The sequence below is a fragment of the Athene noctua genome, chromosome 1, assembly GCF_965140245.1.
Source record: "Athene noctua chromosome 1, bAthNoc1.hap1.1, whole genome shotgun sequence".
Classification (NCBI taxonomy): Eukaryota; Metazoa; Chordata; class Aves; order Strigiformes; family Strigidae; genus Athene; species Athene noctua.
In genome coordinates this window covers 67043372-67164751 of record NC_134037.1, presented here as the reverse complement: position 1 = coordinate 67164751, position 121380 = coordinate 67043372, and the positions used below count along the sequence as shown (strand labels likewise).

The following is a 121380-nucleotide window of genomic DNA, read 5'->3' as shown; positions in this document are numbered from 1 at the left end:
GCATGAGCGTGATGTTCAGCTTGTGCTGAAACCTATTCCCACCACCCCAGACCTTATTTCCCAGTACTGAGACCAGGGAAGTTGTGGCTGTAGTACAGGCACAGGGTTTCTCCAGCCTCCTGAGCACAGCTAGTGCAGCAGGCTTACCTGCCCCTTCCCAGTCACAAGGTAGAGCCGTGCATGATGATAATGGTTGGTTATTCCATATCTCATGTCTGAAGACATCACTGATGTTAGTAATAATTGCATATGCTCTCTGCTGTAGTAGCAGGGCAGGCTGAGTTCAGCATTTGCTGTTCTCCCACCATCCTTGCTCTTACAAACAGATGGGCCTCATGTACAAGTCATGTCTCAGTTGCATTTAGCTAACAAAAGCAACAATCAAAATCACTGCTGCGTCCACAAAGAATAATGAGGATTAGAGTCTTGTCCAGTGTGCCGGGAGACTCATTTGCATTTCCTGATCTGGCTATTCCCCATCTTTCCACTTTTTGAAAGGAACTCCCTGTACGTCTTTCTGTCCCTAAGACAAGAGAGCTAAAAAGCTTTCATTGATGGGTGGGGGTAAGATGATGTTCAACACATCTCCTTTATACATAATTCTTATACATCATATACTTCTGCCACAATTATCATTTAATTTATGCCTCTCCAGAAAAATACACCAGTCGTCTCCATGGTCGCCCTGTTTATCTTCTCCGGCTGCAGGAGCCGGTACTGGCCAGGTGCAAGGACAATAGCTGGCTATTCATTTCTCTGCACCAGCTGTTCCCCTCAGCATGCACCGAGTCTGGGTCCCGCTGATGACAGCCCTGTTACGGCTGCTGCTGCTGCTGTGAGTTTAATTTTAAGAGCTAATCCACACTGATCATCCTGAGAGCATGCATAACTATAGCAAGGGGTAAGTATATTTTACAGAAAGGCATATTCCAGGCTTTAAATTTCTTACAGAATAGCTTATAGGTCTGTGTGAGCTTTTGCGGTTTTTTTCCGCAGCCTCATGGGACGTGGACTGGTATGATTAGGTAACACCAGGTAGTGAATCGCTACCCTGCTATTGACATCCACTGAATTTTGTGCTTTAGCATATGGGTCAGATATGCCTGAGAAAAATAAGTGGATGCCAAAGAAGAGCCTGCTGTACATCTCAGCCCTACAAAGGCCCTGGAGAAAGCAGAGCCTGATCCTTGGCTTTGCTGTGACCCACAGGAGTCGGTCTGTACCAGGCAGCTTAGAGGTGTTATGATAATGCTGGGGGAGGGGAGGAGGAGGAGGAGGAGGAGGAGGAGGAGGAGGAGGAGGGAGGAGAGGAGAGGAGAGGAGAGGAGAGGAGAGGAGAGGAGAGGAGAGGAGAGGAGAGGAGAGGAGAGGAGAGGAGAGGAGAGGAGAGGAGAGGAGAGGAGAGGAGAGGAGAGGAGAGGAGAGGAGAGGAGAGGAGAGGAGAGGAGAGGAGAGTGTTGCTGTTAGAGAGTTCATAATGAATTGATGGCACAGGAAAGAACAGAAAATTTGCTTACTAAATGTCACTAGGCCTTTGAAGTCCAGACTGAGGATCAAGGCCTTAGTCATTTGCTTTCAGGAGGATTTCATTTGCAGCTGTATGAAAGCAATGCAAAAAAATGAGAAATTAAACTTGAAAAATCTTTTCTTAGCCTCTATGATGTCATTTACAGATCTCTTTCAACTATTTGTTTTTAAATTAATTTTTCAACTAACTGATTTATTCCAAACCTTTTTCATTAATATTAAATAGAGACAAAACTGGCGTCTTATAGCTATGACGGTTACATTTAGCTTGCATCAATGGAGATTGTCCTTCCCCTCTTTCTTCTCCCAGCTCAGTCTATTATATTGTCAGTCAAAATTCCCCACTGAAGAATGTACTTCTGCCTCTGAGATTTCTGCTCACTTCCCTCCAGCTAAGAGGAGGAATTTGCCAGTACTTTGACCTTTCTCTCTCTACTAATCTAACTTGAGTCAGTAGATGCCAAAGGTAGCTTAGTTATTTCATATTTTTCCAGTTTTATCTGCCGATTGTCATTCTTTGTATAGGCTCAGGTGTCTGCAGAATAGTACATTCTGTTCTTCTACAGACCAACAAAACAAGACAAATGGGATGCTGTAAATACAGTAATAAAACCCCCAAATAAATGAAACTTTGAGAGAGGTCACTCAGAAATAGCTTCAGTTCCAATAGACCCTGTATTAGTGACTCGAAATCATGTACACAGCCAATTAACTGACAGTTCATGCTGAGATACAGAGATGGAGACTGATGGCTATTTTTTGTGAATATTGACTTTCCCTCCAGGAGATCCGCCTTCTCTTCCCAGCCATTGCACATGCTTACAGTGTGATGTTGAGCAAATCATCCTCTCTCTTTAGTTTAAAATTTCCCATTCATTAGAATAAGGACCATGATATAGCTGTCCTTTGTAAAACGCCTTGAAATCCATGGATGAAGTCAAGCCTTACACTGAAAAATCACCAGCAGTATGCATTACAGAGCAACTTCTAAGAGCCTCAGAATGCTATCCTGAAATAATACAAAAGTGCATTCAGTAATTGAGGAGTACTCTAGCTTGTCTGAAAAGGCCATATTCCCACTTCATGGACAAGTAGCCTTTTTTTTAATTCAGTTTTGACCCTAATCATACCAAACGTAGAAATTATTAATATTTCCTGCTAATGGAAAGTTCCAAGGGAAAAAAAGTAAAATAATTAGAAATACCAGGGAAGGATGGCTTCCAAAAGAAATTAAATTCCTGACTGAATCCTGCAGTATAGACAATTGGTGCCTCAGGTAGGGGGTAAGGAGAAAAAGAAAATTAGTCTTGCAGGATGCCTGAAGAAAACCAGTTACTCCTTGAATATTTAAATTACTGTTCCTCTTCTTTTTGTGTTTTAACCCTAATGCTTAACCAAAATTCAAGTTTCTGTAGTCATTTTCTGTTAGAAAGAGAAATTAATTATGAGAGGCATATTGACATAGCTCCAAATGTTTACAAATAATGTACAAAATCTTGTTTCCTTGAACAAGGCATAATCCAGAAAGTTGGAGACAGCTTCTCAGGAGGGGGTCTGGCATGGCCAGCCACCAGCGCTCAGCTCATCAAGATCCCAGGAGATTTTCCCAGCACCACCTTCCCTGTGCTTATTCACACCGTAACTTATGCTTGGCTTTACCTCCACCCTTTCAGATATGCTGGTCCTCCTGGGCTGCTTGCACAGAGGCACCGTCCAGCCAATGAGTGTTGCACCCTGAGGTCTCTCTCAAAGCCTCCGCTGCTGGGCATAACATCAAATTAACAGAGTCCACCTCAGGTAATTTCAGAGAAAAGTTGAAAAAAAACCTCTCAGGGCAATCTGAAAGGTCAAAAAGGAGAAGATAAGAGAACCCCCAATGAACTTTCTTCACCATAGAAAAATACCATTAATGTGAGGGCATTTGTTACTCTGGGCCTGACCGCTGCTTTGAGCATCTAAAGTGGGTAATTTTCAGGAGCAGACTCCATTAGGTAACAATTCAGTACACTTCTGCTACAAGAAACAGTCAGGATGACGTGGGCAGGATGGGGATGGGTAAAGGTGATAAATAGCTTAACACAAAGGTGGTACAGATGCCAACAGCATCTCTGCTTGGCACAGCCATTACTGCCAGACTCGACCCCCTCGCCATTCCTGTCACAGGCTAAAAGGTCTCTCTTGCTGTAAGGAGTAGAAGTATTTTTTTCAACTTCCAAACAAAAAGTGGATCGTGTATCACAAACTCACACACCAGGAAATATGCATGAACTTATAATAATTAAATTGTAGTATATATGTCATTTCCAGCAGCAAAAAATCTGCTACCATTCAGGAAGGATGAACTAGAAAAAAACCTGAGAGGTCTTTTTCATTATCTAATTTACCATCATTCCTTGATTTCCCAGAGCTGTGGGCTCTGGGGTAGATCATTAAGGATCCTTCCCTCTTTTCTGTAGTACAGAACTCTGCACTACAGAAAAGAGAAGCTGGCATTGGAACCCGTAGGGATGCCATGAACTCTAGCAATTCTAGCAAATCCATAGAGAATTTATGCAGGATAGCCCCAGGCACATGATCAAAAGAGCAGAGAGAGTGAAGGTGATGTTCAGTCTTTGGAAACACTGAGAATAGCTGAAGTTTCTTGGAAGAACCGAGCTTTTTCTTTTCCTAAGTTTCCTCATCTCTAATGAGCGAGAGTACTTCTGTCAGGTATTGAGTTTAGATTTAGACTGCAGTGTTGTTCACTACTCTGTTACAAAAGTCAAACAGATTTAATGTCTAGACCTGTAAATCCTTTGCAGTGAAAAAGGAAAAAAAATGAACTTAGAAAATGAAGACCAGTTAATGGGAGTGTATGCATGAATGGCCTGTAGGGTTTTCTCATTAACTGCTGTGCTGATTTATATTGTTGTCGTTGCAATCTTTTTGTAATATGTTTCATTATATTCAATGAATATTGTTACAATTAGATTGAAATTTGCCTTCATAGGAAGCATTGTCCTCACTGAAGGACAAGCATGATGTTCTTGGGCAACCTGTAATACAATTTGCCACCTATACCTGCCAGCTCACGTCCACTGGATCTTCATCACGATGCACAGAGAAAGACCAGAATCTGGGCAACGGTTAACAAGGTGGTTTCAAAACACCCACATCTGCACTGTCTCCAGGTAAAAGACAAACAACCACCTTTGTGTGGGACTGAGGAAGGAAAAATCCAGGCACCTCCCTCCCTGGTTCAGGAAGGGTTGAAAGCAGCTGCTTCTGCTGAGAGCAGCCCAAAGTTGGCCTGCCCCGGCAGATGTGTGCACACACTGCAACTAATCACACTTTGTACATCAGACTGTAAAAACAAAGACCAATTAATCATCATTTCACCTTACCAAGAAAATAAATACTACTACCCTTATCTTACATACAGGAAAAACGAGTTATCAAGCTATCACAGAAAGAGCTGAGGCCAGTGTACAGACTGGGAAACAGGTATCCAAACACTCCAGTTTACTTTCACCCTGCTTCTCTCAGGAATCAAAACTTACTTCTCTCTCGAACTGGTTCCTCTGGAACAGGGGAAAGCAGCAGCCAACCTGCTCTGGTGTCCCATGGACCATCATGGGCAGCAGGACCCTGCTCTTTGCCACGAACACGTTGCATTTCCTAACTTTTGGCTTCTTGTAACGTATTCTTTGTTTGTTGAGAGGATCTGGGGTCTCGAGGATCCCCATGTGGTAGTTCTAGGGGCTTCTGTTGTTTCTATAGTAGCAAAATAGCAGGCATGAAAAACAATAGTGACAAGCTTTGAAGACCAGCCAGTGGTTCATTTCCATTTAGTGTTCAACATGTGTGCATAGAAACACAGGTGCAGATTAAAAGCTTCTCATTGAAAAATTAAACCAATAGCCCAGACTTTCCTTAAACTCAGAGGCATCACGATAGATGCCTCACAGGTCCCATAACTGACTGTCCTTTTCAAAGGCAGGCCAATACAAACTTCTTGCTCCTCTTGTTGTAACTCAGTTCATCCTATAGACTCACAGTTTGTAGGCCCATGAGACTGCCTGTCTTGAAATAAGCACACAGGTATTGTTCAGCCTGCAGCCCTTTCCTCTCTCAACAGAACAAAGACAAAAAATATAATAAATAAACAACCCCCAACATAAAACTTAGCAGACAAAACAAGATGCCTGGCCAAACCTAGCTCTCTGGGGGGCTGACAGTTGATTTATACTACTAACACAGCAGTAATTCTCTGTGCTACAAAAGAACTACGTGGTTCAGCTTGTTTGCTCTCGGGGATGGTGCTGAAATCCCCTAGCCACATACTCAGGAAGGGATCCTTTTAACAAAAAAGCTTTGCTCTTTGCACCACAAATATTGTACATAGCTGATACTGCCGTTCCATTATGCTCTTGAATGAGATTGACTGTACTGATGTGGCAGTGGTGTGCTGACAGCAGAATTCAGCCCCAGTTTGATGGGACAAGGCAAACACACAGATTTGGCATTACATTAAGGGGGGCTAATATCAATGAGTAGGTCCCTGTGGACATTTCTAGCTCAGAGGTAAACTCTGCTGATCCAAATTCAAGATACTAGTCTCAAGGAGGATGTCATATTACGACTCTGGGAGAAAGGAAAGAAGGGTTCAGAGGCTGAAGTCGCTGGTCCAGCAGCCAAAATGAGAGCTTACCATGGTTCTAAGGTTACATATATCAGTGGGGACTCCAGCTGTATGGGGAAACAAAAGTGTGGTAGACCAGAAGGAATACAAGGAAGAAACAAGGATTTGATGGTGTCTGGAGGAGTCCATCTCCAGACAGACCCAAGATGAGTGAAGGTGGTGTTCATGTGCACAAGGATAGAGAGGACAGATTTTGTGCTTGCAACTGGTTAGGAAAGCTCTGCCCTTTTCTTTCCAGAAAGTAAAAGGATAGCCTGTTTTGCATAAAACAAAGGAGAACGGGAGAATTTCCACACTGGACTGTTCTTACTCCACCTGTGCAAATACCTTTGTATCCATTGGCAACAAATCTGGAGGGTCCATCTGCTTCCAACCAACAAACCAACACCCACTGATTCAACCTTACATGCTTTTAGTCTATGTCCCCTCATTTTACCAGATCATAGAAAGGGAGGAGGAGGGAGAAATACAGCAGATTTACTCTAATCCCTGAATGCAGCTTTGGATCTGCTTTGTATGGTCTCAGAGCCACCCCCTTGTCTGTATAAACAATACCCTGTGCTGAACAGGCAATTCCATACAGCCCATGGAGACGAAAAAGGAGAGGTGAGAAACAGAGACAGTATATAGTTTAGGGAAGTGTAATATAATAGCGGAAGAATTTGCATTTTATGCCAAAAAAATCCCACTAGTTTTCTTGGGTTTTTTATTAGAACTTGCTGAAGTGAAGCAGCAAAGAGTAATTTTACAGACTGACACGTTTAGCCGAATGATAGAGCAAAAAGCTTGGGAAATACCTTTCACATTTGAATTTACAAAATAATACATCTTGTGGTTTGTATCAGCCTAGCTTTCTACATGTCTAGGATTTAAATATAAGTCTTTGCCAAACATAAGGAGCTTTTAAGGGTGTTGATCACATAGCCCTTTTTACAGTGTGCGAAGTGATTTGAAATCATTGGGGAGCATTAATACCTTGCAGGGAAAGTTCCGGATTAGAAGACTGCAGTTTGCAGCACTGCTAAGACATATAAATCACATCAGCTATGGGGGAATGTGATGATTTGAAACCATCAGGTTTGAAAATGGAAAAAAGATGTGATCTTGAAAGATTCAAACTGCTTTGAATATGCTGAGCCCAATCCTACAGCTCTGATTGAGACATATTCAACAAACTTTCTGCTGGAAAACTTCCAGTAAAACCCTTTCTAGCTCTGCATATATTTAGAAACAGTGGGCCTAATTGTACCGCAGTTTGCACTTGATGTAATCACCTGTTATTGTGCAAACTGAGCACAAACACCTTTTCTGATCTAGCAATAATTGTACATCATTTTGCCATCTTTAGTGAGGTGCAAAGCCACGGTGAACAAATGCTTTGTTCTGCAAGGAGAAAGAAGTTGGAGAGACAATTTTCTTGCTTCCACAAGATTGCCAGGCTATAATAAGCAGAAAAAGATGGAAAGATGAAGGACACCTACAAAACTGTGGAAGTTACATAAAACGGAAGTAGAAAAATAATGGAAGCACAGCAGCTTCATCTCTACAAGTAACTTCAGCTGGAAGGTAGGAAAACGTTATCATCTTTATCATCTTGTCCTCTAAACCTTGAGGATTGGAAGGAAAACACAGCTTGCATCCAGTTTACATATTATTTATGCTGGACCTGCACTGTCTGAGGCCTAAGTACTGTGCTAATAGAAAATGTTAAGCAAGGAAAGCTCTAAAAAGGATTTAGGAGCAAACAGCTGTCAAATGGTGATGCTCAGTAAGATGTAATTAGTGACACTGGATCAGACGGGATGTGTTTAAACATTACACTTGCTTCTAAAAGCTGTTGTGTATCCACAGACAAAAGAATTAAATGCCTTTCTAAATTTACCAGTTTTCTAAGCATACCTAAATCATTCTTCTGAAGAAGAATTTTCCCTGCCTTTTGCCATGACTTAATTTAGCTGTAAGGATGATAAAACAAATTGGACCTGTATGTGCAGGTTGTGAGGAGTTACATATTTAGCTTGATAAATATTTGCTATTGCAAAAGGTATCTTAGGTTTTTTTGGAGGAGCTCAGTTGCTACCTCTGTCTTGTAGCAAGCCTTTGCAAGTCTGGAGTGGAGGGATGACGAGTGCTCTGCCTGCCTTCCGTGGAGCTCCGTAGAAGCTTGGACAAGAGTGTTTTTCAGGTTTCTGCTGTCCTTCTGCCATCTGCATTTGCACTGCCAAGATCCTGCCAAAATAACTGAGCATAAGCCATTTCAAAGAGGGAGGGTGGAGTGTGCTACCAGCAAAAACTCATACATGGATCCAGAGTCAGACTCTCCTTAACCATCTTCCTCACAGAGGACTTGTATGTATAAATGCTTATTGATATGGAGATAATGCTTATCAATGTGTATAAAAGCTCGTACATACAAGACTTACATAACATGCTCTAGACTGATGTTAAACACTCTAGAATTATAAATGACACCTTCCATGCAGCCTTAATTTGGTTCCTTGTGTATGTATGTGCAATGGAAGATAACCTTTAATTAAATGTTCTTTGTTTGGTTTTGGTTTTTTTTTTTTTTCACAGGATCTTGTCATATGGTGAGAACAGTGTTAAGAAAAAGAAGCAAGATTGGGAATTAGACTCTTTGCTTCGTTTGCTCTACCATGTAGGAAATAAAATTTCTGCAAAGAGCAAAGGCAGAAGACTGCAGGAGAGAGAATGTCTTCTTTTGGACTAAAGCAAACAAATATTACAAAATAAAACTCGGTTGTGTCCCTGCTGCCACTGCTAGAGACTTCCTCCCTGACAGAAACCACAGTTTCTTCAGTCTGCTTCACGGACAGTGAATCAACAGTTTAGACTTCACAGGGCGGAAAAGAAGTGTATGAGTCAGTATAACATGGGCCGACAGACTAAGTCTTTGTAAGAATAGGAAGGCACAGAAACAGGACATGACATCCAGTAGGATTAGGTACCTATTAATATCATTAATATCCTAACTCTATGTGATATGATATAGCTCTTCCATAATAGAAAATTTGCATTTGGCAAAATTCCCCTTGGGACAGTTTTTAGGCTCCGCTCCAACACGTGAAACACCCAAGTCTTCCAAAAGACTAGTTATTCTACTTGAAAACAACAACAGAAAGTACTTTCCCATTTTTTTTTTACCATTACCACCAGTACATTAAATTACTTCATTTCAGAGATGAGCCAAGGAGTAGTTTAGCAGCTTGTTAGAAGAAATAAGCTGAAGATTTGAGAGCATCTGTGTAGTGATTCCTCAATGCACAGCGGAGCATTGAGGAATCGGTCATCCACATCACAGTGAAGCTGAGCAGTCCCAGGCCTGTGCTGTGCTGTGACGCACACCCAGTGTGGCCTTCTGCCTGCCTTGGCCACAGGATCCCTTGGCCACAGGAGAAATGCAGCCACCTCGTTATAACAGAGGAGCCTGCGGGCAGCTCCCACTTGGTACCAGTGATTACACCACCTGCCTGGTCTTGCCCTTATCTAAAAGTGGAGCAAGAAGTTCTCATGCAAATATCCTTTAGGAACAGAGTTGTCTTCTTGTAAGGAAATTTAATAGCTTGTAGGACCAAAAAGAAGGAACATGTTCTTGGAGAGATCTGACATAGGAAAATTTATCTAGGGCCTGTCCAATGCTGTGCAAAAGCAGAGTGCCCAGCTCCCCAGAAGGGACATAAGAATTACTCACCATCTATGTTTCTCTCTTTATTCTGTCTTATTAAAATGGCTATTTTATTAGTACATTTGTTGTTGGGCCTTTCTTACTGAGATCCAGAAAGAGCCCTGCAGCACCTTTCTCTCTATCTCTCTCTATCTCACCTCACCACCACTCCTGGTGCAAAACAATGTCTTATATAGATTTTTTTTTTTTTAAACTTTTTGCTGTGTTTGTAGGAAACAAACTCTGACAAGAAAAAAAATATTTGGAAAGCTACTAAATGTAATTTTAGATTATACTGTCATTTGCACCATTATATCAGTGAAGGAAATGTTCCAGTCAGGACTAGGTTAGTGGTGCATAACATGCATGGACAAATTCAGAGAAACAATACTTCCTCTGCAAAATTTTCACCAAAAAGCCCTGGTGCTACCTGGAAAGCCACAGGGATGGTGTCTGTGATCAGATGCCATTACAAGAGCTTTTTCTAGGATTTATGGGCTAAGATCTCTTAGAAGGTTATTTTGTCTACCTATTATGCAAAGATGGAGATATTTTGCAGCATAACAAGTAGAGTTATGCTGCTTGGGCCTTAGTGGTGGAAGAGAGCAAGGAGGGATGTAATTCTGTTCAATTTAAATGTTTACCCTAGAAATGTAAACTAAAACAAAAAATAGAGACCTGTAAAATGGACTGCTGTTGTTACAGAGACACAAACCCACACTTTACTTTCTCCAACGAGGGCAGAGAGAGTTACCTTTTTGGACAGTCAGCCAAAGAGCCACATCTGAGAGCGGTGGGAGATGGAGGCAGCATGCCTAGCCCCCATACAGTGGACCACTGAGTGAGGAGGATCTTTCCCAGGTAGAGTCAGCAGTGTCCCTGGAGTAGAGCCCCCATCTCTCAACCATGGGCAGGACTGGGCTGAGCACCCAGCAGGACCTGAGGCTCACTCAGGGCTTGTCATGATTGCTGCCTTCCTGCAGCCGGGAGACCATGTCGCCCAGCAGCCTTCCCACCTCTACTACCCCAGTAAAGCTTTAAACCTGAAATACATCTCATGTCAAGTGGGGTTTTTTTAAACAGTAAAGTTAATGAGTTAAAATGGTAATATAAACCTCTCTCATGAGTGAAGTGCTAAGGCTTGGACAACCTGCCCAAGGCAGAGTTGACCTATAGATGAATCCGGTATATTTTCTAACTGAAAACCATTGTGCTAGTAGGTATTGTACTAAGTTATAACAAACCACCTATTCTGATGTAAAAAGTGCTGAAGTGTTGAAATACTGAAGCCTGAACAACAGGCCCCAAGCCGAAGCTGCTAACTTAGTATGTAATTGTTAACAAAGTATGTAAGCTCGCTAGTGAAAGACGCAGCTTATACAAAATATAATCAGTAGTGAGGAGAGAATGTATCCAACTTCCCTTGTTTATCCTTGTTCAAGGCTGAGAACCCAAGTATCTGGCCTTGTTAGAAACTCCCTTGGTCTCTCCCCTGAGCCCTGGCCAGGCTTTGGGTGGAATCCAACAGGAGAATGAAACCAGAAATTTTCTGCTCAAAACAAAGGTGCCAGCTATTCTGGCTTGCTGATCTTTGGTATATAAGGCTGGACCCTCTCACAGTGACTTTGGCAGCCTCACCTATGGGTGGATGCACTGCGTAGGATTTCTCCCTTGCCGGGACAGGCTCTCCAAACCCCCGCTGTAACCGGGGCTGCCCAGCCACTGCGGGTCTGGGTGATGGTAAAGTATGCAAGTGGTGATGTATTTCTCTTAATCACTATTCTCCCTCTTGTGTAGTAATGATGTGATGCATTACCCTGTATTTTCCTGTTTGCTGCTTTAGGTGCACTATTCTGCTTTCTCTTGCTGCATGTTTTCTGTATTACACTGTTACATTATTTGGTTATCACCAGTAAGATACACCTACTCTTTTCACTCTGGTGTGTGAGTTAAACTGGTATCCTTAATCAGCAAAACAATGAGACAAATGTATGTAGAATATGATTGCATGTCCAAGCTGTGTCCTTGGTACCATCTGGTCAATGGTATGGTATCACTACTGTGATCATGAAGCCACAAGACCATGACCTTTATGCTTGAATGGCTCACAGACTGCCTCTGTTGGGGATGGGAAAGTGCATAAATAGTGAGTGCAGTGATGAGACCTGTGATTTTTGCACTGATTGCCCCCTTGCTTCCATAGCCACAGCCACATACATGCCTTGATGGTGTGTGAACTGTCCTATTGACTCCTAAACATTTACAAAAATAAAGCTCCTATGAAATGCAGAAACGTTCTTAGAAATTTGGTGAAAAAAAATATTTCTCTTGTAGCCTCACCTTAACCATAGAATATGCTCTGATTTTAGATTTAGGGCAAACCTTGCGCTTGTACTGAAGGCTGCAGGCAGTGGCTTGGAAATATGACCCATTCACAGCCAGAAAGAAGGAATGCAAAGAAAAAGTACCTCAAGCATTCTTTAAAAAAGAACTTTCCAAAACCTCATCTTTACATCAGCCTCTCAATATTTTCGCAGCCTGACTCATAAAATGCTGAGTGTGTGTGGGAGAGGTTGAGTGGGAGTGAAGGGATGGCACTGCCATTTTAAAAACTATTATAAATAGATAAAATGCCAACTGTCTGCATTTTACCCTTGAGACATCATTAATTGGCCAAGATTATTGCCATCGTCTATAACTAATAATGTAAAGATGATTAGTTTTGTTTCTTAAATTTAAAGGAAATTGTCATAAGACTGGACAGCAATACATGCAGCTTGCAAGGTATGGCTCAAATCAGTGATTTTTTGTTTGTTTGTTTAAAATGGAGATTATCAACATAGCAATTTAGAATGTGTGCTTGTATGATCACTAGCAGTCTGGATTGCGATAAAACAAAAATTTGCAGTATCATTTACTTTGCACTGTTTATACCATTCACTTCCTCTTGCTTCTGCTGAAGTGAACTGGTTTCATTTTCCATTTTGCAGGAGCCTGGGGCACGTTTCAACCCTGGCTGTCACCCCCGGCCACATCCTGCCAGCGCTCAGGCTGCAGACCACGGAGTGGAAGGTTGGACTTTTACATCCAAATGCAAAGCCTGCTGTCTTCGGCTGTTTTAAAAATATAAGGGAAGCAGGCCTAAACTTAGTGATGACAGTGGGACTGTGGTATTGCCATTTTTTTAACCCTTTGTTTTCTGGGCTGCATACTGTTATACTTTTAAGATGAGATGTGTTCAGTAATGTCAACACAGCTGTTGAGACCCGTACTATGGCACATATCTATAAATGGGGTCCCAAGCATGATTGGGAGCTCTTTTTCTCACTGTGCAACTGTTTTGCTGATTAAGGATACCAATTAAACTCAGACACCAGAGTGAAAAGAGTAGGTGTATTTTACTGGTGATAACCAAATAATGTAACAGTGTAATACAGAAAACATGCAGCAAGAGAAAGCAGAATAGTGCACCTAAAGCAATAAACAGGAAAATACAGGGTAATGCATCACATCATTACCACATGAGAGGGAGAACAGTCATTAAGAGAAATACATCACCACTTGCATACGTTACCATCATCCAGACCTGCAGTGGCTGGGGAGCCCCGGTTACAGCGAGGGTTTGGAGAGCCTGTCCCGGCAAGGGGGAAATCCTACGCGGCGCGTCCACCTGTAGGTGAGGCTTCCAAAGTTGCTGCAAACAGGTCCAGCCTTATATACCAGAGATCGACAAGCCAGAATAGCTGGCACCTTTGTTTTGAGTGGAAATATCTGTTTTCATTCTCCTGTTGGATTCCACCCAAAGCCTGGCCAGGGCTCAGGGGGGGAAACCAAGGGAGTTTCTGACAAGGCCAGATACTTGGGTTCTCAGCCTTGAGCAAGGGTAAACAAGGGAGGTTGGATACATTCTCTCAGCATTTCGTCCTCACTACTGATTATATTATAGGCCGCATCTTTCACTAGCGAGCTTACATACTTTGTTAATGATTACATACTAAGTTAGCAGCTTCGGCTTGGGGCCTGTTGTTCAGGCTTCAGTATTTCAACACTTTAGCACTTTTTACATCAGAATAGGTGGTTTGTTACAACTTAGGACAATACCTACTAGCACAATGGTTTTCAGTTAGAAAATACACAGGATTCATCTATAGGTCAACTCTGCCTTGGGCAGGTTGTCCAAGCCTGAGCACTTCAGCAACACATTTGAGAGTGAACCAGGCTGATGTGTGCTACAAACTTATGGGTCACCTTCAACGTGAGATATTCTGTGATTCTATAAACTGCCCAGTGTGTTTATAGAGAAGAAAAATAATCCTGAGAAGTCCCACTACAGCAGTTCCCTTCTATTGGGCCAGCTGGCTGGACTTGCTTGAGTGTCATACAATATGAATGTAAGCACACAGAGCAGCATTGTCTTCCACAGCACAGGTCAGGGAATCCCACTCCTGGCTCTGAGCAAACCGTTCAACCTCGATGTTGCTAACACAGCAGCACAGACCAACTTCCCAAGGAGCCTGAGGCACAGTTTTTTACACAGTGATTTCTCTTCACCTGCTGACATGTTTTTCAATGCACCATGTTCCACGCAGGGGGTAAGCACGCAGGGCCTAGCAGCAGCCTATGCCCACCTGCTGCAGGTGCTCCCACCTCCTTCAAGCCAGAAGGCATTTGCCAAGGTAATGAAAGGTCTCTTAGTGGACTCTTAAGAGAATTACAGGGCTGAGGACTACTCGGTGTTCATGCTTCCCAGCACAGATCCTAGGGAAATTTAGGCATGAGTGTGTGCTGATCCACTGTGGACATAAATCTGAGACAGGCACTTTGGTGTTCAGCACAGACAAGGTGGCAATGCCTCTGGGTGTATGGAAGCTTGCATGATTTTAGGTTCCCAGCAGTTCTCCAGTCAAACCTTAGATGCCTCTGGAGCTACCAGAGTACCTTGCAGATGTCACATACTTGAATTTAAGTACTCCAACGCCACTGAAGGTACCTATGATGCAATTATTTCCATGTTTGGATCTTGACTTCTGTGTCAGCTGCTGCATAGTGATGAACTCCTGCTGACTGGTGGTGTCTTCGACTGCTGTCGCCTTTATGTCTCTTTTTTTTTCTTAAGAAAAATGAAAGCAGATTTCCAAGAAAATCATACTGTGCTCCAAAATACAACTGCATAAAGGAAGCTTTTTAGAACATTAGCTGCAGAGACAGACCAAGGCCTCTTGACTAATAAAGACCCGGCAATAGTATGTCTTCTATCACCAAAGCTTCACAAAATACCTAATTCTGCAAGATACAAACTCTCAATTATTCTAATGTGATCTTTTGTGGCATTTAGCAGACTTAGCAAAGACCAGAAAACGCAGAACACTATATTCCCATGCAAACATAACTGTCATTTATTGAGTGTTTCCCCACTGGGAAAAAGTAGTCAGGTTTTAAGTAAATGTTTTACCAATACATATGCAGAACATGCATATATAGATACATGGTACAAACTATCATCCTTTCTGGACAACAGCTTTAAGCATGGCAAGAGGGCCATAAGACTTTAGTGGCACTCAGCTTGCAGTGGTTATGAAGGAATGAATAAGCTCCAAAAAGGAGCAAGGTCATGGGCAATGCTGCTATATGTGTGAAAATGCCATATGAGAAAAGGCTCAGGTCTGACTGTAAGCATTTCTCTGAAAGGAAGTTTGATCTGGATCTGATCTGACAAGGCTCTGGAGGGTGTTTGTAGATCAAACTACTCCCTCCCCAGGTACCAGGCTGGTATTCAACCTCCTCGAGTCACTCAGGTGCTCTGGTGGATATAAGCATAATTTGTGATGACATCTAGGCTACACCACAAGATTATGCTTCTTCTGGTGCATTAATTCAAAATACTTGCCAGGAGACTGGCTTCAGCTGCTTAGATATGCATCTACAGTGCATCTGTGGCTAAAGCTGTACTCAAGAGTGGCAGAACTAAACTGAACTGCCACCCTCAGGAAAACTTTATTAGAACAATTTCACTTTAAGCAGTTTACGTAACTAGATCTGAAATACACCAGTTTTCTAAAAACACTGTCAAGCACTTATCCTTAACTAACCCGTTCAGGTTTTTTTTTTTAGATGAATACTTGGAAATATTGACCATCCATATTCCTTGAAATTACTGCACTGGAGCAATTCTTCAACCTACTACTGATTTTCTTTGAGAATGCCATTTCAGATCAAAATGCTGAAGATATCTTGCCCTGAAAATCAAATCCTTGGGAGATCTAGGTTCATATGGGTGCTAGACCTTTGAGCAAAGGCAGACCATTGGTTTTTAGTGTCACATGTAACATTAACAGTCTTGACCTGGATCCTGTCTGCAGGTATTGGAGAGCACTAAGCAGTTCTCTTGTCTTTGTCTTTTTCTCTGGTATGTAATAAATGCACCAAAGGGGATGGTCTGGGTCTTTTTCGTAAGCTTAGCAGACAGTTTCTAAAGTACAAAGTGGACCGGTCAGTATGGAAGCGGAAAAAAACCAAACCAGATTGTTCTGGCATACGTCATCAACTTTTGGTTTGCAAAACAAAGTATGTCATACTGCCTTTTGTCCTGAAAGGTATTCGGGCTTAAATATGTCACTGAGTCAACAAACTCATATACTTCAATCTAGTCAGATCACCTGTCCCAAACAGCTGTCAGAGCACTGCAACATAGTTTTTGGTCTAGGGACTCATTTTCCCTGAAACTGCTTTGTTCATATTTAGTTCTACCCTTTGTGGCTGGCTTTGGAACGAATCACTTTCTTAAAAATCAGAAAAAAATACCCATTACAGACCAAATGTTCCATATTTCCTTGAGAAGACATGAACATGAATTTTGCAAAAATTCTGACTTTGCCAGCTTCCAGAAGAAGTGCATGTTGGGCTTTTTTGCCTTTTTTAAGTCCTTGAAACCATGATTCCCATCATACAATTATTAGACAGAGGATTTTCAGGCAATACCAAACATGATTTACGCTGCAGGGTGTAGACCAAACATTTAGAAATGTTCTTTTACACCAGGTGGAGGTGATACAAAGACATCATTAACGGTTAGTGTTTTGGTATGGAGCCCCAAGGCCAGTCGTGTGGCATTCATTAGTTCGTACTGTATGATCTGAGCAAAGGCTCTGCAACTGTTCAAACATGCTTAATAGTCACTTTGTGCTGCTGGAGTAGAGAATCTCAGCCTATTTCTGAAACATCCAACTATTTTTAAATAAAACTGCTAAGTATCAGTGGCAATATAAGCAGTTTTCAGTGTGTAAGAACTTCCTGCTACTCTTGTTCTTTCCTTCAAGTGTTTTTTGTGACAAAGAAAGTAAAGATAACCAAATTTACACAGATATGAGTAGCAAAAGTAACACTGCTGTCACTGAGAGAAATTCCTTGAAGTGGAAAGAACACCTACAGCAAAGCTTTGGAGGGGAGAAAGGAGGAAAACACAACATGTGTTTTCAAAATTCATTCCAACATGAAAGGGGCATGTAAAGGATAAGATTGTATCTATTTTGACCCTTCCTTTGCTCAACTTCCCAGCAAAAACCTATGCTCACAAGAGAAACAGCTGAACCTTGCCAGAGGTTACACAAAACTGCACCTCTGTGCCTTCACAGCTTAGTCAAAACTGCTTTGAAAAGCACATTTCTCTCCAGTCACTGGATTTTTGCATGGAAACAAGTGAGGTGAGTGCATACACTCCACTCCATCAGTTACTCTAACAGTCCCTCCTGAAGACATACACTGGTAACATCTTAAACTGTACCAGCTAGATTTGCCTGGAGCTCATCTAATCTCCCTTTAAGGTTCTGCCATGCTTTCAGATCTTACATAGATGGAGACTGAATTAGCTAAGCTACTTTTTCGCTAGTATCCCAGCATTATCACAGGCAGGTAACAGCCCTACTGACGGAGAATGACTTGCTATTTTGGAATCACTGGTGCTCCTGGCTGACCTACAAACTTCCTTCAAAACCATGGCTGGCAAGGTCATGAACCCATCACAAGGGATTGCTGATTGTCCTACTGTTTACAAAAACAGGTCATGCCTTCCCCACAGTTAGCTTTTCTATTATTGTGTCAAGCCCTCCAGGAACTACATCTTGTGTCCAGGCCATTTGCTGTGGTAATTATTTCCTTAACAGAGGTGTGGTCCCAAGCATGTGAAGCAATGTCAGTATTTGATTTTCTCTGTAAAAAAAATTTAGAAACTTAAGTTAACAGTGGTCATATGTAATCTGAAGTGAAGCAGCTTACACAATTCTGGGGCCAGCAGACACATTAAGCATTGTGCTGAGTGCAAGTTCCTGGATATACATCCTTGTTCACATTGTTCCTCTTCTGCTCTCAGAAACAGAGGGAAAACGAATCTCAACTTCCCCGGGGCAGTACACAGTCACATTCTCCTCTGGTTGTTACACATTTGTTTTAGTGCCAAGTTTTTCTGTCTCTTTTTACATGGTGTTTCCAGAAGCCCTGAATACATTTATTAGCATTGTTAAGAGGATAAACAAAATGAGAGACATAAAGGTCTCTTCATAGCCCTATCTCAGCTCCAACTCAGCTTTGAGGTTTAAATTTACTGTTTCACGGAGTGTTTTTGACTAAATGTTCAAAGCTGAGGCCCCTTCAGTGCTTAAAGAGCTGTCATGAACACGCACGGAGAACTGCATCCTGGCTGAGGCAGGCTGGTGCCCTCCTGTATCAAAACCGGCATCTCCATCACAAAGCACTCGCTATCTGTCAGTGCACTCGGCTATCCTGTGAACCCAGACACTGACTCAGGCTTTCGACAACATAAGAGTTAGAGAAAAACACAGCTGTGGTTATCTGGTAATGCAGAGCTGCCTGGTCTCACGCCTAATGCAGAAGGCCTGGGTCTCAGTCCCCCGTCTTTCCACCTGCGGAGCGCAGGGGTGCAGGCACTTGTCAGCTCAGGTCTGGAAGCAGAAGAGCTGCACTGGAGTGCCAGGGCACTGGAGCCAGTAAGCAGTGCTGAGCTCCTGCTCTGCTTGTCCGCTCCAGCTGGCTTGGACCCAGACAGCTCAAGTTTCTCTGCGTATCACTTCCCTGCTCTCCAGATTCTGGGGCCGGCACAGGCAGAAGCAGCCCAGATCTGTTTGCACACAGGATTTAAGTTGTTTTCCTGTGGCGCAGAGCAGAGCAAACAAAGATGAAAGGGGCAGCAGCTGGAATTACACAGCTTTGTAAGGATTCCATAATCACGCATGCATTTCCTGTATCTGGAAATAAGGAGACACTTCCCAAACATTTTGCACTTGTAAAAGGCTGCTAAGTAAAGGGAAATTCACCCATCCTGCAACTTTAAGAGCTGCAGCTGCAGAGTAGAAGCAGAGAGCAGTAACCAGTTTGCTTACCCACTGCTGTCTTCCTCATGCAGCAACTTCCTCCCTGATGGCGGGAGAATTTTTACCTACTAAGAAGTAGCAGTAAGCTAGAAAACAATCAAAAGGCCTTTTTTCCCTCTCCCTTCCCACTTTCTGCCTGGAGTGGTTTAGAGAAAGTATGATTTCTGTGAGGGAAATAATCACAACGTGAAGCTGCTGTACCATCTTCTGGTTAACACTGCATGAAAGTGTTCAGGGAGCTCCTCATTCACTTCCTTCAAAAGTCCAGAGGCCAAAAAAATGAAAGCATATTACACTGCCAGAGATGTGAGGTACATCTATCATTCATGGCTTTTTCTGCACAATCTAGTCCCTCTGAAGGATGGTCATTCTTCAATTGAATCATGCTGCAAAATTATTTCTATCTCATTGTCATGCTTTCTGTACAGCTACTTAACTATGTTCCTTACAGGAATTCAGTTTGCTTTCATTTCAGATTGCAAATAAAAAGAGAAACAACAGCAAGAAGAATTACATAAATTTAAGTATGTGCTTTTATTTTAGACTTTCATGGCACATTTTGATTTGTAAACATTAAATTACCAGTCCCCTTCCTCATATGTTGAAAATAACCACCAGACATTTGAGAGCATTACCTGAGATTTAAAAAAAAAAAAAAAAAAAAAAAAAAAAGAGAAAGAGATATCTGGCATCTTTTATCTTATTCACATACAGTACCATTTTAGGGAGAATTACAAAAGGGAATGTTTTCCAAAATAGGACAGTTTCCTTTTGACTATAAAGATATAGAAAATACATCAAAACTCCTTAGAATGATCAGCCTTATTGAGAGGATGTTGAAAGTCACCGTCTCAAACAATTCCACTAATGCGTAGCTGCAGCATTGCATCAGTCCTGCAGCAGCATGATATCAACGTTGTCATGAACACCTTGTAAAAGTAGCTCCCCTTGGTAAGTGACAATCTTCCGTCGTTTTGCAGCCTTAAGAGTTCCCACTAGGGCTTCAAAAAGGTTGGCACACTTTTCATCAGCAAAGAGGACACCAAATTTCACGCTCACTTGTCCATCGGCATCTAAATCAAAGATATAACATGAAAACACATGCAGATTTTCTTTAATTTAGGAGATTACTGGGAAAACAAAGTGATACACAGTCAGAATGTTGAAAATAAACCCCATGGTGTTTCCTAATTTATTGGGGAACACGTTATGAATGCTGACAATAAATAGTAGGCAGAACTCCTGCCTGGCATGACTTTCCCTTTTTTCCAGAAGCTCATACCAAAAGCTACATACCTGCTATGTTTATTTTTATTGCACAGGCTATTGAACCTCTTCAAAGTATAAGGAGAAAATTGGTTTTAAATAATTAAAATGTAAAAAAAAATTTCTAAATTAAAAAATAATTTATTAATATTTTTCACATTGAAAAAGGTACAGTGTGAATTCATTTATCAAACAAAGCAAGAATTTTAAAATAAAAGTTAAGATTAGCTAGGTTATTCCTAAAGGGCAGATGCAGTCAATCCAAATGCAAGACATACATATCCATTTAGGTTTTGAAAAACAAAGGAAACGGAACGAAATTGCATTAAAACCAAAATGTATGAGCAGGTAGCACATCCACAAATTGTACAAATATTTGTAAAGAAAAAGAAGTTTTAACAATGAAAAAACAATCTTAAGAGAAAAGGCTACCTTCTAAGCAAGTTGCAGGAAGGTTGGGACTACAACATTAACTCCTGGATTAATTTTAGGCGTACAGACCAATTTCTTCCAAATAATACTATGATGAACAGAATTGAAGTGTATGAATTCTGAAGTTCAGAAGTTACCAAGGAAGGAAATGGAAGGAAAAAGTGTAATTTTCTTCTCTGATGGCCACAGTAAGTATTGGAAGTCTAAAGAAAAGGGTAATTTTTCAGTGGATTTTAGTGGGAGCAGGATTTCAGGCCTACATCCTCTGTGCTGCAGAGGCTCAAACATTTAATTTAATTAAGAACTACTTCAAAGGATGGAATGTAGGGAGTACCATACAGTCCAACATTAACTATATATGCAAGTTTTCCGGTTACCTGAGACTGCTTAATTAAATTTGCCAAGTTCATAGGTCGATAGACCATGACTACATCTGTATGACATGTATGTCATATACATACACGTATGCGTAACAAGACTATATCTGTATGGTCAGAGATACTACAGTACTTACTTTTGGTTCCCAACCGCCGAATCTCCTCAACCAAGAGGCTAATTTCATGTTCCACATTCATTGTGGTCTAAAAAGTAAAATAAATTTTGACAAAGTTATTAGGAGACCTGCAAATCCCTTGCACCATCCTGGCCTGTTCCCAGATCGTCAGGAATGTCAAAGCACTTTGTAAATCCCAGTAGCCTGGAGACACATGGCTACCAGGATAATCTGAGATTTCAGTCTTGAACAGATAAAGAGCCTCTGCACCTCCACATCTGAGCGGAAGTGAACAGGAACTGCAACCTTGGTACATTCTAAACACAAATATAAGAACCTAATCTCAAAATATGAAAAACGTGGGAAGGTCAGGGCAGGCAGGCGGAGGGGGGGGGTGTTGCTTGTTCCATGAGCTTAGGCTGCCACAGAATCTGAGCATCTGGTAATGTCACAGGTCTTCAGGGGCTTTGCAACATTCTCTCAATGCCCTCAATAAAAATGGAACGCCTTCCTTGAAAATCCTCTCTGGCATATGGAATATACAATAGATTTTTTTTTTTTTTTAACCACAACACAGCTTTCCACTTACTCTGGGAAGGTATCGCAGACATCCAGCTGGTTACAGCAGGTCTATGCATGCACACAGTGCCTGAACCGACAGCAACTACCACACAACGGCTACTGAGAACAGAACTGAGCCAGAGACAAACTATGCAAGGCATATCCTAAGGCAGCTAAAATTTATTTCCATTCATAGCGATACCAAGGAACATATTGCCGAACATATCCTGTGCACTTCTCTGCTGTGAAACGGGACAATTTTCACCAACGTGCACCAACGCCTTGCCATATGCAACTTAGATCCAATACTATAGTCACACAAAACACTATTTGGCTACAAAGCGTCCATGATTAATAACTGAGAGCACCGGAAAGGTGTTTTGGGATCTATGCTGCACAAAGTGGCATCAACACAATGAAACTGTTAGATGTGAAACTCCTTAAGAAAAAACTGGCATGAAGGTAAGCACAAGAAACTGGGCCCCACAGACAAAGCAAAACCTCACATGCCGCCTCCACAGGTGCTAACAATGCAGTCTGGAACAAAAGCTACAGAGAGAGCTTCTGGAGCTGAGCGCTGTCCAAAAGGGGCTCAGTGAGCACTGAAACCCTCTATTGTTCAGGAAAACAGGATTTCTGCACGGATCTGGTGAGTAAGCGGGCTTAAAAAAAATTGACATCTGGATGCACCACACTCTTCCCAAGAGAAAAGCTTCCCCTTCCTTCTTTTTTTATTGAGTTAAAATAGGTAAGAGTGACATAGTTTCACCTCATGATTCATCCAAGAAGCAAAAAACCTTTTTTAACAGGGTCTCATTTTCAGATCCCCAAAACCTGTCTTTTTAACATGCAAAATTGAGCAAGCTGAGTATCAGCGTGGGTTTCAGGCAAAGCCCTACCCAAACCACAGTTCCATCCCTCACGCATGATGAGAACAAACGCTCAAGTGGACATTAACAGACTAACACGGAACATCGCAACAGGATGCGCCGCCGTGGTACTCGCTCCGCAAAGCTGCCTTAAAAGGGCACGTTAGCAGGGCTGCGGGATTGTCACTGCCTTAGATGAATTCTACAGACTTTGAGATTTTGTTCAACTGCACACTAAATACACTGCCACAAGTCACCGAGGAAAATATGACCCACCTACCAAGAAGCTCACACTATCACTATTAATTTGTCAAACTGCCAGTTTTAATATTGGTTATTACAATGGCATAATTAGCTTCTCTTTAAAGTTCTTTTAACCTTAAAGGCTTTTTTATTTTAACTTTTAACTCTTTAAATTCACGTTAATTTAGAATTCTTCTCCCTCATACACATACACTGACAATTTAAGTAGCAACATTTAGGATTAAAAGAAAAATATATATTCTACATTACTGCCCAATGCTTTTGAGATCAGAGAACCGAGGCTGAGTAAGGAAGAAGGGATTCTAGGTATTTTAAGGTAATTTATATTGTCATATACTCGACACACCAACTATCAAAAGTGCACATCAACTATTAAACTCTACTATTTCTGATGCCGACACACTGCTAGAAGCCAGCATGTTTTTTTTCAGTACGTAGTAGGAAAACTAAACTTCTCTTTATTTGCTGGAAATTCACCTAACGGTTATTATCACAAACACATCCCTGTGACCCACCGCACCGGCCCCTCCCGGTGCAGAACCTGCAGACCCCGGAGAAGATGGCTTCTCGGCGGGCCCGCGTTTGGAGGCAGCGCGCGGTCCCCCTCCCACCGAGGCACCCCCCGGCAGGACACGCACCCCCACCCCGCCTCCCTCGCCTCCCCGGGCTCTGCCAGGGAACGGCCGGGCCGGGGCTCCCACCGCCGCCTGCGCGGGGCGCACCGGGAAACGGGCCCCGCCCGGGCCAGGGGCAGCGCCTCCCTCTCCCCGGGGCGGCGGGCAGGGCAGGGTAGGGCGGAGCGGAGCGGAGCAGAGCGGCTCCCCCCGGCGCGGCACCCCCGGCCCGCTCCCGCTCCCCCGCCGCCACTCACCCGCTGCCGTCGCTGCTGTCGCTGCTGTCACCGCGAGGCGCCGCCGCCGGCGGGAGGCGCGTGAGGCACCGCGGGGGCGGCGGAAGGCGGGGGCAGGGCGAGGGGCGGGCGGCGGTTACGCGGCCTCCGCCGGGGCCTCGCCTCGCCTCGCCCCGTCGGCGCCCGCGGGGCCGCGCCCCCTCCCGGCGCTGAGCTCCCCGCCGCCCCGGTGCGGCGCTGCCGTTGCTGGCCCTGCCGGGGTTCCGCTCCCCGTGGCGTGCGAGGGCTGCGGGGCGGCAGCGCCCCGCCTCTGGCGCCAGGCCCCGGGCGAGGGCCTGGCCCTGCCTTCCCGGGGGAAGCACCGTGTCGTTCTGCCCCCGTCCGCAACCTCGCCCCTTTCCGCGTCAGCGGCTCCCCACTTCGTGCCGTCTGCGGATTTGACCTGCGCACCTCGTTCTTCTCGTGACAAAGTGCGTGTGGTAAAATGCCTTCCAAGGCCTCCAGTAACTCCCTCTCTTCCAGGAGCTCTGCTCGCAAAGCAATACACTCTTGCTTTGGTCACCGTCCCCATCCCATGCCTCGAACTCTACATCTCCACTGGCTTCCCTGGGTGACGTTATGCCACATTCATTTCTTATGCTCCCCACATTGGCTTTCTCCTAGAAAAACAGTGCTCTCTCCAGAAAATGTGAATGTGCTACATTAGTGTCATTTAACTTCAATAAAGTTATGTTGTGGTTTTTCTAATTTTTCGCCAAGTCTTCGCACTCTACACTGTGGACAGAAGGCAACTTAGTTTCTTCCATCTTGTATCTTAGTATTAGCTACTGCTCTTGTCTCTCTTGCTTCCTCCTCACCTCACAGAAATGTTTACAGCTTCTCTCAAGGACAGAGGCACTAAACCCGACAGCTGCGTTAACTCCCACAAAGCAACTAGGCTGCTGCCAACCCGCTAGTCAGAGGCAAGGCTCACACCAAATGTCTCCAGAAAATTCTCACCGGCACAGCTCAAGGCATTGCCATTCCCGGCTGTCTCTCCCACCTCCTTAGCAGGCATGACTGCCCCTGAAGCAGCGTTGGTATGAGAAGCTATTTCCAGCCCTTGCAATTCACATTTTCATCCATTAGCTTCTGAGCGTGAGGCTGAGATACTTTCTCAGACTGTGGGCTGTACCAGTGAGGTCTGGTCCCTCACCACACTCTCCCATCCCTGGTGTAAGGATGAATAAATAGCTAACAGCACATTAAACCACTATGGCAAGCTCTGCTAGGGCTGTTTGGTGGAACCTGCAGCTAGATAAATTGGTTTGCACAGTGGAAATTACTCCAAGAGATCATATTTTTATCACTCCAGGAACAGATAACTGGAGTCCAAGCCCTTTGCTTTTCCAAGGGATTTTTTTGATGTTGGTGTTATTATTAAAAGATTAACTTTTCCTTAGAATAATCACTACTTATCAGTAACAGAATCTTTGGTTAGTCAAAAAAAAACCCCGTACTGCTTTCTGCTCAAGGACCTATATATTCAGCAGGTGATAGCATGTCAAAACATTTTCCCAAAGAGATTAGCTGTATTTAACATCAGTAAGGGGTGCTTTTTTCAAAATAAACCCTGATAGGAAAACAAGGTAAGATGGAAAAGGCTAGATTCCTAAATTGGTAATGAAATTAATGAAATTTAAATCTGACTCAACTGAATCAAAAGACACTGGAGAATTCTCAGAAAAATGTAGTATCTGAAGAGCACTGATGATCTGTGGATATGATAGCTTATGTGTTTATATTAAGGCATACTACTTTTCCTAAGATCTTCCATTTTGCTGGCCAACACAATAGTAAAAAGGATAGAGTTTTAAGGAAAATCTGAAATAAACCTTTCAAAAGAGAATCTAATTAGGATGTTAGCAAATATTGCAGTTATTTAGCAGTAGTGAATAAAAGTGCTTATTTTCTGGTTTTATTGTTAAGAACATGCTTTAAATTCTATCATGCAAGTACTTTAGATTTCTTAATCATTAGAACACCATTACATTTGCACAAATAATGTAGGCCTTTGCATAATCTGATTGTTATTATGGATAATTTATGTTTGGTTGAGTAACAGTTTGGGACTTTTCAGACCAAAAGTATTATGATGATGATGAAACTTGTATTATAGAAATTCTTTTCTAGGTCTGCTTTGAATAATAGCCCCTAATTTATAAGAAACAGATCAGCTACACATCTGAGAAAGATGAACAAAAATCTGTAATTCCTTTTCTTATTTTCTTTAAACCTTTTTTTTGAGGAAGTACAAATATTTTTTTTTTTTAATTTTGTCATTTGGGAAGAAAGTGTCATGCACCCAAGTACCGGTCCCCAGAAACACATCAGAAGATTACTGAAACACAGTATGCTTTCATTACTATTTCTTTTGTGGCCCTTCCTTGCCAAGTAATGTTAAAATACTTCTAGGTAAATCAGTACTCAAAACCATCTGTTACCATGACAATTAAGGAAACAGTGATGCTGCCAAAGTATGAAAATGAGCTGAGCAGCATCAGGACTAAGTGACTGATTATGTCCTTTACAGGGGCAGCAGCAGAGAGCAAGAAACATGAAAAGTATGGAGATGGTGATTTTTTTGTCATTCTGCTTCCACAAAATGATTGATACTTTAAAAAAAACAAAACAAAACAAACCAAAACTGCAAAATAGTTCTTTACAAGCACACAGGATGGACATGGAAATATTGCTTGTACATATTTCGTATCACTGGTTAAGCTGCTCATGGTCGGACTCACAATTCATATTCCCCTTTCTGCATTTACAAAGAATGCTCCCCAAAAGTCATGCAATTCTGCCTTCAAAAATACTATTCTAATTTGACCTTCCTTGGCATCTCACTGTACTGTTACTGTCCCCCACAGAGGCACAGTTTTACATCAAGGCAGTCAGAGGAATTATGCAACACAAAATCTAGAAAACACAGGTTGAGAACACCACAGTAGACATACTGGATCTGATCAAACAATCAATTTAACCCAGCATTTTGCCTCCAGCAGTGACCAAGAGCAGGCATTTGGAAAACAGTATAATCAATGAAAACTATCAGATGATCCCCTGGTTTCTCTCCTGGCTCCTGGCACTTATTAGAGCAAGTAATTATTCCATCTTCTCCTTTCTCCATCACATTCATGCCTATAGCTCTTCCATGGCTCATCTTACTTTCAAGCTGAAGAGGCCTAGCTTTAAATAAACTCATGTAAGATGAATGCCTTTTTAATGTGGTTGTTCCTTCTTGTTGTTCTTTATAATTTTTCAAATAATTCCACGTCCTTTATGGGGACTGAATTAGTAGAACTGTCAGCATTATTCAGCACATGGGTATAGTATATATGACAACATAATGATTTTTTCTGTTTTGTTCTTACTCCTAATAATTCCCAACATTTTACTTGCCTTTTTGAACAGTGCTGAGCACTATCCACGCTGGTTTCAAAAACTCTTTCCAAAGTGGTAGTAATTAATTGTTCTGTTACAGATAATTAGGACTATTTCCCCCCAGTATATTACTTTGCATTTTTCAGTACCATTGGCTGTTTTACTTTGTGATTTGAAATCACAAAGGATCACACAAACATTGTCACTTCTTTTCCCATGTCATCAATGACAGCTTTGAACAACACAGGTCCAGACAGAGATGGTAGTAAGCGCACACTAGTAACCTCTCTCCCTCATGAAATTTGACCATCAGCTCTACCTCTTTGTCTCATCCCACCTTTCAGCTGTTTATTGCTTCTGAACGGACCCTGTCTTACTACCCCAATATAAATAAATCAGTTTTCTAAATGTATTTAATGTTTACAGTTTACAGGCTGTAAGCAAGTAGCAGCATATGCCAAGACTGAAAAATGTAGGAGAAACTTACGAGTTCATTTGCTAGGTAATGGCGATTTTTTTTTCTGTTTTCCAGCATATATTAACTAAATATTCTCACTTAATTAGTATTTCTTGATAACGCATACTGTTCTTATTTTGTACAATACTGTTCTCTTGAATTTTTGCTACATTATATATGTCTGTGAATAGGCAGACTTATGCACCACACGTGCATACACACAGTTTGTTGTTGAGATCCTCCCCAGCTAAAAACCGTTAGAACTCCCACCGTGATTTGCAGATTTCACTGCTGGAAGATATTATCTTATTTGTCTTCTTACATAGTCTGGGTCTTACTTTGTTCTTTCAACGCATTTTTGTTTGACTCATTGATTTGGTAGAGACATGAGTTCCTGCCACATGCGCCTGTGTCCTATCCCTTTGCTTTAATGCCAGCAACTTACACCTGTCCAAAGTGCCAGAGATTCTCCTTACTGTCTCCAAAGCTGGACAGAAACTACAGTACGGTGATTCAACCAGGAGTGTGCGTATGTGTCTTGTCTTAGCCCAGCTCCATCACGTATGAGCCATGAGTCACTTCTCAACATGGGTGTGCCGTATTATGCAACCCACTGTAAGGTTATGACTCAACATGAAGTCGTAAAGCCACTTCAGCCCAGGCTAAAACAGGTCCTTAAAATATATGTCTTTGCCTGATGTAAAGATTTCAAGTGGTAGAGGATCTACTACATTCCTTATTCCTGTGGGCTTTGTAACACCACAGAAAAAGTAAGGTAGCTTTTCTTAGAACAAGAGAGTGCCCTTGGCTACAATGTGAAATTAAAAACCACAGCAAGTCAATGCTGTTCTAGAAATCTGAGGGGAATATGCAATATTCAGAGCATAGTTGTTAGACATAATCAGAAGAACAACTATATTGTTTGAGACAAGCCAATCAACCAGGACAGTAGCACTGTGTTTTCTTACAAACTCCATACACAAAGTATCTCCATCATTTTTGGTTCAATCATTAGTCTTACTTGGCTGTTCTCTCTGTCTTAAGTCAGCAGTTGTTTCAAGGAGAAAATTATTTTACCAAAATGAAAAGCATAGTGATGCTCTGGAAAACTTTCCAAGATTTTTTCTGTAAAGCCATGTTTTAAAATATTATTTGTATGGGCTCTTAGCTTTGCTTTTCCTATAACAGCCAAAAAAGCCCACACCAAAACCAAAACAGAACAAAAAACCCACTTTCTCCTTTTTCTCTCTCAGTGAGTTGCAAAAGTAACCTAGCAAAACATAAGCATTTCTGTTAATGTAAAAGCAAACACGACAGACGAGCCTCAGAACAAGAGACTCCAAATACAGACACAGTGACTGCTGACAGTCTTGGCACTCGATGAGCACTTCCACTGAGGTACATGAGTGATTCACTGATGCTGTTACTCACCTGTGTCTGTCCAGGAGAGGGGACTTCAGAAAGGGCCTCAGGGCATCATACCCTTCTTGTTACTCACTAGGTGCTTCAAACAATGTAATGCTGCTTCCTCCTAAATTAAGCATGTAAATCTTTACTACAGTTGAATAGAAAAAAGAAGGAGTATCTAAAACCTTGGCATAAATCACCACAATTACTTGCTCTACACCTAAACCAAGAGTAAAACCTCTGTATGGAGTGACAGAAGGATGCTGTATCAGTACAGGCTAAAAGCCTGGGCCCGTGATGTTAGTCCTACAGTACACACTGTAAAAAGAACTATGGGATGACCCTAATCAGGAGTCTGCGAGGAGTTACTCGAAAACTGTAAGACTGAACTCAAAACCTCCCTAAATATGCACAAAGTCAGAATTCGTAGGGCGTTTATTTTGAGCTTGGGCGATGCTTTTCTGCACAAGAGGATGTGAAGTAAAGAGGATGCGCAGTAATGTCTTGAGGGGGCAGAGTATCAAAAAGTGTTTGGAGACAGTTTATAAAGAGGAAAAAGAAATATATAAATAGCTGATTGTATTTGATGTGTTTTATGTTGTTCTTTGCTATAACAGCTGAATATTTGAGAGAGAGGAACATGAAAACTAATTACTTTCTCAAGATTCTTGGTATCAAAAAATCTCTTCTAGCAAGGAAACAGCAGTACATCTCCCGATCTCCAGACGGCATGGTCACAGCTGAATCACTCTGTCCCTCTGTCCTCTTATTTGGTATGCATCATGAAAAAACATCACCTTTCCTTCTCCCTTTCCCTTTACAAACATATATACACATACTGACGTTCTGGGGACTTTTCCAGAAAACCAAAAATACTGGCTTTGCATAAAGATGTCAAATAATGGTAGCAGAGATGACAGATACATTAATGTAGAATTACTGTTCACATCCACATCAAATACAGATCTAATTGTAATATATTTATTTATTAGTTTCATATAAATTTCCTTCCAAAAACTCAGGCATTTATAATGACTCACAACAGAAGTACATAAAATCTTTTCCTGAAGGAAATACTACTGAAATGGAACTGTGGATTGACATTTGTCAGAATGCATTTACTTAACATATGAAATCTTGTCATGGCAAAAGTAATTACATTAAATGTTTTTTTAGTGAAATGTCAAGACCTCCTGCTGGCCATGCAAGCACGGTTCACAGAAGTTTAGAGTTGGCTAAAAAACATAATAAAACTTTATCACTGGATTAATGACAGTTAATTTAATGCAAAAATGCTGTTTATAAGCATTTTTAGGGATAAACCTGTCATTTTGCTAGTCTAGATTCCAGATTCTTAGTTCAAAAACTGTGCTTAAGGTGCACATTGGATCATTTGAATTTGATAATCTTCGCAATTACTCTGAATTTATGCTGTATTTTTAAGTCAAGTACAGGAGCACTTTTTGTTTCCTGCATATGGGAAAGGGTATTTTTAGGGTAAAATTTATATATAAACTGCCTTTTAAGAATTCTTTTCTGGTTTCAAGATATCAAGATTTCAAGATGCCTGCTCTGAAATCTAAGTGAGGTTCAAATTATGAACTGATCAAATTTTATTAATTTCACTGGCACTGAAGCCACAAGTCTTTTGATCCTAAATAATTTGATTTCATGGTGTTTGAAACTGCAACACAGAACAACAACCAGATTCCCAATGCAGCTTCCCACAGAGCACTGCTAATGATCTCACCTATTGACCTAATAGCCTTGGAGGAATTTCTATCACTGTGTAGAAGGTCAAACTGTATGCTGATTTCAAATAGTAAACAAATATCTACCAGGGAAGTATTACGAGAAAATAAAATTAATTTATGCTTTTAAACACACCATACAGTTTGATTACAGATGATGTGCCATTTCTTGTTCATCTAACACCTAAGTTTTATAAATTTTCATGAATTTTTCATCTGCAAAGTTAATTGTAATTGTGAATCCTGAGCTTCTGGGATGAGTCTTAGCTTTTTTTATTTTTCCCCGAGGAAATTTTGTCCAAGCATCATATCTGACGTGTTGGAGCAGCTTAGATTTAAAACCATAGTTAAGAAAATTAAGTATAACCATCTTTTGTTTGGTTCATAGTTATCCTATATAATTATATAGGATATATACATGTATATAAATAATATTTGCTTCTCAAGGTGTTGTAATGTCATATTTTGAAGCAAACATTATTTGTTCTCTGTCACATGAATAGCACAAATGAATCTCACTTCCCTTATGTTTGCTGAAGCACAAAAGCTGTCTTGCTCACAGACATGTGTTTTCTTTGTGAAGTGTTACAGAAGCTTCCCAATGCACTTCCTCTGAATCCAAGTCTTCCTTACGTAAATTTAGACCAGCTTCAACTTCCTTCCGCTATTAGGAACCATCATATTACTCCATTTTAAAAAGTTCATCTCCATTTTGAATTTAATGGAAGCTTACAAGACAGTATCAGGTGAGATGAAAGTATGCTTCTGATGGTTGGCAGATTTTGCAGAAACAATGGGGGGGGGGGGGGGGGGGGGAGGCTCTAATGATTCCAGAATTTATATATATATATTTTTGCTCTAAAAACCATAAATAACTGTAATTACAGTGCTAACAGGGAACAGAAAGGGGTGGGGTGGAGGATGTTTTTATTTTTTTCTTTAGACAATCAGTTGCATCACAGACTAAGCAGTGTAGGATGAGGAGCTTCCCAGCTACATAAACAAGGTATGCCTGTCCATCAGAGGGAAATGGTACATGTGGGCACGGGTCCAGTATGTGGGATAAGGCACAGAAGAAATACTAGCCATCTTCCTCAGGAGTACAATAAGGAGAGGTGGGGTGTTAAAATGGAAATAAAAACAGAACAGGGACTCACTCTAAGTTATTTTCCAGAGTCACATAGCTGGAGCCCTAAGAGGACAGTTGATGGAAGACCTCTGGGTGGAGGAAAATGGAGACACAGTCTCTAAAACACAGACAACTGATCATAAGGTCATTCAGTGGATCAGTTCTGTCTAGTACTGGGGATGCATGCAAAGCCAAAGACTCCAGCCAGCCAACTTTCCCACTTTCCTCCTACTGAATTATTTCACTTGCCAGTGGAAGCAAAGGTGAAGAGAGATCTTCTGGGAAAATGTAGTGAGAACCTAAGCTCTTGTTGTTTCTTAAAAGGGTGGGTTGTGACCTTTCATGCTGTAATCCTTTAGAAGAATTCCCTTGACTTCAGCTGGCATTTTCTCAGTGCACCTTTCAGAAGAAAGGCTGCCCATGATGCTCACTGTTTAAAATGTCTGGTGTTGCACTAGGATGTACATCAGCCATAGGAAACTCTTTATCTGCAGATGGTAGCAAAGTAGGACTGCTGTGAACTGCATAGAGAACAATTAACAATCTCCCCGAAAAGTCAGCAGGCATTTAAGAAATCATTGGGTAAAGTGCACTGGCTAAGATTTTGGGTTAGGAGTTGAAAAATCCCTAATTTTCAGCCAGGCTTTTAAATTGTATTACCTGTGCATACACCTTACATCAGTATTCATCTCACCAGACTTTAGCTACCTGAAAGTAAGGTGTCTATTTTAAGTTAGTTACTTGATTAACTCTCTGCATATATACGTAGTAACATGTCTATAGTAGAGGAGATGAATACCTCACCTTCCAAAAAGCACCACTACAGAGACAGCTCTTAATATATAGATCAGAAATCACTACTAACTTTAAGATAGCTAAAGACACATAGAACAAATAATAGTTCTTTGGTCACAGCTGTAGGCTAAGAGACATATAAAGTACCAAGACTGTATTGTTGACACCAATTAACCAAAGATTCTCTAAGCAAACACACAAATTATCCTCAGCATTAACAGTTTCTTCCAATAGCAAATAGTCATCAATAAAGACTTAGTATGTCAGTTAACTGGTTACTACAGATCAGAATGTTTCTGTTGCAGAGGCAAACAGAAGGTGGACAGACTAGTATTTCACACCAGAAGAAATGCAGGCATTTTTTTGTTCACTTACTTTCTAAGGAATACACATCCTTTATTTCATTACTGGGAAATAGAGCTTGTATGTGTTCCCAAGCTAAAATCTGACTGCACAGGCTATTTTTCTCACAGGTCAGATGTGAGGAAACAGAGCCATTTCACTTCCTTCAAAATCTCTGTATAAAGAGAAGAGGAAAATGGAACCAGACCTATTGTTCTTACAGTTTCCTGCCTCCTTTTTCACTATGCCTCATTCAAAAAGCAAGGGCCTGCCACTTTGAGTGGCATCATCTCTATTTAGTGTATTTGGATATCTAATAATATATAAATGGCTCCTGTATAACACAGACAGTATCAGAAAGCCTTTACTGATGAAAAGGTTGTATGTCAAAGGTAGCTCCTGCCTCAGTTTTTCTTTCATATAAAATATAGTAGCTCTTCATTCAAATTGTTCTCTCTCTTCCCAGGTAGTAAGATCAAACTATACAAATAAATAACCTGCCTACAAAATCTCAATAAACCATTTCTGGGTTTCCTTTTCTCAGCTGTTTTTCCTAAGTCTTAAGTCATTTGAATGGCTGGAGTATGATGATCAAATATAAACAAGAGAAAGGTTTGAGTTATGAAGTACATTTGGCCCACCCTTGGCTACCCAAGTCCCAGGCTACTTGCCACGGTTGCAACAATTCTCACTGGAATGAACTGGGAAGTGGTACAAGAAGTTTCTGCTCTCATTCAGTGACAAGCTGCAACTAGAAATGTGGGGAAGCAAGCATGAGCCCACTGTATGATTCCAGCAATCTCTGCTTTGCCATCCAGCACTGTTTCTTCCATCTGTACTAGATCCTCTGCAAAGGAACTGCCCGAGGCTTGTCCTCTCTGTCTCTCGCTATTTGTAAGACACCTATAAAAACAAGCACTACTCAGACATCTCCCAAAGCTGGCCATGAAGAAACCTATTAGCACATCTCCCTCTGTGTTGGGAGAGGAAGAGGAGGATGAGATGGCCTGCTACATTCTAGCACCTGTTCAAGCTAAGAGATCTAGGCTCCGCCTTGGCCAAGTAACAGCAGTGCTTGGATTCCTGCAAAGAATCAGCATTGCCTTTTATCACCACCATTTTTTGATGTATCGGGAGTACAGAAGTGATACCAATTCGGGACACAATTTTTCACTCAGAGGGGTGACTATACATTCTAATCCCTTCCTAATGAAATTATTTTCTCTGTAAGAGAGCCAAACGGCTCTTAGCCTGGGAAAAAAAAAAAAAAAAGGTGCATGAGAAGAGTAATGATGCAAAGACCTTCTTTTCTTCACCTTTTATTTCACCTTCCGGTAAAAGATATGTGCTTTATGTGCTCAGAGTATTCTCCCTCCTCTGTCACAGACAAAAATCCTAGCAAACAACTTTCGTGGGAAGCACATAGAAGGGCACACACAAGTTAACAGTTACATGAAAAAAACACATGGATAGCAAAAGATGCAATTGTCTCTCTGTCTGCACATATATTCATTCCACCCTGCCAGTTTCTAATATGCTCATTGATGATTAATTAAAAGAACTGTAAGTTCTGAACCTTTTTCTAGCAGGAACTGGGAGAAATGAAGTACTTGGCAATGATTCCACTTAATTTCAGAGAACTGTAGCACTATGTAGGCTTAGCCCCAATTCTACCAAATATAGTCCCTCTAAAATGACTGGAACAGAACATAATGTTTCAAAAAAAAAGAAATGTAATTTCTTTAGAACATCTGAATGTGTGTTAATTAAATATATTTCCACTCTGTTCAAATAATAGATTTAGTTCAAATAACATTTATTGATTTTACATTGCAAGACTGTCATTAGCATTTGCTAACTGAGTCAAGTTTAGCAGGAAGTTATGATGGTAAGAGCTTTGCTTCAGGAATTATTTATACACTAACAGGAAAACTACATCTTTCTTCTTTGATATCTTGAGTCTCTTAATGCAAACAGAAGAAGTTTCAGTTCTGTGTATGTTGTATGTATCTTACTGTTGAACTCAAAAAATGGGGTTTCTGTGAATATGAATGGTAGTGCAATGAAAATACTACCGTATTTCAAAATCACTTTCTGCTCCCAAGTACATTAATGTAAATGCAAAGCTAGACTCTTCAATGTGATGGAATTATTCTAGCTTTCACAACAATATATGTAAATTAGGGACGTGGAAGTGAGGTAAATAACTTAAAGGTAAGCAGGGATTTGGCTGTGGGGGTCGGGGCCAGCTGTGAGCCGGCTGCCAGAGGGGCAGCCACAGCCGGAGCCGACCTCGTCCCATGGGAGCTGCCTTCATCTGAGGCTCTGCCATGGGGCCTGGCCAGAGCGGCAGCCCCACCGCAGCACAGCCCTGCCTGTCCCTGGCCATGGGCTGCCGGTCCAGACCTCCCGGCCCTGACAGGTGCCCTGGCTGGGGGTGGCGAGGTGGGACATTTATCAGCAAAGATGGCCACTGCCCATCTTGTCATCAAGCTCGGCTCCCAGCTTCCCAGGCTAATCCCTGACAATACCTGTGGGTAAAGAGATGCAATTGGAAATAGATCTTCAAAATAAGTGAAGATGTGCGGAAGAAAAAAAAAAAGAAAAAGATAATGGGGGCAGGAAAAAAAAAAAAAGTAAAAATTAGAAAGCATGAAGAAATGAGAGTCTGTAAAACATACTAAAGCAAAGCTATATATAGAGAGCTTTAATTATTAGACTCCTTCCTACAGCCACCACAGATGGAGCATACAGCATTCTTAATATCCCTCTATACCTGACTCAAACATCAGAGAAATGTCATAACAGTGTTGTTTTTAACAAAAACAGCAGATTTGAAAGCACACTGGGGTGTTTTTGATCTAGAGGACTTTAAGAAAAAGAAATAAACTAGATTACTGGTATCTTAAACAAATATAAGACACAGAGGGAGTTTTACATTTTATTTATCTTAACATATCAAGAGCAGCCCACATCATCATGGAGAAAAAGGAAGGGATTAAAATCCTTAGGAAACTTAATGGAAAACAGCTAAAAGAATAGGCTGAGTCAAATTCTGACCAAGAGGGAGAATCACACTGTGAAATAACGAATTGGTGAATCCAGGACAGAGAAAGTATCAAAGCACAGGGAAAAGGCAAGTTGGAGTACGAATCTTAAGACTATCAATATTGTGGAGGATTGTATTGCTGCTGCGAGGAAGAAATATGTAGAAAGAAAGGTTAAAGGGCAGAATTAAAATCCTCGAGTAACTGATTATAACTGAAAACTCTTAAGGAAAAAATAGTAAGATGGAAACTAAATTATAAGTGAAATGCAAAAGGAAAGATGCATTTATTCACACAGCCAAAAGAAGAGAGGAGGAAAAGTAAGGCGAGCGAGTATGTGTGTAATATGGGAAACAGAGATATGACATTTTGCTTTCAGGACTTCTTCCCACCTTGTAACCAATTTCTGACAAATTCAGTTTCCTGAAGTAGCCATTAACAACCCTCCCAGATGGAGATCATTATTCAGCAGAATAATGATCCATTAGGAAGGGATAACATCCTCTTCCATCAGCAAGTTACAGTGCACTTCCATATTCAAGAAGCAAGAGGAAAGAGTAAGAAGTATGAGAACAATGACAATCCAGGGAGATGGGAGCTAAGTAAATAAAGGCAGCGAAGGAGGTGTAAGACTGTTTTCAGACTAGCTGGGCCTTCAGTAATGTACATTTTAGAGCTTCAGAACAAAGATATTGGACTACACATGTAACCCAAATCATTAAGAAAAAGTAATTTGAATACAACCTCATCATGCTTCAAGTCAGCTGTTATCAAGATATAAATAATTTTATGAAGAATTATGTATGTTAGTTTAACCTTTCTCTTACCTCTCCTGACTCTGTGAAACTATAGAGAATATATTTATAAAGAGGATGTAGACACTGTCATGAACAATCTGTAAATACGGCAGCAAGACCAGATGGATTTATAGTTAAATATTGAAAGTGTCTAAATGAAGTTTTAATTTCTATAAGCAGAGACTCATTTGATAGTATCATGCAAGCAGGAGACATCTTCGCCTTTTGGAAGAAACAAGGATAGTTTTAAACTCTTAAGAGAGGTGGGATTTGATCAGCTGCTCAGGCTTTTGAGAGGCTGAGGTAAATATGAAAAGTCACTCTCCCTTCAATTAGTTCTCTAAAGGACTTTCTCTCTGGAACCTACCAAATACATATAGCTGTGCTGGGGTGAGGATAGGTGCTGCCACCTTTTTTGATGCAGAGATGAAATCTCATGTAGATCTCTGCCAAAAGAATAAAGGAGTAAAAGTTTCTCCTTTCCAATATCTTTCACTTTGATTTTTTTAATCAAAAAAGTTTTCCTTTAGAGGCTTTCATTTGACTGCTTACTCCTTTCAATCAATTGATGTATTTGGATGAAAGAGAAAAGGGGGTAATTTTTGAAATATGTGCAACTTTTACAAGGACCATGACAGATACATACAAATTAAAAGTTTAACAGAGAGACTGAGGAAAACTGAGCAGGCGCAATGATATAGAAAAGGTATTATTCATCCTCTATTGAGGAAATTTACACAGAGAAATATTGTTAAATGCTCCACAGATAGTCCGTGTCTCCAGCCAGGATCCCATACATATTTCAGTGGTGACACAACACGCTAGGGAGGCTGCTGAGAAAGAAGTTATTATTTTCCCTTCCGGGACGTGCCTGCACTGAGGTGCAGGAGGGACCAAAATGACCACATTGTGGTAACAACGTCGTTTTAGATCCACCGCTTGCTTGCTGAATGCTCCTTGCAAAGACACTCTCCCGGTACAGAAGGAAAAAACAACACCCCTCTCAGTCTTACCATTGGCTACATGGTTCTGTGTGGAAAGGATTTTTTTACCCACCATGGAAGATGTCATGGCCTTAAATGTGGGATGCTCTTTTTGATTGTGAAACAATCCCAGCAGGACTGGTAGAACAGAGGGTAGGTTCTCTGAAACACGGATGCTACTTCATAGAAGGTAAAATCAGCAGCAGGTGAAACCTGACCATATGACAAAACTGATGTTTTTCAAAATTGCAAAAATGTAAACATCAAGGTTGGAAGGAGGTCCTAAACTGTAACACACAACATACATGCAGAAATTCACAAAAGTATGGGTACAAACATCTGTACAGTGGCTAAATTTGCATTAAAATGTTGCTTCCATACAAAGGAAGTAGGGATGCTTTATAGAAAAGCAAAACAGGGACTTCTTCCATTTGTGTTAACATAATTCTCAAGATATTCTTCTGTCTGGGAATAGAGTACCCTACCTCCAGAGGTATCTTTTTGGAAAAGATCAGGTAGTAACAATAAAACATCTCTAAAATCTGAGACAGCAGGTTTTTTTAAACCTCTCCCGTTCATTTCTACCCTTAATCTACTTGTCTTTCCACTAAAGAATCAGGATAGAACAAGTTCCTGTAACTCCTGATGAGCTACAGGTAAAGGAGTATATTGACAGAGACTGTAAAACCTGCTCCACAGCATTATGTATGCGGAAGAATTTAGAAAGACAATGGCAAATAACCTCGGGGCCATTTTTCTAAACTTGGGGAACCAGGTGCAAGATGGAAAGTGGACCCAAATACATACTTAGTGAGGTTGAAGGTGATTTGAAGGTGTTCTAATTAAAAAAAAAAAAAAAAAAAAAGAATCGGAGCATATAGCTTACTTTAGTGCAAATAAGGTCGTACATGAGACCCCCTAAGTATCATAAGAACTCAGAGGTTCAGAGGCACATCGAAATCAGGTAGACCCTAGACGCGGCACTCCCACTAGACTTGATGAAGATTAGACCCTGCATATGTATATGAGATATGTTTATATTTAGAATTGAGTCTCAGCATGTGTAACTAGTTTTTAGAAACCAACATTAATTTCACAGCTGATAAAAGACACTGAAACCTGAGCAGTGTTTTAACTGGCATTTCCCTTAAATGAATAAAACATTACTTTTTTTTTTTTTTTTTTTTTTTTTTTGTAGCAATAGACATACATATTTCTGGTCATATATCAAGTTGTAGAAGTATTCCTTTTCTAAAAAAAAATAATGTTTTACTGATGTATAATTTAGCACTGATTCTAAGAGTTGTTATGGGCAGCAAAACAACCTTGCAGTTCCTTCCATCTGGCTCATTAGACTTGGCCTTCCTATGACAATGATGATTTTCTCTGACTTTGATCTCTTAAAAGGATAACTGCTTTGATATCAATATATGTCATCTAAGAGTTGCTTCACAGAAAATAAAATGCAGTAAAATTAGGCACCATGTAGAGAATAACTTAACTCTTAGCTATTCAGAGCTCTGAATTCTAAGAAGATAAATTAAAAAGAGAGAATGAAAGGTACGATACCTAAAAAGCCAAGAAAGTTTCCTCTTGCTCTGTTTAAACCATAATTCAAGGCAGTTAAATCAAGTTTTTCATGTACCAAAGGCTGAAAGTACTGTATTGAAAATGATATATTTTCGTGGGTATTTTGCCATAAACCTTCTCGTGTGCATATTTGATATGAGTTCTGGGGAATGCTGTGATACAGATCTTTCCAAACCAGAAGAACTAAAAATAGAAATATGGTTTCATTGTTTGGGTCAGTTGCACTGAAAAGTGCAAATACAAAGAAGTTAATACATATTACAAACATGCAGGAATACTCTTTTCTTCAGTTCATCCTGTAGCAAACAGCACATTATCCAGTCAAATGAAACAAATCCTCATTGAGCAGCCACCGAAAAGATCTATTTTTTTAAATCTCAGTAGATGCTAAGTCTGGCCTGATGGGAACTGGTAATGTTCTGAACAGCAGATCCCTCCTGCTGGAGGTTTGCAAGGGGCCTGTCAGGGGGGAAGGGAGATCCCATAGCCAAACACAGAAACATTGTACTGGGACTCTCTGAGGCAAAGATGCTCCCCCCACATGTAGATTTTGGGAATTAGAAATTAATTTGGTACACGTCACATTGTTCCTATGCTTTCTGCTCAGCCTTTGAACTAGCACAAAGCAAGAAGGTAAGTTTATGGTACAGGAGTTGGAAAGGAGACTCAACAACCTGTTTTCCAAAATAGCTACCTAGGTGGCTTCACAGTGAAAAGCCTGGCATGTTCCCCCAAAGCATACAATTCTCCAGTAATCAATGCTGTGACATTTTCACATGACACTTCATGGTTTTAGTGAAATATACAGCTGTTAAACATACTTCAGAATTCTTTGGCATTTAGACATGTGGGAATAGTCCATTCTAGGGAACCTCTTCCCTGTATTGTTCTTTGTGTCTTGCACAAACTGTTGCAGCCAAGTGATCCCCATTAATGTCAAAAGAGTGCACCCACTACAAAAATGCAAATAATAAAATAGCGACTTGGTTAAAATAATAAGATGTTCAGATTACTTTTAGATATGAGCCTCAACATTATTTTGACAATAAAAGTATTTTGGGGTCCTTACACTAACTTATGAAGAACTTTATAGCTACAGATACACACATATATTAATCTTTCAAACTCCAGTGCCCAAACTAGCATACAGTCACTGAACCTATAAGAAGCAAAGGCACTCGAACCCAATCATCTGCTAATAAATGATTTAAAAACCTCTCTACAAATAGCTCTGTATAACTAATAGAATTGCAGTATGGGATTTAGCTGTAAAGATTACATTCGTTTTACTTGCAGAGATACAATGTGACAATAGCTCCAATTAAGTGACCTAAGTTGGCCTTATCTAAGCCTATAAAATCATAATAATTAGTTATAACATAAAAGAAGTTAATTATTCCTTCAGTATAGCCTATTTTGATTAATTTCAACCAACGAAGAAATGCAACCAATCTGTATGGTTTCATCATTAATAATACCATTTGGGGTTGCAAAAGCAAGTGGTTACATTTCTGGGAAGATCATTCTGTCAGTTAATTACAAGCTAATGTATCGGTGGTTTTCCGAAACTTTAGTTAGCAGCAAAAGGATATACCGTGTATTTCAAATGTCGAAGAAGATGAATCTCTGCTTTAAGTTGCAAACATACCCATCTTAAGAGGCAGAAAGGAAGAGGTGCTTAAGGGAAATAGAGCAGTTCCCAACAGCAACCTGGAAAGAGAAAAAATGGAGGAGTTGTGAAGGAAGGTGAAGTGGAAAACGGGGAGAAGGATAAATTAAAACTGAGAGGATGCCTCTGAGTATGAAGTACTGGACTGGTACCTTAGTGAGATTTAAATCAGATCAGTTAGTCAAAAGGGTCTAGCAGGAGACCACCGCATTCTGCACAGAGCCTTTACTCTGTCAGAGATGTCAGATTCCCTCCAAAAACCGTAACAGCTTCGAGGGAACTAACTCCATCAGCATACTGCAGGAAGAGCACAGATTTACCCGGAGAAACACTCAAAATCTAGGAAAACACGGCCAAGAGGCACAGAGCGAGAGCTGACTGAAGAGGTGAGCGAGCTCTTGCCTATTCTTTCTCGGAAGAGTTACGTACAGTTATTATCTAGGACGCTTACTGTTGTGTGTTACGTGGTGTTGCTGCACCGAGGTATTGATGGCGGAGACAGCATACTGAGGAAAGTAGCAATTTACAGCAGAACGGGTAATTCTTCCCCAGTTTCCAGGATCACCCGTACTAGCGATGGCCCTGCCCCAAGCCCCTTGCAGGGCAGGCGCGGGACCCGCTGGTGCTGCCGCGGCAGGTGGTTACCTCTCGCCTGCTTTCCAGGCTGGGCCGCCCCAGGTGAAGGCTGTGGAGCTCGCAGGGCGGGCGGGCGGACCGACCCGCAGCGCCTCGCGGGGCCGGGATGGCTACGTGGGCACCGCTACCGCGCAGCCCCGCGTCAGTTACTGCGGAGCTCCCCCTCGGGGCACCGATCCCTGGGCGGCAGTCACGGCCAGGCCAGCGAGCGAGCCGCTAAGGACAGCGGGGGGTGCCCCCCGCGGGGAGCCGAGGGCCGGCGCCCCGCCGGCAGCTCCGTGACGGAGCTCCCCACGCGGAGACGCCTCCGCCGCGGCTCGGCCCGCCATCCCCACAGGGGGCGCTGCCGCGCACGGCCGCGCCGCACATCCGGGCCCCGGGAAACGGACGGGGCGCTCGGGGCGGGGGGGGGGGCGCCGCCGATGGCGTCGGCACAGCGACGCGGGGAGGGGGCGGGCCCGGGGGCGGCGGGGAGTGCTGTTGGCGCTCTTCCCTGCTAAACCCCGCCCCCCCTCTCCCCGAGCCTGGCGCTTCCGCCGCCGCTCGCGCGGAGGGGACGGTGCCGCTCGGGCGCTCTCCCCCGCCACCCTTTCCGGGGCGCGCGCTCGGCGGGCGCAGGCGCGCGGGAAGGCGCGCAGGCGCGCCGCCGTGCGGGCGGGCGGGCGGAGAAGGTGCGAACAGCCGCTCGCGCGCGGCGGCCGGCTGGGGAGCGCGGCGGCGGCGTCCCGTGTCCCCCCCCTTGTCCCGTCCCCGCCCCCCCCCCCCCCGCCCGCCCGTGTCTCCGCCGCCCGCGACGGGCCGGGCGGCGCGAGGTAGCCCCGCGCCCTCCCGCCCGCCGGCCGGCCGGGCCGCCGCCGTTGGATGCGGAGCGGCGGCGGCAACAGCAGCGCCGCGCGGAGCCGGGGCGTAAGATGGAGGGCCTGACGCTGAGCGAGGCGGAGCAGCGCTACTACTGCGACCTCTTCTCCTACTGCGACACCGAGAGCACCAAGAAGGTGGCGTCCAACGGGCGCGTCCTGGAGCTCTTCCGCGCCGCGCAGCTGCCCAACGACGTGGTCATGCAGGTAGCCGTCGCGGGGCCCCCAGGAGGGGCGGCGGGCCCCGGCACCGCCCCGCCGTTGCTGCCCAAGGGGGGGGACGGGCCCGTCCCGGGCTGCCGCCCCTCCCCTCACCTCTCCTCCGCCGCGCTCGGCTCGGCCCTCGCCCCTGTGCCCGCCCGGTACCCCTGTGGCGGGGGTCGTCCTGCCGGCGGCGGCGGGCCAGGCCGGAGCGGGACCCGCCGGGAGCTATTGTCCGGTCCAGGAACCGGCCACCTGAGCCCGGGCAGGCGGGGAAGGCTGAGCCTGTCCGGCGGAGAGGGAAGGGCGGGGGGTGCAGGAGTTGCTGCGCTGAGCGCGCCTACAGCAGGCCCCCCCGCCCCCCGCTGTGTACTTGTGGGGCCTCAGACTACGCGGCTGGGAAGGGGCTGCGGATGATCTGTGCCGATGGTGTCCAGCAACTGGTAGGAAAGTGCCTTGTTTGCTTCGTGTCGGCAGAGGCCATCCAAAACATGAGAACCGTTCCCAAAGCGTTTCGGGGATGCGGGGGAGATTCATCCCACAGTCTGCTAATGAAGAGCGACACAGAAGGAAATCTGGGTTTGTGTCCTTGGGTGCTACTGACACTGGTCCACTTCACCTAAGGCGTGCAGGCTTTTTTGGACATCGGTTCCCAGCAGGTATTAACTTACCTGTAGTCATCAAAACATTTCTAACAATGAAAAACGCAGTGTTAAGAACGGTACGGCTCCATACTTGTAATATGTATGTGCACAGTTTTTAGCACTTACATCCTTGGCCAGCTTACATCTAAAAGGTGTAGCAGTATTGCAGAGCTAGAGACGTACAAAAAGGGAAAATCTGCTTTAATGCGTGTTGTGTAACTATTTGAGGGAAGTATTCCCAGTGAACCGTTGTTATGAACAGCTATTTGTAATAATTTGCTGCTTCTGCAGTTCCCTCTGTCATTGTTCAGTGCTTTAAAGTTTATGTAGTGTTTTGAGCTGCTGTGGGTAAAACTATCTAAAAGGCCATGCTGCCTTTTATGCAGTTTCATCCTCAGCCTAGTGCCTGAGATAAGCAGGCCTTTTAACAAAGCATTAAAGTTACTGTAGCCAGAAACACAGTACACAAATTTCAGTGTTCTGCAGTTTAGTACCAGATTTCAGAGTACTTACGCTTGACTAGGGTTACTGTTAATGTGTTTTGGTCTCCTAAGAGCGACTTGGTTAGTTAAAATTAGTTTAAGAAGTAACAAAGTGGGGGAGAGCTGAATAAGAAGTGCTTCTTACTGGTAAAACTAGTAATCTCTTATTTGATGACTTGCTAGACTGGACTTAATGGTAGGAGAGTCTGCACGCTCAGTATTACGGGTGAGGTTTCTCAAGGGCCACCCACTGCTTTTTGTGTGTGGCCAACCAATTTCAGAAGAATCATCCCAGGAAAGTGAGTATTTACATGTTTGTTGCATTTAAAATTTCTTTTCTGTAAAACTTGTCTGGATAGCTGTATAGGCAAAACAGGCTAGTGCTAGAGGTTTTTTTTATGCAGGGATTTAGTGTAAGAACCTGGAAAGACTTGGAAGTACTTGGAATTTTGAAAACAAGTGGCCACAGATTATATCCTTATCTGTTGCAGAGGAGGTCATCTATTTTTTTGCAAAGTAGATCGCATCAAGAAGAAAAATTGCTCAGGCATCATTCCATGGGTTCTAAATAAATTAACTCAAGAAGCAGACCTGGCTTATCACTGTAGTGATCTCAAGGAAAACTTTGCAGTTAAAATGGCAAACAAGGTATTAGATTGCCTGAGGAATGAGACTGTAAATAATACACAGAAAGTCAAAATGCCCTTAGCAGTTTGACCCATTATGAATATCTTGTGCAGTCACTTTTGGTTACCTGTAAAGTGCGTAGTACTTCAGAGGGAGAGAATCCAGTTGTCTAGTTATTTTATGTTCTCCTTGGAAGTATGCTGTACCTCAGGCTAACACAGGCTTTGGATGGGGATTCTTTGGAGGGAAAATGCATGTGATGCTTTGGAAGCTGTAGCTATGTAACTGAAACCTCAGGGTGATACATCTTAAGAAATAAGGGAACCCTGTGAAGGGGATGTAATTTTCTTTTGACCACATGGTGCTCTGTTCTTACCTGTTCATTTGAAGCACCTGATAGTTGCAGGGAAAGGAGCTTGATTCAGTTACCCAATTCTTACATAATCCTGGCATGCAAGCGTAGCACTAGTCATGTGATTGCTAAGTACCTTTGTAGGTGTGGAAAATGTCATACAAAATTACCGCTTTTCAAACTAATGGGGACCAAGTAGTCCTGAGGAACTACCTTGAAGTTTTTCCTCTTCAGTAGTACAGGTCTGTAGATACCTTTCAATAATTCAGAATTGAATTCTGTTGGAAATAAAAATGTTGCATTTTTAGACCCATAACTTGTTTTGCTTGCAAATCTGTTGTTTAAAGGCTGGATATACATGCAACCTTTCCTGCAGAGTGTTATGTTTATGTGAGATACCGGTCTTGCGGCAGGTAAAACCCTGGAAAAGAAAAGCTGTATGTTCACTTAGTACACATCTGCAAAAGGACAGCCTTATTACCAGAACAAAAATACCTCACCAGCGGTGTTACAGTCTTAACTGTGTGTGTGAGAAGACCAATCTTTATTAATTCATATTTCTAACTTTTAATGCACTTTTTAAAAATTAGCATTAAGGTAAAAGATTTGCATAAAACAGTGAATAAAAGTGTGTGTATCGGGGTGACAAGTCCAGCTACTTGACAACAGTTGCATGAGTCTTCAGATTGCTTTGAGGGTGTGGTTTCAAATTGCAGCTAAACCAATCTAATGGTGAGTTGCCACTGAAGGAGGTAGTTCAGTCTTCCCCCTTCCCTCAGCCATGTGCTCCTGCTGCTGCTGCTTGTGAAGAAGCTAGTGCGTCTCCGATGCTCTTGTACGCTTGTACTGGGGGCTGTGCAGGCAGAAGATTAATCACAGGTTTTTGTTGATTTTAACTCTATCAGCTACAGTGGGGTTGAATGGATGTCAGTGCTGGCACAGAGAAGGAGGCAGGAAAACCATTTGCGGATGTAGGGGAGAGAGGAGAACTTCGTTTTTCCTAGAGCGATTGGATGTGTCCATTGTGATTCAGCACGGTTTCATGGTAGCTTAAACCATTAGAAGATGGAGCTGCCTTATGCTGGCACTGACATTCGTTTGACCAGACAGTGAGCTGATTCCAGGGAGCTTGTTCAGCCAAAAGTTAGGGGGTTTTGTCAAGTTATTTTTTCACTTGACTCAGCTGCATGAGCTCATGGCTCAGTTGCACGTGCATCGGTGTTTGTATTAGCGAGTAGTATGACACAACACAAGTGATGCTGAGGAGCTGCCGTCCACCCTGTATATGTATGTCAGAAGATTTCCTTTGATAAAGTTCTGGCCTGGTCCTGTGGACTGAATGTTAGCTGTGATTCATTAGGTGTTCTCCTGGATTGTATTTTCTAGGTTGGTTTCATACAAAAGAAGGTGCCTGTTCTGGAGGGGCTGCACAGTATGAACGGGAGCAGTAAGGGCGATCTGGAAATTGGCTTCAAAAGCACATTTCACATCTGACCTAAAATGCTAATGTGTGTATGCTATTAAATTCAGTTCTTGGTGCCTGTGTACTGATGGTGAAGTTGCTTGTAAAAGGTACATACAGTCAGCCAAAAAGAAGGTATTGTGAAGTTAATTTCTTGTGCTAGGGATTAATATAATAGCTGCCCCATTTGTTCGATTTGTAGAATTCTTATTTAGGTGATTTGATCACAGAATATTTTATGAACTTACACTCTTTTCTTTGATTATGAATGATACAAACTTCACAAGACAAGAAGCAAATCAGTTGTGCCATGTGATACTCATCTGAAAGTATTGAGTCAAGGCATCTTGCTTTAAAATGCAACATTATTATAAAACAACAAAGATATGAGTATTTGCCTGTACTTTCTCTAAAATGAATGGTCATCTTCAGTGTTGACACTGTACAGCAGCATTACCTGACTTCTGATTTAGTTTTAGTCTTTGAAATGACAGATGAATTGCACTATTATGCCCAGTTTCTTCAATTACAGTGTGCTTGCATCAGTCCATTAAAAACCTGGTGTAAAGCCTGCTTTTGGCTGCTTTTAGCCAATTTCCATCTTTTTTAAAAAAATTATTTCAAAGGAGTCATTACAGATTAGTTTTGATTGGTTTTTTGTGTCATTGATGGAAAAAATTACTGTCTGTGGTTGTCTACCTCAACTCTCTGTCAGTTTGCTGCCTTCACATCAGAAGTTACAAGAAAGTGCGTACCTGTGATGCAGCTGCTTCATCGTGAAGTCCAGACTCTTGACGTAAAGCCTCATTCATCAACTACAATTTCTGCACTGTGCAGAAAAAAACCCTAAGGTGCAGGCATATGCTGTCTTTTGTTCTTGGGGTGATAGGTTTTGGCAAATAGGGAACAGAGAACATGGAAAGGTGATTTTCTCAGGTGCTAGAATTCATCTGCTGGCATGCAGTGCCATTATAATTGGAATTACAATCCATAGACAGAACATGGCAAAACGAAATGCAGCTTCTTGATTTAAAATGTTGGTCTCTTTGTTGGAGAAGGAATGTAGAGAGGAAGAGATCTAAGAAAATAAAAACTTGTTCACAGTGATTTTATTGCTGTAGTTAGTGTTTCAGAGACGTTTCCTACTCAAAGTCTTTATCAAATCAGTAGAATTTACTAAATGCCAACTGCAAATGGAAGCTGAGCCAGGTCATGCTTAGGGTTGATTACCTGCGTGGTAGAGACATGCAGAAGACTCAGTCTCATTCTGGTTAATTTCCTAAATTTTTTATCTTTTCAGAACTGGTGGGGCAAGAAGTTAGAATTCCTTGTACACAGCAAATCCCATGCCTGCCTTTCAGTGATTTGGAGTATGTTTAAAAAACCATAGCACTTTCAGATCTTTAAAAAAACGTATACTGTGTAAAAAGCTTTCCTCTCCTAATACTGACCTTTACCTAATCTGCAAACAAGCCCAAATTTTAAAAAGGAATTGAATCCAACCCATATATTTTGGGTTTATATTTTTTATTTTAAACTTTACAGCTTTTCTACATAACATTTAAAAATAAAATTAGTTTAGATATTTTCTGAGGCAATATTCATAACAGGTCATTATTAAGGCATTCTTCCAGTGTAGAAATGTATAACTATAGCATTTTACTTATTGGTAATACTTTGTTAGCCTGAGTGCCATGAAGTTGGTAAGTCTGTAGCTTTTTATGATTGTAATAATGCATAATTTATATGCAATGTTTATATATTTAAAGGATGTTTGTGCATACATTATGCTGTATCTCAGTTCTCATTTAGGAAATAAGAGTTACTAGAAATCTGTTGAAAATACAGACAGTGCCTGGATCCGTAGTTAGTACGTAGCTGACAAATAGGATATTCTTTTTTTCCCCCTCAAATGTTACTGTAATAGAGTATTTTTTTTTCCTCTCAGCTGAGCAGTAAGTTAGTTTTGTTTCTCTGCGATTGTGAGATATATAAGCAGTCTACTTTCTGTTAGTACCAGAAATGCCTCTTAGTCTGGTTTTTATCCTGTGTACTGTGCTTTTGAGTTTTCTGCAGAATTCTGGTAAAAATGTTTACTTTAGTGATGTTACCTTCACAGAGACTATAGTGGGCTGCAAATTGTTTTTTCTTTACAGTTAATTAGTTTGAATAGTCTCATATCTCAGCAGCATTTAGTCAGAGAATAATCATTGTTTTTGAAACGGAAGGCAGGAAGTTAATGGCAAAACTTTAGGAGTCTAGATTAGGTCTATTAGAATTATATTTGTTTTCAGCAGATTTCTCAGTGTAATTGTTTTTGAGCCTTTGAAATTGACTGGCATTCATACTGTATAGTCACTTATATAGTAAATAATTCCCTCATAATTTTGTATGCCAGCACAGCACTCAGCTAATTTCAAGTATCACAGCTCAGCTTTGTTTGAAAACAGTGATTTATTTTTTTTTTTTTTTTTTCTTTTTAAAAGTGTTGTCAGATGACAGCAGGGATGATTAATACCCATTCTGACATGACTGGATAGAATTCTGTAATCTTTTTGGAAATATCAGGGCCATTGGCAAATGCAGCTGTCTTAGAATCACATTAGCTGTATAAAATTGTGGATTGTAAACTTGATCTTTTTCCTATAAAGATGATTCTTTTGTATTAGAAGTTTTGAGCACTTCATCCACTGTCTGTGAAAAATGGCAAATGTGCCTTCATCTTAGTTTAATCTTCAATAAATATTACTGCAGATACTGTGAAATTATAGAACTTTGCTGGCAGTCTCTATGACTTTCCAGTTATATTTGCTAGCTTTCAAAATATTAGTCCTTACAGACAAGTTTCACACCTGCTAGGTTATAAAATATTTGCTGTTTAGATTAGTCCTTACAGAATTCCTAGACTTCAAATTGGAGTTCTGCTCTTCGTTTAAATGAGTTTGAAGTCAGAAGTGAGTGTGGGAGCAATATGTTGACTTAAGATTTTTCTTGTTGGAGTTCCAGTAATGATTAGTCTAAGAATGTATTTCCCACTTGTTCTTTTTCCTTCATAATTTCTTTTGACCACGGATATTATTAAGCCAGTGGTGTTACTCTTTCTAAGCTAACGTATTGAGCTGGTGATCTTGTTTGTGACTTGCTTATTTTTCTGACGGGTTGGTGTCTAAAGAGTTAAATTATCCCCTGCACTTGCTATACAAAAAATACATTTTAATTTAGGCATGCCTGTCTGTGTATAGGAACTGTATTTTGATAGGTTAAAGGACTTGGAAAAGGTGACAGTCTGACCTGAATTTCTGGAATGATTGACTTCTGACATCTGAAATGCTCCTGAAGTATGGTAACAGAGCAATGAGTAGACTCAATTTCAAATAACATCTTTCAGCATCAGTAATCCCAGAAAAGGGTGACTGGGACTGAGCTGTGTAAAATTTAGCATTAGGTGGTAACTTACTCCTGCTTGAGACTGTTAGTCATGAATTTTGTAGAAAAGTCTGCTCTTACTGCAAGAGGCTGTATGACTTGTTTTTTCTCAATTAAAAAGTCTTAAATCATTTAAAACTTGGTGTTAGCAGCTCTATTCTGAGTCTCAAATGTGTAGCTCTTTAAACATGCAGTTTTTAGAACTTTAACTGAGGTTTGTTTAAACTTTGATAGACGTTGTTAAGACTTCTGGACCTTAATGGGAGGAGAAGAGCAGTGCAAAGCTTAAGTAACTTATTAACACTGGTCAGATTGATGCTCAGATGAAAACAGAATGAGATGGGAAAGCAGCTTAAAGTAGTGGGCACAGTAGCTTCAGGTAAACTTGTATGAAAGTAGCTCAGGAATAACAAGACCATATCTGAGCAGTCCTATTTGGCTAGGCCACAGCACAACCACTAAGTCTGGGATCAGAGAATGCCTTAATCTTAATTTTACATTAGCAGAAAGCCAGAAGCTTGTGTTCATTCTTTGAGGCTTTTCTGTCTTAGGTTTGTTCTCGCACAGCGATGAAAGGCAACGTGTGGAGAAATATTAAAATCAAAAAAGTTAGAAAATAATTATTAGCAAGGAATATCAATCACTGGAATGCTTCAATTACAAAGGAGGACTGAAAGGAATCAAAATGTCTATAGAAATTCAGGTCTCTCTAGCATATAGCACTGAAGTAGAAATTTTGCAGGAAAAATACTCAGTTTAATGCTGCATGGCAGGAGCATCCACAATTAGAACATTCATGTGACCTACCTTGTACTATTTGTTACTGGAGTAATACTTTGAAATGCTACATATATTACTGCTGTAAAATCTCCAGTGCCTGCTAAAGCTAGGTGCTTTCTTGCTGCTTTATGGACACTTTGGCTGGTACTATTAGTTCCAAAAGATACAATTACTTGAGTGTTACAGAGTCATCCTGGAGTCTCAAATCATCACAGACTGGCTCAGGCATTGAGTTCTTGCTGAAGTGTGCTTCTTCATCTCCTGTTGCTTGAACTCTTCATGCTACCACCAGTGAAAAGGAGACACCCTTGTTCTGAGGGCAGTTCCAAGCAGCCTGATACATGAATATATCTTTCCTTTCTAAGGAGGGATTCTTTGGGCAAAGCAAAGAAGTTGGAGTTGAAAGTGTTCTTGATGTGACATTCTGTTCAGTTACCTCATACCTTTTCTGCCTCTCTTTAAATGACAAGCACACAACTTTCTTGAGGCTGCAGCCTTCCAAGAAGTTTACAGTGAAATGAACAAACTATTGCTACCAGCCATGTGTTTCCATGTGCCTTGTAGCTGCTGAGACGTTTGTTGGTTGTACAGTAGTCAGATTCAGTTTAATAAATGAGCAGATAACTAACACAGTAACTTTCTGCTGGCTGAGTGGTGTAATCTTACTGTGTGATCAGATAGATGAGCAACAGTTAGTGCTCGGGAATGGGGAACTGTATAGCTGAAAGCAGAGGAGGGAGGAGCTATTTAGGTTAAGCAATAATGTAAAATTGCCTCGGAAGAGGAGACAGGTATGTGGAATATCTCCTTTTAAAATAACATCTCTTTATACATCAAGAATTAGAAATAGTTTGTGTAGGTCCCCAGGATGTCTTATGCTGTTTCAGATTTTTTTTTATTTCCAGTTCTTGCTGCTTTATTACTGCTTGTAAGATACCTTTCTCATGAGCACCTACTCTGCCAGAACAACAGCAGTAGAGAGAATCTTAATGCAAGCAAAGAGCAACTCTGCCTTGAGGTCTTCCAGGACTTTTTACTTGGGAAGACAGTAGTTGCTTTCTAAGTGAGTGTCCATCTGGCTGTCTGGATTTTCCTTTGTGGATGTGTGGATGCTATTGAGCATGTCAGAAAGGAATATGCATCTTTATTCTGTCCTCTCTTTTGAGAGTATTTGGCAATAATTTGTTGATGAGTTATAGTCAAGTAGGACAGTCTGTGGTGGTGCATCTTTGGAGAAATGGCCCCTCTAAATCAGTATCTTGAACTTTTTGTAGTTGCATATAGGCTGCATCTGCCTCATCTTTGTGGATTAGTTGATGGTGGTTACCATGTACTACTGACTCAAGAAGGGAACCACTGACCTCTGCAGAGCTGTGGAGCTCTGCATAAGAGGCTCTGCAGGTAAGATTCACATGTATGGCTTGTAATTTGCAGGAGCTGTTAGCAAGACTGAACTTTAACTGCAAATGGAAAGCTATTGCATTAGGAAGTGTCTTTGATATATGAGGCTAATCCACTGTGAACATACGTGCCACCAGGAACAACAGGAGGTGATGCAGACCACTTTTGGAATGGTTTGAGGTCAGGAATGACTTAAAATGTAGCTGGTTCAAAAAGTACTACAGTAGGTGAAAATCCTGTTTTCTCTGTGTGTGGTGTTCAACATACTCGTTAAGGTATGTATTATGTGCATCTGTCATTAATCAGAGTTTTAAATTTTCAGTGTTTATCTGCTGCTTTTCTATAAACGGAGTGAAAGCATGGCTCCAAATCTGCCAACCCTTACTCAGGGAGTGAACACCCTTGTAAAACAGATCCCAAAGTACAGGGGCAGAATCATTCCTCTGAGGCTTAAAATACTGGGTCATTCTTGGAACAGCTAATTCTTTATTTCTGATCTGATTAATTCTGAAATTTCATTTGATTGAAACTTATGTTTGAACCTGAAATGACCTGTGGAATGGGGAAGTTTAGCTCTAAGTATCTATAGAGAATTAATGATTAGAGCTGTTGAGAAGCTTTTCCTTCCTGTTGTTATTTTAGCAGTCTGCTTCCACTGTGGACACACGCAGTGTGAAAATCAGGAGGGTGGAGAAATATTAGGAGAGGCTCAAATAGTATGAGACTCTAAATAGTTCGTTGCCAGAGAGCGTGTGTCATCTTGGAAGTCCTCCAGTACTATTGGTTTTATTTCTTTAAAGGCCTGTGTTCTGAAGCCAGGTTTGTGGCATTGACTGAGATCCATCTTCATGGAACAGTCAGTAAGACTTAAAAGGAAGACCTTACTATTCATTATGCAATAAAGTACAACAAAGTCCCAAATATACCCTGTGCCTGGGAATTTTTAGTATTAACTATATTTACTATTGTGCTTAAGTATCTAATAATATAAATGTGTGTGTTAGAGATAATGTTAGACTTGGTTGTTTAGCGCATGAACTTCTACTTCACACTTACTGGATTAAATACAGCAGTTCTTGATAGCCTTCACAAATGCATTTTGCAAATGATCTTTGCATAGATGTAAGACTTTATATGTTTGTCATATACTGCTATTAGTGCTGAAACATATAAATCAGAGCAATACTTGGACTGCTTCTTTTAGTGGTATTTGTTTGTCCTGTCTCCAGTTTTTTTTTTTTTCTTGTGTGCTACCATGTGCCAAGGTTTGTGGAGCCTTTCAGAGAACTGGGTCAGAGACATGACTTGGTTAAAAATAACTCATCAAAGGAAGGAGCTTTGTCAGTTTTCTATCTTGTTCCTGCTACGCAGTGTGGTCAACATCTGAGAAGCTACCTGTCAAGTGAGATTTTTCTGAAGAAAAGTTAACATTTCTTTTTTAATAACTAATCAGTATTGCTTTGTCCACTTGATGATAAGTGAGAGACTGCAGTTACTAAACTGTGTCAGGCTGTGGTCTGCAATTAGTGAGGCAGATTGAGATAAATGAAGTGACAGGAATGATCTATTGAACAGTGGTTGTGGAATAACAAGATTAGAAGGGAAGCAAATTGTGAGGAAAGAAATATATTCAATTTAGGAAAAAAGCCTGAAGGTGTTCTTCATAGGTCTTCAGTGTGTAGTGTTGGTCAGGTTTTTTTTTTTTCTGCTACAATAGCAAAGATTTTTTCAATTTCACTTATACATCCCCAGATTACATTACACTGTAGAAATATGGTTAATTTTTGTTGTAGCTGAGGTGAGTGGATAACAAGACTTTAGGAGAGGACTTCTCTAGGACAGCATATTCTAGTACCCAATTTGAGGTTGTATTCCAATAAACTTTTGATTTGGAAAACATAATGTCATATCTGTTTAGTGCTTAAGTTTGCAAAGAGCTTTAGAATTATCATCGGTGAATTGCTGCATATGGGATACAGAAATAATATCGTTGACATTATAATGTTTTTCATTTTAAACTGTGAAACAAAATCAATCTGTAATCAGTTACATTTTTATTAAATAACCTAAGACTGAATGCAGGCTATTCTTTTTAATTTTTTAGCTTTTTTTAATCTGAAGTAAACCGTTAGCTTTTTTAAAATGTATTGCTTGCTTTTCATTAAAAGGTTATTATTGGTATGCACAGTAAAACTCAAAAGTCCTATACTAAATTCTGAAGCACAGGTGTATTCATATGACCAGTCTGATTTAACTCAAGTTTGTATCAAATATTGTAAAATAAATGTGAAAGCTTGTTTTGCAGCTCTAGTGCATGGTTTATATGATTTTGTTCATGGTGATTGTTTCATTTAAACATAAGAGAAAACATTCTTACTGTGAGGGTGATCAAACACTGGAAGAGCTTGCTCAGAGAGGTTGTAGCATTTCCCTCCTTAGATATACTCAAAATCCAACTGGACATGGTGATCTCCAGAGGACCTTTCCCAGGTCAACTATTCTGTGATTCTACATAGGGTTTCTTTGCGTTTATTAATTTAAAAGAAGCCTTACACTGACAATACAAACAGGAAAATTCCTGCGAAGTCACAGTAGGACTACTAGAATACCTCAAGTTAAGGATGTGTTAATAAAATCAGGACCAAAATGTATATTCTGAATCCCAGTTCTCCTTTCTGGCTTCATATCAATATTTGATTTGGACGGGGGGGGGGGTGTGTTAGTGAGTAGACTTGTGTTACTGTCCTAGTTTGGATGAGGTGATACGAAAGGTCCTTCTTTGAGTTTGTTCACTCCCCGTTCCTGTCAGCATACACCATGCGTGTTGTAACTTCCAGCCTTCAAAAGTTGCCTTTAAAGTCTCTCCTCTTACCACCCTCTGGTATGGAACAGCAGGTACTTTAGTAACTCTAAGCAGATGATATATTTTATCTTTGCTATGTAGGTGGCATGCATGTTGCTTCATTTATTGTTTTACCGTTGAAGTCATCCCTGCCTAAATACTGTTGTACTTTTGCATGGGTAGTGTTTAAGATAATGTGCTTGATTTGCCTTGTTGAAGAACCTAGGGGCAGGGGAACTATGGTGTTCTGGAAGACTCTCCCGGAGAGGTTTTCTGAGTTCTGGAAAGTGAGTTTCAGCACTTTTGATAGAGCTGCAATTTGTTCCACTTCACCTGGAATTTTAGAGGTTCTCAAGTCTTAGGTTTTTGTGGTTCACAAACCTTTCCAAGTTCAAGGACCTCTTATTTGAAACCTGTAAGAATTCTAGAAGGTATGTGCCCTTTGTCAACATACTGCTTCCTGTGCATATCCGATCAGTGCCAACTCCTGATACTGTTGATGCTGCTTTGCTTCTTTGCAGTATGATGACTGTGCAATTTCCTAATTTACAGCTACTGCACTGAGTTGTTCTTCTTTTGTATCAACAGCTTCCAACAATTCTAGAGCTTCAGAGTTGTTGACCTTAACCCAGTTAACTGCAGTAGTACGACTTCAGGATCTTCATATGTGAGGTTATAAAAACAGTCATGGAGCATTTTGTCTTGAAGATGGCTCTGCATTCCTTGAAGAGTTTAAGGAAATTCCTTATCCTCTCTCTTCTTAAGAAGATGAAAACCCTAAACTTAAACCTCAGAGAATCAATCCCTTGACTGTTTTGTTGTTACTATTTTCCCCCCTGCCCCCCATCACTATAGCATATTATTATCTGTTGAATGTTTAAATCCTCCTTCAAAAAGATTATAGGTAGGCTGTTTTGAGTATGTTCAAGCATGCTGTCAGTCAGCAAATGAGTCTTCACTAGATATCTGCATTTAATCATTTTACTCAACCTTCCGTCGTGTTTCTGACTGCGTTATGTTCTGTGCTCTGTAGCTTCACAGCTACTTGTTCAGCAGCATAAGGGCATTCTTTTTTGTTGCCTTTTTTATCCTTGCTTTTTTCTTGATACTTACATTAGTGTATTTTCTACATTTATATCTATTTTCTTTGAATCCATGTTTGTCTTTCTAATACTTATCTATTGTGGTAGCTTAATTATTAATTTTGTTTTTAACTGAAGTTTTTTTTCAGTCTGGCAGTACTGACTGGCTCCAAACAAGGTAATTTCTAGTCCAGCACTAGCTTTGAAATTGCTCAAAGCCATTACTGCCTAATGATTCCATAGGCCTCAAATGCCTGCGTCATTGCTTCCTTTCATAAGAAGCTTTTCCAGAGTCTGCTCAGTTATTCATCTGTCAGTACTAGGGCACTAGCTCTACAAGATTTTTCTGTGTTGGGTGTAGTCAAGTACGTGAATGTTCATCAGTCTTCCAGGATACGGTGCTTTAAAAAAAAGAATCGCTCTTGGTGTTGCACTGGTTTTGACTGCTAGCCGTCTCTTAAATTTTCACTGCTTTAGTTCTGCCTGTTATTTAAACTTAGTGTAGTTATTTCTGGCATTAAGTTGGGTCCAGGCAATTTATTTTAGATGTTGATGTATCAAAGTTTTTGTTTGAATTGTCAACTGTCATTTTACACTGTCACTTTTTTCCTCATGGCACTTCTTGTAGTCCAACCAACCTGTTGAAACTAATGTATTGTATTTGGCTGTATTTAATGCTTTTCTTTTAGTTACTGAACTTTAGAAAATGCCCTGTTATCCTGACTTCTGTCCAGACATCATGCTGCAAAAATACTGTAGTGGGAAAATGTAAATAACAAAGGTGCTGTAGGACAATGTGGGAAGTGTAATTCTGATATAACCAAATGATTTAATGCAGCTAGCTTCTGTCCAGCAGGATTTGAGCTGCACGCACAGCCCTAGACCTGCTGATCCTCTTGGGACTACTTTTGAACTAAGTGTTTGTCAACTTCCCACACCCTCCTGTGACAGGTTTTACAACAGCTTATTTTCATGAGGTCTTAGAATCCTGGTGCACAGTAAGGAAATACCCGGGCAGGTTTTTGTTGAGCCATATCTAGCTCAGCTGTAGTTAATAAACCCATCTGTTTGTCTGATTGTATGGAGTACCATACATGGATCATGTGGTTCAGTTGCTGCTAGGTGAAAATATAGCTGACTTTTTTCAGTTATACCTTGCCTGCAAGCAGGGCTCCTCTGCCCTTCAGAACTGTGCCCTCTGAAAGCTGGGAAATCTTTCAGGACAGCTTGCTCTAAGTTCAGTAAGAGTCCATCCCATTAGTTAGGAAAATGAGCAGATGTTTCAAGAGACCAGATTTGCTAAACAGGGAACTTAAAATTGAGCTCTGGTGGGAAGGGTGAGGACAGAAATTAGTGTCCATGGAATGTAGATGAGACTGAGATTCTCTGTGCTTCTCTGCATTGATCTTCACAGACAAGGTCTCATATGCCTTTGTGCCTGGAGATGAGATTGTAGGAGGAGAGAAACTAGTAGTACTACAAGAAGATTGATGGATCTCTCAAGAAATCTAAAGTTGATGGGATGAGATTAAATGCTTCTGAGGCTGCTGAGAGAACTAGCTAAGGTCATTGCAAGCCAGCTTTCTCTTTGAATAGTTGTGGAGTTCAGGGCTGGGCCTCAACACGTGTTGCAGCCATCTTCAGGAAGGCCAGGAAGTTGATTTGGGGAACTGCAGGCTGGTCGGCTGCACTTCAGCCCCTGGGAAATTGTGGAGCAAGTCTGCTTGGAAGCCATTCATAGGCATATGAAGGTGAAAACAGTAATTAGGATTAGCAAGCGTGGGTTTACCAAGGTTACTTGTCAACCAGATTGTCTGCTGTCATGGAAAGACTAAACTGTGGTTGAGGAGAGAAAAGCAGTGATGTCATTTACCTTCAACAAGACTTTGACCATGGCATCCAAGAGCATCCTTGTGTCTTCCTTGGAACACTACAGTCTAAATGAGACTGCTAGTAGGTAAAAAGGCAGTCTGGATCATAGAGCTCAGAGAGTCTGATTTGGGACATGTCATGCTTAGTATCTTATCAGTGACTTGGCATAAGCAGGAATGCACCCTCAGCAAGTTTGCAGGTCTTCTATGTGGAGAGGTGTGCAGTCAGTAAGTTTGTATATATGGTTGTTGTCTGGAGGAACCAAAATTTCTCAAAATTCATAACGAAAGGCAAGACCACCTTTCCCTTATCTAGAACACCAGGGGAAGAAAAGGGAGTAAGATAACTCTAGTTCGTTGTGGTGTTTCTTAAATGAAACAGCATCTGTAGAGTTTTTTGGAGAACCTGAAGTTCTGCATTCTCTTGCAGTGCTGAAATCCATGCATATGTGTGGATGCTTCTTTGTGTTCTGAATGAGCACTTTGTGTTTGCTTTATAATTTCAAAGTTAATCTATAGCAAATATATCAGAAAAGTCTGGAAGGTATCATTTACAGTTGTCTAGCATTTTCACTTTTTGTACATTCTAACCTTGTTATTGAAATTCTTCATGGAGAAATTTGAGGGGCAACCATTTCTCTAACTTTTTCAATAACATATCGTTCAGTTTTGTCTGAGAATTATTTGAAAGTCTTCATTTTGTGTTTCTGTTTTACATAGTAAAATTTAGTGTAATACTAAAAATGTTGAATGCTGTTCTTTTTCTGTCACAGTTACTGTAGACAGATATAGCATATAGCTGCTAATAGAGTAGCTAATAGTGACACTGGATGTTTATTATCTGCTTTCTTGGTGTTTATGCTTTTTGGGGGGTTGGGGGTGGTGGTGTTTGTTTTCTTTTTTCTTAAAAAAAGAAATGTGACCCCACTTACTCTCTTACCCTATCTCACATCAACTCTGTAGAACCTAGGTGAAAGAGTAGGTGGATAATTGGGAAAAACTTAAATTTTGACTTGGTGTTTATGCTGGTTGTGAGAAATCACATACTCTGACTTGTGTCACATTTAGAGATTGCATGTGAAGTTGTTACTGAAAGATTGTATATAGAGGAAGTTATGAGCATTGAGTGCAAGCCATACCGCTCTTAAATGTATCAAATTGCCTCTGTAGAGCAATTCATGTTTTAAGTTTCTTTGTACAAGTAACTATGTTTTGTTTCAGATTATGGAGCTCTGTGGTGCAACGAGACTGGGCTATTTTGGAAGAAGCCAATTTTACATTGCTTTGAAACTTGTTGCTGTGGCCCAATCTGGTCTCCCTCTAAGAGTGGAAAGCTTAAATACAGGTAAATTACAGGATTGGGGCAGAATTGAGTTGCTAAGCAGAATTATTGTACTTGGCTCACAGATTCTTGTAGAGTAATCTTGTATAAATCAGTGTGGTATGTCTTTTTATACATGTTACTACCTTTAAAAAAATTGTGGAGAGACTATGAGTGTATTCTTACTATGCAATAAATATGAGGTGAAATACTTTACTCTGTTACCAAGTATTGTGTTCTTCATGGGGTAAATGAACAACTACGACTGACTTGTGTAGGCACAAGTTCATTCTATAGATTACTAACGTGAGAACTCGTGTGCTGTATGCTCTAAATAAAGTACTAATAGGACTAATGTGAATTGGAAGGAAAAGAAGAACGCGATATTTGCAGGCTTTTGTAGTTGCTGAGTTTTATGAAGCCTTGATTGCAACAAATGAAAGGTCACCTTTTTTAAAGTCACGTTCCTTCGCACTTGGCTTGACAGTTTTCTCCTTCTTAGTGCAAATATGAAGATTAGTGGTTTAAGCTTTCAGTGAAAAACCTGACCTATAAAAGATCTTTGAAGTAGGTAATCAGCCAAAACACGTTATCCTGCTTTTCAAAGGTCAGCTGCGGTGTGGGTAATGAAATAGGAACAGGAGAAAGACTTGCTCTGGGAAAATGGTTCAAAACACCAGAAAGAGCTTTGGTACAAGGTGCTGCTGTAGCCTTCTGAGTGACATAAGTGAATCCATGCCAGTGTTGCTCTGTAAGATAAAAAGAGATTTAGGAAGATGAAGTAGTGAGTTTTAAGGCACTGTAGCCCTTTGCAGCATAGTACACAGCTCACAGCTTAAAAATATCTTTTGGAGCACAGCTTTGCATTAAGGTGACTTCCTTAGTATATTTTATGTCTGTAGAATACGTGTTATTGTATAATTTATATATGCCAATAATTAAAGCTTAGGAGTTTTTTGTACCTAAAGGAGATAAATTAAGCAGAGTAGTTAAGGAGACTATGTTAAAAACAATCTGATAGGGCTGAAGTATTTGACAAAGCTATAAAAAAAGGAATCATTGTGTATGTTTTTAGTTATGTTTATTCTAGGCTTGCACAAACAGTATATACTGCTTTCGTGCTTTTGTGTAGTTTTTTGGAAAAGTGCATGGTTTCAGTCAACTTTTTTGCTACTATTCTAGTTACTGTCTCCTCATAAGCCATCCTGTGTTTATAAACAGTTTTCCTGATGAGTGTTTCCAAATCTAAAGCTTCAGCAAGTTATTGCAGAATGCCCTAGAATCAGAAAGTTGGAAAAGGGACCTTTGACTCTTAATATCTGATGGAACTGAGACTTGATACAACAATTTTGGGATTTCTCATCACATGCCCACTGAAGAAGGCAAAGATTAAAATCTGTGTATGTGGCTTTCTCCAGAGTTTTTATGTGCTTGTTTTTATTTTAATGCAAGACACCTTAATTGGAAGGAGCTTTTCTATTAAAAAAAAAAAAAATCAGAAAAAATTTTAAGGAAGAAATTGAAATGAAGGTACAGAATTAATTTCAAAATATAAAACATGTTGCTGTAAAATTAGCAGCCATTGGAACTTTTGTATTGGAATACATTTCCTTGATTCATGACAATACTAGAAATACTTGTAATAGTTTCTGGACTTCTAGGAATAATTTTCTGTAACTGGTTCCAAACCTACTAAATACAAGTACAATTGACGGAACATTTATTTTTACCCTAACTGTTTTTAGCTTTGGTTGTCTGTTGCCTTGGTTGCAGTGGTTCCAGTCCTGTCTATGAAGTTCCTGCTTGTAGGATGATTCAAGTGTTGTAGCAGCTACTAAACAGCTAAAATACAGAAGGCTGAATCATTATAAAATGATTCTGAGCTAGGGTTGCATTCCTTTGAAAACTGGGGTCCAGCAGCCTTGCCAGCTGCGTTCTGCCCTCAGTCCATCTCCAAGAGGTCTTGAAGAGGAACTGTTAGAGCCATCTCAAACTAAGCCATATAACTCATTCTTTCTTCAAAGTGAAACATTTAAAACTGGTTAAAGCTTGTGTTTTTAGGACATGTACTTTTTAGCTCTGCTTTCTATGCATGTTCTATTCGATTATTTTCTAAAGGTTCTTCACTCTTGGTATTTTCTCTCCTCTTTTTTCTTTGGTTCACAATGTGTCTCTTCAGTAAACAGGAAGCTTGCTTTATGTGAGTTGCTGAGTGGAAACTACAGTCAAATTTTGAATATTAAGTCCATCCTACACAAGTATCATCCAGTTGATTCTCAGTTAACTAAGTGCTTTTTTGGTTACTCACATGTGCAGTGTAGTAAAAATACTGGCTTTAGTTACTCTACTACAAACCTCTAAATTTTTTGTTCCTTTGCTGTTCTAGAAAATTTTCCTTCTGGGAAGGTAAAAATTGAGAAATTGAGCAGTGTCTATTTCAGAGTAATGTTTATTTTCAAAGTGTGGAAAAAGATGTTAACAAGGATGTGGGTATAAAAAGTACAGAAAACTTTCTAATTTATTCAAGTTTTAATTCCATTCATAATAGCTATTGCATTTATAATTGAGGGATTTCTTAAAAGTTACATATATTGTAGTGTTGAAGTGAGGTTTTTCTGTTGTTACGGGGGAAAAGACAGGAGAGAGGTAAGAATGGCAGATGTTAATATGCCATGTAGAAACTTAGTATAGCAAAACAAACCTACATTTTTAAAGCAGACAACAGAGGATTTTGTGTTCCTTCTAAGCCCTCTATATTAATTTGTGAAATAGTGCTAGATATCTCATGTCAAAGCCTCGTGTTGGAACAACCAATTGCATAGACTTCCCCTCTGGCAGTTGGATGTTCTAGTGTCTGTATTGTCCCATTTTGCAAGCATATGAATTTTCACTTGCATGCAATGAGTTTTTCAGTTTTTGACTGGCTGTAGTTCACTGTTTAGCTATGTCAGTAACTTTCCTAGTGCAATGTGGGGTACAATGCTAATATGAAAACTGGCATCAAGGAATGAGGAAGGCATCAGGAACTGATTTAACAGTGTTTCCACTATGATAGATAACCACAAATTTAGCTGAGAGACCCTTGCATGCCCCTTCCCTGTGATGAAAGCTCTTTGGCGTATTGAATTGTGCTTAGTGGTGGAGACTTAAATCAAGAATTTATGTTCTTACTGGAGCATTGTTCTTTAATACTGGGTAAATAAATATTTCTATGGATACATAGTCATTGAATACTATGGATTCAAATGATACTCTTCAAATACAAATCAGTTTAATGTTTAATTTTTATGTAATAAACTGTATGCAATTTCATCTCATATTTTAATACAGTTGGTGGTGCCACTGACTCATTCTCAATACCAAAAGTAAATGGTGTAAGCAGTCAGCAAGAGAAATTAAACTTGAGCCATGTCTGTAAGTTTGTTTTGTGTTGGAAAAATAGTTTCCAAGTAAGCTGTGTAGCAAATTTGCAGTTTATTTTCATCTGCAGTGAACCAGTAAGAAAGTTGTGGTTGGGATTCAGAAGAATGGTAGAAATCTTGCATTTTTATATCAAACTACTCTGAACCGTAATATGTAAAGCAAAGGACCTAGCATTTTGTAGAAACTTCACTTCATATGTGTTCATAACAAAGTGAGGTGATACTGGAATTTTCCCAGTTGTATCCCAGTAAAATAGCTAATTTATCTTCTATTTTTGAAAGGTGTGTTGAAGCAATAGTTGCAATTTTGGCAGTAAAACTAGATTATATGATCCATTGTAAATATAAACATGACATGAGCTCTCTGAAAGATGATGTTGACTGTACTGCAGTATTTTAGCATTTGTTTTGCTGATGAACCATTTTGTATGAAGACTTTATCATTTTATATGTGCTAGAAATGGTAGATAAATTTTTAAAGTCACACTTCAATATTTAAATGTTGGCAAAACTAGGAAGAAAAATGAGCTAAATCCAGATTATCTGATTGCTACTGCATTTAATGCAAAGTTGTAGTGCAAAACTGTTATGGAGCTATATGAAGTCCTCTTTGTATACTGAGACTTGGGTAGCTGAATTGTTAAGTATAATGCAGAAAGGGTATTTGCTGTTTTTTCTCCACTGGCAGATGTTGGCTTGACTGTAGCAGCAGTGTTGGTGTTTAAGTAATTGAGGCACATGTGTAATTTTAACTCTGAAATAGAACTGCATTTTTATTTTTAAGCATCATACTTCTGTGTGGTAAATGGCCTGCTCTGTTTTTTTTAACAGTAAAGGACCTCCCTCTTCCCAGATTTGTTGTGTCAAAGAATGAACAAGAATCAAGACACACAGCCTTGTATTCTTCAGATGCTGATAACCCAGCTTCATATTCAGGTGTGATTCCTCCTCCACCTGGCAGAATACAAGTCAAAAAAGGCTCTGTGAGCCATGATGCAGTTCAACAACGTACATCAACTGAGCAACAGGTAAGTTTACTTAAAAGATTAATGGGACTCTTAGCCACTATTATGCTGCATACATGTCAGTTTGATAGGGCTTCTAAGCTTTGTTGCTTTCAATATAGTTTCTTTCAAAAAAAAGAAAAATCCTACGGATTTGTATTACACATGAAGACCACATATCCTTTTGAAATACTTGCATGTAGGAGCCTTTTTTTTAATGAAGTCTTATAATCTGTGTTTAAAATATTGGTGTTAATGGACAGAGAATTAAGACAGAAAAGAAAATCAATGTGTTAGATACAATAGCAAATATCAAGTTGTAATCATCATGATATACCTTGTTTATTAGATCATATCAGCTTTTTGGTCATTGAAACAGTGGTGCTGAATGCCATGGAAGACTGGATTCTAGTCCTTCATCATGCTTCAGTTCCTTTAAATCTGAAATACTTTATTTAGAAAATTTTTTAAGATCTTAGTTACTTTTCTCTGCCTTACATTTTGTTGTTTTTCTATTTAATTGTTAAGTAGATGCAATGAGAACCAGAAATAAGAAGTTTTCACATAGATTTTTATTGTGTTCTAATAATGAGAAAGTTGGTCCTCTTTTGCTCCCTGTTTTTTTCATCTTCAGCTACGGGGTATCTGAATAAATGAAAATTGTAAATGCTTGCAACTCTGTGCCTTCTCATAATTCCTTAGATTTTATAGTCTTTACACTGTCTTTGCATGGGGAAATATTTTCTGATTCTCTCTTCTACGAGCAAGAACACTGAATACAAATACTAAATTTTGCTGGGTGTATGTGTGTCTGTGCATAACTGTTGAATGACCTGTTTTCTTCCCCATGGTATGCTCTTTTTCTGGACATGTTTTGCAAAAAATCGAGGAACTTGGAAACATCTCTTAATCTTTCTGGGAATCAAGGGGTCACTCATGAACATATAGCCCAGACTGATAGAATGTAAAGAAAAATCAAATTAACAGAGACCATTGGCTACCACTTCCTCCTCTCTCCCAAACTGGAGATGGGGTCGGTAATGAAAGAAAGTCTGGCAGTAGATTGAAGATAGCTGCTTGTTGTCTACTTTTGGGTAGTTGTGTTTGAGAACTTCCAAGCACTTCATGAAGAAATCAACACTCACAGATCTTGATCTGATGATGGGGTTTTGGTTTGGTTGAAATACTGTTTTGTATGATTCCATCATGATTTTGAGTTTTAGTGAACAGCTGTAATTTGGTACTGGTGTAAATTGGAAATGAAAAAAAATAATCTGGTGTTTGATGTCTTCTTCAGGTTCCAGATAAAGAAGTCACATATTCATAAAAGTGTATAAGCATCCAAATTTAATTTCTTCATCTTGGCTGATAGAAGCAGCTTGGTATCTTTCTTTTGCACAAGTCTGTATGGGATCATCAGAATAAGGAAACTCTGTGTGCAAGTCCTTTGAGAGGGCTGGCCCAGAAAACAAACTTGGAGCAAATGTAATGGACAACACAGCATTGAGTCCAGCAGTTTTAAATTGCATTCATGGTTTAGAACATCAGGAAAGTATTGTCTGATTTTGCATCCTATTGTAAAACTGCATTTTCTGGGGCTGATGCTGCATTTCTGACTGTACAGTGAACTCATTCAAGCAGACTTCTAAGTCCCAGTCTTACTGATTTGGACGCCATGTTAGAAACAAGCTGAGAAAGGGGCTTGAGCCTAGTTTTCTTACTTAACCACATAAATACTCCAATTGGATTATTTTCCAAAAGATGGTTACAACTTCTATCCACGTTTTTGTAGAAATTGCTGATCCAATTGTCTTCATCTGGGGATACCACTCAGATTTATAAAATCTAGAAAGAGGTTCAGACTGTGAGTTCTCATTACGTGCCACCTCTTTCAGTGATGAGGATGAGAAGAGCTGAAGTCTGAGAAGTAAATTACAGCATGTCATTTTCCTAGGGATCGTTGTTCTTTCAGGAGGAATTTTAAGTGTCAAAGTTAAGCTTGGATACTTCACTCTTAGAGTTTGTCATGTAGCTATCAGGTACTCCATTAGTGAATTTGGGTTTGGTTGGGGTTTTTTTCTTAAACTGTTTACCGACTTTAATATGCCTGGCATTTCAAAATAGATTGATTTCATAAAATACTCTGGCTGCAATATTATTTATATGAAATCATAAGATATCTTAATCTTTAAAAACTGGATTCATTAATGTGTAACTTTCTATATTGGAGAGATTTGTCATGCATAGGTTAATATCATATCATTACAAATAATTTATGTAGAAGAATTTCACTTAAGAGTATTGCCTGCTGAAATGTCCTAGCTAAAGATATTTCTTTATCAATGCATTATTTTGGCAGTTTCCCTCAATGAGCTTCACTTGGGGCGCAGGGCATCAGGAAATGACAGTCAGTGTGTGTTTCCAAAGAATAGCTATAAACGAGGTCATCTTTTTAAAGTAAGTGTGAGCTAGGTTCCATAACATCCTTTATCTCCAGCCATTTCTGTGGCGGCATTTTTAGTTTATAATGGCTAAGTATTATGTAAATACAGCAATGGCTAGAAGTTTTTATCTTTTTAATATTGTTAGTGTTAATAGAAAATGACTGAAGTCGTGCCTGGCTGTCATGGAAGCTGCAGAACTGATTCTAGGAGTCAAACCAAATAAAGATGCCTTTACTCATTAGACGGCATGTGGATTGCACATCCTAGTGTAGATAAGACATTGGAGGAAATTTTTTTTTCTGCTAGCATAATTTCTTCTTCCTAAATAATAGAGGCTAAGTAGGTTTGAACACTTCTGACAATGTGTGACATCAACATGAGCACTTTTTTTGACATATGTATATAAACCATGGTTAATGTACCTACCTTTATACCTTGCCAGTAGTAGTAACTGTGCTACTAAAAATGTTAATTTAGGCCAATCTTGAGAATATAGATTCTGTTGAGTTCTTGTGCTTTTTTAAAAAGAAATTCTCTCAGTAGAGTTAGGAGTTGTCATTGTAGACGGAGGCTTTTTTGATTTTTTTTTTTTTTTTAAAGGAGTAAGACAAATGTACTGAAAACAGTTTCTTAGAAGAAGCAGCCATTTAGAGATTAAGAAGTAGTTTCTGTCTTCTGAAAGTAGCTTACAAGTGAATAAATGTTCTTACTATCACTCTGTTAGATACTGTCTTTGAATGTTTTGTGTCTTGTGGTTAAAGTCAAAAAGCAAATGCTTTTTCCAATGTCTTTAAGTGTGATCTAGGTATTGATCAGGTACTACTTTATGCTTGCCACCTTTTCAAGGAAAGGGGGAAAGCTAGTTTCAGTAGATGTTGAGGCTCTAACAGCTGAAAAACATGTATCTGGCATAGGCTGAACCTTGCTATATCCTGGTGCATATAAAAGGTAAAGCTGATGGTGCTTGTCTGTCTATGAGTGCATTAAGTATAATACTAGCACTGTAGATTATATTGATTTATTGCTATAGCAGTGCAGCCTTAGGAGGGGACAACTCAAATTTGGCACCTGTAGCAGTCAAAATATGATAATTTCAACTTTTTTTAACTATGTGAGAAGTTGTGTGACTTTCATTTAGGGTTTTGCCACTTGTCCATTTCTGTTCACTTCCATTTTGTAGATTGAACGGGTAATTCCGGGTAAAAATATATGTGGTATTAAGTAAATTGTTTAGGAGCACAAAACTGGAAAAAACCTCATGTCATTGAGTATAACCCTCTATTATCATGAGAATTTGTGTTAGATAATGAGTTTTTTAAAAATAATTAGGATTCTCTCTTGAAATCATGTAACCTTTTATCCACAATGGTTATGTTGGGGAAAACTATTCCAGAGCCTTAGTAGGAATATAGTGGAATATTTGTGGGCATATGATGGGAATTCTCATTTAAATTTACGCAGATCAGGTAATACCTGTTCTTTTAACAGCTTTGTCCGTAGTATTTGCTGCAGAATACCACCAGTATTTACTAGAAAACCGCTGTATTCCCCCTTAGCTTTGTTTTGCTTGACAAAGCAATCCATAGTCTCGGTTTCATCTCATAGTTACCAGTAATCCTCATAATCCTCCTCTACCTTCGATCCAATTTGAATTTGTTCTTATTGAAAATATTTCACTAGATTTGTATTTCTTCTTCCAAATGAGATCTCACCAGTATTAATACTGTTTTCTAGGGTATTTTCCTACTACTTCTTCTTGATATATCTCACCTCGTATACTTCAGCAGCTGTGAATAAAGCAAATCTATAAATTTGACATATTGTAGTGGTCTGATAGTTGACCTGTGCTTCCAGTCTTCTGTTTTCAGCTGATTGTTTCTCGTTATGCACTTTTGTATTAATTTCCACTATGAAAGAAACTGTATTTTATATTTTAAAACTTGATAGTTTACTGTGACTTGTGTCTTGAAAGGAATCCTCCATGTGTTTCCTTACATGTGTTGTCAGAATTCACCAGCGTGCTATTTAGTGTGCATAATCAGTTACTTAAAGTATTAAGACCCAAATCAGTCATTCAAGAGCATTATTAGAAAGTTCCCTTCAATCCCATAGTTCCCACTCGAATACAGTCCAGCTTTGCTCCTTCTGTAGCCATTTCTTTTGAACCTTAGATTCTTGTATTAATCTCCACATTGTTGGAATTATCTTGTATAGCACCCCACTGAAGTATGCTGAGGTTCAGGTTAAATGTAGTGCCATTCCTTTGTCCAGAAAATCACAAAAATAGTGTCAGCCAACTTAAGTAAAATTTCCCATGCTGCAGTTGATCCCTTTTCCATTTGTCTGTGGTTTTAATTATTATTTTCTTTAAAACCTAGTCTAAAACCTTTCAAACTGTTGAGATCAGTCTAACTGTAATTGGCTGAACCACACACCCCCTCTCAAAATGTGTCATGCTGCATGTGGAGAAATTCACATTGAACCTTGGACTACTTTTTTTCTTCAGTATTAATGCTAGTTGATTGCAAAAACATGGGTTCTGCAATGCAATTACCATCTCTAGCATAATCTTTCTTCATGATGGATCTGTTCCCTGACTCTTATGCAGGCTGTGTGGTATCAGGACCTGGATCACAACACCCTTAGAGCTACCCTTCGGATACCATGTCTGGCTTCATTGTCTCTGGAATTCTCCTTAGGAGGCTTTCTTCTGGCCTGAGGTGTGAGATCCAGGAAAAGGTTTATAATCTCATTTAACTCGTGTATGCTTGCAATGCCCTTTTGAGGTTGAGATCCCTCCAGAGTTGCTTTAGCACAGTAGTATTGTGTTGCCTAATGCCAGTTTGTTTGACTTATCTTCACTAAGGTTCTTTTTTTAGAGCCATGTATATTATATCACCTTTTTTTAATTAACATGTTAATTTTAGTAATTGCTTGTCAGTCAAAAAAAAGTCCAAGTTCTGAGCCCTTCATAGTGTCTTGGTTTCATAATTCCATTTTGGCAAAAATCATGCTTTTTTACAACTTCAATGTGTTTTTTTAAATTAAGATGGATTACTTAATTTTTACCTCCTAGCTATAACCTTATTTTTTGATTAGTCATAGAGAAGAATGTTTTTAGCAGTTTGATTTAACATGAAAATGCAAAATAGTTATTAACTATGTCAACATGCTTTCATTTAGATCAGTTTTCTGTAATAATGTAAAGAGAAAAAAATAAATGTCTTAAGATAGTAAGAACCAGAATGTTGTAATTGCTTTGGTTTTTTACTGAGGGTTGTTTGGAGAGAAATTTAAAGTTAGTGTTTTAAATGTTCAAATATAATTGCATTGAAAGTTCTAAACCAGCTTATCAAAATAAGATTTTAGTAGTAGCTGATCTCATAAATGATACATCAAGACAGTAGGCAGATGGTAAGTAAAATTGTCAAAGTTCCCAAAGAGATTAAGTGTGTAATTCTGTTAAAACTGGTGAAAAAAAAATTGCTGAGTTATTAGTAACCCACATTAGGCAAACTGTTGTAGCTGTTACATGTTAGGATTTTGAAGAGGAATGAAGTTAGGTTCTGTACACTAAGACTCAGAAAAATCTGATCCTGGATATTTTAGGCTTTCAAAATTAGTTTCTTTTATTAATAGATTTAACAGATGAAACTGAACAAACCTACTTCCTCAGATGCAACATACACTCATAAACTGAGAGTGTTTTGAGGGTTTGAGAGTGTATGTTGCAGTTGGAATAGAGGTGGTTCTAATGAACATACTGAAGTGTGAAGCCCAGTACAAAATTGAAGTGGAAACTGTATAATGAACAATGTTTTCTAGGCATTAGTATGTGAAAGTGACTTCTTACCCACTGCAAAAAACATACAAAGTTGATATTAACTTCTGTATAAGGGGTGAATGAACCTGTATGTAATTGCAGCTTCAATAAATCCCTACTCACTGTGTTTTGCCATGACTGCTTTTGAATGAGAGTCAATGTTTCTACAGTCCTGTCTCCTCCCCAGTCTTTTCTGGCTTGCATCTTCCTTTACACTTGCATTCAGCCATCAGTATTTTGTCTAAGCCGTATTTTTATATATATATATATACACACAAACACGCAGACAAACACTTATATTTTTGTATATATAAATATATATATACACATTTTTTTTTAAAAAAAAAAGGTGTTTAGCTTTCCTAAGCTTTTAGTAAACTAGATCAATGAATGCCATGAGTGGTATATGTGAGTGACTGGGATTGCACAAGGGAAGGATGGTGCCACAGTAATGACATCTAAATTTGGTTTAAACTGTTTTGGGAATATGTCTTGTAATGATGGTAAAGCTGAAGATGTGGCTTGTCCTTCTTCTAGAAGCTTTTTGACTTCAGAATTGGGGACATACTTTTGCTGTTTAATAGTTTTGGAGTGTAAGCTGAAGCTTCAAATCAATTGTGGGAAATTTGTAAATGTTCAGAATTCTGATATAACGTTGACTGGAACGTTGAGAACAGAGCTAATTATTTATTACGCTTGTACTTCTGATGATCTGATTACCATTATTATATGATTTACAGAACCACTTGAACCACATTTAGAAGAATTGAAGTTAATCATACTTACAATATCTTTCTATTTGGCCTTGAGCATAAGGCAAATGTTAGATGGAGGCTTACTGTATAGTTGCAGTTGTCAGCTTCACTAGGGCAAGGCTGCTTCATGAGGGTCATGTGTCAAGAGTTCTAGTGTTCACATGGAGTTACTAGAAGTAGCAAGTGGTTTCCTTTTAGGTAGACTATCATATGTTTGTCTGCCTTGGGTTTTCTTCTGTGTCTTTCTGGACCATCTGACATACCAGAGTAAGAGTACTGAAGTAGATGAATAGTGTCTGTGACCAAGCATAGCTTTCCTTAGGTTTATTCATGGTATTTTGTCTAAAAATTCAAACATCATTCAAATCTTGTTTAATAAAGGATGGCTTATCTAAAAGCCAATGGAAGAGGAAGCTTTTAATTGATTTCAGTGATGCATCATCATGGTTCTCCTAGCACCTCTTGCACTGTGCTAAGCAGACTAGCCATTCAGCCCCGGTCTAGCTTCCAGCCTGCAAGTGTCTCTCTGGATGCCCTGACTCCTCCTCTTGCCCTCATGTACCTGTAAGGGTAAGAATGTACTGTCATCTAAACTAAATTTCTTGTCAAGTAAGATGCTAAGAGAAGGAATTTTCAGGCAAATTTCAGACAGGCGTGTAACTGCAACAAAATCTTGAACTGCCTGTAACTGCAACAAAATCTTGAACTGGTAGAGGTACTGTGGAAAAACAGTGACTTTGTGCAGTCAGCTGGTCCCTGAATTAAAAGTTGAAGTGAATTAGTACTGCTACCAGCCACTTTGTAATGTTCTTTGCCAATACGTATGGGTGTCATTTAAATGCTTTGAATGGAAGGTTCAAAATCATGTGGCCTAGGAATTTATTTAAGAAAATCTGACTCAATGGTCAGAACTTTCAGGACATACCTCAGTTGCAGAATCAATCAGGCTGGCCCTGTATCCCAGGAAATAGGAAAATCAGAGGCAAAAAATAGTGAAATTTGAGATCATTAGAAAGTATCCAGTCATTGTGGTCCTAAAACTTTTTTGCTAGGATGCTTGTAGTTTTAGTATGTGCCTCACTTGGAGAAAAGCTTGTTTATGGCAGTTTCTCACTGACTTTTAGACTTTTGCAGATGTAATACTGATTAAAAAGCATAATGATCTTTGAATATTTGGCAAAGTAAACCAGTTCAGCTTTAGGAATCATGTGGAAGCCTACAGCCAGTCTGGCTGTTGGTACTTGATAGTATATTAACAGTTTTTGACAGACTACTGAAGACTTATTTTTGCCTACAACTGAAACAGATTTTGAGATTTTTAGCTTTGTTTTTACTTTTCAGGAAACTCGAAGTTCAAGCTTTGCTTTCTTGTTGTACTTGTTTTCACTAATACAGTTTAGTTCAAATTGGGAGATCTGGCAAACAGGAATTTCAAAAGATATAGATGTAGGTAGGAAATTACTTTCTACTGTATAAATACTTCACATGGTACAACATAAATAATTTTTCCTTTGTATTTTACTTGAAATGGAATAACTAGTAGTCTGAATGTCTCATGAGAACTGATTCCAGGTAGAAATTCCACATATGATTCTCTTTTTTTCCTACCTGTTCAGGGAGAATATAGTACAGTATGTGATTAAAGGGAAGCTTGAGCCTTAAAGTGAGGTCAAAACTACCTTGTAATTTGTACAGCAGAGAAGTATATCCTAGAATGGCATCATTCTTTGAAAAAATTACATCTATGTTTTTGCATATTAAAAAATAATGTGGCCTGTCTTGTGACTTTTTCCAATGTTTAATTCTGGTTTGTTTTTTAAATGAAAGTAACTGATTGTGAATCACTTGATGAAAATTAGGTATGATGTTATACAGTAAGTAATCTTTTCTTTTGAGACCTGGGTTCAAATGTAACTTTTATCACAAGTGAAAGTGAGTCTTGTAATCTAGCTTCCTTTGTAGCTAGGTCATTAACTCGGCATTGCTGTTGTCTTAAGAATGCCAAGTTAAAAATACATTGCTTGAAGTGAACATGTCCAGTCCCAGTCATACTGTACCTGACTTCTCCTGTTCCCTCATTTTATTAAGTACTAAAATTTTCACGCTAAAATGAGAGTTTAACTGCAGTGATGGTTGTTCCTAGAAATAATGGTTTTAGATAGGCTTTTATGTATTTAGTAATTCAGTAAAAAACTTAAAAGGTTCCTTTGTTTTATTAGGAGTCCACATCTCCAGTTGTTTCACCACAGCAATCCCCACCAACCTCTCCACATACATGGAGGAAGCACAACCGCCATCCCAGCGGAGGGAATAATGAACGACCTCTTGCTGGACCTGGGCCTTTTTGGGCTCCATTTAGTGAAGCACAACCAGGTATAAATGTCTTCTGTTATGCTTCAGCTGTAACCCAAAGTTGTGGAATTCTTAAATAAGTATCTTAAATGAGTTCAGGGCAGTATATCTTTGTATTTTCCAATCCAGGAAAGTTTCTTGCAGATTCAAATGTTCATGTTGATGGCAGCACTGTGGAATCTGGGGTCTTGCATATGGTGGATCCATTCCTTAGTGTGGTGTGGGAAATGCTTAGAGTTTGGAGGGAGGGAAAGAAAGTATGGAAGTCTCCCAGTGGAAAGTTTTCTAATACTAAACTGACATACTGTTGAAATTGTGCAGGAACTGTCAGTATACCCAAAAACATGGGGATCTCAAGGGAAAGCAGCAGATAACGTTTGTTTGAATTGCGGTTTTGGTAGATTAGATGAATTGTCAGAACAACTAATTCTCTTACCCTTTTTTTTTTTTGCGTTCTTTAAAGTTTATGTAAACATAACTGAAGCTACTGTATCTCCAATCTGTCAAGGTAGAAGCACTTGTTTCAGTAAAGCTTTTCATCCTTTATTATTCTTCATTTAACAAGACGACCCTCCCTGTTGTTGTATCACTGTGCTCAAGGTTTAAAAAGCTTTCCCCCTTAATAGCTCATATTTCAAAAAGTTCTGTTTTCTGATATCTGATAGACTTAATAAACTTGGGAACCATGGAGTAATTCAAATTCAGGTTCTGTTTTTGACGATACTGCTAAATAATATGTGCATTTTGTAGGCTGTGGTTTCAGATGGAACTGTGGTTCATTGGTTTATTTCAGTTGTGATATTCCAAAATTGATCTGTTACCTTTCAATTTATTGTTATTCTGTAGCTATAAGCATCTGTGGAGGACCAGGTTCTGTTTTTAGAATTGGTTGGATAAGGAAATAAAACTTACTTTAGAAGTGAAATAGATTGTATGCAGAGGTTTATGCCAGTGTCCTGAATGAATGTTGTTTGATAGTATCAGTCAATTTATCTTTTTTTTTTTTAAATTCTTAGTCTGCTCATTGCATATATAATTGCTTCTAAGGGGTTCAATCTAGACATTGTGATTTTTTTTTTTTTTCAGCATTCAGTTTCTTGCCTTTTTTCTTGCATAGTTTAGTTGATTTGCATTTCTTGCAAGCTGAAATACAAGTTTGTCTGGTAGCTGATTTCTAATTTGTGAAGTTTTTCCAATTTATGAAGTCAAGGACTCCAGGGAAGTATGCAAACTATTCCTACTGTTAAAGAGTTCAATATTGTCCTCTTAAAAATAAAGTTGTAATACCATGTTAATATTTCAGTTTGACAGTGCTTTCCCTGTGATGTCTAATGGATAAATTTTTCAGTAGTAATCTGAAAATATTTCTGAACTAGCTTAATATTCACCATTTTTATATTCCATGCTGAAACATGTAGTGTGTTAAAAGTAATTCAGAGATACTGTTACTGAAGGATTATCTGTTCTGCTAGTGCTAGAGTGGATTTTCTTATATTAGTTCAACAAAAATTGTTAACCTGATTCACTGCGGGTGATTTTTTTGCACTGCAGATGATTAATTATTCCTTTGAATTTCAGCTGTTGTAGAGAGTTCATAATTTTGAAGGACAATATTTTGTAGAAAAAATATGTTCCGCTGGCATTTAGCTAGAACCAAATAGTCTTTTGGTTACTTTTCTTAAAATCAGCACTGCAAGCTCGTCTTGATTCCAATGCAGGATGTTCTTGAGAAATCAGGTAATTTGCAAGTACATGACATTATTTCAGTAGGATTTAAGGCAGGACTATGCCATTTCACTTGTGATCCAAGAAAAATAAGAACCCAGGTCTCTCTGCTTGTATTTCACATTATGTGAAACATTGAAAGTAATGGGGCTGTCAACTGAAAACATGGAACCTAAAGCGTGAAAATGTTTGATGGGTCTAATAATAAGCAGCATGCTGCCTTAAACCAGAAGGACAAAAATCAAAACTTTTTTGTTTGTTTGGAGAAAGATGTGTTTTAAACAGGAAGATTCTGCCTTATGCATAGTAAAGACACTCTACTGCGTTATGATGCTCCCACCATGAACAAAAATTAAATAGTGCTTTCTGTATCAAATTGGGCTGTAGAATAATTATTAGATGATGACTCAATTGTTTTAAAAAAATCTTACTCTTCACCATGTATTGGAAGTCTTAAGCATAACTTACAGCTGTAGTGTTCTCAGTTTCTTGACAAAGGAAACATGTTCTTACCTCAACCAAGCAAAAGATTGCCACTGTGTTGTCCAGTAATTCAGTTAGGATAGTATTAGTGATGCTTTATAACTAGCTGGGCTCTGAGGCATCATCATGAATAGCTCACATATGAAATCAGAAGCCGAGGCTTGTTACCATCTTTCTTCAAGCCTTTTTGCAGAGAGCCCCAAAGGATCCATGTATTTTACTTTAATATCAGGAATTAAAGCTTCAATGATAGACATTGATCACCTGCGTAGAATTAAGTTTATAGTTAGTTCAAGTCTCATCCTTAAATGCTGGAGTCAATTCTGTTAAAACCTGTCTTTCAAGTCTTGCAGGTGTCTTTGATTTAACAGTTTAAGATAACATGATTTTTGAACAGCTTTATGTCCCAGTTCTGGCTTGCATCTCTGATCTGGATCAGTCTTCATAGAATAATACAGTGGATGACTGAACCTCCTGTAGGAAATAGAATTGTATATGAGATGAGAGCTTTCTGTTCCTATAGTTAAAAAGGGGGGGGCAGGGCTGGGACAGGACACGAACGACACAACACCAAATTTATTACTTTTACCTTTTCAGCTCACTTTGCACTACAGTGTCAACTGCTAGAAGAATGCTGATGGTGACAAACTTGTGAGAAAGAACCCCTTCCTCACTTCAAATGTTAGTCAGAATAGGGACTAGAAATTATTTTTCGTTACCTTGTAGTCTGTTTGGCTGGAAGCAAAACAGGGCATTTATGTTTGTAGTATCCAAATAATGATTTCAAATTAGTAAAAAAAAAAAAAAAAATCTGATGTGGTGTATTCAGTCCTAAGACCCTCTGTTAGCTTTCTTTGGCATTACATCAAAGTTCTGTTCTGATGTCTGAATATGTATGAGAACTTGCAGCCCTAAGCCACACTTCCTTCTTGTTGGGAGAGATTTTTCTGCAGTTCGTGAAATCAAGAACTGGAAAACTTCTGAACAGAAGTAGAATATGTTTGCTGTGTGAACAGTTCACTTGCAACTTTAGAGTCCTAAGTTATTTGCTGTGCTTGCAGCAGACTGAATACTTCTTTGTCTCCTGGTTGCTGCTTCAATAATTGTTTATAACTGGCCTTGTTACAAGTTAAGGATTATTCTTACCTGGATGTGATTCAGGGAGGGAAGAGCTCTATAGCATTTTGTCTTATTGCCAAAATTGTTCCTGTTTGCTTTATTGACAAAACCATCCTCCTGGTTTTGTTTCATCACACATTTGTGGTGTGGAGAGATCTTGCTAGCTTACAAAGTTGAAAATTTAGTTCTCTGTGAGTAAACCCACATTTGTATAGTTACTGAAAACTACAAGCTACTCAGATGTTACCTAGATAGACCATTTCTTACACCAACATTTGTAGCTTAAAGTGAGGGAGTAATTTTTCTCCCACAGGAAATGGGATCATTTTTCATAAGTTACTGATATGTTTGTAAGATATTCAAGCTAGAGAAGAAGAGTATAGAGCAGCCACAGGAATTCAAGTTAGGTCTTCATACTAGATATAGTGCATTAGACTTCACAGCTAGTTCAAATCTAATAATTGGTCTTAGGCCTACTTTCCATTCATAGTGCTGTTAATGGCATTCTCACTGATGAAAATGCACAGAGACCGTTAAAGGTTGTTTCTTCACTGGGTTACAAATCATAAAATAAAAATACACTGATTGTTTTGAGTCTTCTCTGTAACCCAGTTTTCTTCCACCTTCCCTTCTACAGTGTTTCCAGTCTGGTTTTGTAGTTTGAGAATAAAGCGAGGAGTGACTATCTCCAATTCAAATGTCAAAGGGATGTAGTTTTAATGATTGAGAATTGAGTTAATGACCGGTGGTATTCCACGGGTATGTGTGTAGATCCAGGTGTTCAGTTACTAATAACCTTTCTCCAGGTTCTCCAGCCTTCCCATCCTGCATCCTAAAACATTTCATTGCAGGGTAACAGGAACAGTAAAGCAAGAGTATTCTTGTTGGGGTTATTTGAATAGAGGAGAAAGGAAACAGGTCTTATAATACTTGAAGAGTACTCAGAAGGGTTAACAGTTTGGTACTACTGGCATCTCCATTGTTATCAAAGCACTGCTTTGGAAGAGGGGCTGTGCTAAGTGGGGTACAAATTGAACTGTAATAAGACAAGTTGTTTGGAGAAGTAAAGGTGACGTAAAAATATGAGGTCAGTGCTAACAGTGTCAGTGTCTGAGGGCCAGAGAGCCATTGTTTCAAAAGTGAAATTTGAGTGTGGCATATCCATAGGAGAGACAGGAAGGACTTGTCTGAATCTTACTGTCTGTTAGCCCAATGCTGAGAGAGGCTCTGAGCTTTTATGCACATTTCTTTCTAGTGTTTCACAGCTACTGAAGAATCCCAAGGCAAAAAGCGTTTTCAAACTCATTGTCTTTATTCTCGGCAATTTTGGATAAAGTCACTAAAAGCTCCAGGCTCCATCAGGAGCTTCCAGAAGGAGAGGACAAATCTAGGAACAAAAGGAGTAGTTAATATGGTTTTTTGTCATAGTAAAGCTAACTTTAAAAACAAGCGAACAAACCACACACACAAAAAATGTTGGTGGTATTCTCAGATTTTGATGAAATTCAGAAATAATGTAACCTCTCAATTTTGTATATCTGACTTATCTCCTCCAAAAAATCTTTTTCCTCCTGGAAATCTCAATCTTTTTTCTGTGTAGTGCAAGATTAAATATGGTGTGCACAATTACAGCTATTGTATGTAAGAGAGGAGCAAAGATAGACCAGTTCTAAGCATTTATCGTGACCTTTCCTAGGAAAAAGTCATTTATAGAATGAAAGAGTAGTTGCATACTGCCAGATATTAAATAGCAATTTTGTATGCTAACAATGTTACTGTCACTTTAGATGCTAGCCCTCTGTGCCTCACTGTTTCTCAATTTCCTTTATTCCCTTTACTGCAGATTGTGTGCTAGTAGTCTCATCAGTCTCCAAGAACCTAAAATTGTTGATATTTTGTCAGCTTCATGAAAGGATTACTTCATATATAAATGGACTTCTTGTAGCAATATTTTTTAGTCAGCCTCTTGGCAATAAATTCTTGGGGTTTATTGCTTCAATTTAGATTAAATTGGCAAGATTAAAATTATTACATTAATGTCATATTTCTTGTTTATGGGTTGTGTGGAGGGCTTACAGAAACTCTCAAGAAATTGATCTGCCTTGTAAAAGGAAGTATGCTTCTACATATGAGCAGAAGTTCCTATTGAAGTATTACTTCATTTAACATCTTCCAAGAGAAAGTTGTGCAAGAAGGGTAGATTAATCAGTTTCACAACTGCTGTTAAAATTTCAGGAGTTCAGCATTTCTTTTAGGAGTCAGGGAGTAGAATGGACTCCTTGGATTCTTCTAGACTTGTTCTAGATGGTTTGTTTTCCCTCTGATTGGAGTTCCTTAAATTTTAATTTGTAACTGCAATTTAAAAGAATTTGGAGGGTTTTGTACGTAGAGCAGTGGGTGGTCAAATCTTTCTAACTTGCTTTATTGTTTTTTTAATATTAAGACATCGACAATCAGCAGTACTTCAGAAGTAGATTATAACAAGGCACTGGGTGAATCTCAATTATTGTGTTCCAGATAGTTAATACATAGCAGATGTCAGCATTCTATGTGGATGCCTTTTATTATTCTTGGCCTGTTTTTAAGCAACTGAGTTAAGTTAGTCTAGAAATAATTTAGGAAAAAGTATCTGTGCCAAAAAGACTGATTCCTAAGAGGAATTTCTAAGGCCATTTTCTTTGAATGGCAAAATAAAGCCTAAAAAGTTTATGACAATAAAGTTGCACACTAATATCATGCCACTTTTAAATAGTTATTTGTCCACACAGGTGTTGCTTATTTCAGTTAAGTGGAAATTTGGGAGTGTTAACTCATTCAAAATCCATTAAATGGGTAAAACCCAATTTACATTTTAAACATGTTGCAATAAACTTGTTCCTTGCTTCTGTCATTTTAGTGCAGATTTAAACTGATCTGGTGTAAATATCTACAGAATGAGTTATCAGGAGGTGAACTTTTGTCACCTTGGTAGAATGTGATTTTTGTTTTCTTCACCATTCTACAACTGCGTATCTTCCTGTTAGGAGTATGTGTTTCAGGATACTTTTTTTTGACTGCTTTCCATTTCCATAGTTCTTACTCAGTTTTCACGGTTGTCTTTTGAAAAGGAAATGTTTCTTCTACTTTCAGGCTCATCTACTTCTAGTGATCCCATATGGTCTGGCCATTCACCACCACCCCATCAAGAAAATTGGGTCAGTTTTGCAGATACCCCACCAACCAGTGCTCTTTTAGCCATGCATCCTGCTTCTGTCCAGGTGTGACACTTTATTGGTATTTGATTTGCTTCATTCAGATTGATGTTGCAATCTTTTTTCTTTTTTTTTTTTACAATTTTCATTGTAGATGTTTACCGTGTATCTGTGCTGTAGTCTGTTCAGTGCTGTTTACCCAGCAGATACTTGTTTCATTGAGTAGACTTCATTTGGAATGATTAACTGAAAGCTACTAATTTAAAATATGTCAAGAATTACGACTTCAAAACATTCGTTTAGCTTTTTTGCATATGTGCCGTACTTTTTTTTTTCTGCTTACATACCTGCAATCATTCCTATCCATATATATCAGTGTGCAAAAAAACCCTGTCACCCTGTAGATGCAATCTGATGGCTTCCTTCAGTTTTTAAACTACTGTGAGATTTAACTATGCTTTGTTTCTTGAAGGCAAGAAGTTGAGAATTCATAGAAGCATTTTAGGTAGATAATACTGAGGAAAAATATTTCATTTCAGGACCAGACAACAGTACGAACTGTAGCATCAGCTACAACAACAAATGAAATTCGTAGGCAATCAAGTAGTTATGATGACCCCTGGAAAATAACTGATGAACAAAGGCAGTATTATGTTAATCAGTTTAAAACCATTCAACCTGATCTGAATGGATTTATACCAGGTAAGTTACTCTTTAAAAAAATATAATTGTGGGTGCAGCAGTTTTGTTACAAAGACTTTGTTGTGTACTTAGGTTTGCATACCATTTTGAAGAAAGTTCTGCATTTTACTGATAATGTTCTAGTAAACTCCAGTGTAATTCAAGAAAGGACTTGCCTTTTTCCATTGTTTAACCCTAGTAATTAGTGCCAGTTTTCCCAAAACCTTTGCTAAAAGAGCTCATCTCCTTTACCATAACTAAGTCTTCTAATGGTTTAACTTGCTTTCAATATTAAAAATGGTTGTTGTAATTTTTCAGGATCTGCAGCTAAAGAATTTTTCACTAAGTCAAAGCTACCTATTCTTGAACTTTCTCATATTTGGTAAGTGTAATGTGTCTTTATTCAGGATAATTATTTAGAAAGGTGATAGCTATCTGTCATCTAATAATCTACTTACTAGAAGGTATTAAGTGAAACTTCACTGAACCTCTAGTATGTTCAGTCCTACTCACATTTACGTTACATATTACTTCAGTGAGCTTTAATGGGTCTAGGCTATCACTATTTACAAGGCATTTTGAGCTTTTGAATAAATTTCAAGCACTTTAGAGTAAGAAGTAATTTAATTGAGGTTTTTATTAATGATGCATTTAAAATTAAGTAATTCCTTATCTATATTTATTCAAGTCTAAGCAAATTTAAATGAAATGTACCAATGAAAATATTTTTAAATGCACTTAGTGGACTTGATGACAAATTCAGCTTTGACTTGGTGCAAAGCTTGTATGTCATTGTATTTGTACTGTATCATTACATGCTATAATTAAATGTATTACCTTGGCAGATTTTATGTTTCTTTCAAGGTAATGATTTCTAATTCAGGTATTTTCCCATTTAAAAATCATGTTGCCTCAGCACTATGGTGTCTTTAATATACTTTGCCAAAAATCTGAGGCCAATAATATTGTGTAGTACTGTCTTAAATGAGTTAAAAACCCAGAGAGATAAAAATGGGTTAAATTATTTTTAAGCTTTAAGAAATGTTATTAATGAAGACTCATTTTCTTTGAAGAGTAAAGCATGTAGTGCTAATATGCAGTGTTTAATGTGGTAAAATTAACTATAGACTGCATTGTTTGACCTTCCAAGTAGCACAACAGAAGTATGACTTAGAAATAAAATAACCTTAAGAAATTTTATTTATACTAAGTTTTCCTTTTTAGGGAACTGTCAGATTTTGATAAAGATGGTGCACTGACATTGGATGAGTTCTGTGCTGCATTTCATCTGGTAGTTGCTAGGAAGAATGGGTATGATTTGCCAGAAAAGTTACCTGAAAGTTTAATGCCTAAACTGATTGATTTGGAAGACTCGACGGGTAAGACATGCATCAACACTAATTTCACTGTGTCAAAAATTCAGTCCCATAACTGAAAAGCAGACTACTGTTTATGTAAAAGTGGTGTTTAAAAACAAGATGGTTTTGGCCATCTTCTTCTTTTATTTTAAAACAGATAAAGGAAACTGAATATTTCAAAACTGCTTTAGATTACTTTTTAACATCAGTCTTTGCTTGGGAAGTCAGTTTATAGTGAGTGTACAGGTATTATGATTTCCTAGAATTTTATTTTTTTTTACAAAATACTTCAAAGGGGGTCTCTTCATACTGTGTGTGTAGGATGTCAAAGACTTTCATCTGACAATTATTGATGAGTTCTTAAATTACATACTGTGGCTCTTAATACCTCTGCTTTAATAATTACCCCATTTTTTGTGGGAGTAGTTAGGCGCCTCAAAAAACTTTTCCAGCAGCACTCAGCTGCAACTCAAGTGTTTTCATATGAGTAAACATTTTGCTATGTTGAAGACATTCATGAAAAATATATATGATTCATTGGATGAACACCTAGCAAGTGTGAAACCTACCCATTCCATGTACTTCTGAGTTAAGGTGATGGCAAAGAAAAAATCTTGATAAGAAATAGAGTAACGCTTACTTGTATAAACCGTTGTTTTTTTTAAAAAACAACAACAAAAACCAAACTGTACCAGATCTTCTACTGCCTTTATTAGTAGTAGAACTCAAGGCTTCTATCATTTAACTGAAGTTGTCTGGAAACTTTGTAAGTTAGACATTAAACCAGAAAGTGGGTTTTTTTAATGTATGTTTATTGGTCTTACTTTACAGGCAACTTTGTTAATATAAAACTTTGACTTATTTTCATGAGGTACAAAGCGGTCTTTAAACTTGAGAAAAACTACTTTTAAAAGTAGAAAAAATGTTTTTCCCACTGGTTTTAAAGGAAAGTTGTTGTTTTCTAGTGAATGTTAAAAGGCTACCATTGCTGCCTAAGCTGTGCTTAAAAAAAAAGTTCTGATTGGTACTTGATTCTGCTGTTATTAATAGCTACAATGAAAAGTGATCTTGCAAACCTGTTGAATTTTATTTAATTAACTAGATTTAATTTTTTTTAGATGTGGGCCACCACTATTGGAAATAGCTAATCTTTTCTAGCACCTAACATGATTTATCACCAGAACTTATATGCTGAATAAAGAGAAGTTACTGACATAGCTGTAGTTTTATTTGTAGTTACAACAGTCCAAATCTCCAGTATACATTTACTATTTTAATATAAATTAAAAGTTACTCAGAGGTCTATGTGCAAACTAGTATGCATGTTAAATTACAAGGGTTCAACTCAAGGGTTGTAAATCAGCCTAGAAAGATCAACCACTTAAATTTGTCATTATTTTTTCTTTTTAGTTCCCATAAAAGCTGTATTTCAATAAAACTTGCTTTCAACATCCTTCTCAGAAATAGAAACTATAAAGTATGGCACTAGTGTCTTTGAGGGCTCTTTTTTTCATAGGATACAACTTTCTCAAAGAAATTGTTCAGCTTGACTGACTGAAGCCTCAGTGTGAATAACATGCTTTCAAACTGTTCAAGAAGGTGAATTGCTTGAATGTCTTTTTAACCAAATGTGCAAGAGGGTAAACTTCATTTCACAAGTGTTAACAGTACCGTTAATAATTCTGTCCTTTTGTTGGCAACTTTCCCCTTGATCTTCCATGCTTCTGCGCTTGAAACTTGCTGTCTCTTTCCATTTTGACTTTTGAACCAGTGGCCAGCAGAAAGAAAAGTAACAGAGGACTCCCTGCACCCTATGTCTCTGTGCAGACAGAGGGAGGGAAGAACTCTTGTGGTCTACTCTGACAGCCTCTCCCTCATCAGCCCCTGTGAATCTATTATGTGACAAACTGCAGATGTCCCACACCATTAACGTATTGGTCTTCTCTTACATCTGATTTCATGATCAGGGATATGTATTTCTCTCACATGACACAGACCTATTGTATAATAAAGCATTTATATAGTTAGTCATTTTTCTGGTATAGCACTATGCCTATACAGAATTTTAACAGAAAAAAATGTTAAATGAAGAGCTGGTATCTTCCTGCTGACTAGAGAGAGAAATTAGGCGTATTAAGTTCTTAGAATAACGTGGTAATTCTACAATACATTTGAATGGGTTTTGTATTTTGAACTGGATCATATACTTCAAAGAATTATTTGGATTCTCTGCTTAGGATTTAGCATTGTGTTGTGGTATCTGTAGATAATGTCAGCTCTTCAGAATGAGCAAGATATCTCTGTGTAAGAACAGCCTTTAGAAGAAAAATGCAGTGAATGAAAATTGGAGCATGAAGTTAGGCAGTTGTACAAATACCTCTCTAAGTGTTTATACGTTTGTTTTATGAATTGAATACTGTTGATAGCATCTGCATCTGTCTTGGCAGAATTTATGATCTGCAGCTGAAAAAAGTACTAGTCCCACTTCCTGTTATGTAAATAAATGTGAATAGTTTCCCTTAAACTCAGTTTTATCTCAGTTAGTAAAAACTACCAACCCTTTACAAAACTAAAAGCAAGTTTTGCTTTTCTGTGATTATGTTTTTGTTTGGGCTGCTCTAACAATGACATTTCTTTGTACAAAAAAAAATCTGTCATGTTTTGGTTCTTACACAACTTAATTACTTTAATGCCTGAAGTTTTCCATAGTTGTCTTAAGGATGTTTTGTTTGGATACTTGCAAAATTCCTTGAATTGCAGGTGTCTGTGTAGCCTATCCACAGCAGTTTTCAGACTTCTGACCTTGTCTTTAACAGTTATCTAGTGCACCACTATTGAAATGAGAATTTTGATTGTTAACTCATTAGAAAAAAATTATTTATAATACATTTCAGAGCAATTGACATGCAGTATGTGTTCCCAAAACATTACCACTGGCATATTGTTTTCTGTGCAGTAACCACAGCGTATCATGTGACATCATTGCACCTGTAAATACTAGCTTGATGTAGCCTATTTTTTATTGCCAGATGCTTTTTGCCTGAAGCAGGTATTAGATGCAGTTTTTATCTGGAATAATTTGTAAAGCCATTTTCCCTAAAGGACAGTGGTACAAGATACTACTAGGTGCTGGGCACAATTTTGGTAACATTGAATCTCAACCTGATGTTTGGCTATTTACAGACGTTTACAAGCCCTTTGAAATTTTGGTGAGTTACTGGTTTCTGTGTGTGGTTTTTTAATGTCAGTAGCACCTCAGTCTCCCCTGGCCTCAAGATGGGACAATCAATTTCTTTCTGGACTTCAGTGTTTTGTGTGGTTTTTCAGGCTGTGCCTCTTGCTGACTCCAGCAGCACTTTGGAGAGGATAGTTGCTAGTTTTCAAAGGTGCAGTTGGTCACTATTGACTATTCAAGTGTTTCCAGTTCAGTTTGACACTGGATTTGTTACGAGTTTCTTCTGAATGGAAGACAGCAGCCAGAATATTGAACTGTCATAGCAGAATAGCAGGCTGCGGAGTTCAGCTCTTCAGGAGCATGAAACCAGTCCCTTTTAAAAACATCTTAGTTTTTGGTACAGTGCATCACGCAGTCTTGTGGCAGTTGTCCTCAAATCACCTATCTATTGAGCAGTCCTTTAAAATGGTAATTTAATTAAGCCATCTTTCTCTTGTGCAGTTTTAATTCTTTGGGCCTCAAACATCTTATTATGTCTAGCTACTTACCAGTCACTCTTCCAACTGTTCCTGATACATTATGCAGTTAAAGAGTTATAGCCTGAGCTTCAGTTTTGTGAGGCTTTCAAATGCATTGCTTTAGCTTGTATTGTGTTATCTAGCAAAATAGAAGACACTGTAAGCAGAATTTTACTGTGTTTTGCAGAATGCTTAATCTGCTGCTCAGATTTACCTTACCCAATTCTCTTATAGTTTGAACAGAGCAAAAATAGGCATGCTGCGTCATGAAAATATGTACAAGTCTGAAGGAGTGTTTCTGCAAGGGACTGTACTTGCTGAAAGCTCAGAGAAAACTGAAATAATAGTAAGAATGTACAGTTGCACTGTGACAGCTGCTAGACTTCCTCAGTTTGCAAAATGTAGTGAATGGAAACACCATTGTTTCAATAAGGAGGCTTAAAACTTAAAACATTTTTTGGGGAATAATCTAAGGGAATGGTTTTCCTCTCAGTTTTCATGGTTTTGGTTTGTGTTTGCATTGATAAACCAGTTTTGCTTTAACCTTTCATATAAGCAAGTATTTTACTGTAAGATGTAACTTCTCGGTGGATTTGCTGTAATAAACATTAATGTGAAGTTATTTTCTTATAATGTAAGAAAGAATTATATTTATTTCTACATGGAGTAAAAATCTAAAATTGCTATTTAAGAAAAAAGTACAGGAAGATAGTATGGTACAGAGTAATCTTCAGTTTTCAGAAAGATCCTCAAAATAAGAACAGCACCTGATAAATAGTATATTTGACTTGAATGAATGGTTTTTTTGTCTGCTGCTAAGTATTTACTCAGAAAAGATTAAACCAAATAGTACTTTGCACTTTCCATGAGATGTGAGCAGCTCTTCTGAGAATAAACTGAATGCAATTCATGATTTTGGTTTATAGTGATTCCTGTCATTTCAGAAGTTGGAGAACAGACTGGTGAGGTAGGTTACTCCAGCTCTCCAGCAGAAGCACCTCCAAGCAAGTCTCCATCAATGCCATCCCTAAACCAGACCTGGCCAGAATTGAATCAGAGCAGTGAGGTTAGCACTTTTATTTAAGAGTTATTTCATTGCCAGTCCATAACTAAACTGTGTCTGCATCCATAATTCATCATAAGTGGATTGTTGATTACAAACTGGGAAAAAGTTAGCAGAACAATAGACGTTCTACACGTGTCAAATTGTAAAAAAGGTAATGTTTTCCTTCTGATTTTTCTGTCTCATTGTGAGATGAGCTACTACTTAAAATGTCATTAATGTTAATTAAGCTTTATATTAATAACAAAATTTTGTCATAGCTTTTAATGGAAAAGTTAATTCCTAATTTTTCAATTCAGGGGTTTGGGTTGAGGTTTTTTGTTACCTCAGAAGGGCTTTTACAGCCAACACTTTTGCAAAGCATTAAAATAAATTTCTTATGGATCCAGACATCAAGACTTATTTCTGGAGGTGATTCTCACCAGTAATCTAAAGAAGGCATAGCATTTAAATTTTTACTGTTATGTGCTACTGCATTATCATCCTTTACCATACATATTTGCTTTATAAGCAGTCTTACATGTTAAAGCTGTATTTTGTCAGAATTTGAAATGGAAGTTACCAAAAGGACTTTTTTAATCTCCCCTCCCCTAATGTCCATTGTTTAAAAAGCCTTTAAGGGATTTTTTTCCTAGAGTTTTTCTTTTTGCTCTGTTTTAACATTTTGCCTTTGACTTAGAATAAACCAGTGTTTTATTCTAAGAGCTACTTCAGCAACTCAAATGAGTTCCTGACTGTAACCGTACTACAAAGATGGTGGAAGCTTAGTTTTCATTATAAGGGAGGGGGAAGTACTGAAATTATTTTTTTTGAAAACTTTTTAAGAATCTGAGACTCTCACCTTGTTTTAACATCTAAGATAGTTCTGTCAGCAGCTGAGAGTTATGTTACCCGCTTCTCTTATTGAAAGAGCTTTTTGTGTCTGTCTTCATTAGACTTCAACTGGTAGTAAAAGGCAAATCAAAAGAGAGTTAGTATGAAACAGAACAGAAGTATATTTTTATGATTACGATTAGGAGCAGAGATTTTCTTTCTCAGAAAGCAAGGAATTTCTACGGTCTGCTGTTCCTCTTAAGGGCAAATGCTAGCTTCACAGTGATGTTCTTAACAAATAAAAAAAAATGTAGGAAATTATTTAGTGATTTTTAGTTGTTCTATTTGAGAGAGTGACTGTTGCTGTTAGACTGTGTTAGGAGGGAGGTGAGCAGATACTCAGTTGTTGCTAGCTGTCTGCAACTGTATTAAAACTTGCATTGATACATTCCCTCATGTTTGCAATAAAGATTTAATAAGCTAATCATTTGGTAAACTGCATTGTAATTGAACAGATTCCTTCAGTGTCCCATGCAACTCAAACCAATTAAATAGCATAATTACACTAGTGCAACGAAGTTAATGATGATTTTCCATCAGTCAGAATTTTGTCTTACAAAACTGACTTTGTCCATTCAGATAGATAATATGGTATTTTCTTTCTGAAAGTCTACTAAAACTTTAAGAAGCATAGGAAAGTTCTTAAGCTAAATATATTACCAAATACTAACTATACTAAAATAAGAGTTGATATCTTAAGAGTTTTTTGTTCTAACACAAAGGAATTTCTGATTTTTCAGCTATATTGCTGTGCATGCTTCTTGCTCCTCAACATTTTCTTTTCAGCATGACTCAGGTCAAAGTCCTTGAGGTTTTAATGCCATGAAAAAATTTCCGGTATTACTGCAGGCACCACTCTGTTTCCTCTTTGAACCTCTTATAACTGTCATCAACAAATGAATTGCTTGAAAAACCTACACATCCTTACATCATCTGTCTTTCCAGGCAGTTTCATCCCCATTAGTTTCAAAACTGTTGGTTACTCTGTTCTTTTTAGTTCATAGTTGATTTTTGGACTCCAGTTGCCAGGTTCAGTTAGTGTAAGCTCACATGTATGGACCAAGGCATCAGTCTCAAACTTTGAAATAAAGACCACTATGAAAATCCACCTAAGTCTGGATACTACATGCTTCATATTCTCATTTCTTCACTCATCACTTTTCTCACTTCAGACATCTTTTCCATCCAGCCTAAAGTCTAAGAGCTTAAAAAAACCTTGAAAAGTCTAATAAGTTTTTGTTGAAAAATCTAGTCTGATGTCATATGGCCCTACTAGCTTTGACACAGATACAGAGATTTGCTTTTGAGTCCACAACTGTTACACCTTGTTTCAAATATCTTGGTGTTTTATTAGTAACAGTTCAGATTGCCGTGAGTTTTAGTTTCTAATGGTTAACTTTTTCAAAGTATTTCTGAAACATTTTTGCCAACTTAGAGGATAAGTATTTTAGTTTAAGCTAGTAGGAGTTTTATCCTAGCAAATGAGTTATATTGTCAATGCTCTTAAACCTTGCACAGTTTGAGATGCAGTCCGGTGGATTCCTAATATATGTAGCTTTCTATTAAACAGGGAATTAGCAGTAACTAGCTTCTGGTAGTATTTCAGCATGGAGCATGATACCATATTCCCCAGAGCAGTCAGGAGGTGTTCGTGTTCGTTTGTGCCCCGCTAGGGAGCCTGAGGTCAAGTAATAAATGTACTGCAGTTCGGCTTCAGAGGGGTAGAATATAGCATAGATGCTGTATGCCTTTATGGAAGTTTTGGAAAATGAAGAAACAATATTTCTGTAATCATGTGATCTGTTTGCCAGTCTCACTGGTAACTTTGAAGCCACTGGTCAAACCAAGTTTAAAAGGGTGGTGGTAGTCCTGAAGGAAGTATTAATGCATGTTTCATGAAAATGAGCAACTGTGTAAACACAAGAGGCCAAACCAGGCGAAAGGCTTGTAGAACTTGGCCACTGAGTTTCTGATTTAGTAAAAACTGTCTCACTCAACAGGTTTGTATAGCTCCAAACTATTTGCAATGCTGCCTTTTCATGAAGGGGTGGGGTGACACACAGATGAACTGTTTAATACAGGGAGTGAGACAGAGCAGTTAGGAAGGAAAACCTTATGTCCTAACTAAAAAGTTTTTGTTATATTCTGTCTATGAAGGGCATAGTTTTATGTTTAAACAAACAAACAAAACCGAAAAACCAAACAAAAACAACAACGAAACAAAAACAAGGAAGGAAACACACACCCCCAAAAAACACCATATGAACAGTATCTCATAATTTTTGCCTCAATGTAAAGTTTGAAATGAGGAAATAAGGCTGTCTCTACAACAAAATGTCACCGTGTATGAAAGCACTTACACCTTCAGTTAATCTTCTGAATTTAATTTCAGCTGCTTGAAAACAGTTATTTAGGAATTTCCATAAAGAGTTATTTCTAAAATAACTGGGTTAAGCTAGGTTCACATGCAAGTCATTCACCAAATATAGTTCAGTGTAAAAGAGCACATGAGATTAGGTTGACTAACACCATATAGTTTGTCCTGTATCTTTTAGAATAATTTACATTAATTTGTTTGTAGAAATGGGACAAGAATATTGATTTGTTTTCACAACTATACTAACATTTTTGTCAAGTTTTCTGAGCACTAAAAATTTTGTTGGTTTTTTTTTGTTGTTGTTGTTGTAGTGTTTGAAACTTGGTTAATATTTACATGTTATTTTACCAAAATAGAACAAGTTTATCATTCCTATTGTGATTTGTAATCTGGTTTCTGGATCACAGACTAATTTTATGTGCTTTACTACTTTGTTGATCCAGTTGTGGCTGTAGGTTGACTTAGTAAGCATGAGGACTCTTGACAGCCATGTGTTGATACAGCATGCCAATATTTTATTAAATTGTTCAGAGATTGACTTATTTGCTTTAAGCAATCAACAGTGTGTTTACATTTATTTCTTTGCCTTGTCAGTGGTTTAGACTGGTAAAAATGCTCTTTTATGGCATAGAATCACTTCTCGGGGTTGCACTGGCAAGCTGAACTGATGTAATTGGAGTACTCTGCTCAGTGTTCTTCTGCCTGGGATTTTGTAAGAAAATCGGCATTTATAAAATACAGTTGAAACTTGGCAGCTGCAAAGCTGAGGAACCTTTCTCTGGATTTTATAATTACAAATATACATATGTCACTGATTTTATCTTTACAGTATTTGAATGGCTTAACTTTTTTTTACTTGAATGATTTTCATTAGCAAACATGAACTCTGAAGGTACTTCTGTGTTGACTGTGCGTCTGTATCTTCATTATGAAATGTGAACATAAAGATCAATATACTGACAGATAACAAACTTGGTTGCACAACAATGTCAGACTGAAATAGAAATACTTAATGTGTATTAGTGTGCTTTCCAAGTCAAGTACGTTCCAGTGCAAATATAGTACTTTCCAGTGCAACCTCCAAACTACTGTGCTAAATCTCCTCAGTGATCTTTTACTCCCATCTTTCTTATCATGCTGACTTCTCTCCTCTGTCTGTTCAGCAGTGGGAGACATTTAGCGAACGCTCTTCAAGCTCACAAACTCTGACCCAATTTGATTCTAACATTGCACCAGCTGATCCTGTAAGTCAATCACTTAGCTTGCTTGTTTGAAATTAATTTTATTAACACAGAATTTCCATTCATTGTATTTAGCTGTTATGCATGATTCCATAGACTGCTTTGTGGGGAATGGTGGCAGGCTTCTTACTTTTTTTGCTTATTTTAGAAATATAAATTTTCTAGTACTGCTCCTGTTTTAATATCTGAGTGCAAAGAATGCTTCCCCCCCCTTGATTTTGATGTAATACAACACTGCTATCAAAACCTGTATTACACAAAGCATTTAAACATGTTTTTTTGAAAATGTTTATAAGTCAATGCAAAGGCCACTCTGTGAGAAACCAGTCCTGTTTTAGATTATCTTCAGAGTTCTATTTTTTTCAAGTTGCAGAGCTTGATTTGCACAAACTCTTAGGAGACACCAACTTCACTGAAAAAATTACTGGGCTTTAATGGGTGTGGTATTTCATATTCCTAATGTTTTCACCAAGTTACTTATTAATTAGTATTTCTCCAGCTAAACCTGTGCTGTTCTAATGCTTTACTCAGTGAGGAATGCTCTGAAGGATTATGTCCTTAAATATCTTGCCAAGTTTGGGTTCCAGATACTTGCTACAGTGTTTCAAGTTCTGCTGGTTTTAAACTTCACAGCATGTGACATTGAAACAGTACTGAAATGCATTAAAATTACTTCAGTATTTGGCTGCTGCTTTCATCCTGCTTTTCTTAGAGATTTAATTACCATTGTTAGTGTCCATTTTAATTAATTATGGTGTTAGTGTCCATTTGACAAAATATAATAGATGTACATAATACATATTTAACTGCTTTTAGTATTAAACAGGTCACTTCTGAAAAGATATAATACATAAATATACATATATTTTAAATATATCGGTGCTCCCTCTGTTAACACTGATATTTATGTGTAAATAGTATTTCTGGATGCTGGAAGCTAGAATTCAAACTGCACTGTTCCTTGTGCTCAGAATTGTCTTGAGTAAACATTCAAAACAAATGAAAATGTCATCCTTAAAGCAAAACCCAGCCCTTTTCATCTGAGACATGCTTTTTTGGCTTAAATGTACTGTATTTTTATGTGTCAGTGAAGTGAGCCTTATGGGAATCAGTTCATGGTTGTTTCTTACTCTGTACAATTACTTCACGTAAAAACCTATCACTGTCTTGTTTTCCACAGTAAGATAGTAATTTATTTTTACACATAAATAAATAACAACTCTGATGTTGAAATTTTTTCCCACACATTATTTTAAAAGTAGAACAGTGATGACACATGGAAAGCTCATATATAGCCGTGTGTGTGTATAAACAGAAATTCAGTAGAAATACAAAAAATACACTGGGAGATCACATTCTTGAGTTGTTTTCATACAGTGCTTGTAGATGAGAAGAATTTTAAATAACGGGAAGCATCTTTGATGCTTGCTAAGGTAATAGACTCTGGAAATAGAACTTTATAGTCTTTATCTTCATATGAAAATAAGAACAAGTGACAGGAACTTTTCAGTAATAGTGTGCAGACCTCTTATTTTAGCAGCCTCAACAGTGAGGGATGGGACTGATGTACTCGAACAACGCCTGCTTTCCCAAAGGAGAGAACTGGCTTTCTCAAGCAGTTAATAACTAACTAAAGAGTAAATTCACAGACTTGTTTTCTCTCTTTGTTGGAAAAGCAGCTGCTTTGAATGTAAAAGATAAGTGGAAAGGTAAACCAGCACGTTCATCCCCTGGTATGGGAACCTAATTTGCCAGTTGTAAATGGAAGTTGGTAACATGTTAAGTTACTCTGTGTAAAATGAGATTCATGATTTGAATTAATACATTATATAAAAATCCACTTAATTATTTGAGACATGATTTTTATAGTAGCTGCGTGTTAGATTACAGAAGAGTATTGAAGTATCTAGTTACGGCAAGAGTGATCTTTGCATGATAATCCCACTATGGCGGCGGGTGGGGGGAAAGCAATATATTTTAAAGTGATATTTTTTCCTAAAAGCCTGGTGCAACAAGAGTGTTCTAGCTGTGACTAGAAAGTGGTTTTAAAAGTTTGTATTTGCAACAAGAGTACTGCAAGTCAATTTAAACAGTTTTAGAAATTATTAATGTAAATGTATTACGCTTGGTGAAAATGATTGACTTGAATAGTCAGAACATTCTAAATTTCTGATACAAGGGTAGTTTTGAAACTTCTTGTTACTTCTAGGGACTGCAATCTGGGAACATTTTTTTTGTGCTGTCATTATCCCACGCATACATTCTGAATATAGATGACAGTAAAAAAACCCCTCAGACAGCTATGTCCATTTTTTTAGGTTACTTGTGAACAAACATAAAAAGTTTTGAGATTTTAATTTAGTCTCCAAACCAAATAGAAAGGGCTGTCTGTAAAGTAGATCCAAATGGAGTACTTGTCTGAACTACAAAGAAGGTGCCTAAATGTAATGTCAATGCCTACCTAGAGGTATATTCCATAGGGTTTATTATCCTAAAGTTTAGAAAAATCTACCATTTTAAAGACTTTTGAAACTATTTGTCTTTAAATACTATGAAGTATCTATTTTGTCAAGAATTACTCATACTGTTTTAAAGAGATTCTAAAAGTTTCTAAGGTATCGTAAGTAAAGCAGAAGAGTGTAGGTTTGAATATTCTGGGTTTTGATTGTTTTGAGGTTTTTTGGAATATGTACTTGGAGTAACATATCTAGTATGCCAATGATAGTGGAAAGCTGGTAAAATTCAGGTCCTGTTCACAATGTGGTTACCTATAGAAACATTTCTAGTGCCCTTTTAAAATAGTTTGCTAGGTTACACCTTATAAAATTTTAGAGAAACTTTAGCTTATATAGACCTTTTAGTTTTATGGGTACATTTTCCCTGGACCTGTTTAAAAATTTATGAAATTTTGTTTAGAAATGACATTTTACATGGTGCCAGATAAGCAGAACAATTTAAAACTAAATTAACATCATTGACTCTGATCTCCACAGGACACTGCAATTGTGCACCCAGTTCCCATAAGAATGACTCCAAGCAAAATCCACATGCAGGAAATGGAGCTTAAAAGAACTGGAAGTGGTAGGATATTTTCTCTTGCTAATGAGGAAAGTTTTGTACAATTAGTTGGCTTTGCTTCCTTAAACATGATGACTTTTTTTGTTCTCTTAGATGAATATATCTGGAGTTGTAACCAGCATAATTAGATTCTCTGAGTTAAGAATTTAGAGTACTGTTCAGATAGGTACAGGGTTTGAATTGGCCAATTGCTACAGTGGGGATTTCACCATCTGTAGGAGATCATTGCTTGGAATAGTTCAGGAGCATCATGATGTAGGTTTGATCTGGGCCTCCAGCAGGATGTCTATGTTCCCTTATGAAATACTGAAGGAGACTGTGAAGATGGAGAACATAGCCTGCATTGATAAAGCTTGTCTACTGTGGTCAGAAATACCAAGTTTATTTTGAAACCTGACAGCATTTGGGAGTATTGTCAGGCTTTTTTTTTAATACTCTGGTCAATAAGCAGCAAGGTGGGTTTTGATAATTTTCCTTGAGGAACAGTGGAGTCACCGTTTATAGATTTGTCCCAATATGCCAGTATTTCCTAAAGCCATTAACTCATGCACAGTCTTCAGCATATGAACATAAACAGATATCCACAACACATTTCTTTTAAAATTTCCTTAGCTTAGCCTTGTAGAAAGGTAAAGATTCCCTAAGATTCTTAACACTGAGAAACAGAAATAATGCTATTACAATGTAAAACTTTAAAGTTAAAATAATTCATGCACCAAAAGTGTTAAAATACAGAAATTTTAAGCAGCTCTTCAGATATGGGTAGAAAACTAACGTAAAGGTTTGGCATGAGAAGTAAAGGCTAGTTTGAATACATCTGTTTATTTAGACTTGTTTTTCCATCTAGATCATGCTAATCCTACTAGCCCACTACTTGTGAAACCACCTGATCTCCCAGAAGAAAACAAAATTAGTTCATCTGTAAAATTTACAGCTGGAAATACAGTTAGTAAGTATCAAATTACTTTCTGATCTCATTTTTTACATTACAAAATGTAGATCTGATATATTCTTCAGTGAATGAAAACTTGCTAGATAGCAGAAGCTGTAAAATGAGATAAACTAATCGTAAGAATAGAGTCATTTCTGATACAAAGTATGTATTAGAAGTAGTAATTAAGAATATTCTGCTGATGTTACTGGAAACGTTTTCCGGCCATATGGGTTCAAAAAAGTTCATTTTCGTCAGCTCTTTTCCATCTTCCTGTTTTATTTTAATTTTAGGATGAGAAATTCAAATGTATAGAAAGTAAAATAGACTAAGTAGCATTTGATTCTACTTCACTCAGAACCATGTAACAACGTGATTTCTGAAGAGCGGAAATCTGTTGACCACAAAATTTTCAGGCAATTCTCATTTGGTTTAAGAAAATGTGATAGATTTCTACATTTCTTTTTTAGGTACAACTTTTCAACTGTTTATTTGCCTTTTTGATTTTAAGTATCTCCTGTGTCCAAAACATTTTGCATTATTTCAATTTGATTAGTCCACTTCTCTAATATTGACGGAGATTCCAAATTATGCATAGCCTGAATAAATCTCTGTAGTCTGTTTGAGATTTGTTTTCTTTAAGTTGTGAACTTCTGTTCAGTAAGAATAAGGTCTGAAGAATGCATTACTTTGAGTCCTTTGCATTATTAAGACAGAAATATTTTGGATGGTTTGTAAAACAGGAGTAATTCAGAAAGTGCCTTTTTGCAATGTTTTGCTTTCCTCATGAACTCTGTTTCAGTGGCAGTCTTTGTTCTGAGCGATGTCTTGAGCCTGTCTTATTTCTTTTCAAGCAGAGTTCTGTTTTCACTAGGTAGTCTTCTGATGCAAAAGAAACAATGAGCAAAAATGATCTTTGAGTGGGGAAACTACTACTATATGCAGGATCTAAGTTCTGAGAGCCCTTCTGTACTCCCTTTTCCTTATCTGAATATAGCTTAAACTTTGATAAAGGACCTGTAACTGTAATTATACCAAGAAGTATTCTTCCCTCAGAGGAAGAATGTAGTGAAATAAAACAAACCACATTACAAGGCAGCTTTATGTTACACTGCAGTACCTCAGACTGTAGTTACCAGGGATGCCCATCCTTTAGTTGAAGATATGGGTCTTGTCAATAATGTAAGTAAATTGGATGGTTAACACCTTTCAGGTGAATCCTGAAGAAATTGTTCAATACAAGCTAACTCTAGAAAACGAATTTCTGATACTTAACACTGTAAATCTAACAGGATTTTTTTTGTGCCGACTTGCTGTCTTGGTAATTACGTTACTTAATGTTCTTTGGTGTAATACTTTAGTAGTATATCCGAGCACCTTCTATGCTAAATCAGTGACAATGTCTAGTACACTTCTTGAGCTGGGCTCATTTTTCAGTGTTTGCTTTACTTGCTTGATTTTGTTTATCTGTGCCAGAATTCATTTGAGAATAGGGAGTCTGAATCTTTATTTAAGCAAGTACTTTTCTAAATTAGTTTTGTTTTTTCTAAATACATAGCTGTTTTGGAAATGTTTCATAAATGGATATTCTCCAGACTTTTATTCTAGGATATTTGGTTCATATGCTTTTTTTCCTGCATTATACAGAAGAGTACAGATTTCTTAGTGTTTTATTGATTAAAATTCAAGTGCAGGTTAATTATTTTACTTCTCATAGTCTGCTGTTCATGGGTCAGTATATTAAAATAGTATTTGAACTGAGAACCAGTGGAGATTTATAAGCATCATCTTGATCTTGAGAAACTAGCATTTTGTCCTTATTTTCCATGCTTTTTACATCAACTGTAGTTCAGCTTGGAAGTTCAAAATTTGTAAATAGCAGCTCAGACCCAAGCCAGGAAGCAGGGACAAACTTTTCCATTGCATGAGATAAGAAGGAAGTCAGTAGGCATAGGCACTGCACAATTATCTTTCTGAGTAAACTCTGTGATTTGGAACAAAGGAGAGAGGATCTGTAACCTCAGAAAGTGATAACTAGGGAGGTTTGTCAATAATTCTTCTCATTGCTGGACACCCAAAGTGTTGAAACTGTTATTATACAAGTAAAAATTACTGTTTTCCCAAATTGTATTAACTTTAAAGCAACATGTTACTTCAGGATGTCATTAAAGACAATTCTGTGAATATGTTGTTTTAAACTTCTGCTAAATGATATAAACAAGATCATGAATACTACAATCAGAAGGGAAGGATAATCTGAATCACCTTCCTTCATAATGAAATACAAAGCTGGGAACTAACTTGTATTACTGACATTAAAAAGAAGAAACTTCCCTTGAGGACAAATATAACATTGCAAAGGGCTCTATATCCTTCATAACAGGAACTTTACCTGACTATCATGCTTACATTACTGGCAATACTGGGAAAGGATTCAGTTAGATTTGAGATTGTGTTTAAACTCATGATATTGGATTAGCCAATATTGCTGCAGTATGAAGATTACATTTACGAAGTGACCGTGATTTGCCTTATGTAACTATTAAAATTGTTTACTGTCAAAATGTCTTTGAAATTAGTTTAGAAATACTTCTATTATCAGTGTAAACACGGTAGTTTTGTACTGAAATGGTGTAAAACTACTTGATCCAGAAAGGCTTACTTTTCCTTATTTAGAAGTGTAATTACATTAATTCTTGTTTGACTAGGTTATATTACATCCTGAATTCCTTGAGAAATATATGCAGCATTAGAGGTTTCGTTTGGAGAGAGATAATGTCATTTACCACATAACTAAATTCTGATTAAAACTTAATTTTTTCACTTGAGATGACATTTAAATTTTTGATGATCATGATAGGCATTTCTATTTCTTTTTTAAAGAAGTGTATATAGATCTCATTTTTTAATTCTCTGTAGCCCTTATTGAATAGGGACACACGTGTAAACATGCAAAATAACTTATAATCTGAAATGAACTTGAAATAAGGTATTCCTCAGCTGGCTGTGCATGGTAAAGGTCTCAAGCCAACTTCACTAGATTAATGTACATGCAATTTTAAGGGAAAAAAACCCCAAAACCAAAAACCAAACCAACCAACCAAAAAAAAACCCCCAAACCAACACAAAAAACAAACAACCAAAAAAAACCCCAACAAAACATAATGGGTAAGAATGTGCCTTCCTGAACAGGAAAGTCATCTCTGCAGGATTCTTGTCTCTGGGTCCTGTTTGATGTGTCTTAAAGCTTTTGTAAACTTCAGTGTCCTTAGAGGCTAAAGTAATCCTTTGAGACTGTGTAATTCAGAAAAACCTTGATATTCTTGAGTAGAATTTTCCTCTTTACTGATAACTAGTCAGGTGAGTCTCACTGACTTTCCACCTTGAATTGTGCTTTACCAGGTGCCTGGAATCATCCCTTGTGATAAATTGTTCTGAGGTCAATTTTTCTGTCTGCATTCATTCCATACAAATCATGTGGGTTTTGGTGAGACTCCTTGTTTCTGGGGAAAAATTCTCAAGCTTTGCACAGCTTTTAAGAGTGAGGGTGTCCTTAAGGAAGCTGTCTATGCTGTAATAGCATCTTTCATTTTCATAGGTTGCCTTAGCCAAAAGCTGAAAGCTTTTAAAAAGATTTAGTCCAAACCAGAGTTGACTATCACTGTTGAAGTTACAGAAGTTACAGTAGTAGCAAAGCTTCTGAGTTAATCTGTATGCTGTACATATCTCTTCCTTTCTCTGACTTCTAAGGTTTGTGACAATCCTTGAGCACTTCTAAAATCAAGCATATCCTATTCTTTTTTTTTCTTTTCCCTTAGATGTGCCTTACCTCTTGCTGGTTATATTGTTGAAATGATAGAATGTCAAGTGTTTAAAAATTATGCTTATGAAACATATTGGTTTTTAAATACAACATTATTGTCATTGTTTATTCTTCAGTCCATCCCAGCAGTAACCAACAACCCATAGTATTGGGTAAAGGGAGTTGGTTTGTATTGGATCTTTCAATTATTCAGACTCAAGGATTTTGAATCCTGCCCAGATAATACCTTTCGGGAAAGTAATACAAGGGCATAAACCTTTTCAAAAATAAAAATTGAATATTTGAAATTATGTTATCTATATCTCTATATCTGTTAGGGTGTACTAATGATGTAAAACAAATATGAAACTTTGTACTTTGTTCTACCAGCAGATGGTTACAGCAGTTCGGACTCCTATACTTCAGATCCAGAGCAAATTGGAAGCACTGTAACACGGCAACGGTCAGTAGAGTAGCAACTGGAAAAAATAAATGGAAGGTGTTTAGAGAAGCCTGTTCTGAGCTTCTGGTTGTTTGACAACTAGCTTGTAAAATAATGGCTGAATAGATTCATAACAATTAGAAATATCATGGAAGTAATTCTTCTCTTTTAATAATAGGCTTTTATAAAATGAAGGACAGTTATAGGCCCAACATCATTTAAGGGATTGGAGAAAGCTATGCAAGCACATAACCAATAACTGCATGGTTTGACATAAGAGGGTATGCTGTACTAGCTGGTGCGAATTGTTCCATTAAATCTGCCTGAATAGGATTAAAAACCAGCTATGCCATTAATACTGCCTTACAATCAGTTTCGGAGGTAAGTTTCAAACCAAAAATAATTAGGGTGACTTCAACAGCAGAGAAAGATTTGCAATTGCCTCTCAGTACTGCAGCTTGAAAATGTCTTTCCACCCTTTTTACTTAATGGCAAATTTGATTGTCTGTTCTGCTTCTATGTATGTTTTTGCACGATCAACATGATGGTTTCAGCATGTTCTTTTCATCTCAGATTTTGGGATGGGTTTTCTTAATGAATTTGTGTAGATGAGTGAAGCTTTCTGAGTTACCGCTTTATGGCACATGTAGCTTCTGTCCAGATCTAACAGTTCTGGCAGTGTCCACCCAGGAAATTTTTCTCCCACTTCGTCTTGTCCTTCCACTGATCATCTCTTCTACCAATTGTGACTTTATAGAGATGACATTGTCCTTAACCCTACCATTAGTCCAGACTACTTTTTATATTTTCAAGAAGCAAAAACTGACAAGGCTATGTCAGATAATGATACTTCAGGAATGTCCTTAAACAACTTTCTCTTTTTTTTAATCCTACTTGTGCCTTGTATACTAGACTAGCTAGAGGGATGGCCCTAGCAGTCACTGTAGTTAGATTTGCATTTTGTCAGCTAGAGGGTTATGCAGTGTTACAGAAGCATTGTCCTGGAGAGTATATTAAGAAAGCAAATTTTTCTATTGCTATAACTCAGTTTTCATTCTGGACTTAAACATTCAGGAATTTCAGGTTTTGCATGAAACTTAGGCACCTTTTACCTCTCTCCTAGTTTTATATCTTAAGATAGTTACAGAAGAATGTTAGAGAAGTCAGTTGTAGAAAATATTTTACCATTTTTTTTATGAGTTGAGTGAAAGAGTAGCTGTATTCATTTCAGGAAATCAGTAAACCTGTCTTCCTCAAATTCGTCTAGCTAGGAGGTTTCTGTAGGCTGTTTTTAAATGGAAGCTGTATGGAAATTCTGTATACAGTAAATCCCACTTAAGTGGCACTTAGTGCAGTATTCCATTCTAGTATCTTTTCTGCATGTGTGCTCGATGAACTTACAACAGGTATCCACTAGATGGTGATCCTGCCTAAGAATGAGTTAAAATTTCTGAGGATGGTACCAAGTATATAGTTTTGAAAAATTTTGGGCAGAGAATTAGATAGCTTTCTTGTACACTGAGATACTCCATAAGCTCGATATACATGGAGGCAGATCCAACAGAAACTTAGTATTCTTCAATGGCATTGAACTTAACCTAATCAGGATGTTGAGTATATCTTGCATACTTTGCAAATTATAGTGACTACCATCTGGATAGAGTTGCCATATTTAGGATTCTCTGTTCCTGAACTATCACTGTTTGGGATGTGTGTCAGGCTTTTGGTTTCTCAAAGTTAAACTACCTGTGGTACTATAAGAATAATTTGGATAGTGGAGATTTGAGTAAACAGAAATAATAAAACAATTGTGAAATCAAAGAATACCAGAAGTTTAAAACTGATTTTGCAATGTTCATAATCAGTAGCAATCAGGCTCTTTTCCATCTGTTAAACTTTATTTTTTAATTGTGTACTTTGAAGAACTTTTGAATTTTAGCTCTGTTGTAGCTGCCTAAAATAAGTACAGAAGCTTGTATGTTTTGCAGATCACATTCGGGAACATCTCCAGATAGCGCTGCACCACCGCCACCCCCTCCGAGACCTCATCCTTCTCATTCTCGATCATCATCTTTAGATATGAACAGATCCTTTTCAGTTACCCCAGGTAGGTACACTGTGTTGCTAGTGTATATTATTTTTTAGCACATATGTTCCTGAAGCAGACAATTTTTTTTTTTCTTCTGAAGAAAGATTTAGAGTGTGTTTTTTAACACACTGCTTCTGATGAAAAAGCTGAAAATGTTGCTCTTCCTGTTTGTATTAAAATTTGTACTTCACTTTGCTTAAACAGAGAATTTAGAAGTAAATTCTGAATGCTGTGGCATTATAGTCCTTTGGATGAATGTGGGAACCAAAGTCAGGAAATAACATTTTGGTAGTGCACCTACGTGCCATGTGCTGCATCTGCCAGTAAATTTTCAAGAGTTCTTTTCGTATCAGGTGTATTAGAAATGGGTGTTAAGTATTTCACTTCAGAGGAAATTATTAAAGTTCACTTCTGATACTCTGCTTAAGGGTTTTTATTGTACTTCTGACTTGTCAGTACTTTTCAATTCAGGATGACAAAGTACGAGGAAATGTTAAGAGTGTAGAATGAGGGTAAAAGAAAAAAAGACTAAGATCAGAAAAATGTGACTGTGTCTAGTATTTTGAGCTGTGACAAAGGACAAGATCCATGTTCTCATTCCTTGTTTTGTCTGTGTACAAATTTGGAAGGAGATGACATTACAATTGTAGTCCTCAATATGACAGGTTACTATGTAGGCAGAATGCAGAGTTTCTTCATGTTGACAAGTCAAAAAATTAGATATCACTGTAATGTGAAGAGTAACAATCTTGGCCAACACCATCCCTCTTTTACAGGACAGCAACAGACAGGAGTTGTTGCCTATCCCCCTGCAGTGCCTCCAAGACCACAGCCTTCACAGGTGATGTCACTTTTGAAAAATCATACCCATAACTTGGTGCATCATTTTTATCTAACTCTGAATTTTAATTTATCTCAAATTAGTAGCATTGCTTGGTATTTTTTGAAACCACTAGGATGTGAATGATGGTAAAACCTAGACAATAGCCAAATGTTAGCCTTTCCTGAATAAAGAATTGCTTCTGGTAGAACCATGGGAAGGGATTAAAGTAAAGTTTGAGGAAGAATGAGTGGTTCTGGAGCTCTGAGTTGTAGGTAAGAGAGGAAAGTTACACCTTTCACATTTCTTCACCTGTCCTTGTATAGCTAATAGGCCATAACACAGACTGTGATAGCAATCTTTTAAAGTTTTACAAAACAAGTGTTTGTCTTCTATCCATCTGGCACAGGGTATACTTTAATGTAACACGCCTGCTTCCAAAAAGGAGTGATCCCACTTATTCCTTTGTCGGACTTGGTCATCAGTTGTTTGCAGTTGTTTTTCAACTACTTGTTAGAATCTGAGTTACCAGCAGTTGAAGTCAGCCAGTGGATTCAGAAATCATATGCAAGGAGAGAGAGTACAGTGACAGACATACTCCATACAGTGTGATCACATGTTTCCCTATGGAACTGACTAAAAATCTGTATCCAGCCTGTCAGAGCCAAGCTGGACTGTGTTACAGCAAAAAGGTCTACTGTCCAATGAGTCTAGCTAGTCCTACAGTGAATCCATCTTTGGTCTCATTCTCTGGATAATAACAATCTGATTGTACTTCCTTTTCTCTTAAATATTTTTTGTTATAAACATAGAGTGGTTTGTGTCTTAGATGAGATGCACTTTGTCCTACTGACAGAACGTATGTTTGTCTACTACAGAAAGCTACAAAGGCAAATAATCTTTAACATTCTGTCACAAATTGTTGTTTGGCAAAATTCTTTGCATTAGAAAACCATGTTAAGAATAATGTCACTAAATTATTTTTTTTTTTAAATTGCAGGGTGCAGGTCCTCATGTGCATCGCCCAGTAGATGCTGACGGTCTAATAGCTCATACCAGTACCTCACCTCAACAAATACCAGAACAGCCAAATTTTGCAGACTTCAGCCAGTTTGAGGCATTTGCTGTTTCAGGTGTAAACAAAGATGAAGAAGATGAAATTGAAACACACTCAGAAGTCTTGCAGGTGAGTAGAAGTTAAGATCTTGGTCAATTGCTTAATACCATCAATAATAATGAGAATTTCTTAAAACCTTCTGCTGCTTGAACTCAGTGTGGTTTTCTTATGGTGTTCTAATCCATTGTTAGAAAACGATTACATTACACACTGCTACACTTAATTGATACTTGACAAACACCTAAGCAGAAGAAGTTCTTTTCCTCTCAGTTCTTGATTTTAATTCGAAAGATTTTGTACTTATTAGCATATATGTACACAAACGTAATTGTGTTGATGCATTTAAGACTTAGCACAGGCAAAACTTTTCTGCTCACTTTTGCCAGCCCTCCAAATAACTTACTGGTAAGTTTTAAAGCAGTCTGTCTTAATAAATGAGATGTCAAGTGTCATAAACGTCTGCTAAAATCCCACTAAACTGGTTTTGTTCAAAGCCATTGGTCAAACAGCTGAAGTGAACAGAGCTCTGGCATCCTTCTATAATAGATTGTTAGAGAAGTTTACAAAACCTTGTTTCCTACTACAGACACAGGACTTAAAAGTTTGGAAGCCTCAGGGTTTATTCCTATTAATGTCACAATAGTTTACTGCTATTGCATGAATTACTTCATGTTTTCCTTTCATAATTTGTAGCTTTCATCCAGGTGGTAAGTTCTCTAGGGCCCTTCTGCATCCACAGTTGTAAAAGTACCAGTGGTGCTTTAAAGTTCTCCCAACTATCAGCAGCATGTTCTTGCTTCCCTTAATTAGGAGGGTCAGTGACGTAGAACCATTTGAGCACTCCCTGAGTACCTCATTGCAAAATCAGCTGTGTTAGCTTAATTTGCTCCTGAAAACTGCTTAAGTTAAGCTTCGTCTTGCATTGAGGTACATGTGGAACAGTTACAGTGTGTTCCATTGGAGGGATTAACCTTTGGCAGCAACACATAGGTAATGGTGGTAATGTAACAGCAGAAACAGCTGTAGCAGTTTATCATCAGGCCACAGCCTCTTTTGTACTGTCCAGTGCCTCATAACATTGGGGATTTGAATTTATTCAGAGCTTTTCCAACATCCAGAGTACAATGCTTGAGAACAGAGTACTTTCAAGTAAATATTTTATCTTTTTTTTTCCACAGTGGTTTCAGATTCTATATCGAATCTTAATTTCTGTATCAAAAGACAGGTCTGACAAGTTGATTCTGGAAGTACAGCTTTTTACTTATGTGCCTCTTCTGTAAGCTACTCCCTCACCAAAACAGTGTTTGCGACCAAGATAGTTTTAGATGGTTTTGTTCCAAAGCAGGTATTGTATTCCAGCTTGTGCTTCTAAAGAAGTCTTGAACTGAGATTTTAGGTGTTGACTGTATGTATGTATCAGAAACACGGCATACTTGTATTTATTCCAACTGTTGCTGAATGAAATATTTGTTAAGAAGTAGTTTTCTAAATATAGTTTATATCCCTTTAGGTTGAAAAGCCCTCTGATTCCGCAAGTTCTCTTAGAGTTGCCAAAGCAGATGGAAGAGTTGAAGACAAAGCACCTGCTAACATCCCCACTAGCGTGGTATGCAAAATACGCTTGGAAGGAGAGCGCAGTTGTCTGATGTATATGAAATTATATGTCTGTCTTGATTTGCAACAGCAACTTCATACGCTTCCACTCAAACCCAGTTTTCTTAGGTCCAATATGTGCTTGAAATAGGCATGTGTATGGTGAATTTTTGCATCAGAAGACAATCACGATTAGCTTTATTCTCAAGATAGCAGAAAATTAAGATACTTGGAAGTGTTCAAATTTTTGAAAAAGAGCAAAACTTTTAGTGCAGAACTTGGTTAATGGTAGCTTTTTTTTGTTACAGACACATAATTACTGGTGGGAAAGCAGGCTCTGAGATGTTGCATATTTGCAATTGTCAGTTGTACCATGGTATTTCTGTTTGCAGCTGTCAGTGTGCAGCAATTTACTGCCCTTTCACTAGGAGGTAGGATTTAGTACTTGTTTTCCAGACCACATGAGAATGCAACTAGACATCCATCAGAAAATACATGGTGGGTTGTAAATTCAGTTAGCTCAATAACTGGTTTTAAGATGTAACACGAACAAGTTACCAGTTTATAATCCAAGAGAATTAACAGGCTCTGTTTTCCTCTTTAGAGTAAAGGCACTACCCCACTTGCTCCACCACCAAAGCCTATTCGCAGAAGATTAAAATCAGAAGATGAGCTAAGACCTGAAGCTGAGGAACATACACAGAAAACAGGTGTCATAGCTGCTGTTCTTGCTTCACAGCCATCTATTCCTAGGTAACCCAAGAAGTGTATAAATACATCTGTTACTGGAAAGTTTACATGTAAACAGCATACACGCTTTCTGTTCCAGGAGTTGCAAACAATTTCAGTGTGTTTGAATGATTAACAGTTTAAAGGTTTTGTTTTTTAAACAAGATCATCCTGAAGCCTCTTACTACTGGAAGACCTTTTACAGATCTTTTTCTCTTTTTAAATTCTGCAAGTATGTTGGGAATAAGTGGTGGAAGTATTAACATGGTAGTGTTTAATTTTAAATAATGGTTGCTATGAACAGTCCAAAATGTGCAGTTGTCTTGTCCTCGTGTGAAAGTAGACTATTACATTAGTTGCTTTGAGGTAAATGAATGTGGTATGGTGTGTTTGGACTTCAGAAAACTGATTATAACAAGTTTTTAAAATGTGCTGCTTGCTGTTTCATTGAATCCAAGTATGCAAACAAGCAAGGTTGAGACAGGCAGAAGAGGGAAAATTAGCAGTGTAACAAGTTTAAAAAAATTTGAAAATAGGACTCTGCTCATTTAAAAAAGAGGGACTGTAGATGAGATATACAGCTAAGTGAAGAAATGACTTACTACAATACTTACAATATATTCTCAGATCAGTGGGGAAAGACAAGAAGGCAATTCAGGCATCAATCAGACGTAACAAGGAAACCAACACTGTTCTGGCCAGATTGAATAGTGAACTACAGCAGCAACTAAAGGTAATTCCATAATCTTTGTTTGCGAAGAGCCTGAAAGGGCAAGATGTTAGTGACGCACAGTAACAGGCATCTCTGCAAATCAGTGATACACATAGTAGAAGATATTGATATAAAATATTTAGCTGGTTTTGTAGATCGTAGAATATACCTAATTGTGACAAGCTTCATGAACTTAGAAAGCCACTTTTACTACTACAAAACGCATTTTTCAGTTACTGATTTGCTTTCAGCTACACTAAAAATAAAAAAGCAGAGATCTCAACAAGGTATTAATAACTTGAGGTAACTGTTGTGGTCGATACTTTAAAAGCAGTATTGAGAAGAGCAGCTGAAGTGGCTTGCTTTCTTATGAAGGAAAAGGCAAACCTTAAATTGTTAATAAAATTATGAATATTTTTAAACAAATACAATAATCTGGAATATAACACTTGCAGTTTAAGAACAACAGTAGTCACCTGTTTATCTAGATCAGCTATTATTGTTTTGGATTTATCTGTAGGCACCATTTTAACATCTTTCCCTTGACATCTTTCTTACCCTATGATATCTAATTTTAATTATCAAGTTAAAAAAATCTCAAATGTAAACATGAATTAATGTGGTACTCTCTAGACTGGAAGATAGGCCATTTTAACAACTATCAAACCTGAATTTCACTTACTACACACCTTGACTCTCATAAACAGTAAAATTCACATAAGAGGAAAGAGAAAAAACTGGGGGGGGGGGATTGTGAGTTTCCAGTCCTTTAGCTGAGATCAGAGCTTACCCCCTTAACATTTTAAATTTCATTTTAAAATATAGTTGGGTTTGCAGCTGGTTACAACTTTGTGATTTTGGGTGATTTGAAAGAAATGAAAAAAATGCTAGATGGCTTTACCTTTGAGGAAAGTATTGATTTTTCATTTATGAATAATTGCTAGCTAGCCAATCTTCTATTCAGATTATGGGAAAGCTCTACAGATTCTAGAAAAGACATTAGTTCTCAAAACTGAAGCTGACATTTACCGGCTTTGATTGCACGAGGAAGTTTTTAATATTCATTCTCTGTGGAAAGTCAGTAGAAAATCTTTCTTTTGTAGGATGTTCTTGAAGAGAGAATCTCCCTGGAAGTCCAACTGGAACAACTTCGACCCTTCTCTCACCTCTAAGCCTACTGCCGTTAACTGTGAATTTACTAATTTTGAAAGGGGTATTGGTTTCAAAGCCTATTTAAAGATCCATGCATCTAGCTCAGTGCACTCTATTCTACATTAAATGTTGTGGTTCTGTTTTGTCAATTTGTCCACTTTTGTATTTAAGTATTTTAATTTCAGTACAGAGAAAAAAAACTTTCTTGAATGTGACACTGCCTCTCATACTTTTCTGTAGGCATCCGTGATCTTTGTTGGACTTGAGTTTGCAGAGTTTGTCGCCAAATTTTCCAACTGGAATTTTTTAGTGGTTTCTTTTTTCCCGTTGAAACATCTTTGCAGAAGAGGATTGCTAATCAGTTGACTTTAAACTTGAAGCACATAAACTCTTCTTTCACTATGGCATTTATGTGCCAGAAAAGAGGAAAAACTAGTAACCTGTCATTGGCCGATGTTACTGCCCAAGCTGCCTTTCACAATTGGAAAGTTGTTCACAATTCTAGAAAGCCTGCCTTTTTGCAATAAATCAACCTAATCAGGTTGACAGAGTTCTTGCAGGCTGGTTGCCATTTCAACTGGATTTGATTTTGTGTTTTTGTTGCATACGTTATAGAGTATGTAACCACAGATTGCCAGGTGTTCACATTTTATCCATTCATGATCCTGATTCAGCCGCATGTGTATAAAGATTTATGGTATAATTGGTAGTCTATCAAACAGATCTTTTTCAGTCCTCCCTTTTGTGAAAAGAGTTGGGTGTAAATCCCCAACATATTAATTACACGTTACCTAAGCACCACCTGTAATTGCATGTTTCACACATTACCTTTTAATAACAGATCACATCCACCAGTCTTCACTATAACAAATTGTATTGTCAAGTAATGTGTCAATACCTCTACGAACTTCTAATTCCCAGCAAAAAGACAAAAACAAAAAATGAAGAGTTTGCTTCTTAGGAATTCTGGGGTACCTTCTGTCATCTTGTTTCCAGGCCTTATTTCTCTGGCATTTAGACAGGCTTCACTATTAACAGAGTTCCCTGAGTGTATCCTGCTATTCAGGTTGATGTACTGTATTAGGATTTGTTGTATATTGTACGATACACACCTTTTGATCTCATATGTAAATTTGCATTAATTGCTGACTAACAGCAGATATTCTATTTAATGGCTTCTTCTGGCTGTGGGATCATAGATGTTTAACTGCATGGATGTATCTCTGCAGAATCAGAACTAGCAATTGTGTGATTTTTACACCAATAAAACAGCACAATATTTTAATTTTGTTGATTCATCTTTACCTGGGAATTGAAACTCATTCTAATAGGGGGGAGGGTTTTATTACAGGTCTGCAGGGAATTTTTTGTGATTTTTGTGGCATGTATGAGAGAGTTGATCATAATCCTTTGACCATTTTCTTGCCTCATTTTTTAGCTGTTGGTCAGAAGTGATCAAATTCTCTTGGTAATCTGTGGCTATACTCCTTTTATATTCTCCTATAAGCAAATTCAATACAGCTGTAACTTCTAAATAGTAAATGCTAGTACTGACTTGGGTCAAACAAATGTATAGTTCTTTAGTCTTCATTTCTGGTTTGATTTTCTTCAAGAGTACCTTTCAAAATTAAAACTAAATGATTCTCCTGTTAGCAGTCGTTATCCTCACTGTTTCACTTCGGTGCTTAAATGAAATTCTATTAACATCTGCCTCCCTTCCAAAAGGACAGCTCAAGTCAGATTTTTCTACTGGATATGCTGTTTCTTACAGTGAAAAATAAGTATTTCTCTTTTTGGTTAACATATACAGACTGGATAATTAAGGTTAATTTTTATTACTATAACTATTTCAACACTTTTTTCGAATGTTATGGTAGTGTTGCAGATGGCTAAAATATATAGTCCAAAGCAAGATTTCCCGGTGTGAAATAAACAAGTGTCATAGTTGCATGACAGATGGTACTTTCTATTTGCATGTAAAGGGATTAAGAAATGGTAGCTCAATGGGCACAAAGGTTACATATAAATGATATTTCAGCTATGTCTTGCCAATTAGTAGATAAAGTCCAAGACTTTGACTTCAAAAAATAAGATACAACTAGGGAAATTTTAAAAAAAGCTACCTTTGAAGTTGATGAACTAGTCACTTCTATTAGAGCTGTCAAGTAACAAGAACAGTGTTTTAAAAAAGTGGAAAAAGTTGGTCACTTACTGTAGTTAAAGTTGATTTCAAACCAACTGTATGTTGTCCATAGTTTATTTTAAAGATAAAAATACATTTTAAAAATAGTACTATTTTCATATTAATATTTGTTAAGCCCATATTTACAGAAGCAGGAATCTTAAATCAGAATTTAACATTTTAAGCTTAAATGTAAAAAGCCTTTTACATTCAAATGTGACATGTACATATGAATTTCTGTAACATCCATATCTTTCTAGTAGAATGACGGTGTCTCGTGAAGAATTTAGGCAATCTGAACATTTTTGTGTCTTGCCGACAAGTCTGTTTTTAAGAATTTTTGTGAATTACTTTTAATGCATCATTTAGTACATTTTAAACCAGTTTTTCATGATTGGAAGAGCTTCTAACTGAAAAATAACTTATGTCTTAAGAACATCACTACCAATGATGTTCAGAAGTTACCTCACTGAGTAATGTAACCCAACTTTAATCCCTTATAAAATTATTTCCCTCTCCATCTATTTGATCTTCATCCAGCCACTTGATGCATTCTTTTATATGAACTTAGATTGTAAGCTCTTTGGGGCAAGGAATTATGTACAGTATGAGAGATGTGCTCTCTGTTGCAAGTATAAATGTAGACTACTAATGCTAGGATGGATGGACAGCAGCATGCATTTCTGAAACACCTGCAAAATGTTTTTCTTTGGACTTTGTGATTCGAGGAGTGTCTCTTGTTTGATTTGCATTTCCTTTGTTTCTCCTACTAATATACCTCTTTCTTCATTCCACCTGCTTTGGAGTTGCTTTTTCTCCATTCATTACCTGTCTTTGAACTGTAGATAAGATTTCCAAAATGCAATGGTAAAAAGCTAAAAAGCCACTTTTTTTGAGCAGTATTTAAGTCTACCCAATGTAAGCTAGTATTTTCAATTTTTTTTTGTACTTTACATGCCCCTCATTTTACTTGCAATTGTATAGTACGTGAACTAGAGGATCTCTTATTACTGAAAATGTCTTATGTGGGATAAACAAAGTTGAGGTTATAAAAGCTTAAAACTAAAGAAAATAAATTTACAGCATTGTTTCTTGTGTGAGGTGTCTCTGTCCCTTATGGATGGGATGTGCTATGTTTCCACTCTCCATTTAGGGCAAAGTTGAGTTTCTTCCTTGGGTTCAGCTGTGCACAGAGTTTGTTTCCAAATGCAACTTTATGGATGACCTAGTCTGAATCACTTTTTCCTAAAAGAAAAAAATAAAATTAAAAATTGCTGTCTCCTGACTTCTTCTAGTCTTAGTTTCTGGTAGAATGTAGTTTCATGAAATGGTAATATGTTACAAAAACATGTTACTCCCAAGTGAGTAATAACAATTCAATTTTACTCTGCATGGAAGATTAAAAAACGTATTTTAAACATATTTGCATGCTTAAGTTGCTTAAGTGTTTTGCAAAGTAGTTCATGTGCAGTTGAGTATTCATGGAACTCTCCCCAAAGTTCCATTTTTTGAGGCATACAACTTAATTTCATAAGCAGAATTCCAGCTTGTTTTGCCATGTATATTGACGTACTAACCATTTATAATACAGCTCTTTAGAAGAAAACGCATGAAAACTGAGGACTTCATTCTTAAATAACAAAAAAAAATTTTAAATGTTATGTTCTCTTAATAGTCTTTGAAAACAACTAACTAGCAGTTGCATGAAAAATGTCTATATACTAATAACCAAATGAGACTATACAGTGTTATAGTGATAATTAGCACCCAAGTCCTTGAATTAATTGCTTTTCAGAATTCAGTTTTGTGTTTAGGGGAAGGGTTTAATGCCCTGTAATTTCCTTTCGGTAGTATTTCTTTAAATTGGCAACATGGGTTTTAAAGTTGCAATTCCTGCTTTAAAGTTGGGTTGTGCACTAATTGTACCTAAACTCTACAGGGCTGTTTGCACACTGATTGTACCTGGTTGTACACTGCTGATGTATTCCAAAGTGATTTTACAGTAGCTTTTTTCTAGCTTAATGATACATAGGTATTCAGCGCCTTGCATTTAAGTTACTGTCAGAAACAGCTTTGTTTCCTTCTAATATGCAAAAATTTAGAGTTGTAACTACAAAATATTAAGTTTGTAATCTCACAGCTTATATACAAAGTTTCAAGATGACTGTTTAAGAAGCACTATTTATCACACTTCAACAGCATACTGTAGAACAGAAAGCTACATGAATTCTTTTCTATCCCTGGTGAAATATGTTCTTGACACTTTCATTCTTGCAGATTCTACAAATATATCTAATCTGGAAGCAGCTGGAATTACTCTGTGGTTTTGTCTGGTCTTAATTATGAGCAGCCTAGGAAGTGAACAAAACATCATAAATAGTGAAATCAATTTAAACTGAGATTCAGTGGTATATTGATGAAAACCCAAATTCTAGCAATACTGATGCTGAACCTTACATGGCTGGAGTATTTGTTTCCCACTCTACTGAGGAGCTTACAGAGAGAGCGATATATCCTGCTCTACAATGTATGTAAACTGATATATCCTGTCTAGCAGCAATCGTGGGGTTTGCTTTCTGTCATCTTACTTCAGCGATCGAACTGTATTTCTCTCTTGGGCTCAAATAAGACTCTGCATTTAAACTGACAGAAGAAGGTATGGTCCATGGGGTTAAACAAGTTAAATGTAAGAAACAGCACTTGGAATGGGGAATGTCTTTGGCAAGGAGCCTGTTGTCTTTAGTATCTATTCAAAAGGCAAACAAGAAAGACTAGCATTTGAAAGAACAGTTGTCTATTGAGAAAGGAGGCACTAAAATCAGTTATTTGCCCTAACATGCAGCTAGGGGAGCGGGGAGTGGATTAAGCATTACTGCTGTCAATGTAAACACTTGTGTACGGGAACACTTGTGAAGGTGTAATGTACCTGACTGACTGTGTCAGACTTAGGAGAAAGGTATGGGTAGTAGGTAGCTTCAGGAATACATGATTTCTCAGCAGAAGTTGAAGGAAATACTTCGGGAACCATTATGGTATCTTAAGAGTCTGTTTCATACAGACTGTATGAAGTGATGTGCCTTATTTTGCAGATTTTCTTGAACTGATATGGAACTTGAGTGCGGTCTAAGTGTGAAAATACAGTATGTACTTCAATAAAAAGATTATGAAGGGAATTTATAGGAAGTTGTAATCCAGTGTATTTCTGTCAGAAAATGCGGAAGTGATGTGCCTCCAACTTTTAATTGATTTTTTTTTTTTTCTGTTATGTATATCTGCCTTTGGAAAAAGTGTGCTGCGATTTACAACAAACCCTTCTCCTAGAGCTTCAATCCCATTGTCTTTCACTGCCCTCATGAAGGACCTTAGTCACCTGCTTTCTCATCTGAAGGAATCAAGAGGTCTCTTTGCTGTAGAAGGGTACTTGAATATATTCCTTGGTTTGCTCTGCACTTTGGGGATAAAGTAGTGTTGAAGCAAGACAATTCCTGTGAAAAAGCAGTATTCATTCACATGTAATTTTATCAAAATTAAGAGGCTTGTCATTTTGATGGATTTTATGGTTTCTGCCAAGTTGGTTCCATAGGTGCACTAAGAAACACTAAAATTTATAATCTCTTAAAACTTGTCATGCTGAAAGTATCAAATGTTTTGTGAATAGTTTTGTTATCCTTTTTTCCTGTAGCCTTTTCAAAAAATGGAATCCTTTGAAGTTTTAGAACTCCTTTTTTGCAAATAGCTGTGCATGTAGAATAGTAGGAAAATTTTTGTTCTGCTTGTGCAAAACAATTTTATCTATAGATTTAAGTAGGGTTGCATTGCAGCTGTCACAACTCCAGGCTGTCCTGATCTGAATTAATACAAAGCAAGTACTGCCAAAAATAACTGAAAATAGATATGTTGTTGATTCCAAGCTAGAATTTTAGGTTTAAAATTTTGATGAAGATGACATTGTAATGTATTGTTTTATATTCATGTCCTCACACTTTAAATAACCATCAGTAAGGGTAAGAAAAAAATGGGGGGCAAACAGATTGAATGCTGGTTCCAAAGGCAGCTTGCACAACTCCGTGTAGTGGTATCTACAGACATGGTGCTAGTGTCCAGCTTTAGTACTTGATACTATATGCTTAATTATGTCTGATTACACATTTGCCTAGTCTGTTTAAATTAGGTAGGAATAGGATTGAGATTTGCAGTTTTTATGCTGCATCCAAATGTTTGGATGATCAAGCTGATAACTTTGAAATGAATTTACTGAGTGAGACTTTCAGTGAATTATGTGAATTTCTGTGTACTCCTCACTTGGGCATATGGATTTACCAATAGACATGTGAAATTATGCATGAATGCAGCTTTCCTTCCAAGCAAGTCTATATTTTAAGTGCATTCCTTGAAGCCTTAAGGTTAAAGTACAGCCTCATGCAAACTTGTAGGTAGTACAGTACATCTCATTGCGATAGTCCTAATACAAAATTCATTCCTGTTTCAGGTGGTTTTACAATCTGCTCGTAGTTGTTTTTAGAAAATTTCAGTCCTGACTTGGGATCCTGTGGAATCAAACCTTTGTTCAAACTAACTCATATCAAACAAGCTGGGAGAACTTCCTTTTTCACTTCCAGCACAAGAAACGTGGACTTCTGTTGTTGATCTCAACTTTACCGTGCAAACCACTGAGTCTGCAGGATAAAGCGTGCTGCTGAAGAAGTTCTTACATGTTTGAAGAGGTAGACTGGACTTAATTTGCTTAAGGTCTGGGCTGACTTTACTCTGGAAATGTTTCTGTCAGAGTATCTTAAGATCTGCCTAGGTTTCAATTGAGAAATAAAGAAAATGTTATCCTGTAAAATATATAAGCCAAGTTAGTTGGACTTTTTAAAGCTAATTTTACTAATTCAAAAACATTTCCAGCCTACTTTTTCTTTCTAGACTGGTGCTTAGCATATGTTTGTAGTATTAAGACTTACTCTTTTTCATTCTTGAGTTAGGAGGTAACTCAGTGAGAGGTTTCTAGTTTTGTTCTTAAGATCCTCAAGATCTCTAAGAATTCAAGACACCTTATAAAAGTACAGCTTTGATCTCAGACCTTGTTTGATTTGGTAGCCTATTCAGCCCCTTACTATTGCTCTGAAAATAGTAATATGCTTATAACTTTTAGCCTGTAGACTTTTTCTCAACTAGGTTGCATATGCTTTACTGTAAAACCAGTAAATGTTAAAGTAGGTCTGCCAAGGTTACACGTTGAACTAGCTGAATTGCCAGCTTCTAAAACTTAAGAAATGCGTGCTTTGTCTCGTAGTTTCTCTGGGGTTTATTTTACATTGTTAGACTGAAAATCCTGACACAGAAATGGAAACCACTTTTATTTGTTGCAGTGGTAAGTCTGAATGGTTTTAACCTGGAACACTGATTTTCATTTTCTTCTAACATACCCCTGGTTTTTTTTTTTTCCACAGATGCATTGCAATTTTTAGAGTTCCTTATAAATGTTTCTTGTATCTGCACATGCTTAACTGTTCAACTGAAAACTTCAAAATACTAGAACAAATACAGTGTTTTCATTATTTTGGCCTTTGGCTTAGTGCTGCAGTATTGCACTGATCAGTGTGGTCAGATTATTTGCAAACTACTATTTTTCTTTCATTTGCTCTGGTCTCAATATTCCAGTTCGTGAAAACTTAGTTTGTTCTCAGTTGTTTCATCTTCTGGGTTTTTTTGTTTGTTTTCATGTTGGAGGTTTCATACTAAACTTGGTATTTCTAAATAGGTTATAAGAAATTATGATCTATTACGATGATTAACTTTTTAAGATTCAGAACTGCTATCTAACAAATATCACATGGATTTTTTTTTTTTTCATTTAGACTACAGAGATTTATACCTTTCATGGAAATGTGCCAACAAGTCTCTGTGTAAAGCCTTACTTCAGCAAAGTTCAGTGCTAATACGGAAATCTGCCATGTCAGGTCTCATTGCAGAATCAGAGCTGCAGTCATTTCTGGTATATTGGAGCTCTTGTGTTATCTTTTGCTGCTACAGATTATCACTGAAAAAAAGAAAAACAACCACCTTACAGGGAAAGGGGTGTGAAAAGCCAGCAGTATGAGCAAAATTTGAGTAAGGACCGCTGGGAGCATTGTAGCTTCCAGACACTTGACATAATGGATGCCATCTCAGCAGCTCTTTTGAGCAGATTCTTGCTTGCCTGTCTTAGTTGGTAGGGCACACTTAGTTGTAAGATCATGGTGTCAGAGAAGATCACTTGAACATTATGAGGACTTGGGTTGCTACTTTACATGGAATAAAATAAACTTTCTTCACAATTTCCAGTGTTTGTACATAGCTCTTCTCACTTGTGAGCAGCTCCCTGGCCAGCTTGGTTCATGTGTCTGCTGTGATTTCACCCTAAAATCCAAATTAGTTGTTTCTGACTTTTAAAATAGAAGAACTTTCAAAATAGAGGATCTGTGACTGGTGGAGGTCTAGAACAATACATTAAGGCAATAGATAATTTCTTTACATGGTTTGAGAAGAAAAAAAATTTTTTTAACACTTGCATAATTGTAAAACAGAAGGGCGATAGCCTCATAATTGAAAATTGTCCTGCACTTAGATACAACTAACCCTTTTAATTCAGATATCCTGAAAAAAATCTTCTGTTCTTTACTAAGTTACTACAGTGTCAAATCAACAACCTGAACTTGAGTTTAAAACTCTTATCAGCAGCCCTGGCCTTCGGTGATTTTTTTATTAAAATATTTTAACTTTTATTCTAGGATAGATCAGAAGTTTTAGTGAAAATGTCATGTTAATGGTGTTTGAAAAAAGTGTTATTTTCTGTATTCTTGCATGGAGCAGGACTTTTCGCTCTAAGGCAGAAGAAAATTTTGGTGCTGTTAACTGAGTAGTATTGAATTTGTGTAGTGTTAGGGACTAACATCCGAATTTGCAGCCCCACCTCGTCTCATTTAGTTCTGATGATGGTTTAAACAACAAGATTATTTTTAAAACATTTTTTTTCTGCTCTGTAATATCTGTAGATTCTTTTGATCAGAGGACAAGATCATGGCAAGGATTCTTTGTTGTTAAAATTACGCAAATCAAAATTATGTATTCCTTGAGGTATTCAGCTCTGAACTCTGCCCACAAATTCCAAAATAAAAATGATCTCCAGGCACCTGCTTAGCAAAAAGTAGCATTTGCTACAGAAATACTGGTATGTGCATTTGTATGTCTATTTTCCTGGTCATTTTCATCTTCTAGCATTTATATAGTAAACTGTAGCTTAAAAATACACAGAAGACAGTGTAAAATAATTTCACTGCTTATAGACTATATCTAGTGATTTACATGTTCTTACTCATCCTGTGATTCACAGGTATCTTTTCTGTGATATGTTTGAGAATTAAATAGAAACCTTTTTGCATTTGAATAGGAAATATATTACTTGCATTTTAAAATTATTCACTGGTCTAGCTACTATAGTTTCAACTTCTTTGACTGGCAGAAGTCTTAATTATATGTGTGTTACAATGGTTATAACTATTCTGTTAAAAGCTTTTAGTGTTAGCAATGCAACCAAACTTACTGCAGTAACAAACTCCCGAGAAAATACTCTTAAAGGCTCTGCATCCTGAGCTGGAAGTGTGAATTCATCCTGCATGACAGACTTTAGTTACAAGAAGCAAACTTGGCTCATCTGTCTTCATGCCTCCTTTTCTTCTAAGAGCCCAATGGCAATCTGTGTTTCTCTGCAGCACTGCTGCAGCCTGTGCAGTGGTTTTCTGACAGAGGTTTGAATGTCCTTTAAGAAGGTATGGTGAGCCATGAAACATAAATTTGACCCAAAACAGACATTGAAGCTAAACCCCAATAACTGGCAGGTAAGTGGATTAACTGACCCCCTAGCCTCTACAGAGAGTGGTACACCTGAAAGCATGGGCCAAGTCACACTCCATGCAGGGATAACTTCTGAGCTCTGTGTATATAATTTGTGTAGTGGGGAAAAAAGCAAATATCAGTTGTTTTTGTTTATTAGCCAACAAAAAGGTGGCTGTTTATGAATGAGTTGAAGAATCAACTAGGTTGGAAAGGATCTTGAAGATCATCTACTCCAACCGTTAACCTAGCACTGACAGTTCCCAACTACACCATATCCCTCAGCGCTATGTTGACCCGACTCTTGAACACCTCCAGGGATGGGGACTCCACCACCTCCCTGGGCAGCCCATTCCAACACCTAACAACCCGTTCTGTAAAGAAATGCTTCCTAATATCTAGTCTAAACCTTCCCTGGCACAACTTAAGGCCATTCCCTCTTGTTCTATCGCTTACTACTTGGTTAAAGAGACTCATCCCCAGCTCTCTGCAACCTCCTTTCAGGGAGCTGTAGAGGGCGATGAGGTCTCCCCTCAGCCTCCTCTTCTCCAGACTAAACACCCCCAGTTCCCTCAGCCGCTCCCCGTATGACCTGTGCTCCAGACCCTGCACCAGCTTCGTTGCCCTTCTCTGGACACGCTCGAGTCATTCAATGTCCTTTTTGTAGTGAGGGGCCCAAAACTGAACACAAGAATCGAGGTGCGGCCTCACCAGTGCCGAGTACAGGGGTAAGATCCCTTCCCTGTCCCTGCTGGCCACGCTATTGCTGACACAAGCCAGGATGCCATTGGCCTTCTTGGCCCCCTGGGCACACTGCTGGCTCCTGTTCAGCCGGCTGTCAGTCAGCACCCCCAGGTCCCTCTCTGACTGGCAGCTCTCCAGCCACTCCTCCCCAAGCCTGTAGCGCTGCTGGGGGTTGTTGTGGCCCAAGGGCAGCCCCCGGCATTTGGCCTTATTGAAACTCCTCCAGTTGGCCTCAGCCCAGTGATCCAGCCTGTAAATATGTCTCAATATGTGATACATATTTGAATTAATGTAGTCCTTATCCCATCATTGTACATGGTGAGTCCTACATGTTGTTTATGTTGAAGAATTCATGAAACAGCTGTACTCATCCAATGTATCTATTTGCATGTGTTAAAAGTGCTTGATGAGGCTTTAACAACTTGCAGATTCCTAGTCAAAACTAAAAGGAAATGAGCTAAATTGTAAGAGCTAAGCTAGTAACACTATTCTTTTAAAAAAATGTTCCATTTTAATATTCAAATTGTTTATTTCAGGAATTGGAAAACTAAAGCATTTCAAGCAATTGTTTGACTAGTCAAAAACCGACAATGTGAGAACTGTTTTATATAAACCTTGGTTTAGGACAAAATTAAAAAGCCAGAAATTATCATAACTGACTAGAGAACCAGATAGCATTAGAGAGATCTGCTGTTATTCCAGAATCTGAGACCTGCTTAAACAAATTGTAAAGTAGACTGTTATTACAGAAAACTAATATTTATTGCATTAAATATGGTTGGCCTTAATCCCTTACTAAGTGTTAGCAAAGGTGTCACTGTTTTTCAAAACCTAGCTGAGAAGGATCATTAGGAGAAGTATTAATTTAAAACTGATTTTCTTGGCTGTAGGTCATGAAGTGCAGCTTTCATTTTTATTGTTTTTCAGTATCCTGACATCATGTACTTACTCTGAGAACAAGACCACCAGTCACAGGATATATCTGGAGTATGCCATTCACTGGGGAGCAGGCAGATGCCTTTTTGAATGTTTAGTCATGTTGGTAGTTTTAAAAGGAAAAAACTGAGTTAGTCGGCACAGGAATTCAGGCTCAGTTTTGCTTAAGGCCTTTTGTACAGAAAAATGGTGAGAATTGCCAGTTGAGAATCCCTTGCTCTCTTCTTGTCTCCTAGCTTGGCAATCTAAGTTCTAGAGCTACTCTGGTTGGGGTGTTGATCACTGTACTACTGACCAGAAGAAAAAACTTCACCTGGTACTGCTTACAGTCGCTGCAAGTAGTTTCTGTATTCAGCAGTTGCTTATCACAAGATGCTGCTAATAAGGGTTCTAGTCTAGGGAGAGGAATGCCTTGGTATCAGAGCCAGGGACAACCATCTAACTAAACATTGTGTAAATATATATAGCACAACAAAGTTGTTACAGTGTGAACAGATAGTGAAATAACTAAGCTATTGTTTCCTCTAGGTATTAAGAAATACTGTTTTACTTGCATCAATTTTATTGGACCAAGTTCAACTGACCCCTCACCTAAAATCTGTTCTTGTTATGTGTGATTCATGTCTTTCCATCAGCAGGCAGGTGTTTAGCCATTTCCAGGGAAGTGAGGACTTGGCACGCTACATAGCAGTTGTTTGAGAAGATGAACGCGATAACCACAAACATCCTCCTCTTCTCCTTCCCGTAAGCTTTTATTGCTCAGCTCGGGAATATCCCTTTGGTCAGTTGGGGTCAGCTCTCCTGGCTGTGTCCTCTCCCACCCTTTTGCCCAGCCCCAGCCTACTCGGATTGGGGGGAGTCTCTGTCACCTCTAGATTTTCCATTGCACTGCTGTAGTGGCATCACATCACTACTGCAGATGCAGAAACCACGTACACATGTACAAGGACATGGTGACTCTACACCAGTGATGTGAAGTGGTGCCACTACAGCAATGCAATGCAAAATCTAGAGTGGGTGACACCAGAGCATGTACAGGCTCTGCAAGGGACTCTAGTAATGGCATTGTTGGGTTCCCTCCTTCTAGCATACTCATGTTGTTGCAAAGGCATTTATTCTATGGAGTTAAATCTGAAGTGAGCTGGAGATTAGAGGCAAAAAAATTATTTCCCTGATACTGGCCTACTAGAAAGGGAGCTGTGTTAGTGGCATCTTTTCAATATTTTTCAAACTCTGTGTAAAGACAGTGCCTGCCAGCCTAAACGTATATCCATGCAAAAGAGATGTGATGACCATGTTGAAGTGTTGGATAGTTCCAAGACACAACATATTTCATGCTGTAAAAATCTTCTAATGTCACAGCCTGCTGCTATTTGTTAGACTTTTCCACTAGAAAGAATGAGTCAAGAGTCAGTAGCGCCTAATGTGCAGGGTTACAGCCCTGTCAGGCTGGATTTTTTTCAAGCATGCACGATTTTGGAGGCTTGAAAATATTCCTGAAACCCTACCCAAAGAGAGCTTTTGGAGTGGTGGTTCTACTCCTGATCCAGCTCACCAGTGGTTCTTTGGCTAAATACATTTACAGACGTAATAATGTGTTCTGTTCTAACATGTTTTTCATTTGCTATTGAAGACCCAACTTTTCTGGCAGAAAACCTAACTTCATTACCTAATAATGTGGGAATGCAGATTTATTAATTTAGGCAGTTCAGCCACTCTGTTTATACCATGTTTTAGTGGGCTGGATGGCAGAGAAAGCCTCTTCCAAGTGCTGTTGTCCTATGGGGAGCAGGGAGTTTAAAACCACACTTTTGATGTTTGTAAAGTACAAATTACTGGTAATCATTTTTCTTGCAAATCCATGCTTGGCATAATTTTATTTTCTCCCGAGGTAGATTTAGCCCAAGGGTCTACAACTTTGAAATGTGTGTGACAAAAATTAAGAAATGGCTATCAAGTTTTCCATTTCAGACTAGCAACCTCTTGAGTGCTAGGCTGCTTCAAGGGAACCACTGTCTCTTGTTTGTATGCCTTTCTGAACCCATGGCTGTAGGTTTAAATTACATCTGATGAGCTGGTTTCATGAGCTTCTGAGAACAATTTTTTCAGGACAATCTGGAACTTAAAAGACATTGCCTTGCCTTAGAAACCAAGTCTCCTGCCAACTTTAAATTTCAGTCACATTCTTA

The 121380-nt window shown here is 38.4% G+C and overlaps 2 protein-coding genes across 17 annotated transcripts; one reads left to right on the top strand and one right to left on the bottom strand.

Annotated features, from left to right (window-relative positions):
- Positions 1-19808: 19808 nt before the first annotated feature.
- On the bottom strand, positions 19809-42339 carry ABRACL (ABRA C-terminal like). 5 transcript variants are annotated; one of them, XM_074924372.1, is made up of 4 exons: positions 42047-42339; positions 41327-41442; positions 21489-21555; positions 19809-20349 (listed from the first exon to the last, which is right to left on the bottom strand). In XM_074924372.1, exons 3-4 carry the CDS (start codon positions 21547-21549, stop codon positions 20165-20167), a joined length of 246 nt encoding a protein of 81 aa, XP_074780473.1. In that variant the 5' UTR covers positions 21550-21555; positions 41327-41442; positions 42047-42339; the 3' UTR covers positions 19809-20164. The 5 variants fall into 5 exon arrangements, with proteins under 5 accessions (XP_074780473.1, XP_074780483.1, XP_074780500.1 ...); XM_074924382.1 differs by lacking the exon at positions 42047-42339 and adding an exon at positions 41853-42019; XM_074924399.1 differs by lacking the exon at positions 41327-41442 and having other exon boundaries at positions 42047-42065.
- A 507-nt stretch (positions 42340-42846) lies between these two features.
- REPS1 (RALBP1 associated Eps domain containing 1) lies at positions 42847-110731 on the top strand. Of its 12 annotated transcripts, none has more exons than XM_074896442.1 (20): positions 42847-43101; positions 59286-59409; positions 63639-63835; positions 73053-73206; positions 79642-79769; positions 80243-80405; positions 80703-80766; positions 81609-81763; positions 86362-86501; positions 90912-90992; positions 93983-94070; positions 94915-95016; positions 99191-99263; positions 101231-101349; positions 102108-102172; positions 103152-103337; positions 104779-104874; positions 105466-105571; positions 106218-106323; positions 107406-110731. In XM_074896442.1, the coding sequence occupies exons 1-19, from the start codon at positions 42949-42951 to the stop codon at positions 106295-106297; spliced, it is 2274 nt and encodes a 757-aa protein (XP_074752543.1). In that variant the 5' UTR covers positions 42847-42948; the 3' UTR covers positions 106298-106323; positions 107406-110731. The 12 variants fall into 12 exon arrangements, with proteins under 12 accessions (XP_074752543.1, XP_074752535.1, XP_074752539.1 ...); XM_074896434.1 differs by having other exon boundaries at positions 42848-43101; positions 99194-99263; positions 105466-105614; XM_074896438.1 differs by having other exon boundaries at positions 42848-43101; positions 106223-106323.
- Positions 110732-121380: the final 10649 nt, after the last annotated feature.

What these genes read in the sequence shown, in the direction of transcription:
- ABRACL (XM_074924372.1), bottom strand. Translation starts at nt 21,549, where the DNA reads ATGAATGTGGAACATGAAATTAGCCTCTTGGTTGAGGAGATTCGGCGG. An exon ending in TCGGCGGTTGGGAACCAAAA is followed by an intron (nt 20,350 to 21,488) that starts GTAAGTACTGTA and finishes TCTTTGATTTAG; the next exon opens with ATGCCGATGGACAAGTGAGC.
- REPS1 (XM_074896432.1), top strand. Translation starts at nt 42,949, where the DNA reads ATGGAGGGCCTGACGCTGAGCGAGGCGGAGCAGCGCTACTACTGCGAC. An exon ending in AATTGAATCAGAGCAGTGAG is followed by an intron (nt 86,502 to 90,911) that starts GTTAGCACTTTT and finishes CTGTCTGTTCAG; the next exon opens with CAGTGGGAGACATTTAGCGA. An exon ending in CAAGACCACAGCCTTCACAG is followed by an intron (nt 102,173 to 103,151) that starts GTGATGTCACTT and finishes TTTAAATTGCAG; the next exon opens with GGTGCAGGTCCTCATGTGCA.